This window comes from Pituophis catenifer, unplaced genomic scaffold (genome assembly GCF_029215685.1).
Source record: "Pituophis catenifer annectens isolate HBS135680 unplaced genomic scaffold, rPitCat1.0.hap2 SCAF_4, whole genome shotgun sequence".
Classification (NCBI taxonomy): domain Eukaryota; kingdom Metazoa; phylum Chordata; class Lepidosauria; order Squamata; family Colubridae; genus Pituophis; species Pituophis catenifer.
The window spans coordinates 94,959,952-95,104,130 of record NW_027256884.1 but is presented as its reverse complement, the minus strand read 5'-3'; the positions used below and the strand labels follow the sequence as shown (position 1 = coordinate 95,104,130).

At 37.5% G+C, this 144,179-nt stretch overlaps 2 protein-coding genes across 2 annotated transcripts; both read left to right on the top strand.

The window, feature by feature from the left end:
• Positions 1-45,872: 45,872 nt before the first annotated feature.
• CD96 (CD96 molecule) lies at positions 45,873-85,862 on the top strand. Its single transcript, XM_070943897.1, has 14 exons — positions 45,873-45,921; positions 48,231-48,653; positions 53,944-54,056; positions 55,649-55,874; positions 61,905-61,951; positions 69,723-69,813; positions 70,268-70,450; positions 71,835-71,909; positions 73,732-73,806; positions 74,346-74,420; positions 76,143-76,238; positions 81,736-81,822; positions 84,204-84,327; positions 85,745-85,862. The coding sequence occupies exons 1-14, from the start codon at positions 45,873-45,875 to the stop codon at positions 85,860-85,862; spliced, it is 1,782 nt and encodes a 593-aa protein (XP_070799998.1).
• A 21,961-nt stretch (positions 85,863-107,823) lies between these two features.
• Positions 107,824-126,850, top strand: PLCXD2 (phosphatidylinositol specific phospholipase C X domain containing 2). Its single transcript, XM_070943758.1, has 4 exons — positions 107,824-107,961; positions 116,872-117,332; positions 119,122-119,363; positions 126,691-126,850. The coding sequence occupies exons 1-4, from the start codon at positions 107,874-107,876 to the stop codon at positions 126,848-126,850; spliced, it is 951 nt and encodes a 316-aa protein (XP_070799859.1). The 5' UTR covers positions 107,824-107,873.
• Positions 126,851-144,179: the final 17,329 nt, after the last annotated feature.

Here is a 144,179-nt window from a genome sequence, read left to right as displayed (position 1 = left end):
TCTCTACTATCTCAAGAGTGTAGCCTGCAGGATCAATAATCTTAAATTACAGTAAGAAAGAATCTAGTGAAATAGCACTTAGACCACAGAAACAACTATCTAGAAAGATGGTAGCTCTCACTTGCTGGAATGCCTTCAAGCAAAGGTTGGACAAACATTTGTGAGGAATACTTTAACTTAGCACCCTATATGGAACAGGAAGTTGGATTCAGAGGTTTAAAATATTTTTTCCAACTCTACAAGAATTATCTTAGCAACCTTTTATCAGATACCTAACTTATTTTGCAAATATTTCCTGAATCTTTAAATAAACCAATTGTGTGTCCTTTCTAACCTGGTGCCACCACTGATGGCTCATGGAAATTGTATATTCATGCATGGCATCTGTGAATACTTACATGTTATTATTGGTGAAAGGTTTGTCACATAGACATTTCAGTTGAGTGAAACTATCTGCCAGCTGTTCCTTGGTTTTAAAAAAGTTGATTTCAACTGATGAGCTATATTCCTAAAAGAATAAAAGAGCTAGTGGGAAGAACTCATAAGTATCTTCATAAACAGCTGATGATATTTTTAACATCCCGATTATGCTGGGATGAAGGAACATGTGCAGCACATTCTCTGGATGTAACATGACCTTTTATAAATCCACAGTGAAACTCCATAGACATTCCATCCTCATCTCATTGTTTGGAACATGAGATAAAAATCTACCTTTGAACATGCTAATGAAACTCCAGAAAAATTGAATGAAGGCAGATTTCTTAAAACAAGGCTTTGGGGATTTTTTTGCATTTTGAAACTTGCCATTTTAATTTGAATATGTTCAATTTTTGAGCAACTTTAATTACTTTTGAAGTTAGCAGGTTTCACATACGAAATTTCATAAGATACAACTTACATTACACATCACCTATCAGAACTGATATTAATTACTACACAGTAATAACCAAATATACTTACTGTATAAGTGTTTAATTAGTACTTTAATGCAATGCCTCAAATTGATGCAATAAACGTTTGAAATATAATTTGAGTTTTCCAACCAGCTGCCTCTTAACTTACTTTCTTTCTTGCTTTTTTTAGTTTTGTGAAATTGTATTAAAGTATACTGAATATAAAAGTTAATTAAAGGGCAAAAATGGCAAAAATGTCTAAAATTCCACAGTCAGATAAAAATAAAGAGGCATCCTAAGAAATATCACTTACAACTCTTATAACCTTCATTTTCAGAAAGTGGCCAGAAATTCTATTTGGCTTCAGTCTGGCCCAGTGACTCTCATCCACCTGTCCTTGTAGAGAGGACAGCTACTGCTAATTGGGTAATTAAATCTGGACTAGAAAATTCCATATGTTTTATGTATTACTTTATTATCATGTAACTATCCAGATTTTTGCAATCCACATCTTGAAGCTATATTGCTAGTAGCAATGTAGTAATCTCTCTCAAGGCCAGTTTGCCTATCAGTGTCCTTCAGACAAATAATTGCACATGGATGGTGCTTGCAATTCAGTTGTTGATACCACAATAATGATTTTTGCCATTCTTATATCACAGATCTTTGAGGTTACCTTAGCAATATGCCTCAGTTCAGAACTTCTCAAATATTGTAGTACCATTACCCTCTAAAATACATATTGATGGTAATGATAACAAAGAATAAAAATAAGACAATAGTGATAATAATGTAATATTGACATGAATATTAGTCTATGCTGAAAGAATTGAAATTTATTCATTTGTGTAACTTTTCTGGCATTGTACTCTTGAAACTCAAAACAAGCCTCTAGATAGCTGGCTGGAGATTCTGACATTTAAACTTGTCCTTGCATCTGAAAGCAAGCTAAGTGGAAGGCAATTGGTGAGGCTGCCCTTCAAAAGCAGTGAACTTCATCAGTGCATATATTGATGGTAACAAATCCTCCCAAAGGGTGGGTAGTCAAAGGGTGAAGACCCAGATTGCTGGAGGCAATATGCTGACTCTGTAAACTACTTATAAAGGGCTGCAAAGCACTGTGAAATGGTATATAAATGCTATTGCTATGGCTAGTCCAGTTTTCCTTCCTCTTAAGGATAGTAGTCTCCTGCCAAGTTCCTCATCTGCATCTTTGGGCTCTCCTTAACAAGCATCTTCAAAGTAGGAAGGGAAAAGATGATCAGAGATAAAGGAGGAATTGCACTGCAGGAGGAGAAATAAAGAATAAGAAAGTGGGTCAAACTTCATGAGGGAGCTCTGGAGTCTGGGAATTTGTCATTTGCTTTCTTTGACTATTTTAACTATCTAAATACCCCAAGGATTCCAGACATGTTAATCCAATAATCGTAGCCATCATAGAATAAATCTGAGAGCTCTTCTAATCTTAGGATATTTGTTTTATTTAATAGGCTACCTGGTATATCACAATATGCAATATAAAATTGAAAAAAAAAAATGGAAAGCAAACAATCCAAAAAATAAAATGCAAACTGAAGAGTCAGGTTTTAAGGGCTCATTTAACTTGTTTAATTCATGTTACTTTGAGCAGAAAACTTTCAAAATGAAGACCTAGTTCATATTGTCCCATGTTATTTTTTTTCCCAACAATATGAACCAGATGCATATGGCAAGTTCATAGGCAGAATCTGAACCCAGAAGCCTTGCCATTAATATTTTGTAGAAACTAATTGTTAGATGCTGTCTGATTCTAAAGTTAATATGTAGGCTACTGCCTTTATTTCATGGGGTTTCTAACCTTTTTCAAAAAGCTGCTTATCAGAATAGCCTTTGAATTTCAGTTCCCCTGTTGAGCTAAATGTTATATTGCCTGAAGAAGTGCTTTCTTTTGTCCGTCTTGAATTTTTCACTATTCAATTTTACTGGGTAAGCCTAGTTTTTAGCATTATGGGATAGAGTGGGGGAGGGGGAAACAGAGAGAGAGACACAAACATAATCATTTCTTACTTTCTCCCCACAGTGCATAAATTTTGTATGCACTGTGCTTCCTTCTAAGCTTCCTATGCTCTGGAGAAGCTCCATATTCAAGGGTTTAGCTAATGCAGTGACAGTGCTCTACAGCTGGGACAGGAAAGAAACATTCAACAGCAGACAACCAACTAATCTCAGTTAAAAGGCATTCCCTAATGATGTTTCTTGAGGGAAGTTAGTAGGGGTTATGTTCTTCACTGTCCCAATCTAAATCAGAGTTGACATAAATTGACATATGCTAGTTATTTTACTTTACGAAGTTAAAAATCTTTGTAATTCTTATCTTCATTCTGATGGTGGCGTGAATGAATACTGAAAGATTGTATTCATTGTACTAACTTGAATTCAAACAATTAGATGGACTTGCTTACAAAAAAAGCTGTCTATGCATTTTTGTAGCAGCTATTAATTAGATATTTGAAAAAAATTCCCTTTTTGCAACACAATTATGTGCATTGTGAATAATTTGTTTTCTCTATGAATGTCTGTCAAGGCAGTGATCATTAGTTAATGACCTGTAACTATTCACTCTGAATGTGAAAGTATGTATGTCAAGAAACTATTGGGAATGTTTCATATTATGTGTACTTTTTTTGGGGGGGGGGAGGTTTTTTATGGTTAGCATAAAGTGTCAAACCCCGTCCGGGCTCGCCATACATGGGTTCGGGGCGGGTGGTGGTGGCGGATGGCTGAGAGAAGCGAGCAGCAAGCAAGGCTACAGCAGCAAGCAAGGCTATGGAGGTGGTGGCTACTTCTGGTTGCGCCGCCCAGCTGTTCGTATTACAAGCTAAAGCTTTCTCGCCCCTTTTCACTTAACAGCAGGGGACTATTGTTTTTTCCTTTGTATAAGAAACTTTATTCATCCATTAGTTACTGCCCCAGTTTAGGCATGAAAAACCAACTGGGTGACTTTGGGCCAATCACTCTCTGTCAGGCCAGTTCAGTTCACAGGGTTGTTGTTGTGTAGAAAATAAAAGATTGAAGGAATATTAGGTATAGTCGTTGTTTTGAGTTACTTATAAAAATAATAAAAGCAGGATAAAAAGAATTTTTTTAAAAAAAATCAGTCTTAATGAAGTAAGAAGATTTTATGCATCTAGGTGTTTGTATCTAGGTTTTTCAGTGTTGGGATGTATAACTTAAACCTGTGACATATTTTAAAGTATTTTGCCAAGATTATAAAATTGCAATCCACGGTACTCAGAAGTATGGCTTCAAGCAAATGCTATTGTCTTCTGTGAACAAGTGGGAGGTTATGGTTACAAAGCCCAATGGTGTTTTCCCAGCAAGTAATTAGTTCTGGATGGAAGATGGAGAAGGGAGAAGGGAGAAGGTAGCTGCACACAGAAATAGAAGGATATTAACATATTGTTCAAGATAGTAGTCAAATTACTGATGAAATGTGTAAAAAAGTGATGCCTATGGAGATTCTCAGTCATCCAGGTCATAGTTGTGGATGTCTGTTCCTTATCTGTGCTTTTGGGATAACATTATTATCACTTGAACTTTCCTTCTTGGTTAAATTAATAGATGTATATGTATTATAAGAACTGGCTTATTGAATAACTAGATTAACAAATTTGTAACTAAGATACAATGACAAAAATATCAGAGGTAGATATTCAAAATCACTACCATTCATGAAAACAAATGCTTCCATTACCTAAAGGCTTCCTGATGAATGGTTCTCAGTACAACCAACCAAAAGTCATTCCATAGCTATTCCACCTTTTGTTCTTAACAAATTTTATATAGAAAGCAAAAAGATGGGGGAATTAATATGGAAGTAACAGTGAACTCCAAATCTAAGAAGACAATATTTGAATCATTGCCTACATAAAATTCCAGGAGAAACACAATTTTCATCTGGAAGCACATATAAAGTCCATACACCAAGTTTTAAGATATCTGTTTAAACATTCTTGTAAACTAAAGCCTTTTGACAATGAAATTTTGAAGATGCTGACAAGAGTTTATAGATCACATTATCAGGAACAGATGAGTATTACTGGAGCCTTGCAGAGAAGAAATAAAAGAACGATAGGGTTTCCTGGCAGTAGCTAATAATGAGGCTTGCAAAACAAATGAACTGAATAGAAACATGAGTTCTTCTACCCAGTGTGTCTGATTAATGTGTTAGTTATAATGGTGAGCAATATATGATTATCTTTATTTTGTTTTCTAATCCCACTTGTATTTATTTCAAACAGAAGAAAACACTATGATTGGTAAGAGCTGGTAAGGAAAAGCCAATTCTAACCACTGCAGTTCCATTTTTAATTTTGCTTTTCCAGAGCCTGCTTTATCTATGTATTGTGTCCATAGACAATTGGTTAGTTTCGTCATACTGTGAATCAAGTGTGCTTTCCTCAAAGTAGTATATTCTCATTGGCAAAGTGTGAAGATTTAAGGACACAGCAGATAAAAACATTAAATAAATAGATGGGATCCTAAGTGCTCTTGTAGGTTTCATTTGTTGTTATGTTAGATGCATTTCCCATGTTTTTCTTTCAGGAATTCAGGTTGCTACATGTTGCTTCCTGTTTCTATTTTTCCTCAGAACTTGTTAGTAAGTTCTGGAAAATGAGTGACTAGACCAAAATGAACATCTGTGGCTCAAAATGGAATAACAGTTGCGTATCTGTGGCACCACTTCAACCTTAATTATTGTATCACACACTAATTATTTGAAAACCCAATAGTATTCAGTGGGCTGTAGATATCCTCCCCATTTCCCTTCGTCTTACAATATGTAGAAGTTGTACTATATATATATGTAACATACACATTATACTATCATGTCAGCTATTTGATACAAAAAATGCAGAATATCTCATGGTCTCATTTCTTCAGTGAAGCTGTGAGGGAAACACCGAGGAAATTTTTGAAAAGCTGCCTGGAGTCATCATGTGTGAGTTTGGGGGGCATTTAATAAATAAATGAAAATATTGGCAAGGTACAAGTCTTCTCTCTTGTTGCCTGACACAGATAAGTTGTTCTTCTGACCCATAATGAAAGCCATCCAATTTGTAGACATGACAAACAGAACTATTTTATTATTTTCTGGGTTATAAATATATTCCCTTTCTTCATACACAAATGCATAGAATTTTACAAATATTTTTAAATACAATAAGTATTTTAAATCTGCAAATATTAATCTTATAATATTTGCCTTATATAACTAAAAGCGCAATGCACAGAGCTTTTTTTCAATATTCTAATATAACCCAGGCAGTTGAGAAGAAAGAAAATCTTAAGACATATATTTTCATTAATATCTTCAAAATATTTCCTGACTGTTTTCTTGAACTGCTGAAGAAATACCTGAACAATGGCTTAATTATTACCAAGTTAATTAGATCTTTTCTAAAATTGGGTAAGAGAATAATATATTACTATATCTTCAATATATGGTTTCCTCAGTGCTATACAGACATATCAATCCATTGTCAAAATAAATATTTACAGCTATACTAAGAATTATGATTACATCCATTAAAAGTGAAGATTTGATATTAAATATGATGGTTGCAGCCAATCATATACATTTTTCATTAGGAAAAATGTTAGATTAGTATTTATTACTATAGAATTAGTGCTTGCCAATGGTGTTATTTAAAACCCTTGGAAAGAACTTTCAGCTATTAAATATATAAGTTTTGGATAGGCTTCTTTGTTTAACTGTGGCATTTTAGTTTTTTAACATCCATCTTTTTAAATTCCTATTTCAAGTGTGTAGATGAAAAAAGGTATTATATCAGGGAAGGGATGCTTTCTATCTTTGGGTTCCAAATCCATCTCTAAGTGAAAGAAAACAAAATTGAATTCTTCTTCTCCTCAGGGACCTCTTTATAAATAGATAAAGAACTCATCTGAAAGAGGGACGAGCAGGATTACAATATCTTCTATCTTTCTCTCTTCGTTCTTATTTCTCTTTGCCTCATTTTTACATCAATATCTCATAGATTTTGACAGTATTTTTTATTGTTGCCCTAGTTTTACACCTGAGGAAGAAAGGTTTTCTTATTAAATTTACATATCATGTGGTTTAGAGACAAAAATTTGAAAACTTTGGTGCTTAACATAGTCAATTTCTTTTTGACTTTAATGCACATTAGAGAAAGTTTTGGGGATAGAGGAAAAAAGTACCTAGTTTATTCTCTAGAGAGTATATACTGTGTATTATAAAGTTTAATCTGGTACAGAAGATTCTGTTTGATGAATACTAATGGAATAGTACTAATGAATAACAAATTAGGCTGTATTTAAGTTTGTAATTCTTCTCCAAACCCCTACTGTGCTTCCTTTACATTCCCCAGCACTTAACTGATTGCCTAAAGTAAATCATTTCAGAAATGCCTAGAAGGGCAAAAGTATTGATCCAAGAATTTCTTAACATAGGAAATTGAAAAGAGCCATTTGCAAACAAATTTGGAAAGAATATGTAGATAAACTCTATAAAGGATCTGATTACTTAGCTGACATTATGTATTTATTTTGAAAAATTCAATAGTATTCATTTTCTATATTGGACGCATCACTATCTATAGTCATTTAAAAATACCCAGTAATAAGATTAGTTGAGATTATGTGAGGTTTTTAAAATAATCTATTTTGTCCATTAAGAGTTCAGAATTATTTCTTTAAATTCAGTATGTTAAAAGAAGGTTTTAATTTAGCATTCACCCCTACCTAAATATTAAATATTTTAAAGAGGCCTTAATCCGTTTTCCAATGTGGCACCCAGGTACAATGTGTATTTCTGGCTCAAGGTTCAATGAAAGTAGCCCTTGACCATAAGATAAATATCAGCCTTCAATATGATGCAATAGTTAAGGAAACAAATTCAACTCTAGAGTGTATAAATTGACAATAGTGTCCAGATCATAGAAATAACCCTGCTCCACAATTCCATTTTGGACAAACATCATTTGGAATATTGTATCCAGTTTTAGGCATTATAATTTAAGTAAAATATTGGTAATGTTGGTAAACACATGAATATTACCTATTTTGAAGAATGTTTGAAGGAGAAGGAAAAGTGCATCTTTGTGAAATAACTGTATTGTTAAAATAGGCTTCAATATTAAGGATAAAGCATTTTATTTTTTCCAAATCCTGGAAATACAACACTATTCTAAATACTTGTCATCTAAGGCAGCATTTAAGAAGCATTCAAAATAATATTGTAACATCATAGAGTAAAAAATGAGATGTGATTTTAAGAAGACCATACCAAGATCCTAAAAGTATAAACATCAGAGCTGTTTTGTAAGTTTTCCACAGCAGTAAGTAATGCTCAGTAAGGCGGGGGTTCGACCCCTCCTTAAGAAGCCTAGCCTGGATCCTGACGTTCTTAACAACTATCGTCCAGTCTCCAACCTTCGCTTTTTAGTGAAGGTTGTTGAGTCCGTGGTTGCGCAGCAATTCCCTCAATTCCTGGAGGAAACAGACTACCTCGATCCTTACCAATCCGGTTTCAGGCGTGGTCACAGCACGGAAACGGCATTGGTCGCCCTAGTAAATGATCTCTGGCGGGCCAGGGATTGGGGTTGTTCCTCCATCCTGGTCCTTCTTGACCTCTCAGCGGCTTTTGATACCATCGACCATGGTATCCTGCTGCAGCGGCTCAGGGGGATGGGGTTAGGAGGCACTTTTTACAGTGGTTCTCCTCCTATCACTCTGGTCGTCTGCAGTCTGTTTGGGCGGGGGGTCAGGGATCCTCCCAGAGGTCTCTCACTTGTGGGGTGCCTCAGGGATCGGTTCTCTCCCCTCTTCTCTTTAACATCTACATGAAACCGCTGGGTGAGATCATTCATGGTTTTGGGATGAGGTATCATCAATATGCTGCTGATACCAAGCTTTACATCTCCACCCCTGACCATCCTAGGGATGCCCTTTCCGTGATGTCCCACTGCCTGAAAGCGATGCAGGTTTGGATGGGGAGGAACAGACTAAGACTCAACCCTTCCAAGACTGAGTGGCTGTGGATGCCGGCATCCCAGGATCTGGAAGTTCCATCTTTAGTGATTGGGGGAGAGACTGTTGCTCCCTCCGATAGGGTCCGCAACTTGGGTGTCCTCCTGGATTCTCGGGTGTCCTTGGATGACCATCTGACAGCCGTAACCAGGGGGGCCTTTGCACAGGTGCGTCTTGAGCGCCAGTTGCGCCCTTTTCTAGACCGGGATGCCCTCGCCACGGTCACTCATGCCCTCGTTACCTCTAGGTTGGACTACTGTAACACCCTCTACATGGGGCTGCCCTTGGGATGCGTCCGGAGGCTCCAGCGAGTCCAGAATGCAGCCGCGCAGGTGGTTATGGGGGCATCTAGATACTCCCGTGTAACACCTCTCCTGCGTGAGCTGCACTGGCTGCCGGTGGCGTTCCAGATTCATTTCAAGGTGATGGTGCTTATTTATAAAGCCCTTCATGGCTTAGGCCCGGGGTACTTGCAGGACCATCTCCAGCTGCTCTCCCATCTGTGCGCTCTCACAGAGTGGGCCTCCTCAGGGTACCGTCGGCCAAACAATGTCGGCTGATGGCCCCCAGGAGGAGAGCGTTCTCTGTGGAAGCCCCGACCCTCTGGAATGGATTGCCCACCGAACTCAGGACAGCCCCCGACCTTCTTTCCTTCCATCGCGAGCTGAAGATGTGGCTCTTCTGTCAACTTAACTGATCCGTTTGGGGGTACACTGTTATAATTTTAAATTGTTTTAATAGAGTTGCTGATTTTAATCTTTATTTTATTGTGATTTCATTGTGATTTGTATTGGAAATTGTCATTTTGTAAGCCACCTTGAATCCCTAGGGAGAATATAAATTTGTATATAAATCACAATAATAAAATAAAATAATAAATATAAATCTTCAGCACTTAAGTATCTCAGGTATTGAACACTTATAAAGTTTCCCACAAAATAAGCAAAAATGAAGCCTATATCCTAAGCTTAATCATTCTACCTTTTTATGGAAAATTGTTTATAAAACAGGAACCATATAGAATTAATTCTGTAAGAGTGAATAATATTTTATTTAATGCTGTACCTAAATCTGCCTTTCAATTTCTCAAATGTTTTCTTCCCTTGTGACAGAGGGTTCCTTCACATTGCTCCTTGTCATGTTTTTGAGCTTATAACATCTTCTAGAGAGGTCTAACAATAGAACTTTCAGTCCATATTTTTCTGCAGCCTTTTTTATTGCCCTCACATTTCCCAGCCTGAAATTGGAGGACCCCCTACAAAAAGACTTTCTGTAGGATGTAGAGGATGTATGAGAAGTTAGGGAGGCTACCAATGTTACATTCCTTGCTAATCTGCAACTAATAATGGCATGGGATCAGTAATGGGTTGCTCCTGGTTCGCACCGGTTCACAAGAACTGGTAGTAAAAATTTGTAGTAGTTCGGAGAACCGATAATAACATTTGCTGGCCACGCCCCCGAACCGGTCCCTGGCCCGGTCGCTGCTCGCTTACCCCACCCACCTCATCAAAGGCTTTTTTTTTTACTTTTAAAAGCATTTTTTCTACAACTTCTTCGGCCGAAAAAAAAGCTTTTAAAAGTAAAAAAAAAAAAGCCACTCATGATCGCGCGGCTCAGCTGGGATCGTCAGAAGCTTCTGAAAGCATTTGGCTGAAGAGGTTGTAGGGAAAAAAATGCCTTTAAAAGCCTCTGGCGATCCCAGCTGAGTTGCCTGATCATCAGAGGCTTCTGAAAGCATTTTTTTCTGCAACCTCTTAAGGTTGTAGAAAAAATGCTTTTAAAAGTAAAAAAAAAAAAGTTGGCCACACCCACCCAGTCACATTACCCCACCACCAAGCCACACCCACAAAATAAGACAGTTCCACAGAACCAGTAGTAAAAAATTTTAGAACCCACCCATGCATAGGATGTATGAAATATCTATGCAATAAATCTATATTTTCCTTAAAAAGAATTCTGGATACAATTATATCTTCCATCAAATTTAATGAGAACTGGTAGATAAAATATTGGCAATTATATCTGCACTGTACTACTTTTAAAGTAAGCACAAAAACAAAAGGAAAAGAATCCAATTATAAAAACTGTAGAAGAAGTGATATGGTACAGCTACACAGAGTGAGATATCTGTGAGATAGACACAGATATTGAACAAATAAATAAATGATCTGAATGATAAGCATCAACAAACAACAGCAATGATATCATATAAAGAGATTTGGGAAAACAAGTAAAATGAGCAGGAAAATTTCATCAACAGCAATAGGCAGACTTAGTGCTGTTAAAAGGTCATTCTTCCATGAAAGTGATATTAAATTTGGAATATCTATTGGACCAGTTGTTCAGGTTGTTCTTCTTATTTGTGGGGTCCTACAAATAGCATATATAATACGTCGACACAAACCCATCTTCCATTTTGTTCATGGCTAAAATACACAAATACTCTCCTAAAGCCATCTCTCAAACAGAATCACATGCATAGTATAGTCTGTTTTTCCCCCCAACTCAGGATACACAAAGTCAAGCCCGCATATAAAAAGAGTCATTTGTAGAAACATGTTTTCCTAACTTATCATGTAACATCAAAGTCCACTGACAAAATCCTAAAACATTCCTCAGTATGCCTCTTTGATTCAAGGAAACTCATTTCCTTTAAAATAATAAAATTTGGCAGTTCCATTTTGATTTGGTTCCCAAATACTCACCTTTTAATTCATTGTATATTATTTTATATGCACAAACATTTTAAGATGACTTCTAAATATGATTTTATTGGTCCTTCTTGGATAAAATTACATTTTTCATTAGTCACTTTTTCTTTGCAGCTTGATCAATTTTAAGTTTGTTTATTTCTTTATTATTCTAATTTTTACAGTTTAGTTGATAGGCTTAAATCCTAAATTAAGAAGCTTGTGCTCAAGACTATGGTACTGATGAAAAGGAAATCCATCTTAAATTATTTAATTTTTGGCATTTATCTGATTATTAAATGAAATGGATTAGACTGGTGCCTTTAACATCAGTCATGGCTTTTGGAAGCCAACTTGCCATGCTAATCTGTTACAAAGTCCCAAACATGACTTTGGTCATTAATTGATTGTTTCCAATTTTCAGTCCAAGCGATCCCATTGTTTACTTGTGCTTTTATTACTTAAATTTTTAATAGCATGCAATAAAAAGCTTGGAACTGTAATCTCATTAAAATTAGCACAATTAATTGAAATAAGCTCTTTTAAAAGACAGAAGAACATTATTAAAAAGTAGAACATAATAACTCAGCAATGATGTATAGATTCTCCCCAAAATGGAGTCAATAAATTAATGAATAATGCTTTTTTAAGAGAAAATGGATAATTGGAAGTCATCAAAATTGAAAGGAATTATTCATTTTAATGTAAATGTTTATAATTTATGCTTTGGGAACTAAAACATAAATGAATAGTCACACTATTCCAAATTCTGCAGGGCTACTAGTCAAAACCCCAAATGTATAAAAAATATCTTTAAAAGAAAAATTAATCAAAAAGTGCAGCTATTAATTTTATATACAACTATATCCATGGATTTTTAAAATATATTTTTAACCCATAAAACATTCAAATCTGAAATTTGGAAGAAGTAATATATTAGCTATACATGCAAATTTTCATGTGACTTTAAAATATAATGAGCTGGGCAAATGAAATCTCAAACTGAGAAAATAAGACCCACACTGTTAACAGTCTTCTACACATAAATGTGTCAGAAAGTGCATGTATGAAAAGATATATCTAATTGAATCTAGTTTTAGTCAGGATCTTATTTCACAATGTCACTATTCCTATTGGACCATAAAAAAGAAAATGTTTGCTGCCAGGCAAAATTCAATTTTCTACAGCAGCCCAAACAGAAATGATCACACAGACCATATCTGGATAGGTAGGAGAGCTGCTGTTATAAGATAGTTGGAACCCTGTAGATCAGAGGTGTCAAACTGGCGGCCACAGGCCGGATGCATCTGGTGGCCCGCAGGCCGGATGCGTCAGCACAGGCCATACCCACCCCAACTCTGCAAGGAAAAAACATTGCAAAATGTCACAGGATGACAAGGTGACGCCATGAGTTTGACACCTGTGCCATAGATCATCTACCATTGTCAGGTTCATCCTTGCTTTGGGAGCAGGGAAAGAATGAGCAAACTATTAAAGAAGGATTTTCAGAAAAGATTATTCAGTCTGGGCAAATAATTCAAAAATAACTCTGTTTAGATTTTATTTGCTCTAAGATAGAGCAGAGAAACTCCAAAAACCTTTTAACAGACCTACAATAAAGAGAATTTCTGAAATCCCTGACATGTCTGTTTCTGACCTAACTTGAAGAGATGACAACAACTTAGTTTCTGTCTCACACGTTTTCCTTTCTTAAGATTGTTTAATCTTTTCTGAATGCCCTCCTTAGTGATTTTGCTCAATCCTTCTCCTTCCCACTATCAGTCTACCTTCCTTAATATCTAGTTAAGAAATATTGCTTAGAAATTTCAGAGTAAGATTAAGACTGCCAAACTAAATCCAGACAAATAGATTCTCTTCAAGAACAGGGATTAAATAGAATAGGGAGCAAAGAGCTCATAAAACCATGATAAGGTATTGGAGAAGAACTGAGTAGCAGGAAACAATATATCTTATAAGTTAGAATAAGCATCAGGCACAATTAGGTGTAGGCTTTCATGGAAGAGACAAAAAGGGCATATCGTGAAACATGCATCATGATATCTCAGTGCTAACTCTGCTAGTCTGAGCTTGAATCATGACATTAAAAGAAAGGGAAGTAGAGCTTGTGTTGCAATAAACACAAAATGCAGTATAAAACCTATTAGTTGCTGCAGTTTGGCCACTTTAGTCTAATAGTTAAGTCACCAGAATAGAAACTAGGAGACAGGTTCTAGTCCACCTTAGCCATGAAAGACAACTGGGTGACCTTGAGTCAGTCACTCTCTCTCGCCCAACCCAGCGGTGAAATGCATTTACTTTTGCAACTGGTTCAAAAATGTGAGCGTGCGCGCTGTGCTCGCGCATGCACAGAGGGTAAAAAATGGGACATAATGACGTCTCGGCAGGTTGGTGGAGCCTCCTGCCACCGGCCCTATCAGCTCTCATGAACCGGATAGATCCAGCCGGATTTCACCACTGACCCAACCCACCTCACAAGGATATTGTTGTGGGACAATAGGAAGAGGAAAATGTTTTGGATATGAGTTATTTGTAAAAATAATAAAGGTGTGATACAAATAAATGAATAAATAAACAATATAAATAAACACACGATCAGCTACTACACAAGGGTTGCTCAGCAATTAAGTGATCCACTTCTTTTGCAGCTCCTATTGGTATTTCTTGTTGTTTTTACAGTAGAAATACATGTTGACTACAGCCATGCCACCACAGTAGTGACATTCTCATGCCTATCACATGTCTTACATCAAAATGACAATCCTTATCTACTTTTCCAGTTCTAATGTGATGTGTGACTCTCTATAAAACATAAGATCATCAAACTGTGAGTTTGTGTAAACAACTGCTTAGTATTTAAGGTGTCTGCTTCAGCTGTTTTGCATTCAATGCACTGTGCAAATAAATTATAGTTGTCATAGTATTAAAGCTGATTCTTGGCTGGATGACAACAACAAATTTTTTTCAATGACTCACAGCATAGTTTAAAATATGCCAAGCCTCTAGGTATAGTAACATCTTAAATACTCAGTGATTATTTTCAGTGCTGAATCTAACCAAATAACCATTATTGAAACTAACTAAATTGTATCAGCCATATTTATCAGCTAATACTTTTCACTTGAAAAAAGGTCTATGTTAAAAAGATTTGACGTTTATCAAAATTCCTCATTTTTAAATTTATTATTTTTCTACTGTTTTAATCTATTTTATATCTTGTATTTTAACGGTTGATTACAAGCAACTTCAGTTTTTGCAATAATGGGAAGTGATTTATAAATATATGAAATAAATACAAAAAAGAAAATATGGTGTCACCTCCAATCTATAAGTAAAGACTCCTTCAAGTTCTGGCACTGACATGCATAGGTGCATATAATTATTGTGACAATACAGAAGTAGTTTGCAGTTGCTCTTTTCTGTTTTTTCCCCTCAACTTCTAATTGTAGTTACTAGTCCTGAGACCTCATTGTGATCCAAGTACTAACCAAATCTGACCCCAATTCAGTTTCTTGGATCTAGCCAAATTTAGCTAGGTGCAGACACCTGCTGGCACATCATATTTAACAGCTGATAGATTTAATAGGTGGATTAGCAGTCTCCATTGTATCTGATGAGAGGAGGCTAAAGGCAGTTCCACATTTCAATTACTTCCTGAGGCCTTTAAAGTAATTTGAAACTGATCAGTGACCATCTTCACTTGTGACAATCTTGAAATAATATCAACTAATCCACATTCCTTCCACTCAGTATATAATGTAGCATTCAATCAGAAGTACAAAAAGAGACCCCAATCTATTCAGCTGTCAAAACCAGCAAGTCTTCTGAAAATGCACACATGCACAGTTTATTCTGTAGTAGCACGAAACTCTTGTGCATAGGTTTTTTAAGCTATGGTGCATAGAGCTGGGTATGTTCTCCACCTAGCAACTGTCACTAGATACAGTTGCTTCACTATACTATTAGTAGGACTGATTCTTTGTTTTCGCTACCTGAGCCGGAAGCTTCACATTGTTTGGATAGTGTCACGGTGGGGACAGTAAAGATGTTGATATAATGTTCCATTGACTCCATTATTTAATTGAACACTGGAAATTGCCCATTAGCCTTTTTGACACAATTACATGTAGTGAATTGGATTATTACTGTCAAGTCCGGAAATGATAGGCTCATAGGGAAATAGCATAACTGGTAAACAGCGGAGTACTTTTAAGCAGCATCAGGAATTATTGCTCATAAAACTTTCTTGCAGAAGATCAAAGAGAGCCAAAAGAGAAGTTCAAAGCAGAAAAGGTGTAAAAAAGTCAATAGGATAAGATGTAGAAAGGAAGAAATGTAAAATGACCAAAAAAATAAAACTTGAGAAAATATGAAAATAATGAGGCACATATAGAGCAATTAAGTTTCTTCTGTTTTTACAGGAGAGTTGAGAAACTGAGGCCAGTGACAATTAACGAAGTCCCAAGCTATCTTTATTAATAACATAAGGTTTTCTTAAAAAACTAATGCATTTTGCAATTTATAGCCACAACAAGTGTTAAACTGTTATACATATACTGTTAAATTAAAAACAAAAATTTGGGTACAGATAATTTTAACAAAAGATCAGAATGAAAAGGTTTATCTTAAAGTGAGTAAATACTTAAAGCTTTGATACCCATATAAGTACTGTGAACACATCAGTTCACATATAAGTACTGAGTACCACATCAGAGAGAAGGCACTCTATACAGAATCCTGCAGTGATGCCTCCTCATCCTTCATTTTGCCACAGAATGTTTAATATCATGATCTGGGACAGTGAATTCTGTCATAATTTAGGGAAAGCCAGATTGACCTAATTATCTTGATGCTTCCAAACCTAGCTTTTCTGAAGACAACATAATAAAAAAAACTTCAGTTAACACAAGGTATAAAGTCAGATACAAGATTTATTATTCCTTCTATTGGAACCAGAAGCAATTCAAGTCTTTTTAATCAAAAGTTAGTCTGAAGTAAGAATATGATATTCTATGGTAATTTTATTTGTCAATTTTGCTTCAGGTTGGTTTGCAGATATTAGTTTTTGGATTGTGAACCTGGAAAAAGACATGACTGTTTTAAGGAGTTGTAGACCGATATCCCATTACCTCTGAAGCTTTTTTTTAATGCAAAATGCTGCAAAGTGCAAATAGAATTTGTTTTGGTTTGTGTGTTTTTCCTGATTTAAGAAAAAAAGGTGTATTCTAGTTTCAGCTTCAAGTGTGATACAGTCTGTAAGTATTATAGTATTATTTTAGCAATTTTCTCCATCATTAAAGAGATTTTTTTAAAAAAAAGTTTCATAGAACTGTATTGTCTATGAAACTAAAGTGACCAATAACCTAATCAGAGGTGATTTCTCTGCTTAGCAAATTATTTGAATGGTCTTCGATAACTTACTCATTCAGGGAATAATAATTTCAATGTTTTTCAGTCCTAAGAGTTCGATTTGTCTTGCTTCTACATATCTTTTGTACCAGGGCTTCTCTATTGTTCGCTAGTTGTAAGTAATTATTAATATAATGATGTCCCTTGATATGTAGATACATTACAGCCATAAAATTCAAAAGAACAGTTTTGACAGTTATGCCCAATGCTCTGCTTACTGCTGGAAATCATATTAAAAAATCAGTGATAGGCGGCCATCCAGTCTGTGCTTCAACTCATCCAGCCAAACAAAGCCAACTGCCTCCTTCTTTATTATTCCACAATTAGGATAAAAGTCTGTAGAGAGTCTCAGTCATCCAGGTCATGCTTGTCCCAAAGGTTCTTTTTCAGGACTTTGTTTTTTCTTTTGAAGACATTTCACTTCTCGACCAAGAAGCTTCTTCAGCTCTGACAGGAAAGGGAGGAATGGAAGGATTTATATTCCTTACAGACAGCTGGTAATCTGCATCGTTTTAGAGCCATGACGGCAAACCTATGGCACATGAGCCAGGTGGCACGCAGTGCCCTCTCTGTGGGCATTTGAGCCGTTGCCCCAATTCAGCTCCACTGCATATGCATGCACGCCTCCCACCAGCCAGCTGGTTGTTGGGTCTCTGCTGCACATGTGCGGGGATGGGGCACATGCAGAGGGCCATGCATGCATGTGTGGGGGTGAGGCAAGCGTGGGGGCCCACGTGTGCATGTTTGCAGGCAGGATGCACAAGGGGACCATGTGCGCATATGCAGGGGGGAGGGGTGTGTGCAAAGGTGCCGCACGCACATATGCGGGGGGCTACGTGCCTGTGCGGGGGCAGCATTTTGGGGGTTTGGGCATGAACGCGTGAGCGCTTTGGCCACTCAGTCTGGAAAAGGTTAGCCATCACTGTTTTAGCGGGTCGTTGAAGCACTTAGAGGTTTATCTGTGATAAAGATAAACCTGAGTAGTGCTCCTGGTTCCTGTAGTCTGCAATTTTTCTCTGGAAATCCATTCCTACTCCCACACCATTCAAAGGGTATTCATCCCTCCTAAAAAAAAAACCTGTGGGAAAACCATGACCTGGATGACTGAGAATCTCTACAGACTTTTAGCTATATAATTTGGGATGAACACCCTTTGCATTGTGTCTTCAAAAGAAACAAGAAAGTCCAGTTGCCTCCTGGAAAAGCACCTTTGGAACACAATTAGGATACAGAGTAATGATCTTATAATTTAAAAAGATTCATGCTGCATATTATGAAAATGTATCTTAATAGAGCAGCCCAATAGTAATCCCTTTACAGAAGGAGGCATGTGACAAAATTTTGCATATATTGCATTTGCACTCAGTAGGATTGGGAATGCACGTTAGCAATGATTAGTCAATTTTATATTTTCTATTTACTGGGGATTAATATTACTAATCTAGGAGCTTCCTCTTTCAATTGCTATTTGAAGTACAACAATCATTTATTCACAAATATAATTGATATTTTAAAGGTGCCTTGTGGAATTAAATTGGAAAAACTGGATGACTTTCAATTATGCAGACCAATTATATTAAAGCAGCCATAAGGTAAATTAAGAGTAAGAGTAAAACTGTGGACTTCAGCTGCTTCACTGGTTTTTATAGCAATTGTAAATGATAATATGAAAACTTATAGAGCAAGGCAAATTAAGAAGTTACTAGGGAAAACTGCAATTGACAAAGGTCTTTCCCCTTGAAGGTGCATTTAGAAGCCTAATGTTTTCTCAGAGGAAGATTAAGAGAGGAGGGATATAACTGCACATAAAAGAGATTTCAAAATGTTATTTCTTTCAAATTACACAAAAATGGTATGATTTTGGAGGCATAAATAATAAGCCTTCTCTGATAATAATGTATATGGCTACTTTTAAAGAACTTTCCATGATAATAATACACACATCCACCCATCCACCCACCCACCTACCCCCCCAGCATGCTGTGCCAGCAAGAAGAGGCATGATGCAGGTCCCGTCAGCCTGAGCATCCCAGCTGGCAAGGCCCGGGAGGACGGCCTTCTCTGCTTTTGGTCCTGCTCCTGGAACATCATGCCTCCCAATATAAGTTTGGCCCCAACCTTCCTATCTTTTTGTAAGGGCTTAAAGACCTGGATGTGCCTGTTGCCTTGGGGCCCCAGTAGGGGATCAACGCGATGCAGGTTGTTGATTGAGTAATTACAGATAATTACAGGCTTTGTCTAGAACTAAATTGCAATAAAAGCAGAAATACAAGTAGAAATAAAAGATATAGTCTCAGTCTACAAAGCTCCAAATATAAGAAAAGGTATTTAACAATTTATGAACATGAACTGAACAACTTGGGCATTCAAACACATCTAAAAGTTTTCAGAAAGAGAATTATCATGGTTGCTGTTGTTTTGGTAATTCGCAAAAATTGATTTGATGAATTTATACTCTACAAAATTAATCTACTGCTGATGTTGTTTGGTATATCCTAGAACAGGGGTATCAAACTCAAGACCCGCAGGCCGGATCTGGCCCACAGAGTGCTTAGTTCTGGCCCGTGGGGCCGCCTTGGAAACAGTGAAGGACCAGTCCATGATGCCTCTGCTAGTGAAAACAGAGCTCGGGAGGGCTATGTGCGGCCCAGCCGAGCTCCATTTTTAGCTGCGACAACCTCCTGCAGCCCTATGCCAGTGAAAACGGAGCTCAGGAGAGCTGCACACAGCCCTCCCAAGCTCCATTTTCACTGGCAGAATGCTCGGGCCACCATAGGCACCCCCAAGTGATGTTGAGTGATGTTGAGCTGCCCATGCCCACCCTGGCCATGCCCCCCTGGCCCCACAAGGTCAAACACAACCTTGATGCGGTCCTCAATGCAATTGAGTTTGACACTCCTGTCCTAGAATCTCCATGCAGACCAATAGATCTCAAAATAAATTACCTAAAAAACATAATATTTAAACTAAAATGCCTGCCTTGGGCACAAAGCCAACTGTGTGACCTCATCCCTCATGAACATAAGCCAGTCACTCACTAGGAAACAGGTAATGGTAAATATTACCTAGGAAATAGGTAATGGTAAATTACTTGCCAAGAAAACTACAGGGACTAATTCCATAGCCAACACTGACTTGAAGGCATACATACACATATAGAAAGTAAGAATATGTGAATAATGATGACTTACTAGCATGAACTAAGTTTTCATCCTATTTAGAGCTATTGTCTGCTTTATATATTATGCCTTGTGCCAGTGTACATGAACCAGGAAGACTGAAGGCAATTTTCAGCTTTGATTGTGGGTGGGAGATCTTTTTAATTTGATTTCTCTCAGATAATTTCATGGTGAGACAAATCAGTTTATAAAAATGAATAAACTGTCTCTTCAGTAACTGTCAGGTTCTTTTTTTTTTAATAACTCATTAAAACTTCATTTTAATGGACATTTTTAGTTTAATACTGTAGTTTATTTTTTATACTTATTTAATTCAGTTATTGTTAAGAATCCTGGCCTCCTATTGTCCATGAATATGGACTATGAAATACAGAAATAGCTAACAAATTTAAGGTGTTCCACCTGCGAGTTCTTTAATAAAATCTCTAAAGTACATAAAGTTTTTAGACACAGAATAAGTGAAGGAAAGAATCATAGAACGGTTGTATTGTCATTCTTTATTGCAAATGAGATTACAAATATTTTAAGGGCCTTACACAAAGGAATACATTAAAATTGAGAAGTGGAGGGGAATACAGAGGCAGATAAATTTGCAGTTCCACTTAATAAATCAGTTATGAAATCACTTGAATTATTTAGCTCCGAATAGATATATCTTCTTCATACTTTTTTTTTAACTGAAGAAGAAGATCAGTGTTGCTTCTTACTGTGGTCTATTTCATGTACATGTCTGTGCCTGCTTTCACTGAAAAACCTTTAAAAAATAAGAATATAATAAAATGTGCAGTGAAAGTGCAGGATATCTATTGCTCAAGGAGAAGAAAGTAATTGCTACAATCAAATCACTTTGAATTTAATTTCTACAGCCCAAGGACAGAAAACTGAGACAAATGTTTGAAAACAATTTAATTCGTAACAATAGAATGCAAAGAGATTGTATTCCTCAGAACAAAGTGCTGCAGAGAAAGTTCCAGGACAGATTCCCTTCATTCACATTTAGTGGAAATATCCTCTCCACCCCCCACATTTAACCCCGTTATTGGGAATTTATATATTTAACTTCTAAGATGTAATGCTTTGTTTCATACTGCTTGGGGACTCACCTGCATTAGCAGAAGGTTAAAAACAAGATGAAAGTTTGCTTCTTGAGGACACTGTCAGGACTGAAGGTTAAGTATGTGCTTTAGCAAACTTTTTATTATCTTTCAGTTTAAACCTAGAAGCATGGTTGCTAGGAGCACTTTCTGTAAGATACTGTGGTGACATAATACCAGCTAGTACAGGGGTCTCCAACCTTGGCACCTTTAAGCCTGGCGGACTTCAACTCCCAGAGCCTGGGGAATTCTGGGAGTTGAAGTCCTCCTGGCTTAAAGTTGCCAAGGTTGGAGACCCTTGAGCTAGTATATTATATAAGTACAGACAATTGTTAAAAACAATATTTTTCATCAGTATAATACATTCTACTGGTGTGAAGCTCTGAATTCCACAATTCTCTTTGTTCCTGAAGCTCATGCCATTATTTTGGAAAGCAGTACATTTCAATAATTATGTATAATCCTGGATCCTGGATTAAATACAACTGTATTTAAAGTGTAGGCACACTGAAATGTGTTGAATGTGAATCATAACATAATTCTACAATAATATCCAATAATAGTGATTTTTCAAAAAGCAATTTAACAAGCAACCACTTCAAAGATAATTAAAACTCTAAAATGTCATGGACATCCAGCAAATACAAGTCATTACACAATATATTTTAAAAACAAAGGAATAAACACCATCTAATATACACAATTTACAATTACTTAAAACCAAAACCAATTAAATACACTAGTACATACCCTACTAATATTACTAACAAAATAATTAAATTAAATAGTCTGTAAACAGTTACATATCCAGGTCAATATATTACCAACAAGCTAAAAAAAATATTTTACATTATTTCCGTGGCCCTGGTAATTTCTTTAATTACATTATACAGTATGTCCAATGCAAATGTGCTTTTAAATGCTTGGTAAATATGCTAAAATTGGCCTTTATTCAAAGAGTACTAGGAGTCTGATTTCATAGCTTAGGGATCAGATGTTAAAAACTTATTTTAAGTTACTGTTACCTATTTTCTGAGGAAAGCACAATCAAAAATGTTTGTGAAGCTGAAGGAAACAGCCAAAGAAAAATATATCAAGAAATTAGAGAAGGAAGCTGAGATGGAGAAGGCTGTGAAGTCCAAAGCTAAAAGTTTATACTGGGCTATGGTTCTTACATAGAACAAATGTAAAGTTCTATAGTATATGAAAGTATTAAAAAAACCTGGGAAAGAATCCAGGATAGTGCAAACACCAGTATTCTAGACCTGGACTAAGAGGGAAAGTTAAAAGAGGAATGACCTACCAAAAGATTGTTATAATAGACCAGATATAAAACAAGTTATGTTCCATGTATTTCACAGATTTAAGTTTTGCCCAGCATTATCTACAGCGCTCAGTAACTCAGTAATTGTGTGACAAAACACAATTTCATTGCAGCCAAAAACATTAAACATGTAAATGAATGAATGAATGAATAAATAAATAAATAAATAAGAATTCAACCCAAATTATGTAATCATATCTGAAAAATCTCATGAAATCCCATTAAAGAACAAAGAACTTGAATGACTTGGAAATCTTATATGAGATTCCAGTCACTTTTAATTTTTTTAAAAAAATCAATTTCAAGAACTCAGTGTTTGCTATTTATTACGGTGGCAATATCCTAGATATTGATATTGAGAAGGGCAGCATATAAATTATTAAATCTATATAATTAGATAATCTATATCTAATTTATTAAAATAAAATATAGATTATCTAATTATATGGATATAATATTTAATATATAGAACATATCATGTTACAATATAAGCATACTAATAATTTTCATTTCAAGCTATCCATAAGATGCTAAACAAAAATGCTATTTGTTCTGGTAAATCAGCTCAGATATCAAATTGTTCCCTGTCACAAAAAAGAAATAAAAATTGTCCTTTGGGCCATTTTTAAGCTTACTGAAATTTGACTAAGATGTGTTAAACAATTGCAAAATACTACAAGGTACATCTGAGGAAAAGTCTGTCATAAGACTAGGTAATATTTTGAATCACATGGAAGGGAGATAAACTATTATTTTTTAAGTTGTTTCATTTTAACTGTTACCATGGCATTGTACTCTGAGAGAAAGGTGCTTGTGGAAATCTCTTCAGGTGCTGTGAATTTTGTGGAAACTGTCAGACTGAAAAAACGTCTTGAGCCAACTGTCAAAAGGCAAAAGGAAAACTGACACAGCACCTTAGGCTAAGAAATCCTTCAAAGATTTTAAAAAGAGTGTTAGAGATTTGAATTCAGCAGGACCCTTATTAAAGAATATGCCCTTGAACGGAAGCAAAGTTCTGAAAGAATCTCAAATAATTAAGAATATTAACAGTCATTGTACTTGAAAAATTATGATTATTAAGAAATTTATGAGAAAAGCCTTCTATGTTGCATCTTGAAGAAACTCGTCAATCTCAAGTCACTTCGTTCTTTCCAAGCACACATGCAGAGAGCACATGGTTTCCATCATTTAAATATGCTACATTTTGTTTGTCCCCAAGAACTGCTAAGTTTAAAAAGGGGAATGAATTACTAATGAATGCAATCCTACATAAATGGGTCAAGGAAAAAATCAAGGGCTTATTTCTAAGTAGGATTGCCTAAAATGTATTGTAAAGTTTACTGGAGAAGAAAACTATGTGTAAATAGAAGAATGGTGAGATGACGTCACCTGCTGATTCTAAGTATGCTTTTTCAAAATTGCAAATTACTATTTAGAGACTGTTCTGTTGAAATTGAAATTTTCTGCAACTGTTAGTTCATTTATTTCAAGACAACACTTTATCACAATTTAGCATGTCAGAAATGTGTTACTTTGTCTGAATTGGAATAAATACGATTTCTTATCCTGTTTTTTTTTTCAGATATACTATAATTAAACCAACCACTGCTTGTGGTTATGTTTGAAGACAATATGAAAACTGAAGTTAATTGAAAAATAAACTAGGCATTTTCAATATCTTGCAGTTCTAGAAGAGAAAACATATTGTGCACATAATCATACCAAATTACATCAGTTTATGTGTGCATTATTTTTTAATGCAAAAGAAAAAAAGCAGCCATGATGTTACAACATTGTTTTTTCAAAACAAGACAGACACAGACTTCAGAGGATAATTAGAACTGCAGAAAAAACAATTGCTACCAACCTGCCTTCCATTGAGGACCTGTATACTGCACGAGTCAAAAAGAGGGCTGTGAAAATATTTACAGACCCCTCACATCCTGGACATAAACTGTTTCAACTCCTACCCTCAAAACGATGCTATAGAGCATTGCGCACAAAACAACTAGACACAAGAACAGTTTTTTCCCAAACGTCATCACTCTGCTAAACAAATAATTCCTTCAACACTGTCAAACTATTTACTAAGTCTGCACTACTATTAATCTTCTCATCGTTCCCATCACCCATCTCCTTCCACTTATGACTGTATGACTGTAACTTTGTTGCTTATAGCCTTACGATTTATATTGATATTGATGTTTCCTGATTGCTTATTTGTACCCTATGACTATTATTAAGTGTTGTACCTTATGATTCTTGATGAATGTATCTTTTCTTTTATGTACACTGAGAGCATATGCACCAAGACAAATTCCTTGTGTGTCCAATCACACTTGGCCAATAAAAAATTCTATTCTATTCTATTCTATTCTATTCTATTCTATTCTATTCTATTCTATTCTATTCTATTCTATTCTATTCTATTCATTGTTTTTTCCACTGATTTAGCTCCTTCATTTCTGGAGATGGGGGATAGGTCTCGGTAATATCAGTGATCCAGTTGCTATGAACCTAGGAAAAACTTGTATCAGGAGTTATCACAAACTGCTTATTGTGATGAACAACAAAAATTCAGATAGCAAACTTCTCAGTGAAGAACTATATGCTTCTGCCAATCTTTCTGTATAAAAGATTTTCTGTTAAAGCCAGATCTTGCTTCAGCAATGAGATTTTCTCAAGCTCTGATGTGGCTCTTGTTATATTTTTTTTCACTTTGTATTAACGTCAGAGAATTGTTAGTAGTAGTTTTTAGGTATCAGCGGATCTGCAGGTAACAGAAAGGCATTGCAACTCTGAAAAGACCCTTTTGCTTTCCAGTATTTTAGAAGATTGTATCCCATTCCATAAGTTAAAGAAAGATTCAGAATGAGTGACTTCTGCAGCTAGAATGCAGAGAATCCTTCTTTGGAGTTGAATCTCCTATTTTGCTATCAGATTTTAAGTTCTTGTTTAGCCCTGAAAGAAAGAATCTGTCTTACTCTTTCACGTTGTCTCCTACTTCAGCCTTTGACTTATTCAGAGGTCCTGATTATAGGTTTCTGTCATAAGCTTTTTATCAGTAATTGTAGCTTACATGTTACCCTCAGCTGTCTCATTTAATTGATGAAGGTCTGTCTTTTTCTCTTTTCTGATTGCCTGCTATTTTTATTTTGCTCACTATATATTTCTTACATTCAGGAGATTTTGTTCATTTATTTTCTAACGACACCAGACAGGCACCAAGTCCATCTATTAACTTATATCAAGAAGCTAACTTAGAATAGCTTCTTCCAAAAATCTAGTGTCAGCATACAGTATTATATATGTGACATGATGAATTATTTATTCATGTGTGACCCTTCCAAATATTTTCATTGTTTCTCAATGGAATCTAGGCAGAGACTTTATTTGACAGGCTATCAGTTTTAATGCAAGTTTTTTTTAGTCCTTTGACAAAGCTTTCCTTACCTTCAATTACCAAAAGAGAAGTTTCTCCATAACTCACTGGGAAATGCAAAGAGGAAGATATAAAGCATTCTGCTTATAAAATTGACCTCATTGTTTTAGGTCTCTAGTGAAAAAATGTACTTTTCCAATTTGGATTAACATAGAATTGATCCCTCTGTTGGATAAACTGCATGTGTAAAAGATTCTCACAATCTAAGATTTCTAAGATGAAGTGAGAGGTCTATTTTGTTAAACATTATTTTTAACTTGAGAATTTGCAAATTACATAGTCAAAGAAGATGATAAATATGGACATACTGCCCCTTTACTAAGTATCTTTAAAGCATGGGTTTTAAATAATAAATGCTATCAAAGGAACATAGCCTAGGACAGACTTTTTGAAATGGGTGTACTTTTTTCAATATATCTATCACAATATTTATGCCTGCATGCAGATGTTTTTGTCAGAGAATAAATACTAACAAACTGTTCGATGTTGTTATCCATGCCATCTTTGGCAGGTCTTTCAAATCCAGATTTCAAATCCAAACCTTTTATTCCCTCACAATTAATTTTCAGGATGCTGCATAAATGCCAGAGCATTTTGTAAGATTTTAATTTTACAGATTACTGTACTTGTTGAAAGATGTATTAAGCTTTCCACATTTTCAGATGCTCATAGACATTTGTCCTATCTTAGATTACTCACTGTAATACTGAGCTTCAGATTTCATCCTCTCTCAAAGGATTATTATTGAATACCATTAAAATCCTGGGAAGTAATGGGAATATACTAAGTATTAGGAATTATCAATTCTTAAAATAGAGTTTGACTAAAAGCTTGATCATATAATGTATGCTTAAAGCGATTGGTTTTTTATCAATGTGTGAATAGGATAACTACCTTGGTAACAGTAGTAAAGATCATTCACATTTTATACGTATTGACCAACTGTGCTAATAATTGACTTAATGAGAATCTTACAAGCACTAGCTAATCCTGAAGATGTTATTTGAGAAGTATTTATTTATATGTTGCCTTGACAGTACTAATCTTCTATACCAGCACTATCAAGGAAGGAGTAACTGATTTTAGTTTCTGGAAATGAAACATTAATCCCTGGAGCCTGATCTTGGCTGCTTCTCAAGGAACATCACACTCAGGGTGTTGGCTGTCTTGTGCCTAAAGATGCAATGCCAGTTTGAGTTTCCTAGTAAAAGTCATTTTTAAATTATTTTTAATTCTAGCTCAAATGATTTTGAAGGTGTTCTAAACATTTGGACTTAAAGTGGTTTGTAGCATTCTTAAATGTCTTATGAAGTCTGTATTTACAAGTACCAGCATGTTAATATCATATCATATATGATATATAAAATCTAATATGTTATAAATGTATGTTTAGACTACAGATATAATTTTTACTTCATTTGTCACAGCTAGGGAATCAGCAAAGTGCCTATTTTAGGTTCTATTTTGGCACTTTGGCACTATATGTTCGATAGTTTGTTTTTTGGCCCAACAATCACAATTTTGCCCCACTTATAGACGGCGTCAGCCTGTGGTGGGTTTCAAAAAATTTTACTACCAGTTCTGTGGGTGTGGCTTGGTGGGCGTGGCAGAAGGATACTGTAAATCTCCATTCCCTCCTCACACCAAGGGAAGGTTACTGCAAAATCCCCATTTCCTCCCGATCAGCTGGGTCTCGGGAGGCAGAGAATAATGGGGGCAGGGCCAGTCAGAATTTTTACTACTCTGAACTACTCAAATTTAGTTTGAATTTAGTAGTTCGAATTTTTACGAACTACTCAAAATTTCCGCTACCGGTTCTCCAGAACTGGTCAGAACCTGCTGAAACCCACCTCTGGCGTCAGCACATCTACCATGGCCAGTGCAAATTTGTTTCTGTGTTGTCCATATCGCACTAGGCTGCTCAAATCCCGGTGGTTTTTTTCAGGTTGCAAGGCAAACTTAAATATTAGGGTGGGAGGAGCAATTTTCTATCTACATATTATGTATATCAAAATCATCTTCTCTAAGTACTTTAGCAACATAAATAGCTGGATGTCTGGATTTCAATCTGTTTTGCTCCAGGCAGGCTACATCGCTCAGTATTGGCAGCTGGCAATTATCAATACTCTTCAGGTATTCTTGGACGAGGGCAGTTTTTAGTCTTACTTCTGGGGGTGGTATATAGCAAAAAACAGACAGCCAATGTGTGGGAGGAGATCAGATCATCCCAACTAACAGTGCACATTGACTCATGCAATTGTGCATCAATCCTATTTGTGTACAGGCTATTAAGCCATACTGGAGGATAAAACTCTGCTGCTGAATAAACCAATCTGAGTACAGATATCCATAGTGTGTCCATTGCCAAACTCCAATTAGTACCGCATAATTTGTGAACGTGAAACAAAGCTATGTTTAGAGGAATTTTTTTGAATGAAACAGCCTATTGATCTATTTCATGCAAACAAGTTTGGTGGTTCTGTGCTGGTCCCTTGAAAGAAAAAAAGAGACAAAGGTAAAATAAGATATAGAAATCATGGGGATGGGCCAGAATAAATGGGAAACAATCTTAACAATTTCCCTATGATTTACTATGATCTTTGTGGCAGCCAAATGACATCTTAAAAATTGCAGCAGGCCTTGCTGACTAAGAGATTGTATATTCCTTCTCTAATATTCTAATTTGCGTTTAAATGCCAACTATAACTGTGGCTTTTCTTACTGGCTATAGATACCCAGTATCTGTAAAAATAAGAATTTTTTTTTAAAAAACTGAACTCTGGGAAATTTAATGCTGAAGAGAGACAATAAATGCCATGAATAGAATCTGATTTACACTATGAAAACAGGCAACATGGCAACCCTATTCAGGGATGAAATACCATGCAAGTACCATCTTCTTTTAAATAGTTTCATTCGAAATCTTAAAAAGCTCATTGTTGCTAAATAAATACATGGCAGAAACAGCAGTATACAGTTTAATTGTTTTCATTTGTTTGCATCCCTATTGAATCCATTCTTTCTTAAGAAAGGAAGGAAGAATGTGCTATTTTTATACAATTCCAATCTATTATTCATGAGTTATGTATCCAATGTGCTCACAAAATCATTTATGTATGTCAGGGACCAAAGAAGCACATTATTGCTAATCATTCACCCCACAGGAAGTAATATATGAAAGCAGAACAGAAACAGTCCAAGATATTCAAATATCAGAACAGGATATATTTTACTCAGACTGAATAAGAACCCATTTAAAAATAATTTCTAGTCTTGTCATAAACCATAGTGGGAGAAAAAAACATTAAACTTATAATTCTACTATTTGTGCACTGACTGGCTGATGAACTAAACGGGTTTTGCCATCACCTTTAAAAAAAATGTTGGCCTGAGTACTCAGATCAATTTGTGTTCTGATACCAGTAAATTTGGAATTGAATCTAATTAGGTAACCTTTTTATAAAATCTTTATTGATATTACCTTCCATATAACAAGCTCCTTGTAATGGGTTTTATTTGTTATAAAAACTGCAAGTATACCTTGATCTGAAGTTTCATGAAATAGTAACTGTTTTCAGTGAATGCTGTTTCCTTTTTAAAAAGGTATGCATTTCCATAAATGCATTATATTGTAAAGAAATTCTAAATTCTCAGCAATCTTGAATTAGACCAAGTAATTATAGGTATCTAAAGTTCTACCTGTTACTTCTTTGTTTCCTGTAGTTCTCAATGAGAAGCTATGCTAGAGTAATATCTGGAGCACATTATGTCACTTATGTGCAGCTGATTACACAAAGGTACCGTAACAATACTTCTAGGTACCGGTAGCTAGGTAGATAGTGAAAAAAATGCCAGGTTTACATCAGTGGTGGGTTTCAATTTTGTTTACTACCGGTTCTGTGGGCGTGGCAGGGGAAGGATACTGTAAAATCTCCATTCCTACCCCACTCCAGGGGAAGGTTACTGCAAAATCCCCATTTCCTCCCGATCAGCTGGGACTTGGGAGGCAGAGAATAGATGGGGGCGGGGCCAGTCAGAATTTTTACTACCGATTCTCCAGAACTGGTCAGAACCTGCTGAAACCCACCTCTGGTTTACATATTATTTATACCAAAATTTATTTTATCAGCCACAAATGATTAGCTAATCCCAGTCCCAGACCAAACAATCTATGTTACTTGATAAAAAAACCCCATACAACCCTCTCTCTTTTTTGATATTACAGTACAATCTGACCTCAAACTCTTCAGTCCAAATGAGAAAATATTATAAGCATATTTTAGAAATCAGGTAAGGGACAGCAGAATAGAATTTTCAAAACATATAACTGAACCCAGCACTTGGTAATAATGTATTTAATACTAGGGTTCACCTGTAAGTAAAAGAACGTATTTTATTTTTATTGGTATGACAAAGTGAGATGCTATGAAAAATAATAGCTCAGATTTTTTTCCCCTTCTCCTTCTCCTTCATTCTGACAAAAGGCAATTTACTTTGAAGAACTGTCAATGAAGAAGCAAAGTTTGTGATCATCTCCTGAGCAGAATGTAATAATCTTTATTTAGAGATACAAGATGTATGGTGTGCGGGTGAATGTTTTGCTTTTCTTTGTACAATTATCCTTCCAGGAATCATCTACTCTTTTGGCCTCTCTTGCTTTAATTAACACTCTAGGGAAGAAATCACGGGGGAATAACTCCTGTTGAGCTTTGTTCAGATTGGGAAGTATAAGCATCCAGGGAAGTGTCAGAGTATAGAAAAATTGAATCACTAAATAGTGATTCCAATGATATTGTCTTCCAGCACTTCTCACAGCAAAGTCAAAAACATCAAGAAGTATTCAAGTATTCAAGAAAAATTCCCAAGCATCTTGTGAATAAAGCTGAAAATGGCAAGAGAGATACTGACACAGCTGTACTAAAGAACATTTTGGAAGAAAAACCTGAATTTGCCTCATAGGACAACAATGGTAGCTGCTATTAATTTGCCTTCTTCCTTATGCTTTGGAACAAGAAATATGATCAATAAAATAGTTAATTTCATATTTAAAGGTAGAAAACATTTCATGGGGAACTATTTCAGTGTTTCTGCATTTGTGGTGAAAAATACGTAAAATATTTTTAATATAGTTTTACAAATTTAATATTGCATTTTTCTGTTCCTACATCTGTTTGAAAATAAAGATCCTGCATGCTTCTCTGCTTAAAATCCAATTTTAAGATTACAATACAGAAGCATATTGAGATTAATTTACCATATCATTGATTTTTCAAGGGCCAGGCACTAGCTTCCACAATTCCTGACAATTAAATAATTATACATTTCCATGTTGTCTAAACAATATATTAAATGAAGAGCAAATTAAAATATGAAAATCAATTACTAATCTCTTAACTGACATTGAACAAGTCTTTACTGGAATGGGAAATAGCAAATATTGATATGAATTCTAAATTGCTGCCATTGGGCTTGCAAATCAGTACAATAGAAATATGACTAATGTTTTCCTCCATAGGAAGAATGTGCATTCTCACAGTCTTCCTGATTTGGCAAATTCAGAAATATTATAATAAATGTTTAAAAGTTTATTGGAAAACATCTTGTGCAACATTAGAGACTGATCAGTATCTATATCATTGTCCTGTGTAAATTACTGTCCAAATTCCAGCAAATATGTATAAAATTGTGGCTTTAGAGAATTAGCACTAATTAAGGGATCAGACACTAAACCCTAGTTTTAGTGACAGGAGTGAGATGGCATCAGAATTTACTCTGATTAGGCGTCAGTGTCTAAGACTCATAATAAATCTTAGACCATCTACTTCACAAGATTAAATTTAGTTTTCACCAGAAGTGTCGCAGTTTTGCAATATAAAGTAATTAGAAAGAAGCCAAACAAAATTGTTTACTGTCAACAATACCATCTGTATGAGAATGCAAATGCCTCTTAGTATGAGAGTTGGAGTTGACAAAGCAGGAAATAACCCTGGAATCAAACAGGATTATTCTTTAAACACAAACCACATGTCAAATATGAGCAATGTGGGGGAAAAAAGAACCAAAAGTTGCAATTAGTTAATTATAAAGCTTGGGAGAACATGGCAGAAAGAAGTTTAGAATTTAAATCTTGGAATAAAACATGCATATAGAACAGACTTGTTGAGAAGGTTGCTCATCATTTTTAAGGCTGATATTATCTCCAGTAAAGAAAGGGGCCAGTGTCTTGACACTTATACATACAAGGATTCTTTCCAAGTCTTTTTCTTCTAATCATTCCCAAAAATTAATTAATTCTTCACCCAGAGATTGAACTGACTGAATGTTGACATCACTACCAACTTCAGTTTGACAACTATTGACTTTTGGCTTAATTCTCACAGCTCCTTCCCCTGATTCAGACTTTCAAGTCAGTGAAAGTAGATATATTTGTGATTATGAAAACGTGTTTAGGGTTCTAAGAAACGGTGCCATAGGAATTGGCTTATTCATAATGCATTGAATTACAATTCACTTTTATTAACTTTTATTTTAATTTTAATGTTTTATTATTAAGAAATTATAATAATACAATTTTTGTCCATCTGGTTACATAGTATGGAAAAAGAAATAAATAAAAATATACATGTTGTACATATTTAGATAATTTAGATAATCTTTGTAGACCAGTTACATGGTATAAAAATTGTATTCTCATATCATTCTTAGTGTATATATATATATAATAAATCTTTAAAGATAAATTAGTAAATACATAAGTCATATCTTTTGCTTACCCATGTAACCTTTCCTAGCCTTATTATATTTCCTACCATCTACAGTACATCTTCTCTTTCTATTTCATTTAACTATTTCTTATACTTGCTCTGGTCTCTTTCCTTTTTTTTAATTTCATCTTCCTCTTCTCTAACCACCCATACCACTTGTCCCATACGCTATAATAATCAGAATCTTCTCTGTCATTGATTTCTAATGTTAATTTGTTCATCTCGGCACATTCCATTATTTTGCCAATTACTTGTTCCTTAGTTGGTATTTTTTTCTCTTTCCATTGTTGGGCAAAGGCGATTCTTGCTGCTGTTATATGCACTGCCAAGTATTTCTTCTTTTTTGCCATTTCCGTCTTAAGAATTCCCAGGAGAAGTATTTTAGGATCTAATTCAAAGGTTTCACCTATTATTTCTGAAAGCCAATTGCCAATCATCTTCCAATATTTTTTTGCTTGAGAGCAGGTCCACCAGCAATGGTAAAAAGTACCTTGCTGGTGTCCACACTTCCAGCACTTTGGGTTTGAGTTAGGATAAATCTTGGCAATCCTAGCTGGTGCTAGGTGCCACCTATAAATCATCTTGTACTGGTTCTCCTTGTAAGTGGTTGCCTTGGTAAATCTTATATTGTTGTTCCATATTTGATCCCATTCTTCCAAATTTATATTTTTCCCAATATTTTTGGCCCATGCTAGCATTGGGTCTTTAACCACTTCTTCCATCAGGTCATATTCTACTAAATAGTTGTACAATTTAGCTAATAATTTGTTGTCTGTACTCATCCAGATCTTATCAAAATCTTTGCTACCCATTTCTATACCATATTGTTCTTTATCTTTTTTGTATCTTGATTTTATCTGTGCGTATGTCCACCATTCAACAAAAGTGCCTTGTTCTTTTAATTGTTCTATTGTTTTGAGGTTCCCTGCCTCATCTAGAATTTCTTTATATTTTACAGTTTTACCATGATCCAAAACGTTTGGGTAAATTATCGCCTCCATGGTTGAAAGCCAGCTGGGAATTTTAGTGTAGTGTTTTCGTCTTATTTCTTCCCACGTTGACTTCAATATATCCCTCAATTTATGTTTATTAAAATGTGTTTTGGTTTTTTTCCCCGTTTCCCATAGATAGGCATGCCAACCCTTCTGGAGATCATGCCCTTCTAACGTTAGAATTCTTTTGTTCGCTAAAGTCGCCCATTCTTTTAGCCAAACAAGAATTGCTACTTTATAATATGTTTCCCATATAGATAATCCGAGCCCTCCTCTATTTTTTTTATCTTGTAAACTCCTAATTGCTATTCTTGGTTTTTTTCCTCCCCAAATAAATTTCCTAATAGTGTCATTAAATTCGCTAAAAATTTTTTTATCTAATTTAATTGGCGCTGTTTGGAACAGATACAACAATTTGGGTAGGATGCTCATTTTAATTGTCGCTATCCTCCCCAGGAAGGAGATTTGCAACTTCCCCCACTTCTCTAAATCTTGTTTTATGCTTTTTACCAAGGGGACATAGTTGTCCTCTTTGAGGGCAAGATACTTTGTTGAGATCCATACTCCCAGATATTTAACTTTTTTCACAATTTGGATTCCCATAGATTCCTCCAGGGCTTCTTTCTGGTTTTTCGTCATATTTTTGGTAAGCATTTTGGTTTTAGATTTATTTAATTTGAGTCCCGCTACTTCTCCATATTTATCAAGTGTTATTCCAATATTTGTATACCTGTTTCCACCGGTTCTTCCATTATTAAAACGACATCGTCCGTGAATGCTTGAACTTTATATGTTTCCTTCCTGATTTTAAGCCCTTTAATTTGATCACTCTCTCTAATCTTCTTCAATAGCACTTCTAGTGCCAATATGTATAAAAGTGGTGACATTGGGCATCCCTGTCTTACTCCTTTACTGATCTGAAATGTTTTGGTAAGTTCTCCGTTAACTAAAATGTTGGCCCTTTGCTTCTCATAAATCGTATTTATTGTATTTGTAAAATTTTGTCCGAATCCCATTATATTCAGTTGTTGCTTTATAAACTCCCAATTCAAATTGTCGAAAGCCTTCTGTGCGTCTAGAAAAACTAATGCCACCTCTTTTTCTGGGTGTTCCTCATAATATTCTATCACATCCAGAATCGTCCTTGTGTTATTCATAATTTGCCTCCCTGGGAATCCATTCTGGTCGCTATGTATTATCTTATTGAGGATTCTTTTTAGTCTTTCCGCTAATATGTTCATGTATATTTTATAATCAATATTGAGAAGGGAAATTGGCCTATAATTCTGTATCAATTTGGTATCCGATCCTTCTTTTGGTAAGAGTGTAATATAGGCCTCTCTCCAAGATTCTGGTATTTTATTTTTCATTAAGGCCTCATTAAAAATTTCAAGCATTCTTGGGAGTAAAATGTCTTCTAATTCTAAATTTTTGTATAATTCCCCTGGGAATCCGTCCGGGCCCAGAGATTTGTTCTTTTTCAATTTAGCAATTGCTGTCTTTAACTCTGTTAATGTGATCTCTTTGTTCAACATCTCTTTTTCCTCCTCTCCGATCTGTGGCATTCCCTCCTCCAATAGATATTGTTTTACTTTCTCTTTGGGTATATCTTCTTCTTTATATAAAGATGCATAGAATTCGCGTGCTATTTCCAGTTTTTCTTCTTCCTTAGTTGTAATATGGCCTTCGGTGTCCTCTAATTGGAGAATAATTCCTTTCTCTCTCTCTTTTTTAATTCTGTAGGATAGCCATCTTCCTGGTTTATTGGCGTTCTCGAAGTAATATTGTTTTGTTCTCTTAATATCATATGCTAATTTTTCTTGATCTATTATATTTAATTTATGACGAATGTTCATCCAATTTTCTTTTATTATTTCATTGTCAGGGTTTTGTTGCGCCTCTTTCTCTGCCTTTGCCAGTTCTTCTAGCAATGTTCTTTGAGCTTCTCTCCTCTCTTTATTTCTATATGCTCCATATGATATCATTAGGCCTCTTAAATAGGCCTTCATCGTATCCCAGATTATTCCCCGGTCCATTGGTTCTTTTTCATTTTCTTCAAAAAAAATTGCTAACTCCCCCCTGACTTTATCAATATTTTTTTTGTCTCGCAAAAATTGTGTATTCATTCTCCATCTCGTGTTCTTTCTCTTATATCTACTTTTCCATCTGATTTCCAGTGGATTATGGTCTGCCCAGGTATTGGGTAAGATTTCTGCTGATATAATGTCCATACCCAAATTCCTGCTTACCCACATCATGTCTATTCTAGACCATGATTTATTGGGGTTAGAATAAAAGGTGTATTGTCTTTTATTGGGGTGTAGTGTTCGCCAGATATCTACAAGATTTAGTTCATCCACTAAGTCGAAGAAGGTTTTTGGTAAATTTTTCCTTTTTTTCTTTTGACCTCTGGGTCTTTTTTGATCTTTGTTCGCATCGACCACTCCGTTGAAATCCCCAATGATGCAAATATTATTGTTATCCAATCCTCTTATTATTTCTCGTGTTTTGTTATAAAACTCTTTCAGATTTTTATTTGGGGCATAGATCGCTGCTATTAATATTGCCGAATTGCCCCTCTTGATTTCAACAATTAATAATCTACCTTTTGGGTCTACATATTTCAATTCTGTCTTCATCTCTTTTTTAATATATAGTGCCACCCCTCTCTTTTTCTTCATGGCTAAGGAGGTATATAGATTCCCCAATTTTTTATATTCCAAATATTTTTTGTCTTCTTGTTTAATGTGTACCTCCTGAAGACAGACTATGTCTGCATTTTGTGTGACTAATTTGTTAAAGAAGGTTTTTCTTTTTTTGTAATCATTAAGTCCATTTACATTAATCGATAGGATTTTCCAATCATCCATCCTTTTTGCCTTGTGTTGATTTACTTAAATTTGAGATTGGTGTTTGCTCAAACTGCTCTTTGAGGTCTTTGTTTCTTCCCTGCTTCTCTACTTTCTTTCTCTTCCTTTTCTTTCTCCTCTGAGCTCTCTTTCCCCGCCGGGTCTCTTCTTGGGATCTTCTTTGGGTGAGTTCTTCTTCTGTGATAACAGCTTCCAATTCCTCTTTGCTATTCTGTTCGTCTTCTGACCCTCTCAGTTGGTCAAGGAATTCTTGAGCCTCCACCAAACTATTTATTTTAATTCTCCTCTCTTGCCAGGTGATCAGCATGCCCTCTGGCAAGGTCCATCTGAAAAGTATATTCCTTTTGTTCAACTGTGTGGCAAGGAATCTGTAGTCTCTTCATTGTTCTCTCACCCTTCTCGGCACTTGCTTCAGGACAATCACCTCCTTTTCCTTATAGTTGATTGGTTCTTCTTTTACCATTTTATAAAAGATGTCCTTAACTTTCTTTCGTGCGAACCTTATATGTACCTCTCTGAGTAGTTTATTCCATCTAGCGTAGTTTGTCTGTACTCTGTACACCTCATCCAATTCTTTTATTAGATCGTCTGTATCCTGTTGGAGCACCTCCGCTATTAATTCAGCCATTACTTGGCCTAAATTTTCATCCTTGTCTTCTGTAACATTTTGGAAACGCAGATAGAAAGAAGCTCTGTCCATTTCCAACTGCGTAATCGAATCCTCCAAATCCCTGTTCTGAGCCATTAATTTTTGATCTACTGTCTCTAGATCTTTCTCTTGTTGTTCCACCTTAGATTCTATTTTTTGTATTCTCTGTTCGTTCTTTTGTATGGCTTGTTGTATGTCACTCATTTTCTGGTCAATACCTTGTATGTCTGTTTTCATTTCCTGATGATTATTAGACATTTTCTCTTGCATTAAGAGCATTGTCTCTTGAATCATTGCTAATGACGACTGCATCGCTTGCATTGTTGGAATCACTGATGATTTCTCGATTTTTGGTAGCCCTTCCATCGATTTTTGGGTTGCAGGGGACGACATTATAATTGTGGGACTTGATAAGCTGGGGGTTACTTTCTTTCCCGTTTTTGCCACAGTGGATGCAAAACTTGTCATCTCCCTCAGCACTTTCGCCTGTTCTCTGACTATCCTTTCTATGTTCCTCCAAACAGTCATCCACTAATTGACTTCCCTTGCTTAATTTAACAGGACTAAAAAAATTTTTGGAATATTCCCAATTTACAAGACAGGTAGTAATAGTACAGTCGACCTTTTCTCCGCTATGCTGCCCACTACTTAGCTTTGTTGACTAATCAATATTTGGAAACTGTGTTTCTTATTTAACTCCTGATTATTAATTAATTAGATTCTCAATTCTTAAAAAGAAAAAAAACCTTTTCAATACAAATATATATAATCAATAAATTAATACTCAATGGCCAATCAATAAGCACTTAATTAATTAATGTTATAGAATAAATCACTATTTTATAAAAAATTAATCCTTAGTAATATTAAACACAATAATCAATCAATAGCCACTCTATGCACATAGCAAGGGAAAATAGAAAACAAGACAAAAGAGTAGATAATGAATAAATGATAGATAGATAGATAAGTAGATAGTTAAATAGATAAATAAATAAATGGATATATAGATAGATAAGTAAATAGAAGAGAGTAGGTCCTAATATGTCTATACAGGTATTTAAATATATTAATTAGCTATGTTGTATTACTACCTTTAATACTTTGAATATATAGGTACTTTAAATATTTTAAATGCTTATATAAATATTTTGAATACTTTAAATATATATAGAGAAAAAAAATAGATATGTATATAATGTAAATTTAGACTATTTTTAGACTAATAGCAATAAGTATTAATACAAATTTAAATTTAAATTCAGTTCTTCTTAGTCCCTTCAGGTACCACACTTGTTAAGGTCTATGCAGGAAGGTACATTAATTTAATATCACCCTTCTACTTCTCGCTTCTTCGGAATCTCCAACGCCTTGTAAAAATGAGTTTAGTTGTTCCGTTTATCTCTTCCTGGTGCTCCTTCTTTCCTCTCTAGCCCTTCGTTGTTCTTCTCATTGGTATCAAGTATGGTTGCACTTCCGGTCCTAAATTTCCGGTCGTTCTCCTTTCCAGTCAGCAGAATCTCTTCCCTACGTCCTCAGAGCTCCATCCATACAGCAAATTAAATCCAAATAAGGTAGTGCCGCTGTTCCGCTTGCCAATCTTTCCTCCTTCTTTCTTGCCGGCCTGTCTGCGATCCTTTTAGCTGTCAATCCTCCTCCTCCCTTTCAATCGCCGCTTTTTCCTCCTATGAGCCCTTCCACTCTGACCCAGCCAGCGAAGCTTTTGCCGATCTCAAGCGTGCTCTGAAGAAAGTGGTTACGAGTGCACTCGCCTCTCTTTCCCGGAATCCTTGCTTCCCCTCTTGTTGGCTATCGTGGCTTTGAGTCTGCCATGAGGCAGACACGCCCTGTTAGTTTGACAGTGGAAATCGGTCCCGCCGGGTGGGTTTGTGCTCCACCACTCGACTCACCGAAGCCCCACCATTGTCCGCGAAGCCCTCCAGGCTTCCACGCCTCGAACGGTCCCCAAAACGTTGCGTTGAGTGGCAGTGGGAGAGAGCGATCACTCTCACCACGCCATGACACCACGAGTCACCAACCGGAAGTCTTATTAACTTAAAAATTATTTGAATGGCTTAAAACCTGTTTCTTACTGCTGAAGAAGGAGACACGGTGGTGCAATGGCTTAATGGTGCTAGAACTGGTGGCCAGAAATGGTCTGCACTCTGGCAATTCAAACCTGGGTCTGCAAGATGGAATGAGCTGCTGTGGCTCATTCCATGGCTTCTCCCCACCCAGCAGTTTGAAAGCCTGCAATATGGTAAGTAGATAAATGGGTATCACTTCGGTGGTGAAAATCTAAGTGCATTTGTGTATGCAAGAGAGAGGAAACCAACACTGGATCTGGCTGGATACAAGGCAACACAAGGCAAGGTGAGGTGAGGCAAGATCGGTAGTGAACCCTGGAAGAGCCAGCAATCTGAGTGCCACTAATTAGTTGGTGTAAAGCTAGTTCACTCCCTGCAGGGCACCAAGGATAGGTGCACAAGTGCCAAACAGAATGAACTATTAATCTAGGCCAGAGGTCAGCAACCTGCGGCTCTGGAGCCGCATGTGGCTCTTTCACCCCTCTGCTGTGGCTCCCTGTCACTCAAAATATGCCTCACAACCACCGATGTGTGACATCCTCCGGCACATGATTTATTAAGCTTTTCAACCCCCGGTAGGCCAACCATGGGTAAATCCAAGAAAAGAAAAGTTTCAGAAGAAAACAGACCATTTAATTCAATTACATATGCTAGTTTTGTGGCCACTCAAGAAATAGTCAGGCATGGGGAAGAGTTTTGTGGTTCCTGGTGTTTTCTTTTCTGTGGGAAACAGGTCCAAATGGCTCTTTGAGTGTTTAAGTTGCAGACCCCTGATCTAGGCTGTCAGGACTGCATTGTGTAGATTTCCCTGATATTGTATGACATACGCTAAATAAATAACTGCTGAAGACAACATCTTCAATGACCCACAATATTCTTTCCAGATTATAAAGTAGTTTTTTCCATACAGGTTGGACATTAGTTTCAAAAAATCCCAGTCATGGAAATTAGGCATGTTTGAATTAAATAATAGGTCGGAGGGAGATCCTAGATGTAATCTATATTTGGGGCACTGAAAAGAATAGATATTTTCCCTACTAAATAGTGAAAAAAAATGTATAGAAATAAACTGATAAAAAACAAAAAATAGATATTATTCCCTGCTTTCTACTGAATCAAAGAGTTGTCTAGATTTGACAACTTCTGATGATTAATGATGCTCAGAGAACAGTCCCCAAAAGTACAGAGGGGAGGGCTGAAATGCAAGATGTCAATAGAGAAGCAGAATTAACATGCTTTTAGTTCAAGGAAGAGAAGGCTGACAATTTGTTGTCAGTTTGTTCAAAGCTGACTTAAAATGACAATGGCAATCACTGAATTAACTTGATCACATAGAGATCAAATAAAGGATTAATTTAAGAAATAAAATGCAGAGTTCAAGTGTAGAAGAAAATTGACAATTTTGGCAGAAAATCTTTTTTCCCTATCTAATCAACTATCAAGCGAGTTACCATTCAGAATCTTCTAGCCTTCTCTTTCACAGCCTGCTAGAGATTGTTAAACCACCATTCTAATCAGCATTCCTTACTACAGTCTGAGAAATAGAGTTAAGCCACAATTTCCCAAACTTTCTCAGTTCATGGTACCTTTAGTGTCTTTGTAATTTTTTTCATGGCACCCCACAATTCCTAAACTGCACTATAGTGCTGGGGCCTGCAAGCAAACTTACAGGGTGTTTTAATTTTAAAGGGAAACACATTGACCCTCGATATCTGTCAGAAATTTTGATGATCCTTTAATGCTGTCTTTTATCGTTGGTTTGTCTAGCACCATAAAATAAAAATAAGACAGGTTAAGTGGCTGTGTTAAGACTCACAGTTATAGTCAAGGTGACTGACTTCCAAATAGATTGTGTTATTTTATAAATGTGATTTATATATGTTCTTTTTTTATCATTAGTTGTAGATTAAAATTAGATGACTGTATGTATAAATTATACTAGGCCTGAAGGTATCATAATATATAGTGATTAGAATCTAAAGATGAATGTTAAAGGAAATTAACTCAGTCATAATTTACTTTCTAAAGGGTAGAGAAAATTGTCAAATGTGCAGAAAATCCTCCAAAGTATAATATACTCTTATAAAGTGGACTACAATACCTCTCCAGCTGGGATGCCTGTAAACTCAGCTACAATCTAAGGTATTTTTAAGAATCTTTTAGCTGACCACATGCAGAATAATGGATAAAAAAAACCTGTGGGACCCAGTGATGAATTACCTAGAATTGCTGGTGATTTATTGCATAACACTCCATATTTATATTTAGGGATCTCTCTTTCTCTCTCTCTCTGAAATAATTCGTTTTCATGGGTATGAATTGATACTCCCCCTACCACTGCTTCAACTGTCTTTTAACCCAGTTTGTCCTCCCTATTCCCATTCCCATTTTTATTGCCTTGTTTCATATATTCAGTTTCTAGTTAACTGCAGATATGTGGTTATGTGTTTTGGATGTATGATAGTGATTAAATAAATAGATGTAGAGAAAAAGAAGATTGCTGTATGAGTAGATGTTTAATACAATAGAAGCTGTGAAATTAAACTTAGGGTATCCTTTAAAAAAAAACCTATCATTTAATAGTATTTCCATTTCAAAGTATACTCTTTTCTCCCCAATTTCAGTGAGAAGCTGAGTTCCTGTCAAGCATGTTTAGAGCAGATCTGTCTGTAAGGGAATAATTTCTTGCCTCAAGCAGGAACAGCTCTTGCCAAATACTCAGAAAAAGCTTTCTTTGAAAACAGTTGAAACTGTCCCTAGAATCCAAGATGTGCTGCTGCCTGACCTCCTGGGATCTTTTTAGATTCAGCTTAACCAAACTGTTCAAATAGAATTGTATGGCAATCAATGTAAGTATCCTTGCCTCCCAACTCTAACCCATCCTCCCACTGCCCCTCATCTGGTTCCTAAATGGAAGATAAAATAGAGGAATTGGTAAGCATTTTCCCCCCAAAAGCATTCGTGGTTATTACTCTGGAAGTAAAAGTATCAACAGAATATAACTAAAGAAGTCCTGTTGCTATTCTCTAAACGTGGGCAAAGTTAATATATACCAGCCCTGGCTTTTTAAGGATTTTTTTCCCTCCAGAAATGTAAAGTGGATGATATTATATCGCCACCTATTGGCAATTCTTCAGTACTGTTTTCTGGGAAGCAGTAGTACATGTTGGGAATTTCAAAGGGTAATAAATAAATATCGTGATATTGAATTATTTGCAGGATATTTTTGCTGCAGTATTTTTAAATGGCTTTAAACGCTGTGAAAAAGTCCAATTACACACTGTTACCAATATAGAGAGAAAAATAATGTTTTATGGTTAGAAACTACAGAATTGATTCTCAAATCCTCAAGCTGTGGTTATAGTAGGACCACATGGTTGTATGAAATAAAATTATAGTCATAATCTACAAATGGTCCTCAATTTACAACAGTTTGCTTAGTGACCATTTGAAGTTACAACGGCACCGAAAAAAGTGACTTATGACCATTTTTCACACTTATGACTGTTGCAGCATCCCCATGGTCAGGTGATTTACATTCGGATGTTTGACAACTGGTTCATACTTATGATAGTTGCAGTATCTTGGGATCATGTTGCAACTTTCTGACCAGCAAAGTCAATGGGGAAGCCAGATTCACTTAACAACCATGTTACTAATTTAACAACTGCAGTGATTCACTTAACAAATGTGGCAAGAAGTCATAAAATGGGTCAAAACTCACTTTAAAAATTTCTCACTTAGCAACATAAATTTTGGGCTCAATTGTGGTCATAAGTCGTGGACTACCTATACAGCTTAGTAAGATTTTTAAACAAAAGGAAAGAAAGTTTTATTTATTTATTTATTGTCCCTTCTGATACCTGTACAGTAGGTATTAGAAAATGTTGTAATAAAAACATGTAGACTTGAATGTTAGCAATAAACTCTGTTTACCAAAACACTAAATGCTGAATTAGAACCCACTGTAGGAGCCTACTGACTGTCCAGATAATTTACTGTTAGTGGGGATCATCTAAATATAAACTGAAAAATTATTGGATCCTTCTTTCGCAAAACGCTTCCATATCAATTCAATTTTCACTCCCTAAATTTGCAGAACTAATGTGGAGGTGAACTCTGATTGTGAAGTCTTTCTAATTAGACAGATTAGGAAAGCTAATCCATGCCAGAAAATGTTAACATTGTTAAGGTTAGTTGCAGAATGCAAGAAATAAGAGTAAGCTTGTCTTTTCCCTTAGCCATCCTTAAATCCGAAGTACATGTGGAGGAGGGATAAAATAGATGGAAATGAAAATAAAACTATTTTGTGGAGGAGACATAAACTAACCAAAACCACAAAAACCTCCATCTTTAACAAGGCAAAAAAAAAGAGAGAGAAGGGGATAGAGGAATGTGATGTTCCTCTGAGTTCTGTACATCAGAAATCCCCAGGTGTTTTGGGAACTAGATCTATTCCTTATTACATCCTTTATTCCAGTGGCCCCCAACTTTTTGTGGCACCAGGGACTGGTTCCATGGAAAGAGGTTTTTCCGTCGACCGGAAGGGGTGTGGTTTCACGTGCTGCCTGCATCCCACGGATGGGTTTTCGCTTGTTTGCACAGACCAGTTTCTGCCATGACCCAGTGCCGGACCAGGGGTTGGGGACCCCTGCTTTATTCCATTACATGGAAACAAATAAACAAATAAACTCTTGTTTTGCTGATAATCAATTCAGCGTTTATAAGAAAGTGACAATAAAAAGATCTTTCGGAACTTTAGATTTGCCTAGATTTTGCAAGATCGTAAGGAAATGCAATGCCAAGAAAGAGAGGGAATACACACAAAATCTGCATTCTCTCTTACATGACAGATACTGCTACACTTTCAGGATTGTTGCAAAGAAGCATTGGACAAAAAGATAATCACTAGCACTGAGGTTATTACCTAGTTTGAGTGATGAAACATTTGCAAAAAAAAAAAAAAAACCCACCAAAAAACCCACAGCCAAGCTCAGAGAGCACCAAGAACTACTCAAAAAGATAATACTGGCAATCCAAAATGTATTTTGCAAAATTCCCCTTTGCTGATTTCTTTTATCTCACATCTAAGTAATTACTTATCCTCTGCGTGGTAGCTTAAGCAAGATAAATTATTCTTCTCTTATCTTCACTGACTTGTAAATTCCCAGTGGTATGACAAGTGTCAGCATATATGGTCCACTCAAAGCCAATGCAGAAGAATAATGGTTTTCAGCATGCCTCTCTGAGGATAGGAACTTATGACCTCCGAACTACTGAGACTGATAGATCAAACCACTTGTGCTCATGGCATATATCATGTTGTGTGTGTGCTGTCATGTCCAATTGTGATGAATAGTTATAGGATCAATAGAACTGTGATGGAGCTATTTTTCTATGAGTCGTGTAAATAGGGTATATGCTGACTTCTTGCTCTCCTCCAGATAAGAGAGAAGGGTTAAGGAGAGGAGATCTGAAGAAAGCAATACAGAAAACAGACAATTGTGTCACAAAATTAATACCCTATAATATAAGAGCTAATGGTTTAAAATAGGCCAGCAGGTCAGAGGTTCCCTATTCCTTTGTAACAAGGCTTTAAATTGTTTAAAGTACTATCTCAATTTTCTTTCAACAACTCATAAAAACAAGAGTTCTTCCAGATTTGGTCCCAAATCTATGCAATCCAGGTTCACCAGTGACCAGATACTTGTTGGTTTTGTTAAGATATTATATTACCTCCACAAAAGTAGATCAGTGTAAAGAGTAAAGAATAAAGAGTAAAGAATCCCTAATAATCATGTTTGTACACTATTGATAACACATCCTAAAACTTGTAAGAAAGTGGACTTCATTATAGTTTCCTGGTAAAGTTTTTCTTGATTTAAGTACTGCTATGAATAGTCAAATTCATCTACCCAAAGTTGCCTAGTCTAGATCTCACTGTAGAGTCAAGTATCTAAGGCTGAATGTCTAGCACAAAAATGAAGGGGGAAGGGAGGAGCACCAATAATGATCAAACCCGTACTGTTATCACGCTTATTATATCACTAATCAGTCTACATATTTTTCAATGAGCTTTAAGTTCTACTGTCAATTGTCCCTGGTTGCTATAGAATGTTTTAATGAGAACTGAATTCTTAAACTCTGCGTGTCAATAATATTTGGGCAGTAAGGCAAGTTAATATAGCATGAGGTTTTATTTATTCTTTTTTAAAAGGCAAAAAAAATTTACATTTTTAAAACACCCTCAGTGGGTGGTTTCATTTCCTGTAAGTATGTTTCTTCTCAAACCTGCAAAAAAGAAAGTATAAAAAGCATACTCACTGTTGAAAGAATGAAACTATCCGTTGTTGAATACTGAGACAGACTGTTATTAACAGTATTTATTTTTTTATACGATCGGAAGATGGGATTTCAGATGTCTTATTTACTGATCCTAGCATGTATCCTCAATGGTAAGTTTTTTCTGTAAAATGATGATATCTGGGTGTAGAATTTGTTTTTTCAGTTCCTTGTTCGAGCACAAGGTAGTGTGCATTGTTTTTGTTGAAATACAAAATTATATTTTCTGGCTCAAAGTTGCTGGATCTTTGTTCTTATAAGTTGTTTGTTCTTCTAAGAACCAAAGTAGTTTAGTTCCATTATGAGCTTTCTAAAAAGTGAAGCATTAAAAGTTTGTTGATACTGTGGGATTAAACTATAAATGTTCTTAATTAAAGAATGAAATAATTATCAGCTCATTAGTGGATAACCGAATAAGCTAAGCAAACTTAGACTCAGGGAGAACCTTAAAGAGACAATCAGGAAATCCTGTCTGAAGGTTTGTCAATGCAGCTTCTGCCCTAAATGTTAGAGAACATGTCTTTCAAATAAGAATATGAACTGTCCATCTGTGTTAACTGCATTATTGAAGTGAAGCTTACATGATGTCTCCTTCCCACAATGCAGTTTAATTGAACATGAACAGGAGATCATTATGGGATGTGACCTAAATCAATGCAAGAAAAATGTTTTTGATGCTAACAGTCTGATTTTATCTCCTGCTCATGTATGAGAAGACAAGCAGGTAGTGTGACCAGGTGATTCTGTATATAGCATATTAGTCGGAATACAGACCAAACAGTCAGAGTCTGCCAGCTATCCTTAACAACTTTGGCCTGATAATAGAATATTCCTATAAAGAGAAAGTACAAAGAATGGCAACACATTTTAAAATAAAAAAGCTATTAATAAAAGTTACCTATTAAAATATTTATTCTTAATGCCCTGCGTGTTGCACTTTGATCCTCCCTATGAACCAAAGATACTTACAAGGAAGAATTGCCTGTGCCAAGCTTTGCCAAAAGTAGAGCAGCTTCCTAAAACTAAGATGCTGAACAAAATACATCAATCTTTGAATTTCCAGGCCTCTTTCCAGGCTCTTTTTTTATCTTTTTCTTTAGAAATATACACCTGCTTGTTTAAATTTTTAGTCAAAGATTCAGTCCCATCATGTTAGAGCTCAGAATAAAGCAGAATTTTATATTAAGACTCCAAAGCTAATTTGGTTTAATTAAAAGAGACCAGACTAGAAGGCAGGAGGTTGTGAGTTCCAGTCAGTGGTGGGATTCAAATAATTTAACAACTGGTTCTGTGCCCTAATGACCGGCTGGGTGGGCATGGTAATGGTGGGCTTAGCCAGGGGGTGTGACAGGCACTCGGCCTTCTGCACCCCCCTGGGAGCCAAAATGGGCCACCCCCACCCCATTTTGGGCCAGGTAGGCCTCCCTGCAGCCTCCTGGGAGCAAAAACGGGCCATGGAGGCACACCACACAACCCCGCACCCTATTTTGGGCCTAGTAGGCATCCCTGCAGCCCCCTGGAAGAAAAAACGAGCTGTGGGGGGGCGCTGTACCCACCCATGCCCCATTTGGGGCCTAGTAGGCCTCCGTGCACTTACCTGGGAGCCAAAACGGGGCATAAGGGGACTTCTGGAATGGGTGGGGAGGGGAGGGGCAAGGCAGCAATTTAACAACCGGTTCGGCTGAAGTGGTGCAAACCAGTTGAATCCCACCACTGGTTCTAGTCCTGATTTAGGCTGTAGGCAGGCTGGATGACTTTCAGCCACTGATTCTTTCTCAGTCTAAAAAACCCACCTCCCAGGATTGTTGTTGTGTGGAAAATAAGAGGAAGAAGGAGTATTAGGTAACTGCATTGAGCTATTATACAAATAATAAAGGTGGAATTTTTAAAAATCTGTGGGGGAAATCTTATTATTCCAGGGCTGAATACAATCTTTTTCAAAATCTTGGTTGTGACTCCAGAGGACCTGCACAGTTTGCCATCAAAGTTAAAGTCTAATGTGATAGATCAGGGAGGAGGATTTTAATGAATTGTACTGAATTTTTAATTTTCATTTAGTTTTTGTCAGGTTTCCATCCATTGTTGGCAGTGCAATCTTTCATAACATGGGTTGGTTAAGGCTCTGAATTAGCAGTAGGGTAGCCCATGTTTTGGTCACTCTTTTACATGGTAATTGGGTGATTTTGGTCCATTGTCCTTTACAGTTATTTCCTCTGTACAGAGCCAAAATCTTTAATATACTTACTTATAAATAATATAAATATTATATGATATTTATTTATAACTGTTTTAAATTATAAATAATAAATATAACGATATGGAGCATTTTTTTTCAATGAGAGAATCAAACAGGGGAAGACTAAGTTAATGCAATGACTATTATCCGTGACTGCAATAATATTCCCGCTATATTGATTTGTAGGATGTTCTGCGGTTATAATTACAAATGAAGAAACTGTCTCTGCTTTGGCTGGTAGCAGTGTGACTCTAAAATGCAGCATCTTGCAAGGAAAAGGAACCCATGTAACACAGATTCAGTGGTCTAAGTCTGCTGGTGGTCTATCAAGAATAATAGCTGTATATAACCCTCTCTATGGTACAAACTATTTTGAAGCGGCCTACAACAATTCAGCAAGTTTTGAGAAAGGCTCCCATGATTGTTCGACCAACTTCAGCAGGACTTCCAAACAGTTTAATTATGTAGCAAACAACCTAGAATGCAGCAACTGGATTCTACAACTGAAGAATATCACGCTTGAGCTCTCTGGCTCCTATGAATGTATCTTTACCACATTTCCAATTGGAACAAGTAGCTCAAAAATACGCCTTTTTGTTAAGAAAAGAGGTAAGTATAGTAATATATTTTTTTTAAAAAAATGAGGAAAAAATATGCAAAACAGTAATGTAGTGTAACTCTAAATTGAGGGGGGAAACCTGCCTGTGGCCCTCAGAGTTGTCATTATACAAGTCAAATTATCAATTTATTATTAGCATTTTTATTTTTCTATATTGTCATTGCTGCTGATTTTCATTTTCCTTAAAATTCACTTGACATCATGTGACTGGTGTCAGTAAATGCAATACTTGGATACTAGAAAATTTCAAGCTCTACTCTTTTTATTTTTATGGTCCTATTGATTGCAGGTATGTTTGTGTTACAACTGTTTTGTTGTAAATGATATAAACTGATAAGGATTGGAAATGATTCTTATGCAGAAACTATAGATAAAATGCTACAAATGTGGAGGGGGGGGACATTAAGACAAAACTGGGGCCAGAGGTCTAGTATTAAATGGCACAGTGGTTAGAATGAAGTACTGCAGGCTACTTCCGCTGACTGCTGGCTGCCAGCAGTTCGGCAGTTCGATTCCCATTGGCTCAACGTTGGCTCAGCCTTCCATCCTTCTGAGGTCGTAAAATGAGGACCCAGATTGTTGGGAGCAATATGCTGAGTCTGTAAACTGCTTAGAGCGGGCTGTAAAGCACCATGGAGTGGTATATAAATCTAAGTGCTATTGCTATTAAGTAAAAGAGTTCCTACAGTCTGACAATATCAGATGGTAGTGGAAATGTTGTAAAACTTAAGATCAGAGTTTATAATAATTATAACAGGCATCCAGTTAGATAATTGGGTAAAATGGCTATTGTGAATATCCCCAGGAACATCAACTTTAGTACCCACCTTCATGTCATCAGCAAAAAGATGAACCTTACCTAACAATCCTTCTGTTATATATCACTTATAAACACCCAGTAGTTAAGCCCTAGTCTGTACATCTTTTTTTACGAACCGTAAAAATGACTGTTTTTATGTGGAACCGTATCAAAAGCTTTGCTAAAATCAAGATAGTTTAAGTCCACAGCACCACCTTTGTCCAATACATTTGGGACATAGTTAAAAAAAGTCAGATTAGTTTAACGAATTTAACTGGAGGACCATATATCATCACCAAGATAGATCTATACACCAAATGGAAACAACATCAGTCTATCTCAAAGCTAAGGTATTTTTTTAATCTAAATATTAGTAGAGCTGAGGTAATCTGAATTCTGTGACAGATTTTTTTTCAGAAGTTAGGTGCTACAACAGAGAAGGCATGCTCCCTAGTTAAAGTTGCTTATGAAACGAGACACAATTCTGCCAAGTTTATGTATTTACGGTAACCATAGAAGAATGCATGGACTAGTCCACAGTTGCTTTTCATACAACATTATTCTTTTGTGATAGGTCCTTTATTTGATATTGTTGAGGGTTTTCTAGACTTGGTTGTTCAGTTTTTCCACTGTGTTTGTGAGGTGGTAGTTTCTCTGTCATTTTTCTTTTGCGTTTTGGATGCACTATGTTCTGTCAATGTTAATTGTGTGCATAATTTATTACAAGTATTGAGATAATTTGGTTAGTTTTTAATGTTTTTAGGATCTCTCTTTCTTCTACCCTGATGGTTCTATGCCCGTTTGACCAGGGGTTTAATACATTTTATTACTTCTCATTGATTGACAGTTTTTTTGAGTGATGTTGTAAGTATTCAAAGAATTTTAGTGGTTGGCATTCTCTGTGTTGTAGTTTAGTCCTTGCTGGAGAATATTCTGTTCTGAAGTAGTTAAGGGATGGCTGGAGATATTTACCTCCCATTTAGTTCAGTTTCATATTTTCTTATTCTGGCTAGCTTCAACAATTTGGTTTACAGTTTTGTTTTTCTTTATTTCAATTTGTTTTTGTATGCCAGTTTTGATGGTAGTTGTTAATATCTTAATTAATTCTATAGTTGTTCATTTTAATTTCTACTTTAAGTTATTGATAGTGTGCTGTTATTTATGCAGTCTAAGATGACCATCTGCTCTCAACTGATGTTCCAGTATTTAGTCTGTTTATTCTATTTTCCTTTCATGCTGCCTACTTTATGAGAAGTCTGTTGCTTATGCTAGTAGGCAGGATTATGCTATCATAGGCATTCATTTATAAAAAAAAGAAAAATGCAATTTTGTTTGTAATATGTATACCCTGTTTCTGCCAAAATAATACATCCCCTGTTAATAAGCCCAATCAGGCTTTTGAGTGCATGGTAATAAGGCCAAGCGCTTATTTCAGGGTTCAAAAAAATATAAGACAGGGTCTTATTTTCAGAGAAACACAGCACTTTATGTTGTGATTGCCAGAAACAGCTTGACCAATTGATGTCTATGGAGATTTTCAGTCATCCAGGTCATGGTTGTCCCAAAGATGCTTTTTCAAGAGGCAACTGTACTTTCAGTCAGAGTTGAAGAAACTTCTTTGATGAGAAGCAAAACATCTTCAAAGAAAAACAAGAAAGTCCTCTTGAAAAAGCACCTTTGGGACGAGCTTAATAGATTATAAAAAAGAACATCAAGCTGGGCAAAGATTCTAGTGGAATTGGTAAGTGGTCCAAATATACATCTTTCTGCTTCTTGTTGTCCTGTTCAGCTATGAGATGGGATCAAAATCCTGCATCATTAATAAACGTATCAATTTTGCATCTACTGAAAAAGGCTTACATTGTAATATTGAACCAACATCTTGCTTGCCTCTTCATTTTCTGATATACTGTGACTATTAACAGTGCTATTATTACAAGTAAAGCAGTCCCAAAAATATTGTTAACAAATCATTTATTCCTGTCTACTGTATAACATCATTACATTTCACTTCTCTGTGGCACTTATTGGTAAAAAATTTTTTTTAAAAAAAATTCAGATTCATTTAGATTCAACTTTCCACCCAGAAAGGAACATGTTTAAAATTGAGTTGGAAGAAGTAGAATACTAAACAGTAAGAAAATATAGCATTGTACCAAAGGATAATATAGGAAGTCTATGATTTATGATCACATTTGAGCCCAAAATTTCTGTTGCTAAGCAAGACAGTTGTTAAGTGAGTTTTAGCCTGTTTTACAATTTTTCTTGCCACAGTTATTAAGTAAATCAGTGCATGAAAGTGAATCTGGCTTCCCCCTTGACTTTGCTTGTCAGAAGGTCACAAAAGGTGATCACATGACCCTGGGACACTGCAACCATCATAAATACAGGCCAATTGCCAAGCATCCAAATTTTGATCAAGTGACCACAGGGTTGCTACAATAGTCATAAGTTTGAAAAATGGTCATAACTCACTATTTTCAGTGCCGTTATAACTTTAAACAATCCCTAAAGCAGGGGTCAGAACCTGCGGCTGTGATATTAAAATTAGAAATGGTGACTATAAAGAAGATATTTTCTGGAAAATTTGGAAACCATTTGTGGACTATGCGCTGGGAAAATTGGATGCTTCGGTACCTGTACCTCGAGAACGTGGATTTTGGCGATCATGAGGATATATCCGAAGAACCAAATCTTCCTTTCTTATGTATAGCACAGGGTGAAATATTGTATATGTTGTTTGTAATAACAACATATATAACAATATTGTTATTACTTATAACAATAAGTAATAAAAAATTATAAATAATTTATAAATAAATTAAAAAAAAAAAAAGAACCTGCGGCTCCGGAGCCGCATGTGGCTCTTTCACCCCTCTGCTATGGCTCCCTGTCACTCAAAATATGCGTCACAACCGCCAATGTGTAATACCTGCCGGCACGCAATTTATTGAGATTTTCAACCCCGATAGGCTAACCCTGGATTAATCCAAGAAAAGAAAAGTTTCAGAAGAAAATAGAACATTTAATTCAATTACATATGCTAGTTTTGTGGCCGCTCAAGAAATAGTCAGGCACGGGAAGGATTTTGTGGCTCCCAGTGTTTTCTTTTCTGAGGGAAACGGGTCCAAATGGCTCTTTGAGTGTTTAAGATTGCAGACCCCTGCCCTAAAGGAATGGTTGTAAATCAAGGACTACCGGTGTGCCCATCTGGATTAATATCCATCCCCAGATCTTTAGGGACTGATAACTAGCCAAAAGTAAAGGGAAAAAGCATTACAAATAAAGCATCAACAACAAATAAAGACAACAACAAGATTTATATGCCATTATGAAAATGCAAGGTTTTCTTAAATATTGAGTCATTTAACCAAGCACTTCCTATCTTTAATGTAAGCCAGTGGTCTTCATTCTTTTTCATTTGTCTGTCTGGAAACTAGATGAAGTTTCTTTATAGGTTTCTAATCTTACTTTGCTTCCAAACCAGTTTAACACAAAAGTTGGAACAAGTTTAAGTAGCTTTTAGATAATACTGTTAGGCATAGAAATTATCTGATTTTTTTTTTTTTAAATCATCTGTTTCTTATACAATTTAATGAAAGAGAATTAGCTTTGAAATTCTTTTCAAAGAGAACATAAATTTCAGAGGATTCTCCTGCAGGAAATATTAGCTTTGCACTATTTTAGTACAGTATGTAATAAGAATGATTTCCCTTTTAGATGTACGCAGCCTTCTGGTCTTCCTATTCAGTCCCAGGGGAAGACATTATAAGCAACATTACTGTCACTAGAAAAGGGGAAATCCTACTCTTGATACATTGTTGAAGAAACTTTCTTTCCAATTAATTTCTTTAACTGCCAATTTGGTGGAAAAAATTGAAATATTGTGTGTACTAACACAAAGCATAAAATTGGAAGCAAATATTTCTGATAATTTTACAAATATATTAGAGGAAGGAAAAGGATTTTGGACATTGCCCAAGTTCAATTCCTATAACACTAACTAGGCTAAATTAGAGTTACTGTAAGCATAATGTCTGAATAGTGTTTTGGGTTCTAATGTTGTTTAATAAACTCTGTCTTCGTAAAAAAGACTTTCTGCTTTAATTTATCTGTTTCATTGTATGCACAAATCTATTTTAGAGCCTAAAATATGTTTACAATCCCAAAATAAATTCTGTTTACCTCCTTGTGGCAGTAGCAGATGAAAGAGCTACAAAATTAAAGTTGTTTGTTCAAAGCAAAACATTTTAAATCTTGAAATATCAAGAAATCACTGGCCTCCCTTTATAGTTATCTATGAATTGTTTTCCATCTCTCAAAAAAAGGTCTATTCTTATTTTGGAGAACTATTCTTTTATATTCACAATGCGGATGAATGTATTAAATAATAGGACTTGCAGACTTGTACATGCACTGTACATTGGTATTGTTTACATAATATTCTTCTTATTTTACTTTTTTTTCCTGCTTGATAAAAGATTACAAGAATTCTGTGTTACAAGCTTTACTCAACCAGACCTTAGAAATTCCATGCGTGAACAGTATGCCTCATTATATAAACCTGACAAATGCTTCTGTAACGTGGTTATTGGTAAGTAACGTTTTCTCAATAAAATAAGGGTAGAAAGAGACCTAAGACCAAAGCGGCTTCACCAACTCTGGCAGAATATATCTTATTTGCTATTTTGCTTTTTAAAATGGCTGAGAAATTATTATTAAAACTTAGTTTGCTCTGAAGGCTGTGACTTTGGAAATCTGTAATCTTGAGGATCTCATGTTCCTCATAGATCATCCATGTTTAGGAGATATCTGATATGAACCAAAGCATCTCATATTCAAGTAACAGTAATTTTAAACTGCAGTTATTTGTCTTGGCAGCACTAAATATGTTTACTGAAAATATTTTATATAAATTATCTAGCATGCATATTAGTGCTATGGTTATGGCTGTTCCTAATAGATTTTTATTTTGAGATACTCAAATTTATATAAACTTCTTCATTGAATCTGTTTAGAACTTAAGGTTTTTTTAACCCTCCCAATTATTTAAAGGGGCCAGAAAGTCCAGATCCATTCTTTATTAGCATATAATCATACCACTGCCATGAGCTGGTCGTCCAAAGAGGGTTGGGGGGGGGGTCAACAGCTTTAAAAAAAAAACAGGTGTGTTTAGGCAATAAAGTCCCATCCTTTGTTTTAATGTGCATCAAACATGCATCATACTTGCATAAAAATGGATGGAGCTTCCGTTACTCTGGTCATACCTGCTAATTTGATGTTGTTGACACATAATATTTGCCCACCTGCTTCAGATGCCCCTGTGCATGAGCTGGCAATTCTATAATTTCTGCCTTTCCTGGGTTAGTATTTTTGGGTATAGACACTAGAATATTTTATTCTTGCATGGCAGTTCTGCAAATTTCCACTTTATCCCAATACAGTTTTAATATTTATGTGAAATTGCTGAATCAAATCATTCTGTCATTAGGTTTAATTTGTCCTTTGAACTTTAAGAACTTTAGTAGTGCAAAATATGTCTGGGAATTTTCAATTTGGGGCCAAGTATTAATATTAGTCATCACTTCAGCCTCTACAGCTTCTGAAGCTTGAGATTTTGGAAACTGTTAGATCATCACTGACTATTGTGTGTTTGTGTGGTCTCTGGGTTTGTGGGCACGCACACAGAGAGACTCACACTGAGACACAGGTTCTCAAGAAAAAAAATCTTTCTACATTGTCAGAGGTGGCACTTGCAGACTATTCAGTACTATTGTTAGAGAAGCTTGCTATTTTATTTCTATTTCTAAGTAAATATTCTTTATAATTGCTGCTGAGAAGATATTAAAAAGGAAAAAAAATGCTTTCTTTTTTCATTCTGCAGTCCCAGATCTATTTTCTATCAGAATTAGGTAACAAAAGAGATATGTCCTAAAGTGAAATTTATAACAGAAAGGGACTGTTCTTGAGACAGATTGTGAAATATACTGTAGATGATGGGAAAGAGAGATAGACTACCTAATAGCTAGTAGCTGTTATGGGAAGGAAGGAAGAATCAGTGATTCACCTATCCCAGGTGTACAATTGCTATTGCATCAGCATCTTCTATTACATTAAAAAGAAAGAAATGATGATAATTCATGCTTTTTCTTGGCAATGCATCATTGACATATCTCCCATTTCTAGCAGAAAGAAAATGGAAATGAAGAGATCCTAATCAAGAAACCATCCTTTTACCTTCAAGGCTATACAGCCAATCTCACTGTCTACAAGGACAGAATCCAAATGAGTTCAAAAAATGCGTTATTGATTTCTCCAGTGACAGTTATTGATGATGGCAAGAAGTTTGTCTGTTCAATTGCCACTCTCTCTGGAAGAATTCAGGAAAGTGCCACTCAAGTGAAAATATTTGGTGAGGAGGGGCTACTGTAATGGACTAAAAACTTAATCAACACTTTTTCTTCAAATGTTACTTGATAAAATTGACTTGATTCCCTTAAATGCTTGTTTGTTTAACTAACAGTATTTAACATTTTTCTATTTTGTGCAAAGGAACTTCTGTGCCACAAATTGATAGCGAGCCCTTGTCTCTTACTCATGATGTCATCTAATCACCTAACCACCGCCCTATATATCCATTTTAGGATATATAATCTAAGAATCCATATTAGGCTACTTCTATGAGACCTAAAGACATCTTTTCTGAAAGCCTTCACAATTTTTTAAAAAAAATTTGATTTATATGCCGCCCTTCTCCGGCTTACAATGCGTTAAGCAATAGCCTTCATACTTTTGTATATGTATATACAATTGTATATACAATTGGGATTGTAGCCTACACATGCATGTTTTCTCATAGACTTATGATCTTCCCCCAGCATTTTTAAGACTCCTAGAATTTCCACCAAGCATCCAACATTTTCTATCCATTGGTGGGTTGGGATGTATTAGTGTTTTAAAGGTAAAATGAATGCCTCAAGAAAGGCCTTAAAGTACTAATTTTACTCCATAATGCCTTCTCTAGGTGGGCTAATCTTCTCCTTTTACTATCAAGTTCTTTTTTTTTATATGACACCTGATTATATGAAATGTGTAGATCTATGATGTAGTGTTTAATACAGGTGTTTATGTTCCTCATAAACACCTGTATTAAACATACAGAGATCCAGGTCTATAGAGCCTGCATCCTGAGCACACTCTTTTACTGCAGTGAGCCTTGGACTCTTTACGCATGGCAGGAGAGAAAGTTGAACACCTTTCATATGCGCTGTCTCTGATGCATTCTTGGCATCACCTGGCAGGACAAAGTTCCAAATAGCGCAGTCTTGGAACGTGCTAGAATTTCTAGCATGTATACACTATTGAAACAGCGACGTCTACGCTGGTTTGGGCATGTCGTGACAATGGCTGATGGTCGGATTCCGAAAGATCTCCTGTATGGAGAATTAGTGCAGAGAAAGCGCCTCAGAGGGAGACCACAGCTGCGATATATGGATATCTGCAAGAGGGACCTAAAGGCCCTGGGAATGGACATTAACAACTGGGAAACCTTGACCTCCAATCGTTCAGCTTGGAGGCTAAAGACGCAGCATGGCCTTCTCCAATTCGAAGAGACACTTGTTCGGCAGGCTGAGGCAAAGAGGCAGTCCCAGAACCAGCGAAATCTGGAGGCTGGGCAGGGGACAGAATGTATCTGCCCTCAGTGTGGAAGGGATTGACACTCTCGAATTGGCCTTTTTAGTCACACTAGATGCTGTTTTAGGACCTCTTTCCAGAGCATGATACCACAGTCTCTTGAGACTGAAGGTTGCCAATGCCACATGTTCCACATAATTTTGTAGACAGACCAGGGAACAACTGTTTAGTGAAGGGCCAGAAAGCATAGGTCCACTTCAGCTTTTATGCATATATGAAAGAAGGAGTTTGAGCTGTGTTGTCTGCTTCTAGAGATTTTCAGTTCTCATGAATGATTTTATTCCCAGTGACAAAATAAACAATTAATTCCTATTCATAAAAGCAAAACAAAAAAAAATATCTTGGGTTTAAAATTAAAGGTTTAATTTATCACTTTAATTTAATTTGTTTTTCAGGGTTTTCCATCTTAAACCCAATGGTGTTCAATGTCTTTAAAAATCATCTGGGAGATGGGATGAAAAAAATGTTTACCAAATCTGCAGATAACACCAAACTAGGGATACTGGCTAATAACATAAGAACTAAATGACAATTCAAATGATTCTCAAAAGCTTGAATATTGGATCAAATGCAGCAGGATTATGTTAGATTTGGCCCAATAATAGATTTAGGCTTTTGAATCACAAGTATAAAAAAATGTACATAGTTCAAGAACATGAAAACCCATTTGGTGACAGTGCATATGATGAATATCTCATATGGACCACTAGCTTAATATGAATTAGCTAAATAGGCCTTGGGCTGTATTAATGGAAGCATTGCATCCAGATTTTGTACAGCTCAATTCTATTTTGCATGTCCCCAAGTTAAGCAAGATGCCAGCTTTTAAGTGGAAAAAAAGTCAATTCTGGCATTGAGGTTTGGCATATTGCATGTTTTCCTAGGGTACTAATTGATGATAACTAATCTAGGACTTCAGTAGGTTAGATTACAATTGGATTATTGTGTCCAGCTCTGGGCAAAAGCTGAAATGAGTTCAGAGGAAAACTACCAATATATTAAGAGATTTGGAAATGAAGCCCTATGAGGAACAGTTGAAAAAGGATTAGGGCACTATTAACTTGTAATAAAACAAAATGAATAAGGAACATTATAGTGCTCTAACTTTATCTAAAAAGCTGCCATTAGCAAAAGGAGGCATATTATTTGTGTGCTATAAATATCTTTTAATATTACTATTCATTTCTGATTTCATTCTCACAGTGATTAAGAACTTTATGTTGATCTTTATTGATATTACTTGTTTTTGTTTTCTGTTAGCCATCATTTGAATACTACAATGTTGCCCCATCTGATACACATCTTGAAGAATTTGATCTTGACAACAGCGTATCTTGATTAATTTACCCAGTAAATACAGATGCAATAGGGTTTTTTTAAAAAGAGAGAAGTAATTTATTCATAGACAGAGAAAGATAAGACATACAGTGTTTTGATTATATCTTAACAATTCTTCCAATCAACTTCCAGAATGAATTCAATTAGCTCATACAAATTGAAAATAGAGGTTAATAATATAGATCACTACTAACAAATGGAGCTAAGCCAATAGACAAATCGAGCTTAGCTGTGTTTTTATGAACAATGATGGCACAAGCTTAGCTTAAAAAAAAAAGATAAAGCAAGAATAATTAAAAGCCATTAATTACTCCATTAGCCATTAGCCACTCTGAATGGAGTGTTATGGTGTACTTGGGAATTTAGAGAAAGAGGGAAGAAATAGAAACAAAATGAAATTTGAGGAAAAAAGTAAAGATGCTGTCAACACTTGCCCTTGTTGGTATTCTTCATTTTGAAAGAAAAATCATAGCTATATAGAAAAGGAAGGACAACTTAACTATGCAAATATCTGATCCTTCCATAAAGGCTCCATATTAGGAATTTCAGCTTTGGTTAGTTCTTTCTTGGGACTGTTGATAGTGCAATCATTCAAATATATAATTTGGAACATGTTTAATAACCAAATATATTGAGTGTTCTCCTTCCAAGGGAAGCAATAATTGGGCTTTCATCTTACAAAAAAAATGGGAAGCAACACACCAAGAAATGTCCATTAGTGGGCAGCCACTAATTCAGCAATAACTTTCTAGTCCATTGCAGATGTCACCATATAGTCAACTCTAATAGATACTACCAATTCATTATAACTTCCATACGTATAGAAACCAATGGTCTTGATGGGCCATCAGGGTAGTTTAATGTGGTTGGAAGTTAATAATATATAAACCATCTGCAGCTAAGAAGAATATGAGGCAATCAGATTTATTGTGTGAAGTCATTTAGTTTCAGTTTGAACAGAGGCAGCATGGTTTATAAATCATGGTTTATGGCTTAGAGATAGTATCTAAAGTTCTACAAGAGACATTTTCTCCCATAACTCCAGAAAAACCTGTAATGCAAACTTTAAACAGCTAGACCTTTTTTCCTCTCCTTGCAGACTAGAGAGATTGGAGAGGAAGGGATTATAAGAAAGCAAGCATGCACATAATGGGAAAAACACTAGCTGATTGCCTAGTGTGTTTACAGCTGCCTGTGCTAGCAAATTCCTTTCAATGTGTATTCTCCATTGTATGCTGCTTACTCTCTTCCTTCCTGCCCAATGAAGGTAAATTTAAACATTACTTCCATTCTTGCTGATTATCTCAGAACTTGGGTGAGCATTCCAAAGGGTAAAAAGAAAAACTGAAATAAAATCATAAGCACAATCATTGTCATGAATTAACAATCATGAATTATCAATGCGTCAATTATTAAATGTGTTGCTGGTTCCACTTGTGGTACTAAATGAGGATTATCTCTATTGCTGTGCCTATATCACTCTTTTCACTTTTTTATTTTGTTCTTTTCTTTCTGTCCTAATCTTTACAACACAGAGTGTCCTACAGGATACTGCTACCAATAGTAGAAACACAGAATATATCATCCAAGAGAGTCTTGAAAAAGTCAACAATCAATTAAACAACCAAAAAATCCTACAAGAGGTCTGCCACCCATTCTAAGCCAGGCCTTAGAATAGAGCCAGATTTTAAGGGCTTATTTAAAAAGGACCAGAGTGGTTATAATTTTTACATCATCATAGACAGCTGCAAATACTTATCTTGATTTAATATTCTCAGTACTGATTAATGCAAGCATTGTAGTTTTATGATCTCTCTCTCTCTCTCTCTTTCTTTCATTCTTCAAATTGGAAAAAGCCTGTTGATTAAGCTGTTTTTTAAAAAATCCATATTAGGTTCTGAATGCCAGTTTTAATATCACTGAATTCCCTTTAAGTTTGTGATATAAATAGGGAATAAATTGCAGACTAAAAATGGCTGTATGAAAAGCAGAACCAATGATCTCAATGGAATGAAGAGCTGAGAAATAGACCAATAATTTTTAATAATTATCTTCAATAATTTCATTTTGGGTAAAGAGAGGAATTGAGATCATCCAGAAGAGCCCCAGACAGTTGCTCTTTGTGAGCAGATTGCAAGATAGCTGTCTCCAATCGGTTTAGAGACGAGGGAATAAACACCTTGCTTAAACGGTGGTTGAAAGGATTCTAAGCAGTGGTGGATTTCAAATTTTTTTACTACTGGTTCTGTGGGTGTGGCTTGATGGGCATGGCATGACTTGGTAGGCATGGCTTGGTGGGTCTGGCAGGGGAATGATATTGTAAAATCTCCATTCCCACCCCACTCCAGAGGAAGGATTCTGTAAAATCTCCATTCCCTCCCCACTCCAGGGGAAGGTTACTGCAAAATCCTGATTTCCTCCCAATCAGTTGGGACTCAGGAGGCAGAGACTAGATGGGGGTGGGGCCAGTCATAGGTGGTATTTACTGGTTCCCCAAACTACTCAAAATTTCCGCTACCGGTTCTCCAGAACTGGTCAGAACCTGCTGAAACCCACTTCTGATTCGAAGTGTGCATATTTTTTTCTAATCACTTTCAGAAATTGCTTGTTAACTGCTTTTCAGCTATTGGGAACTTTAGAATCAACAAGTTTGACAGTACCAGATTACTTTCTTTTAATCTTTAATGAATGAAGTTAACTACAAACTTAAGAACTTTTTTAAAAATTGTTTTGAAATAAACTATAGTGTTTAGAACTTTGATTTTTGACAGGCCAGGCCCAAGAACAACATAGAATAACCCAGTCCTATTTTAACAGAAAGTGATAACTTACTAAAAAAAAATTATACTTGTTATAATGAAAGGAGAAGTCAGGGTTTTTTTAAAATAAATTTCTTTCTTTTTCTTTACTATATTCTTATTTTTCTTTCATTTGTATTTTTTTCTGCAGCATCATTTTTTTCTTTTTATTCTATTTTTTTAGTTTTTATTGTAATGTTTAGTTTTTAATATTGTAATTATAATGCTTAACAAAATCATTATAAAATTCTGATATAAATAGGCAAATGCACCACATACACATAGTATATATGTATATATATTTACATTAAAAAGTACAAATAGATACTAGGCATCCAAGGCAATAATACAATAAGAAGTAGAAACCACAAAGTAGACTGATCAGAGATATTTTTGAAATTTGCTAAAATAATATATATTAATCAAACAGGCAATGGAAGAAATTCTGATATCACATATTCTTTAGTTATAGATTTCATCTATGTTCTATTATTTGGAACACAACTTGATATTTTCAACTATAAAATAAATTAAATTTTTTTGTGCAGAAAGTTATTGTGCTGAATTAAGTCCTGTATAATTTGTCTTTTTTTTTTCCTTTGGTGCTGCAGCAAAACCAGAAATCTCTATTGTGTTCCATACATATTCCAAAGGAAAGGTGGGTTAATTTATGCAAAATGTTTGTGCAATTTTATATTATGCCTTGAAAGGAGCAAAAATTAGTTTTAAATGTTTTAAACCACTTTACAAGTAAATTGAGAATTTGTACATTTTGCATAATAATTTTTATGTTTTTCTGAAACTTGCCCTCTAATTTCTCAACAGTTTCTTCCACTGGGAAAAAAAACCTTTTCTTTCTCAATCTTAGGATGCTCTAGAAAAATCAAGAGTTGTACTTGGCTGAGAAAAGAAAATAGGAAGAAATAGAAAAGTGAAAGAGAGGAATCTTATAAGATGGTTGCAAAGCTTCCTTGAATTCATGTTTCTCTTCCTATCTGAAAACAACTTTAAATGGCCACCTATATATTTAAGAAATATCTTCTCAGTTTGAATAATAGCCAGAAAATATAAAGTTTCGATAGTTTCCCACCATATTGGAAAATTATTTGTTTGTTTGCTTGCTTGTTTACTTCCTAAAACAGACTTATAATGCTATCGGTAATTGGAATAATGGTATAATATTCTTGGGAGTTGTGTCCTATTTCTGATAGAACTGGGCTGATAAGAACCTTTTCTAATTTACCTCTAAATTCTTCTTTGCAGAATTCTGAGCTAAGCATCTATAAAATAATTCTCCAGAGTTAGCTATGTTCCAACACAGAGACTGATATTTTAAATGCTGCTTTAGTGTCCAAGAAGGAACGCGGTGACTCAGTGGCTAAGACACTGAGCTTGTTGATCGAAAGGTCGGCAGTTCAAATCCCTAGTGCCGTGTAATGGGGTGAGCTCCTGTTACTTGTCTCAGCTTCTGCCAACCTAGCAGTTCGAAAGCATGTAAAAAATGCAAGTAGAAAAATAGGGACCACCTTTGGTGGGAAGGTAACAGTGTTCCGTGTGCCTTTGGCATTTAGTCATGCCGACCAAATGACCATGGAGACATCTTCGGACAGTGCTGGCTCTTCAGCTTTGAAACGGAGATGAGCACCACCCTCTAGAGTCGGGAACGACTAGCACATATGTGCGAGGGGAACCTTTAGTATCCAATGAAAGTTTGTTATTCTTTTCTCACTCTCTTCTTAACCATTGTCTTTGTTGCAATATTTTCAGGATCAGACTCAATAATAATAATAAGAATTAGAGGTTTAAATATATTTCTCTTTAATTATAACAGGCATTCTATATTCACTGAATATTCACAGATAGAAGCAAGGAAAATGGTGAAGGTGGCTCCTTATATATACAAGGGGTGGAGCCAAGAATGGGAGTGGTGAATTATGAATACATTAGGAACCAAAGAATAAGTTAACCCCCGATGTCCCATATATACATTATTTACACATTAGGAAATAAGGCATTTACATCTCACAAATCCCCCTCTAAATGCCGGTTCGCTATACAACACCAATTACATTCAGATTCAGGACAATATAAGACATATAATTTTGATGTTAAATATTTGTGCTGTTTAGAAGGTAAAGGCTTCGTCAATATGTCAGCTAATTGTTCAGAGGTATCACAATGCACTGCTTTGATAAATCCATCTTGAGACAATTGTCTCACATGCTTAAATTTTATATCTATATGCCTGGACCTTTGTCCAATGGCATCGGATCTGGATATTTCAATGGCTGCTTTATTATCTTCATGCATAACAAAAGGCAAAGCAGGTTTTTTCCAAACATCTGAAATCAAATCATTAAACCATACAAGGTTATTTGCAGCTTTGGACAAACAAACATATTCCGCTTCTGTGGTCGAAGTGGCTACCAGTTCTTGTTTACCAGTGTACCAGTAAACTGGACAGTCATTTAATAGAAAAATATAACCAGAAGTGCTCTTTCTGCATGATATATCTCCAGCCCAATCCGTATCTGCGTAACATGTAAGTTTTGGTTCTTTATCATTACTAGGTTCTAATACTAAGCAAAAGTCTAATGTACTTTTCAGGTATCTTAGAATTCTTTTGACTGCTTCCCAATGATACATTGTTGGTTTGCTAACATATCTTGACAATAAGTTGAGTGGTAATGCAATATCTGGCCTGGTCCAATTAGATATATAAAGAAGTGAACCTATGACTGATCTATAAAATGTATTATCCTTGAATTCAGGGGAAGATTCATCAGTGTTTCTAAGGAAATCAGTTTGCATAGGAGTGTCACAGGGTTTGGCATTGTTTAAGTTGCATTTGTTCAGAAGTTCAATGATTTTATCTTTCTGAGTAAGTTTGAATCCCCTTCTAGTTTTGTTAATTTGTACACCAAGGTATTTGTTTACTTTACCTAGAGATTTCAACGAGAAATGTTCGTTTAGCTTATTTACAAAGGTTTCTCTTCTCTCCTTGTGTTTTCCTATATATAAAATATCGTCTACATAAATTAATACAAATTCAATATGATCATCACTCTTTTTTACAAAAAAACAGTTATCAGCAGTGGTAGCGTTGAAATCCATGGTCTTAAGTACTTTTACCAAGCAATCGTACCATCTTTTGCCAGATTGCTTTAATCCGTATAGACTCTTGTTCAATAGCCAAATTTCATTCTTGTTAGTGTATTGACTGTGTGGTGCTCTTACATATATTTCCTTATCTAGTTTTGCGTGTAAATACGCAGTCTGTATGTCATATTGAAATACATCAAGATTGAGTGCAGATGCCACTACTAGAGCTGTTTTAACACTCTCTGTTCTCACTGTGGGGGAGTATGTGTCAGTGTAGTCCTCCGGATATTTTTGTGCATAACCTTGTGCAACCAATCTAGCTTTGTATAGAGTATTGCCTCCTTCTAGATTCTTAATTTTATAAATCCACCTGGTACCTATAATCGTTTTATCTTTAGGTGCAATCGCAGGTGTAAACACATTTAATCCTTGCAAACTTTCCATCTCTTTTTTCATAGCTAGTTCCCATTTTTCCTTTTCTTCACGAGGGAGTTTTAATACTTCCTCATATGTATTAGGTGTCATTTGTTCACCATCCATATGCATTATGTAATCTCTGTATTTATTTGGTACTTGATTTCTATTGTTTCTAATAGCTCTTTCGGGTTTGCTATGGTTATCATGCAAATATCTTGCTTCCTTTTTTGTTAATGTGTCTGTCTTTATTTTGTGCTGACTATTTGTCCAAGTTTTGGTTTTGTTTTTATTTTTGTTGATATTTTGATTTTCTATTGTCCCTTCCTCACAAGATTTTGTATCTTTGCATTTATTTGGAAATATTTCATTAAGATGTAATTTAGACCAATTGGCCTGTTCATGGAACACAGCTGTTCTGGAGACTATAAATTTGTTATTATTATCAATGAATCTGTACCCTTTGGTGCCAGTTTCATATCCCATAAATCTTAATCTTCTGGATACGTTTTCTCCCTTTCTTCTCAACTGCTTAGGTATGTGTACGTCTGCAGTGACTCCAAATATGTGCATGTGCGCTAATTTGGGTTTCCTATTATACATCACCTCATATGGTGTTTTATTCACAATACTGGACCAGGTTCTATTTTGAGTGTAATTTGAATAATGTAAGGCCTCTGACCAAAATTGTTTGCCTAAACCAGCATCCTCTAATGTGCACCTAATCATGGTTTGTAGTGTGGAATTCTTTCTCTCTGCAATCCCGTTTTGGAACGCAGAAAATGGACTAGACGTGAAATGTAGCATTCCTCTATCCTTTAACCATTGGGAGAATTCTTTAGACATGAATTCACATCCCCTATCTGTCATAATTTGTTTTATTCTGATATTATGTTGTGTTTCTATGCGTTTGTAGAATTCCTTAAATTTCTGAAAGGTTTCATCCTTGTGTTTTAATGTGTAAACAAAACCATAGCGACTGTAATCGTCTACTATTGTTAGGAAGTAACGTTTTCTATAAGTGATTGATGGAGTTAATGGACCAACTAGGTCCATATGTACTAAGTCAAAAATTTTGTTAGTTGATCTGTTGGATTTTTTTGGTCTGGGACTAGTTTTTAGTTTAGTGGATTTACATACTGAGCATTCCAAATAATTTTCACAATTTTTTATTTTGACACCTTCTGCGTGCTCAGTCATTTTTTGTACTACAGGAAAACTTGCATGTCCTAACTTCCTATGCAAGATGTGAGCACACTCATCATGAATTGGTTTACCTATTCTTGGTTTCTTCTCATTGTGTGTATTTGCGTGATCATGAGATATTTTACATTCATCATTGTCACTGTTACTAACATTTTCATCATCTGCCTCAATACAATCTTCCATATTTGAATCAATGTTATGTAAACATCTTTCTTTTGTTATTAGATAGGGTAGGCCTCCTTTAATCATCACAGTGCCTACATTTGTTTTGTCCTTCTCTAAAGTTGCTTTCCCCTTTGAGAAAACTATATTGATGTCAGAATCTCTGCTTAGTTTTATGGCACTTAGTATGTTATGAGGTATTTCTGGAATTAACAATACCCCCTCTATTTTTCCTAGGCCAGGCAAGGTCACATTTCCTCTGCCTAATACTTGAACCTTTTCTTGATTAGCTACCTTTATTACAAATTTATCTTCTGTAAATGAAGACAATATATTTTCGTTATTAGTGGTGTGGTTGGTTGCCCCAGAATCAATAAGCCAATTATTGTTCTCATTTTGTTGTGTTTTAGTGCTGTCTTGTTTATTTAGTCCATTCAGTGAACCAGATTTTCTCTCTTTTGAATTTTCTCTACCCCCTCTACTATCTCTGTAATTTGGTGGGCTTCTATATTTATGTCTATCTGTGGAAGACTGTCTATAATTGTATTTGCTCCTATATTCTGACCTATGTCTCTCCTTTGAGATTTTGGGACAGTCTCTTCTATTGTGTTCCCTGGATCCACAATTATGGCATTTAAAAGCTTCATTATATTTTTCTTGGAAAGCTACCTTCCTAAAAGATTTGTGTTCTGTGTGATTGCTGGAACGATTTTTTCTTGAATTGTCTTCTGCTATCAATTTGTTAGATAGATTTTCTATGGATAAATATCCTAGATTGATGGTGTCTAAGTGTGACATAAAATTATCCCATGATGAATCAAGTGAATTGATAATAACACTTTTCATTGTTTGATCTGAAATTACTTCCCCCCTCAAATGCAGTTCAGCTCTTATTTTGTTTAGAGATATCAAATGCTCACTTATGGAAACCCCTGGTTTTACTCTGGAAGAAAAGAAATCCTTAGACATTCTTGTAGTGGTAGCTACACTATCGCTGTGAAACAGATTAAACATGCATTGAATTATTTCTGAAACAGTTAGGTTTGGTTTGATGCTATGATACATTGCAGGAGACACACTAGATATTGTTAGGTAAAATGCTCTATGGTGTAAACAATCTATTTTTAAAGTCCAAGGTCTTCTTGGGGGACTGGTGATAAAAAACAGCAGGTTTTCTTTCATAAAGGCAACCTGGAGTTGCTGATACCACTCTTGCAAATTAATGCCATCAATTCTAAGTTTTGGAAAATCGCTAGGTAAGTCCCCAGTATTATTATCCCCACTACTTACAACGGAGGGTAGTCCATGGTCTCGTAAGTGTTGAAAGTCACAGGATGGAGTGGGTATTCTGTGCATTAGTCTGAGTGGTTTTTCTTCATCATAATGTCTTCTGTAGTTCTCTGAATGCATCTGCGCATGTGCATAGCTTGTATTTCTGTTGAAGCCGCCATAGGGAGCCTCTGTCGCTGCAGTTTCTTCGTAAGGTTCCTCCTCCGACGATTCGGTCTCCATCTCTACCTTGATCTTCTTGCCGATGGCTGATGCTTGCCTCTTTTCGCCAAAGCCGCTCCGCTTGAAGCTCTCCACCTCTGGAACCGTCTGCGGTGTGGGAAAAAACCTGCAGGGTCCTCTGGGCTCAGGTGTCGTCATCCTTTCTGCACGAATTGAACTGGATATGTTCTGGTTTGTCCTTTTGCTTGCTTGTCTTTTTACTTTTAGGTCATTGACTTCCGTTGATTTTTTCGTCATTTTTAAATTTGGATCAGAAGTTTTAAATAGTTGTTTCTTGATCGCTTCTACTTTCAGTTTAATAGATGTTTCTTCTGTGTCCGTGTTTGATCTTTCTGAAGAATAAAGATTTTCTTTACTATTTTTTGTACTGTTTGATTCTTTTCGCGCCAGAGATTTTGAATGGTGTATCGTGATTGGCTCTGCTTTGCTTATCTCAGTGGCCGGTTGAAGACAAGATGGCTGCCATTCGAAATTTTGAGCGGGATCTCTGTTCTTTCTTCTCGTTATTTTCTCTTTTATAGATGGGTTGCTCACCGTTTTTGTTTCTTTGAATTCGGCTGTCTCGATGCTATTTTCTCTCGCTGCTTCGTTTTCTTTCAAGAAGTTTTGAAGGTTCGCGATGAGATCGTAGTCATCCTTTTGTATTTTTATTATTCTCAGTATCTCTGATCTGAGATCGTTGCTTTCTATTTCTTTCTTATACATGTTTATTTTATTGAGTCAATTAACCATCCTCTGCTACCAGATTGTTGCAATATTTTCAGGATCAGACTCAATAATAATAATAAGAATTAGAGGTTTAAATATATTTCTCTTTAATTATAACAGGCATTCTATATTCACTGAATATTCACAGATAGAAGCAAGGAAAATGGTGAAGGTGGCTCCTTATATATACAAGGGGTGGAGCCAAGAATGGGAGTGGTGAATTATGAATACATTAGGAACCAAAGAATAAGTTAACCCCCGATGTCCCATATATACATTATTTACACATTAGGAAATAAGGCATTTACATCTCACAGTCTTCATGAAGAACCTCAGTATCTAAGAAGATAAATGCAATTGTTTATATAGTCAACAGGGTGTGAAATGTGGTTTTAAATTATGTAAAACTAATGGAAGTATTTTGTGCTCCAATAACTATATTTTGTACCTCAGATATCTCAACAAAATATTGTGCAGATTTAGTAAGCGTGTCTATTACAGTGACAGTTTCCTTGATATTTCACCTTTAAACAGTAACATCTTACTTGACAAAGAATGAGACTTTTGTGATTTTAAACTCTGTCAACAGGAGCAAAACCACATGGTAGACAGAACCACAGTGATGTTTTTAATTTCCTTCCTGTTAGGTTCTATTTAAATATGGTATTTATGTGGCTTGGTTATACATCCAATGCTGCATGGTATATAGTCAAGAGGATTATGGAACAGGTGTTCAGATTTAATATCTGCAAATTTTTGTGTCATTCTAACTAGTTGTACTCTTCTTTTCATTATTATATATTTATGTACATCTGAAAACCTTGTACACAATCATTAATCATTACAGCAGAATAGATTGTGGTGAATAAACTTCAGAAGGGAAATAGAGGTGGAAGTAACCAGATGGATGCGAATGAACAGGATAATAATATTCTAGCTTTCCAAATTTGCTGGGATCACAAACTACTTTTCATTGATATAAGCAAGTCCAAGTCTTGGATATAAACAATTTAACCATTATAATAAAAGCTATTATGCGATGGTTAAAAAATATTCTTTAAAAATCCTTAAAATAATAAAACAGCTCAAAATCCAATAAAGTGGGAAGCCCCTCCCCCCAAAAAAATCAAACAGTAGTTATAAGTACCCCAAATTAACCGAAGTAGTGTGACCATGAAGCCGGTTCAAAGATTTCTTTATCAGGCGAATTAACCCAAATAATTAAGCTTAAGACAAAGGTGAAAGCAGAGAAGGAATACAGAGTATTCCTTCTATTATACTATTTGTTTGAACTGCTGATTCGATTTCTGTTTATTTTTACTCAGGCACACTTCAAATGTGTGATAAAGAAGGCATATCCAAAGCCAAAACTTATATGGTACATGGGTGGAAAGATTCTGAATGAAAAATCTGAAGGTAATGCAAAATAAATGTTCTAACTGGCGCGGCTAGTATAAAACAAATGCCCAACTATTAAATGTAGATGTCGATTTCTTCAGGAATAGTGTGGGAAATTGTAATCCTTCTATCGGTTATCTCTTCCAATCAGTGTGGTTATTGGAGAGGGCAGGGAATATTGTAATATAAAAGCTTTTGAAAAGCTGCAGTTTCCATACTTCTTTTTTTAGAACATAGCAATTTTTTATTTGGGGGGGGGATTATAAATTTCCAAATATTTCTTATCTTTGGGTGCCATTGCTGCATACTCCCTGCTTGTTAAGGCATTTTACAAATAAAAATATTATATTATCTTGATTATGTAATTAAACATTTTACAGCTTGTTTTCAGGAACTTATTTACTTAATTATTGCTAGAGGAAGGAACATAAGGGAAAACCTGTTCTTTCTATCATTTTTTTTCCTTCCAAAGGCTTATTAATTGAAAATAAAAATATAAACCGGGTAGGAAGTTTTTATGAGAAGACATCATTCTTGTCAATATGGAATGTAACTCATTCATCCATTAATGAGGCCTTCAAATGCATGTCTGCATACCACCTCACTAGAAATGACAGATGGAAATTTTCGTCTAAAGAAATACTTATTCCTCATGGTAAGTCACTTTGAGAATTTAGGGGCCATTTATAATCTGAGTAGTGTCTCATGTATATATGTTCAGTCAAACACACTTATGGCAGTGTGAACTCTGCAGAACAAATAAAAATGCATGCTTTCATAGAAAGTATACTACATGTGTTTCATCCCATTAAGGGAATTGTTGCATATTCAGCAGCTACATTGTTCTTTAATTGAATTGGCAACTATGTGAAGCTGAATTTGAAGGACGTTTTAATTCTAGAGACCAAGAGTTTTCTGGAATTTATTTTGCGGTTACTAGCAATCTCAGTCATGCACTTTAAGCCATTGCTCATAGATATTATTTCATCCCAACATATTGTGCAAAAACTAAAGGTTGAATAGTCTCAATATGTGCTATGTTCGATGATTGCAAACGCAGTTGAGGAATTCACTTGAACATAAGAAAACTTCAAGTTCGATAATCACAAAATTTTTCCCCAGGTTCCCTAACCTCCATATTTATAGCTGGAAATCTAACGGGGGAATGATTAAGTAATTGGCTTGACTCTAAATACACCTCTTTATGTAATCCAGGGGTTTATAAATCAGGTTCTCTTAATTGCATGGATAGCTGTAGCTACTGTACATTATAGCTTTTCTTCAGGTCTCCATCTGAATGCAAACAGATTGGGAAGAAAGAGCAGATGTGCTATTGTGCATTTTCTTTTTTTCCAACCCTTTTGAACTTTCCATGAGTTCAACTGAAGATCTGAATAGGTCATTTTTATGAATCTAGTGCATTATAAATTTCCTTGCTCACCTGGTGGATTTCAAAGAAGGCAAAGGGAGCAGTTGTCCCATTAGACAATTTTTAAAGACTGCCCAAATGGCTTTTACTTATAAATCAGTCTGACTTCAAATTAGGTTCTGATGTACAATTTCTTTAATTGCCCTTCTCTTGTTTGTATACAGCTAAAGATAAATTTAACCAAATGCAGTTGTTTTATCTGTATCTCAGGTGTTGGGCACTGGTCAAATGGTACTTGGTATCGATTTAAAAATATATGTAATATTTTTAATATTTTGTCCTAGTACGTTACACTACTCTGTATAATATAGTGTTTCCCTAAAAGCCATCATGCTTTTCTGATTTTTATTGCCATAGTTTAAAAATTCATAATATATCTGAGTTTCCTTGAACATTAAGTAATAATGCATTTCTTCAATTCTACTTTTATTTCATTATCTATCAGTAGGAACACTATATTTAAAATGAAAACTTATGATTTGTGATACTTTATTGGTTTCTATTATTTTATTTACTTAAAACATTTATATAGCTACCCATTTTATAACCAACAATATCATGATGCTGTTGTTAAGGATTATCCACTCTCTGAACTGGTTATTTTAAACAGGATTTCAGAATACATCATTGGCATATTCAGAATTCATTAGTCACATTACTGCCACTTCAGATTCACCCACAGAAAGTAAGTAGCTGTTTATTGATTTCTATGAAATATTATCTGTTCTTTAAACATTTGACAAAATAATGGTATAAATGTCAACGTTAAAATAAAATACAGTTATGAAAAGTGTTTCAACAATTACAAGTATTATGTTACTTTATTTTATTTAAAAAATAGAAAGCAAAAGTTGTGATATCTTTATTGGAAAAACATGTAGAATATATCTATATATTTGCCTCCTGTCTATATGGCAAATATACATATGTTTACAAATATACAAAACATAGGCACATATGTTACTACTTGCATCATTAAAATATTGATGTAAAGTCATGTGTATGTCATTGTTTTGGCAGTTTAAAGAATTTCCAAAGTTCATTTATTGCAGTTTTTTAAAGCTCTTTTATTTTATCCACTGTATTTCAAGCCATGGTTATTTTAATCAGGGTTACAGACTACACTTTCTGAAGCCTCAGGAGTAACGCTCGTACCAGATTCCTCTACAGAAAGTAAGTCCATTATACGAATAAGAATAAGAAGAATAAGAATAATTTTATTTCTATACCGCCCTTCTCCCAAAGGACTCAGGGCGGTGTACAGCCTATTAAAAGCACAAGACAAACATCAATTAAAATAATTTAAAATTATTGAATAATTCGGCTCAATTTAAAACCCCAGAAATTTAAAACACCCAATTTAAAATTATTATGTTGATAGCCTGGCCTGGCGGAACAACAGGGTCTTGAGTGCACAGCGAAATACCCGGAGGTCGGAGATCTTAATTATAAATATTATTTTTCTTTTTCTCCAACATACATCCACAATAAAAATTCAGTCACACATGAAACTTTTTGTCTCAACACTTCTACGGTTCATTTATTCATTTTTTGTTAGCTTTATTGCTTCAGGGAAAAGTATCTAACTCTTTACTATTTATGGTGAAAGCTCCCAAAAATGCATAAAGAATGGGGCAATCTTTATATTGGTGGAGTCTGTTAGACAAACCCTTATCTCACATAGGTCCTGTTCTCCAGGACTTGCATATAAGAGAAGGCAGGTACAACAATCATCTGCCATCATTAGGGCCAGGGGTGAAATCCAGCAGGTTCTGACAGGTTCTAGAGAACCGGTAGCGGAAATTTTGAGCAGTTCGGAGAACCGGCAGCGGAAATTTTGAGTAATTCAGAGAACCAGTAAATACCACCTCTGGCTGGCCCCAGAGTGGGGTGGAAATGGAAATTTTGCAATATCCTTCCCCCAGGAGTGGGGAGGGAATGGGGATTTTGCAGTATCCTTCCCTTGCCATGCCCACCAAGCCATGCTCACCAAGCCACATCACGCCCACAAAGTCACGCCCACAAAACCGGTAGTAAAAAAAATTGGATTTCACCACTGCCTATGGCTCAAACTTTCTTGTAGGGCAATCACTACTTATCATAATTTAATTCAGTGGATTACGAAGACAAAGCTACAGAACAACCTCCTCCATCTTGTATTTTTAAAGGATCTTAATTAACCTTTATTAGAAACTGATAATGGGCATCAGTAAGATTCAAAACATACTTTTAACTGTGGCTATTAAAATAAAATGTATAGAATATTATTATTTTTATTTAGTTTAGATTTATTAACATCTTTTTCTCATCCTGCATGTGCAAAATGTTACGTACATGGATTGGATTTGATAAGAACCATATACTGTAGATTTCAAATCCAATTAAGCATAGTGGATAATCAAGAAGTTGAAAAAATAGTTTTATATAATTTCATACTATATTCTCCTGGTAGAATCAAGCTAACAAAACATTGAACAAGGAATTTAAAGACAATTTGTCTTCTACAGAACACTTGCATTCTACTAAAATGCTACGAAGTGATACTACTACAAAGTTATTCAGTGAATCCACAGTACCCCAAAGTAAGTGATGAACACTTCCTAAATTATTTATATTTGGTGTAGAAAATAGAAACATAATAGATTTCAATAATTGTAGCTGACTTATCAAGGATTTTATTTTTAAAAAATCAGCTTTATATACTTTCACCACACCAAGAGCTGCCATGGTGCATTGGTTAGAATGCAGTATTGCAGGCTAATTCTGCTAACTGCCAACAGTTCGATTTTCACCAGCTCAAGGTTGACTCAGCTTCTATCCTTCCAAGGTCGGTAAAATGAGGATCCAGATTCTTGGGGGCAATATGCTGACTCTGTAAACTGCATAGAGAAGGCCATAAAGCACTGTGAAAGGTTACCGTATATAAGTCGAAGTGGTATTACTATTGCTATATGTGAAAGTTATTAGGAGAGACTTTCTGAATAATGTGAAGTTCTTGTGTTTTCTTTAAAGTACTGAATATAAAGTCTGCAATTTAGTTTTACTTCTCCTAGTGGCAATAGTCAATAAAACTGAATATTCATATTGAACAGGGAATTTAAGGGCAATTTGTCTTCTACAGAAATCTTGCATTCTACCAAATCTCTGCAAAGTAGTACTACTACTATGTTTCTCCGTGACTCCACAGTACCACAAAGTAAGTTATAACACTTTCTAAATTATTTGTATTTAGTGTGGGGAAGATAGTGCCATATTTATTTCAAATCAAAGGAATAATTATGGGTTAGAACATGCAGAAGTAGAAATATCATTTTATATAATTTCATATTATTCAATAGTTATTATGAACCACAGTGGCATAGTGGTTAGAGTGCAGTACTACAGGCTACTTCTGCTGTCTGCCAGCTGCCTGCAATTTGGCAGTTTAAATCTCACCATGCGAAAGGTTGACTTAGCCTTCCATTCTTCCGAGGTAGGTAAAATGAGGACCCAGATTATTGGGGGCAATATGCTGACTCTGTGAACCGCTTAGAGAGGGCTGCAAAGCAATGTGAAGAGGTATATAAGTTTAAGTGTTATTGCTATTACTATTAGGGAAATCTTTCCAGAAAATAGGAAATGTTTATTTATTATTTATTTATTTATTTTATTAAATTTTTATACCGCCCTTCTCCTACTGGACTCAGGGCAGTGAACAGCCAAAAATAAAAACATCATATACAAAATTTAAATTTTTAAAAAAAGAATTAGACAAATTTTGGCCCAATTAAATTTAAAACACCCCAACTAAAATCAATTTACAATTAAAAATATCTAAAAATATCTAAGGGGGGGGGTTACGCCAGCCCAGCTTGATGAAATAAAAAAGTTTTAAGGGCACGGCGAAAAGCACGGAGATCTGGTATCTTACGTATCTCCGGGGGCAGGTCGTTCCAGAGGGCAGGTGCTGCCACAGAGAAGGCCCTCCCCCTGGGGGTCGCCAGCCAACATTGTCTGGCCAACAGCACCCTGTACGCTCCCTCTCTGTGGGAGCATACAGGCCGGTGGGAGGCTATCGGTGGCAGAAGGCGGTCCCGTAAGTACTCAGGCCCTAAGCCATGGAGCGTTTTAAAGGTGGTGACCAACACCTTGAAGCGCATCCGGAAGACCACCGGGAGCCAATGCAGCTCACGCAGGAGGGGTGTCACATGGGAGCGCCCCATCGCTCCCATAATCCCCCTGCGGCCGCATTCTGCACCAGTTGGAGCCTCCGGGCGCTCCTCAAGGGGAGCCCCATGTAGAGAGCATTACAGTAGTCCAGGCAGGAAGTGACGAGTGCCTGAGTGACTGTGCGTAAGGAGTCCCGATCCAGAAAGGGACGCAACTGGCGAATCAGGCGAACCTGATAAAAAGCCCTCCTGGCCTCGGCCGTCATATGCTCTTCTAAAGACAGCCATGTGTCCAGGAAGACGCCCAAGTTGCGAGCCCTCTCCGTGGGGGCCAGTAATTCACCCCCAATAGCCAGCGATGGCACCAGCTGGCTATATCGGGACGCCGGAAGCCACAGCCACTCGGTCTTGGAAGGGTTGAGTCGGAGCCTGTTTCTCCCCATCCAGACCTGCACGGTCTCTAGGCACCGGGATAGCACTTCAAGGGCATCATTGGGATGGCCTGGGGTGGAGATGTATAGCTGAGTATCATCAGCGTACTGATGGAACTCCACTCCAAAACCACAGATGATCTCGCCCAGCGGCTTCACATAAATGTTGAACAGGAGGGGTGTTAGATTTGTTCCTTTAGTATTCCATTTATAACGTGAAATTTCTATTATCCAAATGGAGTCTACATTTTAGTTTTACCTCTGCTGGTAGCGTCTAACTAACAAAGCACTGAATCATCACATTGTACAAGGAATTTAAAGACAATATGTCTTCTACAGAATCCTTGCATTCTATGCAACCCCGGCAAAATGATACTATTATTACGTTGTTCGGTGAGACCACGGTACCTCAAAGTGACTCCACAATACCACAAAGTAAGTTATAAACATTTTTAAAATTATTTGTATTCAATGTGGGAAAAGCAGAACCATATTTATTTCAAATCCTAGGCATAATCATAGTTTAGCTACATAAAAAGTAGAAATATCCACTTTATATAGGAAAGTTATTCTCATTAGAAAACCTTTCCAAATAATATGGAGTGTTAGATTTATTTCTTTAGAGGTTCCCTTTATAGTATTTCCTGCAAATGAAGGGTCCACTTTTTTTTATATCAACCAAGTATTGATCTATTGATTGCAACAGGAATTGGCCAACTGGCAGTTACCCAAGGCTAACATTATGGGCTAAGAGAGTGTGACTGACCCAAAGTTATCCAGCTGGTTTTCATGACAATGGCAGGATTAGAACTCATGGTCTCCTAATTTATAGCCAGGTGCCTTAATCACTAGGTCAGGGGTGGGCAAATGTGACAGCTTGGCTGTCTCAGGAATTCTGGGAGTTGAAGTCCACAGGTTGCACTAAGTCCACCCCTGCACTAGGCCAACTGGCTATGATATTGTATTTACAGTTCCCACTCAATGTATTCTTTAGCATCCATAATAAAAGGTATGTAGCAATATGGTTAAATATCAGGATATTGGATTAACAAGATAATGTTCTCAAATTATCAAAGCAATTTGTTTTTTCTTAAATTAATATAGTTTTTGAACCTGGATTACATATTGGGCTGCCTGATAGGCTACATAACATGGAAGAATCTAATGCTAATGCTAAATTATATATTGGAGTCTAGAAATTCCATAAATACATTTGACTGGATAGCAACAAAAGTATCCAATCTATAATTTATTTTTATTTTGTTTAGTTTGTCAAACATGTACAAGATAACAGGTATAAGTATAAACATGGATATGAACACAGGAAATGGATACAAATAAATGGGGACATTAGGACAGGGACAGTAGGCACACTAGTGCACTTATGCACACCCCTTACAGACCTCTTAGGAATGGTATGAGGTTAACAGTAGACAGTTTAAGGTTAAAGTTATGGGGGTTTGAGGATGTAACAACAGAGTCAGGTAGTGCATTCCAGGCATTGACCACTCTGTTGCTGAAGTCGTATTTTCTGCAATCAAGTTTGGAGTGGTTTACCTTGAGTTTGTATCTATTGTGTGCTCGTGTATTATTGTGGTTGAAGCTGAAGTAGTCATTGACAGGTAGGATGTTATAGCAGATAATTTTGTGTAGTACGCCTAGATCAGACCATAAGCGGCATAGTTCTAGATTGCCCAAGCCCAAAATTTCAAGCCTGGTGGCATAAGGTATTTTGTTGTGAGTGGAGGAGTGAAGTACTCTTCTCGTGAAATACCTCTGGACTCGCTCAATTGTATTAATGTCCGATATACAGTGAGAATTCTAGACAGACAAGCTGTATTCAAGAATTATCAAGCAACAAAGTCAGTTTAAAGATAGTTGGTTCTTGATATCCATCATCATCAGCATCAGCATCAGCATCATCAACAACAACAACAACAATAATATGGGTTGCGCTACTTGGAACATGATATATTTTAAGAAGATACTTGGTTGATACCTAGGACGTTGGCAGCAACCCATATCAACCATTAGCACCAGTCACTCGTATTTATGACACATTTTTAAATGATCAGTTGACTGAGTTTCATGTTTAACAAATAAAAGAGATCATCATCATCATCATCATCATTCCTTGTTTCGTCACAGCATCAGGGAAGTCGAGAGACAAAACTGCCTTTTCTTCCCAGTGCTAAATCTTTATCGACCATGGCATACAGATATATTTCCTTTGATAATCTGATTTTTATTGCTGCTAAGAAACGTTCTTCTTGAGAAAAGTATACGCAGTGACCTGAGGTTTCATGCCTGCTGCCCACAATTACAATCCTCTTAATGTGATCATTTCCCATGTCTAACATCTTTAAAGGGCTGCTGCTTGTTTATGCTGGAGAGGTTTACTTGATTTATAAGCTGTGAAAAGGTATTCCCTGTGGCAAGTCATTCTCTTTTCACATGCATAACACACACACAAATAGAATCAAGCAAAGTAATATTGATTACTCATTTTCAAACTGCTTTCGACATATATTTCTGAATCTTAAACTTGTAGGAGGTAGCTCAAGGTTCTTGTGTGAATTTCTGGTAGGGATCCTACTCTTACCACAGGACTGTCCATCTTGAATTAGTGTAAAGAAATTACATTAGTGCCACTGCCTCCTGGAGCAAAAGGCAGAAGTTCCATGTTTAGAAGATAAATAATTATTTCACTTTGGAAGGGTGGTATAGAAGGCTCAATGTGGGTAATGTAAATTGTGTGTGCTTCTTATCCTCTGTAAACCCTGGAATTAAGGGTTAGGAATAAAAATAAAATATATTTCAGTACAGAAAAAAGATTTTGGTTTTAACAAAAACTATTTAATTTATTCTAGCAAAATATATATACTTCCCAATTATTATACTACTATGTATCTGCTGAAAGACGACTATCATAGTTGAAGGTTTTAATGAAAATACCATGGGTTAACCTGAAGAATATCTCAGGTTCAACGTCTGGCATCTCCTGATAACAAAAGAAAAAATCCTGCTGAAAAGCTAATGTCCATTGAAGGCTCACAGTTCTTGAATTTTATGGCAATTAAATTGGATAAGGTTAGTTAGGTGATATAAAAGACTTTTCAATAGTGATATATCTGTGATGATGTTTTCTATATGCAACTGATGATGTGAAGTTGTTGCAGTTGTTAACTAGCTCTTGCAGTTGTTAACTAGCTCTTAAATACAGCTACTAGACCTGGGTGAAATCCAGACAACCTTTAGATCATATCAAAAAGGTAGACTGATCTTTGTCTCTTTGCTGCCATCTAATGATCACAGGATTTTTACAGCCCAGATCTAATAACGTACTACAACCCAAATATATTTTTTTTTCTCTGATTCCCACATTTGTGCTTGAGCAGAGGTTATCTTAATTTATTTCCAGTCTTGTTTAAGTAAAGTCTAAGGGGGTAAATATCCTTTCTAATAAATATCACTCTATTTAAACTCTTATGAGCTAACACCATTATCCTGACTAAGGGCTGAAGAATAACAGGATAACAACCCATCAAAATGCTGCCACTATGACTCGCTTCCAGGTTAACTCCATGTCATCACAACATAGTGGACGCTGTGAAAGTATTAACAACTTTATAAACTAGAATATATTGTCTACATTTTAATTATATGTAAAATTAGGTTCCTTAAGTCAGGATAGATAATTTGGAATAGCTAATGAAAGAGAGAGAGAAAGAGAAATGGAGGGAGGGAGGGGGGAGAATCAGATTGGGTCTGTGGAACGTCATGAAGCTATTTTGTGAACGATCAATAACATATTGAGACACAAAAATGCACCTAATCCGTCTTGCTTGACTTGGGAAGGCTAAGTAGGATTGGTTCTGGAAAAGAAACCATACAACTAATTTCTTCCAGAAATTTTGAAAGAAAGCAATTTTGCAAACCCCTTAGGGTTTATTATCAAGCAAACAACACAGACCTATCCATTAAATCAGCTAAGGTATGGTTGACTTGAAGAAGAGTTTGTCTTCCACTTTTATCTGTATAGCTGCCTTTTCAGATTTCCAATAAAAACACCAGAGGAAACTGATGATACATTCTTCATAGAAAGAACAAAGACCTCCTAACTAAAACTTAAGAATTGAAATAAACTATAACTGAGAATCTAGAACAGGGGTCCTCAAACTTTTTAAACAGGGGGCTGATTCACAGTCCCTCAGACTGTTGGGGGGGACTGGGTGAGTGGGCGTAGCTAGGTGGTCATATTACTGGGTGGGTATGGCTAGGTGGTCATGTGATTGGATGGGCATGGCCAATTTAACAGTCCATTTTTTTGCCTTTCTCCTTCCTAAGATCCTGTTTAAATTGTTTTCAAAGACTTTTAATTTAAAGAAGTACTTTAAAAGCCCAGAGCTGCTTTTCAAGGCTGCAACCCCCCTCCCCTATTCAAACACCAGCCCTGGTTCACATGGCTGTGAAAAAGACTTCTAATTTAAAGCAGTACTTTACAAGCCCAGAGCTGCTTTTCAAGGCTGCACTGGCGAGATCACCCCTCAGCTGGCCTTCCAGCTGGCTCGCTGGAACATAAGGCCCATGGCAAGGGGCGGGGCTTAATCACACCAGTCCGCGGGCTGGATACTTTCCATTGGCGGGCCATATCCAGCCTCCTGGGCCATAGTTTGACGATGCCTGATCTAAAACAATACAAAGACAACTAAATAACATTGCCTGAATTGAAGCTTATTCCAAAGAAACTGCTAGTACAGGTATTAAAAGATGCCAATGCTGTAATATTAGATACAAGTTCCAGCAAGAAAGAAACCAAGTAATTTGTCATTGCACTGATTCCTCCGTCAACAATAGTGAACAATTCATGCTATAGCTATCATATCTCCTTTACATGGACAATCTGAAGCTGTGTGGGAAATCACCACCTGAAATAGTATTGCTATTCCACACTGTGTGTGTGTTTGTGTTTGTTTGTTTGTTTGTTTGTTTGTTTGTTTGTTTGTGTGTGTGTGTGTGTGTGTATTGGAATGGAATTTGAACTGGACAAATATGCTACCCTATCAAAATGAGGGGGGGGTAAATAATGAAAATTTGAAGGAATCAAGATCCTTATGGAAATATCATTAAGAGTCTGAATGAAGATGGTTGCTCCAAATACGTGGGCATCTTTCAAGGAGACAACGTCAAGCACACTGAAGTCAAAAGGAAGGATCAGAGGTAAATATGTCATGAAAATAAAAAAGATCTTAAGCCCAAATTCAGTGGAGGAAATACCTGAATAAGAAGACCAGAGAGTAATGACAATAAATTGAATCATGCCAGTCATCCATGCAGTGATGTTGACAGACTCTACTTATCAAGGAAAATAGTTGGAAGTGGAATATTGCAATAAAATGGAAAACTAACATGCTCTGGGACTTTAGAGTTCCAACAGACAAGCACCTGCTATGTGATAAACCTCAGACTAAACAATTATCAGTAAGAAAGACAAAATAGTTTGGATAGTGGAATTGACAGTACCTGGAGGCAGCAAAATAGAAGAGAACAAATTGGCGAAAAATCGCAAAATACAAAGATTGCATATCGAAGTAAAACGATTGTAGAATAAGAAAACAAAACAAAATCAGCATTGACAAAATCATCATCAATCAATTGCAAAAGGCAGCTTTACTTGCAACAGCTTACCTCCTGCAATAGTGTATGTAACAACAAAAAACAAAACTGCCTATCTTAGGTCTTTAGGAAGGATTCGGTAGATGAATAAAAATGACAGATTCTGTCTAAACATCTGACTGATTGTGCAATCAACTGTAATATCCCATCTTTTATTATGGTTGATTGCAGCCAGATGTATAGTAATCATTTTTACTATAATGATACTGGTAAACTGGCTAAAATCCTAAAGAATATGTGCTTATCTGTTTTTAAGGAAACCTGTCCATCAGAAGAGTGACTGAAGTAGCCACCATGAATAGCTCTGTTAATTCATATACTGTAAAAAATGACCTTAATACTGGTAAGTTATTGCTTCAATTGTAAAGGAGTCTCCATGAAAAGAGGAGCAGGGCAAAAAGGTTGCTGCAACTGGTTTTGGCAAGCTTGTTCTACAGCCGAGGTCTTCCAACTTGGCAGCTTTAAGACTGGACTTCAACTCCCAGAATTCTCCAGCCAGAGAATTCTGGGAGTTGAAGTCCACAAGTCTTAACGCTGCCAAGTTTGAAGACCTCTGCTCTCTACAGGGAGGGAGCTGAGGGAAGGGAGGTGATGAATATTAATCAATTTCCTCACAATTTCTATGTCATAATCAAGATTGGAAAGATTTATTTCATAGGAGCTCTGACATGTATCACCCTACCTGTATCTGCCACTAAAGAATGAAAAGCTGAAGATGTGGTTGTCCATATTCTGAACAGAATTATTGAGAGAATTTATGGTTGCTGGGGAAGCCGATGTGTTAATCCTTGTTAAGATCATTGCAAGATGTCTGGCTTTGCTTATATAGCAGTATAGATTTTAGACACTTCCATGCTTGGAAATCATTTTCACATCTAAGCCAATGACTCAGTCTTTTAAGAAGGGAGGAAGATAGATGGGCTGTACTTCCAGAAATTAGTTTAGTTTAGTTTAGTTTATTTGATTTATATACCGCCCTACTCCCGAAGGACTCAGGGCGGTGAACAACCACAAGATAAAAACACATAAATACAAAATTTAAAAACAGAATAAAACCGAATTAAACAATTTGGCCGAAGACAGATTTAAAACACCCCAATACATTAAGAACAAATTAAAATTTGCGTATTAAAAAGGGAAAAAGGGAAAAATTAGGCCAGGCCAGTCTGATGGAATAAAAAGGTCTTGAAAGCGCCGTGGAAGGTGCGTAGATCCGGGATCCGTTGTATCTCCAGGGGGAGCTCATTCCAGATAGTAGGTGCCCCCACAGAGAAGGCTCTCCCCCTGGGGGCCGCCAGTCGACATTGTTTGGCTGACGGCACCCGGAGGAGCCCCTCTCTATGAGAGCGTACGGGCTGGTGGGAGGCTACTGGTGGCAGCAGGCGGTCCCGTAGATAACCAGGTCCTAAGCCATGGAGCGCTCTAAAGGTGGTAACCAAGACCTTGAAGCGCACACAGAAGACCACCGGGAGCCAGTGCAGTTTGCACAAGAGAGGTGTTACATGGGAACGCCATGTCGCTCCCATAACCACCCGCGCAGCCGCACTCTGTGCCAGTTGGAGCCTCCAGGTGCTCCTCAAGGGGAGCCCCATGTAGAGAGTGTTGCAGTAGTCCAGGCAGGAAGTGATGAGGGCATGAGTGACCGTGTGTAAGGAGTCCCTTATTTCAAAAGCTGCACGAATCACATACAAATTGTCCTCATTTGGTGACTGCCTCATTTAGCGACCATTCAGTTGTAATGGTTATGAAAAGGTAACTTTACGACTAATCCTCACATTAATGTGAGGTCAGTAGGAGATCAGTTGCAGGTCAGTAGGAAAGAAAAAGAAAGCTGAAGCAAGGTCATAAGCACTGTCATGGTTTCACTTGTGACTGCTTCTCTTACCAACAAAGTTGTCTAATTGTGGTTGCTAAACAAGGACTACCTGTATAAATTTATGCTCTGATTAGGATGAGGGCAAATTCTAAGTGCCTTTTGGTTTCTAATTTATCTTATATCAGTATCTAACTCCTATTGTTGCTTAAGTTGCAAATGCCAACGTGTTATGGTATAATTCTTGCCCCTATAAATGCCATCCAATGCCACACAGCGTTGCAAAACTACAAATAAAAGGGTTTTTTTTAAAATATCATGTCTCCTACCACTGACGTAGCATAAGCCACAATATATTATTGTAAGAGATATGAAGTGCAATAGGATAACAAGTTGGAAACTAGATCATGTGTTATGTTAGTAAGCTGGACATTAACAGTACCTGGATAAGGCACTAGTTTAAAACTCTTACCCAATTGTTCCAACGAGTCAACCCAACAGATATATAGTTGTATCCCGTTTTTACATTTGTAGGTATTTTATAGGTATTTCATTTTTAAAGCTGTTGTGAACAAGGCTGGTGGTGAAATGTCCTTTTACTGCTGACAATGTGTGTGGTCTTCTTGGTCGTGAAAGACTGCAACCAACACAGAGAGCACAAGGCGGGTTGCATGGCATCCTGCCAACTCTCGCAACATCCAGGGCCTGTCTCACAATATCTGCCACTAAGATGGCTCCTGGATCCTGTCTCATGTTGACACCACATAGTCAACTGCTTTGAATAATTTGTTTCCATGTGATAGTCAAAAAAACCCAAAACCCACTCATAATTTAGAAATGTAGAAAGAATAACCATTCAAAGCTTGCTTGTGGTTTTCGTCATAATAATTTTGGTACTGTGCCCTTTCCAGGTTCTGCAATGCTTCCAAAAGACAGCGCATTTCCCTGGCCAGGAATTGTGACTTTTCTGCTTCTCTTCTGCACATGCTTAATCATTTGTGGGATCAGAAAATGGTGTCAGCATCAAAAAGAAATGTAAGTACACTGTATGCCCTCTCCAAATCGTGACTTCATTTTGTGTATCATTGTGAAATTACTCCCATACAAAACAGCGAAATTAATTGCAAAAAGATTTCTTTATATTTAGAATGAAAGAAATTCAACAGCCTTTTTTGCATTTTTAGAAAAATTATTAATAAGATATAACAAAGAGTTACTATGACAACAAAATATGGCAGTGATTGCCCACTAAAAATCCTACATTCAGTACCTTATAGTCATTTAAATAAATAAAAAACACAGAATAAGGTCCATATAATATTAATTATCAGCATGAGAGTAAACATTATTGAAATCTGGTTCATATTAAACTATATTCTCATCTTTAAAGAACGGCATATCTATAATATTTAAAAATTATGTATGTCAGGGCAACTGAACATACCACTGTGATTTCATTATCACAAATCAACCTGGTGGCTTTGTTTATGCATTGATTTGGTATTTGTGAGAGAAAAATTCCCTCACAGTTGCTGTGATTATTAATGGCCTTTGGCTTAGACAATTAAATAAGCCAATCAGAGAGTAGCTCCTGGCTTTGAATTTCCCGGGCTTTTCTATGCCCTCCCCTAACTGCCACTGCAATAGTATAAAAGGAGATGTTTGCCAGCAGACATTCTCTTCGGGATCAGAGGCAGAGCTGAAGTCACTAAAGCCTCTTCCTTCTGAGGAAGAAAAGCCCGAACTCCAATCGTGTAGAGCGATTGCACCAGAGAGCTGACAGGACACTTTTTAAAAAAAAAAAATGATTTATATGCCGCCCTTCTCTGAAGACTCAGGGCGGCTTACAATGCGTTAAGCAATAGCCTTCATACTTTTGTATATTTTATACAAAGTCAGTTTATTGCCCCCACAATCTGGGTCCTCATTTTACCTACCTTAGAAAGGATGGAAGGCTGAGTCAACCTTGAGCCTGGTGAGACTTGAACTTGTAGTAATTGTAGGCAGCTGATGTTAATAACAGTGCTTTAGTCTGCTGTGCTACCAGGGCTCTTAAGAAAGAGAATGACATCTAATATTCTTTTTGAATAGACCTTGTTTTATTTTATGTAAATAAAAACAGTTTAGTGTAAACTGCTTGTGAGGCTCATTTGTTTTAGTAGATTGTAAAAGAGATAAGGTTACGGTCCATCGAGGCCCCCTCCATCACAGTATTACTCAAAAGAGCAAAAAGAAATGCAAGTATTTTAGCAATACTACTGATTTTAATAGTTCACCTTTCATCGAAAAGGTATATTAGGTCCCTGCTTCAATGTAAATTAGTGGACCTATTTTTATGCCTAATTATGTTTTCATGGTGTTGATTTGCTTCTTAATTGTATCTAACTATTCTGATTGCTTATTGTGTATGTTCATTTGCTGCACATTTTAAACAGGATTATTTTCATTGTAGTATGAATAAACCTCCGTCTTTCAAGCCACCTCCTCCACCAGTTAAGTATTCCTCCATCCAAGTCTATAATGAAATTTACTCATCTGGTGATGAATTGGAAAATCTGAAATCGGCCTGAAAATCTATAATGATCCAGCATCAAATGGCATGCTTATACTGTATGGCTTTTATAATAAATGGCAAGCATTCACCGGTAGTGACGCACATTCCCATTTGGACTGCTTAATGTTGTATTTGTGCTAAAGTGTATGACATTTAGCACAGTCACAAACCCAGATTGCTTTTGTAATTGGCACATAATGAAATCAAACATATGGCAAATGAGAGCTAGTGAGCTTTTCCCGGGGAACGTTGAGTCTGTATTCAATATACAAATGTAATTCATTTGTTTGTTTGAAAGACTATGAATGCATGAACTATATGTATGATATTGATAATCTCAACTATGTTTCTTTACATCTTATAGCTTACACATTTGCTAGAGTGGAGATGCTCATAAGAGTTATCTGTTTTTTCCAGACAGTAGCCTAAAATGAGAAAGCCACATTACTGTATATCAGGGGTTTTCAAACTTTTTAAACAGGGGGCCGATTCACAGTCCCTCAGACTGTTGCGGGGGGGGGGAGGCAGACTGGCTGGGTGGGCATGGCTAGGTGGTCATGTGATTGGGTGGGCGTGGCCAAATTAGCAATCCATTTTTTTGCCTTTCTCCTTCCTAAGATCCTGTTTAAATTGTTTTCAAAGACTTTTAATTTAAAGAAGTACTTTACAAGCCCAGAGCTGCTTTTCATGGCTGCACCTCCCCTCCCCTATTCAAACACCGGCCCTGGTTCACATGGCTATGAAAAAAACTTTTAATTTAAAGCAGTACTTTACAACCCCAGAGCTGCTTTTCAAGGCTGCACTGGCGAGATCACCCCTCAGCTGACCCTCAGCTGGCCTTCCAGGTGGCTCGCTAGAAGATAAGGCCCATGGCAAGGGGCGGGGCTTAATCACACCATTCCGTGGGCTGGATACTTTGTATTGGCAGGCTGCATCCAGCCCGCGGGCCGTAGTTCGAGGATGCCTGCTGTATATGAATAGAAAGCATAAATAATAAATTAGGCACAAATGCAAAGATTCCATTAGGGAATTCATTTCCACTAGCTGTAAGGTCAAATAAATGGATTTACATAAAACTGAGAATGAAAGACACAAACTGCAATAAAAGAGAATATGGGTATCTCAGAATTGAACTGTGGTGTCCTTGGTGCTCTTTGAGGCTGATTATTTGCTTGCAGATGTTTCATTTGGTAACTTCATCACTTCAAGTAATCCTCAATTTACAACAATTCATTTAGTGGCCATTCAAAGTTACAACAGCATTGAAAAAAGTAACTTATGACTATTTTTCACATGATCGTTGCAGCTTCCCCTTAGTCATGTGATCAAAATTCAGATGCTTAGCAACTGACTCATATTTATGACAGTGGCAGTGTCCCAGGGTCATTCAATTCTGCAACTTTCTGACAAGCGAAGTCAATGAAGAAGCCAGTTTCACTTAACAACCATGTTGCTATCTTAGCAGCTGCAGTGATTCATTTAAGAACTATGGCAAGAAATGTCATAAAATGGGGCAAAACTCACTTAATAACCACTTTGCTTAGCAAGAGAAATTTTGGGCTCAATTGTGGTCGTAAGTCGAGGACTACTTGTATTGTGAGCTTTGCTTCCTGTTTATATGCAGTAGCTTGCCCTGCCAGTTTTGGTGGGGATTGTTTTTTCTTTGCTAGTTCCTTGATCAGGGTTGTTTTCTGCTTGGTTGTTTCCCAGGTGTTAATCCCTGCTTATCTGGGTATTGGCTGCTGGAGGATGTATTCTAATCTTTTTGTTTACTCTATTGATGGCTGACTTGTCTGAATGTCAAGGTTCTAGGAGTTCTCCAGCATTTTTGGATTTAGCTTGATCTAGAATGCTTGAAGATTTACAGTTGAAAACTTGGTTGAGTCTGTCCATATGTTGTGAGATTAAGGAGTTTTCATCATGTCTTCTGACTGCTAGTTGGTGTTCGTGGATGTGCCTTGCCAGTTTTCTGCCTGTTTGTCCTACATAGTGGCTGTTACAGTCCTTACATAGTAAGTTGTAGGTGATGCTTCTTGTTGTTGTTTTCTTGAGGTACTGAGTTTTTTGGTTTACTTATTTTGTTATGGTCTGTTGCGCAATCAGCCAGATGTTTAGACCAGGGGTGGGTTCTACTTATCTTTACTACCAGTTCGCAACGGGCCCGCATGCACAGAAGCATTTTGATGACGTCGGGGTCAGTAGGCGGAGCCTCCTGCCAGTTTTACTACTGGTTCTATAGAACCGGTGAGAACCGGGGGCAACCCACCACTGGTTTAGACTGAATTTGGCATTTTTATCCACCTACCGCAGGGTTGTCAAACTCAAGGCCCGGGGGCCAGATCTGGCTTGCAGGGTGCTTAGATCTGACCCGTGGGGCCGCCCTGGAAACTGCGAAGGACTGGCCTGTGGTGTTTCTGCCAGCAAAAACGGAGCTCAGGAGGGCCACATGTGGCTCTGCCGAGCTCCGTTTTCACTGACAGAGGGTTGCAGGAGATCGTTGCAGCCAAAAATGGAGCTCGGGAGCCCATTTTCTCTGGCAGAGCGCTCGGCCAACAACAGGTGCCCCTGACATGAGTGACATTAGGCTGGCCACGCCCACCCTAGCCATGCCCACTCCCCCCTGAGGTCAAACACAATCCTGATGCGGCCCTCAATGATATCGAGTTTGACGCCCCTGACCTATCGAGTCCTCCCAAGAGCTTGGAATAAACAGATGTTGTTCATTATATGAAAAATAACACTGCAGTATGTAAGCTCTCCCAAGGAAAGCTGCCTTTTGCAACTGTTGATAATTTTGTCAATACTAAAGTGTTCAAGAGGTGGTCCAATTATTTTGTGATTGCATCTAAGGCATCTATTACTATTGGTACTACCTTTGTTTCTTTTGCCACATTCGTTCTATTTCTATATGCAGGTTTTTGTATGTTGTTATCTTCTCCAGTTCTTTCTCTTCTATTCTGCTGTCTCTGGGTTTTGCCATGTCCATTATCCAGGCTCTTTTTTGTCTTTCTTACCAACTTTCTTACCTTCTATGTGGTAGAAGGCGGTATCTTCGAGACCACCTTCTACCACATAGCTCCCAGTGACCAGTAAGATCCCACAGAGTTGGTCTCCTCCGGGTCCCATCAGCTAAACAATGCTGGCTGGCGGGCCCGCGGGGAAGGGCCTTCTCTGTGGCTGCCCTAGCTCTCTTGAACCAGTTACCTCCTGAGGTCCGGACCACCCCCACCCTATTGGCGTTCCGAAAAGCAGTGAAGACCTGGCTATTCCGGCAGGCCTGGGGCCGTTGATCTCACTGTTGCATTCGTGTGAGATCCGGCCATGAATGGTGTGAATGGGTTTTGCTGTTTTAATTTTTAAATGTTTTTATAATGGTTTTTTAAAAAATGCATTGTAAGCCGCCCTGAGTCTTCAGAGAAAGGCAGCATATAAATTGAATTAATTAAATTAAATTAAAACAATTGTTAAGTCAGGGGGCGCAGGTGCTTGTTCGTTTGAATTCTAAATCCCCATTAGCTTCTTCATTTTCTATTACTTTGCCTATTTTATGATCCTACCAGTTCTTGTTTGTAGCAAATGGTACTTGATCTTCCATGTTGCTACTTTGTCATACTGTTGCTTGTAGTTAGTCTGGGCAATGTTTTTGCAGCAACTCACTAGGTAGTCCGCTCTTCAGATTCTTTGCAAAGGTGACATTTGCTGTCTTTTCTGTCTTCTCAATTCTCACTTTGGATGCATTTCTTCTTAAAGTTTGGTCTTGTGCATTATCTTTTTCATAGCTTGGGGGTGACTGTGCTATAGAAGGTTCAGTGGTTAGCCACTTAAGTTGGGCATCTAGTTCGTTGAGAGATGTTTTTATAGACAGTGTGTTTCCTTTTTCTGAGGTTCTGGGTTGCTGCAATGTGTTTGTATTCATCCGAATAATGTTCTTACATAGCTCTCTTATGGGAGGTTGAGTTGTTACTTTGGTAATGGAGCACTTGGCTACTGTGGTTTGTTTTTCAATAGGCTTGCATTTCTAATTTGCCATTGTATGTTAGCAGGAAGCAAACTGCATACTAAGGTTGTTACTTAGTTGAGTACTGAAACATCTGCAAACAAACTCAAACTCAACACCAAACTCAAAGAGCACTAAGACCTCCACAATTAAAACTGTACATAATTTCTTAAGTCAAAGAATTTTTTTTAAAGAAAGTCCATACTTCCCATAAACATTGTTCAGGAGAGCAGATTTCAGTTTTGGAGAAAAAAAATTGCAAGAACTGATTACCCTGCGGACTAGATAAATATTTATTTTTTAATGCTTAACTGATGAAACTCTGTTAAACAGATTCATTTTTATTAAACCTGAAGCCTAATGTATGTTCAAAATGTTGCTATTGTATTGCTCTGTTTATGGCTGCTGCATGCTGTATTATACCCCTCTCCAACTCATTACTGAGACAATCTTAAATTCACATATCGCCCTAAAAAAAGATGCTAATGCTGGAAAGGTAGAAGAAAAGAGAAGAAGAAAGCAACCAGCAGCAAAGCAAATGAACTCATTTACTGTGGCAGTGTTGGAAGACCTCAAAGTTAGAGATATATCATTATGGGGAAAATCTATCTAAATGGTTGCTAGAAGTCCAAAAGCCCAGTTTTTAAATGGTATTTTCCCTCTTATTCCATCACCATCCAAGGGCAGACTCAAGATGTATAAAATCTATTTGGCCTTGCGATCTATTATCTTGGGATGAAGTCAAGGCATTAGAAATGACTAGGAACACTTGCACTGAAGGCAGGAGAAACAGCAGCAGTAGCAGCAAGAAATTTTAGGCCAATATAATGTTCTGCCAACTCAAAGATGGGTGGATTAAAAAGCTATGCAACCATCCAGAGTTGAAAGGGAAAGAGGATTGTGAGTGGACATGACATATATGTTGCATTTGTTTTAAATCTAAGGCATCTTTTTGTGAGAACATGTGTCTTCTGCTCCATTTTCCTTGCCTAGCCTTAGAAGACAATATTGACCCTTCAGTAGGAAAACCCTCAAAATTAGGTTTAAGTATTTGATCATGAATTAAGCTTTTTTCAACATTCTTAGACCAAGAATGTTAAGATCATAAATGTGGCTTAAATGCCCCTGATTTTAGTGGGCCTGGCCTAAGTATGAATTCACAGTGAAACCAATTCTTATTCCCTTCTTAGATGACTAAAAGGGAAAATTAGCAGACTTTCCCAAATGTCAAGAACCCCACTTTTAGGAAAGAGGTCTATATAAGCTCAGAGATTGCCCAGATGTGTCCTGAATGGGATGAAGGTTACCACCCAATAGTGACTCAACATATTGTGGAATCACAATTATCATGCTACAAAAAGAACATGGGAATCAAGGTTAAGAATATCATTCCCTTCTATTCAACTTTATTCTAAATTTAGGTCTCTGGTGCACATGGATGTTCTCTCCAAAATGGAGAACTACAGTGACAAATAACTAAATGTTCTAATAGCTGGACATGAAGAATATTACTATTTCATTGTTACCAAATCTTATTTTAATCCTTGATTTCATGTTCTAGTTATGATTTTTATGATAAAAATTGGGCAATTATTATTTTTTTCAGTGTTCACATATACTTCAAATTAGTATCGCATATCCTAAAAGGCATTTAGGAATTAATTTGACAGTTTATTATTTTGCTGTAACGTGTAACTGTTATGTCATAGTCACTTAATTTATATATACATACATACACATATACATATAAACTGAAGTATATATATTTAGAACATGAATGTAAAAACTGTAATAAATTATGATGTTGATGTGTATGTAATAGTGCCTAATTGCCACAAGGTGGCTCTATAGTTCAAAATTTTATCTTGTTTCATGCATAACAAAAATAATAGTCTTTCAAAGATTTTTGGTGATTTTTATCTACAATCTATATAGTTTTCTTGGCAGCAATTTGGAAGTGATTTGCCATTGTGATCTGCAATTTTTCCCCAACTTCATGCACAGCATGAAACTCTAGTCTACAGCTGAGTCTATTGTAGTATGTCTTAAAGATATCCGATCTAATTATTAACCAGCCCTAGTCTCAGAAATAGTCAACCACATGAGTTATGATAAGAACTCGGACTAATAGTTAGCCACTAAGTTTGCTAATGCAGTAAAGTGAAAAACGAATAGGTGAGTCTAAAAAGAGATAACAATACAGACAAAGTAAACTGAAAATATTTATCAGAGGTTTTTTTTCAAGAGGTTTGTGGGTATTTTCAAATAGATGGTTTGAACAAAGTATGCAATAGCTATTCTGTCTTTCTTAGCAGCCTTTAGTAGAAGGAACAAAGATGGGAAAAGCCGTAGGAAAACACGGGGAATTTACAAGAAATAATATTTTCTGGTCACTCTTAAATTTTGTGAATTAACAAGACGGAACAATGGTGTAATAAAAACTTCCTTGGAAAGCACTCTGTATGATATAGAGTCGTGATGGCGAACCTATGGCACGCGTTCCGGAAGTGGCACACAGAGCCATCTCTCTGGGCACGCCAGCCGTCCAGCTGGTCTTTGCACACATGGGAGTGCCGGAAACTGGAAGAGTAGCTCCCTGGCACGGCAGAAAGCTGAGCTTCTGGTTTCCGGTGTGCGTATGCGCGTTGGCCAGCTGGTCTTCATGCGCACATGCGCACCAGTAACCAGGTGACCGGCACGTACGTGCATGCCGGAAACCAGAAGCTCAGCTTCCCAGCACACACATGCGCGACGGGAAACTGTTTTTCTGGTTTCTGGCGCTCCCACGTGTGCGCGTTGGGGAACTGCTCTTCTGGTTTCTGGCGCTCCCACACGCACTCTCCCGTTTCGGCACAACTCGCAACATTGATATAGAGCAACTTTTCTCAATGTGGTGTCTCCTAGTAATTTTAATAGCTGGGATTTGGGGAGATAGGCCAAGAGATCAGAAGACACAAGCTTGAGGAAAAGTAATTCGACTAAAGAATCTGCCTGTTACCATTCAGTATATTCTTCAAGAGCCCTCAGTCTCCTGAAAAGTTCATGTTTCATCCATTCAGGTCTCTCAGCCTAAGTTCAACCCACAAGATGATTTAGGAATCATGGGTGTGCCATTTCAACAAGTAAAATGATCTCCCAATCTTTACCAAACTGAATTGGAGAAAGTATTTGGATGCTTGTGCAATATTGTTGAAGAGGATATCCAAGAATTATTGCTGTCATCCTAACTTTCATTTTCCCAGAAGCAAAAAATTGACTGCTTTGAGAAACAGGATACTGATAAGCTGTTGACTTGATCCAACTGGCAACATTCTGTTTATATATTTGAGCCATGAAGTTGTATCAGGTATGACTAATCAGGCATAATTTCATGGCACAAATATATAATCTGGACATTGCTGGTTGGTTCAGATCAACAGCTTTTTTATCAGTATGCTGTTTCATTTGAATTTAAGGTAAAAATAATTCAAAAATAAAATATAAATGCCAAACAATTGAAATAGACGAATCCATAAAATTATCGGTGAAATGAACCAAACAGCAGCTATTGAAACACCTCTACTTTTGATTGAATGTCCCACATAAAGGCCCCTTTTCCTATTATTTTACATGTTGTTATCTAGATTTTTCTGTATTTTAGTTTTTATTATGGATTTTCAAAGAAAAAAATGCTTGAAGAAGTGAAATGGCAAAACACTCAGCTGAACTGCCTTAGAAGCCTCCTTAAAAATAGATTCTCCAGCGCGCTGCTTGGAGAATCCAAATTATGGGTTGGTTCCTCAGCTTGATTGCCAGACTGGGTGACTGTTTCTTTAAGAAACATCCTTGGCCACTCCTCCTTTGCTTGGCTAAGCCCCAGTTCATTCACTCAGTCAATGCAAGAGGCTGGGTTTTTCCTTGGCTCTGACAATTTGGCTGAAGAATCTCCACAATTTGGTTATTTTATATTAAATTCTTCTCAATTCTGGACTGCCTAGATCTAATAGTGCTGCGGTGGGTGAGTATTCCCTGGGGATTTGCCAGGGGACTCCCCTCCATTGGCCTTCCTTATTCCTCGGAGCACTACCTGTCAGGCAACTCCGAGTGACTACAATTGCCGCTGGTGTGTGTGTTGGGACCGGATCGCCGGAAATACCACCTCCGCCTTCTGCGCGCTCCTAATTAATTTGAAATTGGCGGCCAGGAGTCCCTGCAAGGTTCGGCAAACTCCTAATTGTTTGCTTTGCCTCGGTCTATTTTCTGCGGTTTTTTGACACTCCAGGGGAGCGGCGCAGCCTTAATTAGCCATCTGACGGCTCATTCACCTTAAAACGGCGCTCGGCGGCTAGATTCGAGCCGCGCGCCATTTTGCCTTCTCGCCTTCGTCTTGTCAGGGACAGCAGCGATCGACTGCGCAGGCGCTCAGCGGCAGTTTCGAGCCCCGCGCGCGCGCCAATTTGACTTTCCTGCCATAATTGAAAGCGCAAAGGGGACAGAGGCGTTGGCGGCCATTTCGTGCCCTCCCGTGCCATTTCGCAACAGTTGCTGACCGAAGGAGGCCTTTCTATCAATACAGCCTCCTCCTTCTGTGGACGCTGCCCCTGTTTTCCAGCCGGCTGCTATTCATTGCTGCTCTTGGCAGACAATTATCTGGACTCTCTGCCCTTTTCTGTCACTGTTGTGAATACTCTCCTCAATTATTGGCGAGGCGGCTGTAAGGTGGTTATAACATCTCTTGGCCATATCATTGCTGCTAATTGTGAACATTCCTTAAGCAGCGTTCAGTTTGTTTGTTTCCTGTTTAAAAAAAAAAAAAAGGAAAATTAGTTGTTCATTGATTCAACTCATCAATTTTATTATATTAATTGCTTACCTGTTTTTTCCTCCATTGTGATGGCTGAATCAGACATGTCATCTGAAGTGGAACAGGCTTATAGCCCTCCTGAGGCTAGGAAGAGATCAAAGGCCTCTGGCAAGTCTTCAAAACAACGGAATGTCAGGGCTAGGTCTGCAAGTCCACATCCTGCTTCGCGCTCGACTGCTACAGATAGGGCTGAGGAACGTAAACGTAAAGCCTTTGAACGGCAATATCTCCTCGCCCAGCAGAGGGCTCAATTGTCTCACCGCCAGATGTCTCCAGACAGACCACCTCAAGATTCCTCTCTGGCTGTTCAAGGCTCGTCGGAGGTCCAACACCTTAGAGAGGCTGCCTTTCCACCAGTGATTCCTGGTTCCAGTATTTCTGTCAACAAACCTCCAGGTCGGCCTACTCCTTTTACTCCTACGGCCGCTGGCCTTCGTTCATCGGAAGGACTTCAGCCTTCTCTCTCCCGGGACATCCAAGACCTCGTATCCCAAACGATGTCTCAAATTCTGTCTTCTGTTCCTCTCCAAGGACCGCAAGGCCCTGTCATTGCGCATCCACCTCTGGCTCCATCGTATGGTGATTCACACCGTTCCTATTTTCATCAACCAGAACCCCTCCTTGATGAGGATTCTCCATGGAAAGAGGAGGAACTTGAAGAAGGAGAATTGTCTGAGGACGAGGGCCTAGCTCCTGAAAGACCTTCATTCACTGGCTTGTTCCATCCTTCAATGTTTAAGTCGTTGCTCCACAAGGCAAAGACTACCACCAACATGGGCCTATCTTCTTCCCAACCATCTAAACAGTCAGATCCGAAACCTCATGATGATCTCTTCCAATTGCAAAAGCCGGATGAGGATTTTATCCCATGTCCGGAATTATTCACCGATGTCGTCCAAAGATCGTGGTCTCAACCTGCATACATTTCTGCTCCTACTAGTCTTGACAAGCGACTATACTGCTCGGATCCTTCCTTCCAGGATTTGATCCAGTTGCCTTCGGTGGATCCGCCTGTTGCTCAACTGACATCCTCTGCGGTGATTTCCAATGATGTCCTCGATGGTCTCAAAGCCGAGGACAGGAAGGCTGAGTTATCGCTCCGCAAAACACACCAAGCTGCAGCATGGGCCATTCGGTCCTCTACGGCTACTTCGTTCTTTGCACGCGCATCGATCATCTGGTTGCGCCAACTGCAGGAGCGGCTTCCACCTGATGACAGCAGGCTTCACCATGACATAAATAAAATCGTGGCTGCCACCGAGTATTGTGCTGACGCATCCTTGAATGCTGCTAAATTCTCCTCTCGGGCCCTTGTCTCCAATGTGACCTCTCGGCGTCTCCTTTGGCTCCGCCACTGGAGGGCTGACCTCAAGTCAAAGTGGAAGCTGGCATCTGCTCCCTACAAGGGTTCTCTTCTCTTTGGAGAAGCCCTAGACCCGATACTCATAGAGGGTAAGGATAAACGTAAAGTTATGCCTTCCTCTTATAGGCGTCATGATAGGAGGTTCACTCCCTATACGCACAGGCAGCCCTTTCGGACTGACTCTGGGCCCAGTGGGTCCTATTTTTCCAGACAATACATCCATGGCGGAGACAGAGCCTCTGAACGTCCTGCCTACCGTGACAAGGGCAGGGGTCAACCCAACACTAGACGCCAGTATCGTGGGGCCTCCAACCGCCCCTATAGAAGAGGCAAGTGACTATACCACAGATTTTCCCATTGGAGGTCATCTTATCCACTTCCTGACCCAATGGGTGTCGACGACATCAGATGCTTGGGTTCTTCAGACCGTACGGTTCGGTCTTACTTTGGACTTCCTCTCCAGCCCTCCGGAACGCTTCCTTCAGTGCCCTCTTCCCAGCAATCCGGAGAAGAGAGCCTTAATGGACGCAGAGATACAACATCTACTAGACCTCTGCGCTATCGAACCGGTGCCGACAGAACAACAGGGATCCGGGTTCTACTCGCGCCTTTTTCTCGTCCCCAAATCTTCCGGGGACTGGAGAGGGATTCTAGACTTGAAGACATTGAACAAGTTCATCAGATGCCAACACTTCAAAATGCAGTCACTCAAATCAATCCTGCAGGGCATCCGACGGGGCGACTTTATGACATCAATCGATCTCAAGGAGGCCTACCTGCATGTCCCTATCCGTCCTTCCCATCGACGGTTTCTCCGATTTGCCTATTCCAACAGGCACTTCCAGTATCGGGCCATGCCATTTGGCCTGTCGTCCGCCCCTCGGACCTTCACGAAGCTGCTGGCGGCCTTGGCAGCATCTCTGCGGCAAGTTCCCATCAGGGTCATGTGTTATCTGGACGACATCATAATCCTCTCTGCCTCCCGACATCAGGCTTTCGCCGATCTGAGAGCTGTTTCGCTTGCCCTACAGCAGCATGGGTTCTCCCTGAACCTCAACAAAAGTCAGCTCTCACCTACTACTTGCATCCTCCACCTTGGAGCTCTCATAGACTCTATCGATTGTCGAGTTTTCCTATCCCCCGACAGGATTCACAGTATTCAATCCTTGGTGACCAGAGTTCGTTCTCTCAGATCTGTTCCTCTTCTCACCTTATCCCAACTACTCGGCAAACTAATTTCATGCATCTCCATTGTCCCGTGGGCTCGTCTTCACAGTCGTCCTCTGCAATGGTTCCTCCTGCCCTATCAGAGGTCCCACCGGGCCTGTTCGAACAGCACAGTTGTCCTACCAGCTATGGTACGACTGTCTCTGAGGTGGTGGACCTCCCCGTCCATCCGGAAGGGCTCCTTCTTTCTGGAACCCAGTCGCTTAATCCTGACGACAGATGCGAGTCAATTCGGCTGGGGCGCCCATCTACAGTCATTGGTTGCCCAGGGCCGCTGGTCCAGGCGGGACTTACGACACGACATAAATTGGCTAGAACTGCGAGCGGTCCATCTTGCTCTCTGGCATTTCAGAACATCAGTGAAGGGACATCATGTTCTAGTCCTAACGGACAATACAACAACGAAGGCCCACATCAACCGAGAAGGGGGCACTCACTCCAGACAACTGATGGAGGAGGCAACGAGAATGCTTCTTTGGGCAGAGAAAACGGTTCTCTCTCTAACAGCCGAACACATATCCGGGGTCAAAAACATCACGGCAGATTGGCTCAGCCGCACTCAAATAGATCAGGCGGAGTGGCGCCTGGATCCAATCTTGTTCGCTGAGATATCGAAACGATTCGGCCCTCCAACGGTCGACCTGTTTGCAACTCACCTGAACACCCAACTTCCCCGATTCTTCTCCCGGTTCCCATGTCCCGGAGCAGAAGGGTGCGACGCACTTCGAAGCCGTTGGCCTCAGGGCCTGCTGTACGCCTTTCCCCCTCTGCCGCTCATTCCTCGGGTGATTGGCAAGCTGTGGGAGGAGAAGGCGGATCTCATCCTGGTCGCCCCCAATTGGCCGCGTCGCTCATGGTACGCGGACCTTCGGAGTCTCTCGGTGGAGCGTCCTTGGCACATTCCCAACGACCGGATATCTCTCAGCCAGGGGGTCATTCTGCACCCAGACCCCCAGTGGTTGCAGTTGACCGTCTGGCGTTTGAGAGGATCCGCTTAAGGAAGGACAACATCCCGGCCAGCGTGATCCACACTATGCAGTCTGCCAGGCGTGCATCAACAAACCGTATATACGATGCCACCTGGCGTGCCTTTTGCACATGGTGTTCCAGGTCTCATCAGGACCCTACAACTGCGTCTCCTTCTGTTGTGCTCGTGTTCCTACAAGACGGTTTGGAACGTGGCCTGGCCCCTAATACCCTGAGGCGTCAAGTGGCTGCCCTCAGCACAGTTCTGTCTCCTGTGGACGATCGACCTTTGACTCAAAATCCCCGTATCCGGACATTCTTACGAGGGGCGTCCAATCTCCGTCCCCCTACTATTCATCGATACCCAACCTGGGACTTGCCATTAGTTCTATCAGCCCTTATGTCGCCTCCCTTTGAGCCTCTGGCTTCGATCTCCCTTCGATTTCTGACTCTGAAGGTCGCTTTCTTAGTGGCAATTACTTCTGCGAGACGAGTGTCCGAGCTGGCTGCACTCTCTGTACGACCTGACCTTTGTGTTTTCCATCCCAACAAGGTGGTGCTTCGTACAGACCCTTCCTTCCTGCCAAAGGTAAATTCTCTGTACCACCGTGCCCAAGAGCTGATTCTACCGGATTTTTGTCCGGCTCCTAGCCATCACCTTGAACAACAATGGCATACCTTGGACGTTAAACGAGCTCTCCGCCGATACATCAAGCGGACCGCGTCCTTCCGTAAATCCGAAGCATTGTTCCTGTCCTTCAATCCATCTACCTTGGGCATGAAAGTTTCCTCATCCACGGTAGGACGTTGGATCAGGTCCTGCATCGTCACGGCTTATCGCACCAGACGGACACCTCTGCCAGGGAGGATCCTTCCATACTCCACCCGTAGCGCAGCCACCTCAGCGGCATGGGCTACCCAGGCATCCGTCCCTGATATCTGTCGGGCTGCGACATGGACTACCTTGACTCCCTTTGTTAGACATTACAAAATTGACTCCTTTGCATCGGCTGAAGCTTCATTTGGTCGTCGAGTGCTACAGTCTGTCCTGGCTGTTCCTTCCCGGGATGACGCAGCCTCCCACCCTAATTCTAACTAGCTTGGGTATATCCCATAATTTGGATTCTCCAAGCAGCGCGCTGGAGAACGAACGTTGTCTTACCTGAACGTTCCTTCTCGGCGCGCTGATGGAGAATCCAACCCATCCCTTCGGCTGCTTCTGGCCGGGACTGCTCTCTTTTGTTTCACACTGTTGTTTCAGGACTGCACCATCTCCTGTTGACCTCGCGAATGAACTGGGGCTTAGCCAAGCAAAGGAGGAGTGGCCAAGGATGTTTCTTAAAGAAACAGTTACCCAGTCTGGCAATCAAGCTGAGGAACCAACCCATAATTTGGATTCTCCATCAGCGCGCCGAGAAGGAACGTTCAGGTAAGACAACGTTCGTTTTCAGTAAGTTAGCTTCTTAGACTTCGGAACGTGTCTGAATTATGTGTGGCACAAGTCTGCATTTTTATATAAAGGTAAAATAATAGTTTAGCCATCACTGCCAGTTGATTTTTATATACATGTTATTTGTGAATATATCTTAATGCTACAAATCAGACTTGTATTTGAACATCAGGCTCATGATGACAGTTTACTATAGTAGTAAACTTTAATGTCAATATTTTATTTATTTAATTATTTTAACTAGAATGGAAATTATTTGATGCTGAGTATTTACAAGCCATACATAATAGAAACTCTCAAGAGTGGAACACTGAATTAAAATGCCATCTTGGTTTTCAACAGCAGTATTATTTCTCCAATGAATAAGAACTGATTACTATTCCCATGTAAAGGTCCCAAGTGGTTTATTTGCCATGAGACAAGAGGCTTGCTAATAAGCAATACAGGCAAACATTTTCTACCTGTATCATGTAAACTGGCACTGAATAATACATCTTAATGGGTTGCACAGGTACCTGTTTCAGCAATGTGGTGAATCTAGTATGTTCTGAAGTAAAACTTGCTTCCGTACTCATCGTTTTGTTTATAAGTGTGTAACTGCAGTCCAAATCAGTCATTTGCTAAAATTTAGCTAAGCTAAAATTAGGTATTCAAGAACAGTCCTAATCATAAAAGTCTTAGCATCACTGAAGAGATAAATTTCTCATGGAAAGAAGAGGAAAGACAATTTGATGTCAACTATGTATGAGGCTTTCTCATAGAGTATAAAAGTATGCTTTGAATGATGTTTGCAAACCACTACTTGTCATGCCTCTACTCTTGAAGATTCACTCTTAAGCTTCAGCTAAATGAAGATCTGAATATTTAATCATGCTACTTGGAACCAATGCACTTGGCATAAAAATGGAAGGCATATTGTCATAAAAAATTAAAATTCATCAGTGATTTTGATAAGTTCTGGGAAATTTAGACTTATCATAAAGAAAGGGACATACTGTAGTTCAATATGAAATTTCACATTCAAGTCCTGCCACCTCCAAGAAAGATTAGAAAGAAGAGAAACTCTGTATAAAATGGAAAGTTGCTGTTACAATAAATTTTCCTTAAGCTTGTGTTCTCCATAATTCCCAAGATTGTGGAATAAAGTCCAAATAGCTAAAGGATATCAGGTTGGAGGAAGGTGGTAAAAGTACTGTACCAGACGAACCAATGGTCTGATACAGTATAATATAGCTTCCTGTGTACAGGTAGTCCTTGATTTACAGCCACAATTGACCCCAAAATTTCTGTTGCTGAGTGAAAGATTTGTTAAGTGAGTTTTGCCCCATTTTGCAACTTTTTTGCCACAGTTGTTTAGTGAATCACTAAAATTGTTAAGTTAGTAACATGGTTGTTAAGTGAAACTGGCTTCCCCATTGACTTGGTTTGTCAGAAGGCCACAGAAGGCGATCACGTGACCCCAGGTCACTGCAACCATCATAAACATGAACCAATTGCCAAGCATTTGAATTCTGATCATGTGACCATGGGGATGTAACAACGGTCAGAAGTTTGAAAATGGTCATAAATCACTTTTTTCAATCCTGTTGTAATTACAAACGGCCACTAAATGAACTGTTGTAAGTCAAGGACTACCTGTGCTATGTTATAGTGCTTCTGGTCAATATATATGTATGTAGATTTGTATGTATGAATGTTCATACACACACACACATATACAGATTATATGTCTCCACGCCAACAAAAAGAAAAGACATATAATATATATCAACTGCAAGTTTAAATTAAAAAGTGTAGTTGTGTATGACAAGTTTTTTAAGGCCTGTTCTATAATCAGTCTAACACATTTCAAATCCTGTAGAGTTAATAATATTGAAGAATACTTTTCATACTCATTGAGTTAGGAATTAATGGATTCTGGCAACTAGTAAGAGAATTTAGGTTGTTCTCTGATTTATTTCAAATACCACAGCGAGGCAATTTAACCTGCAAATTAACACTAAGCTGATTTCACAGATTCTTGTGATGGAAGTAATAGGTGAGCAGTTAAATGTGTGCATTTAATGTTCTTAAAAGTATAAGAAACAAGAACTTTCATAGAGCTATTTTCAGACATGGAAATATAACCCTGAGAAAACTTGTAGTTATGTCACATTGAGGGCTAATGTGTTATTCTATTTATTTAAAGACACTGATATGTAGAAAGAAATGCACGTTTACAACTTTTACTGTTTACTTCCTGATCCAAAAGTTATACTCATACAACTCACACCCATACCATGAATATCAGTCCGTCTTAATGACCAGCCTATCCTGCTAAGTTTGAGTTCCAGAAGAACTGGTTAAACAGGTCAATACAGAACACTTTTCTCTATGTCCCAAGGATTACAGTTCCCATACATGTTTATAACTTCCAGAAGATTTGACCAGTCCATCAAAGTTTCGCCAGCCCCACCCTGCGAATTACTATTTCACACTGGCAAATCATATGTTGAATCTGTTTATGAAATAAATGGAAGTAGCACAATATTTTGTTCTTATTTGTTCACTCAACTTCTTTATAAATTGTAGGACCAACATTAAGCGACAACATTAAGTGACAAAGATAATGCAAACGTTCAGAAAATCTGAAAGATTGTGTATGTGTACATTTGTTTACAGAACTATTCACCTGTTTGACAGCTGAGGTAATTTGGAGTTGTAGAATTCAATATTGTTATATGCTGATATATTAATACACATTTGCACAACACATTCGTGATTATTGAAATAAAGTTTATTCCACCAAATTTTCAAAGGTTGCCATTTCACAATAGATGGGATCACACAGACTGGATACATGCAGTACCATCTCAAATATGGATGGCATGGTTTATTTTGTATGAGCACGTAGTCCTGATTCTTTCGATAGAAAGAGGGAAAGTGATGGGATATGTAATAGCTGCCTGCCCAAAGTAATGCTATACATGGGAATGTATTCGACTGAATCACTTTTCAAATAAGGCAAAGACACACTTGTGGGCTCTTATGTTAGATAAATGTTATTCAACTAATTCTGAATTCTCTGGATGGTTTAGACTCCATTCTGTCTGGTGGATAATATCAATAGGACTTTGTCCTCATGAACTTAAATTATTTGCATGCTTATAATTATTATTCTATTGGCCTCCTTTCAGAGTATGTTTAGCTAAACAACATGAGACTCTAATACAGCTAGTCCTCGATTTACAACCACAATTGAGCCCAAAATTTATGTTGTTAAGTGAGACATTTGTTAAGTGAGTTTTGCCCCATGTAACAACCTTTCTTGGTGCAATTGTTAAGTGAATCACTGCAGTTGTTAAATTAGGAACACGGTTGTTAAGTGAATCTGGTTTCCCCATTGATTTTGCTTGTGAGAAGGTCGCAAAAGGGGATCACATGACCCTGGGATGCCACAACTGTCACAAATATGAACCAGTTGCCAAGCATCTGAATTTTGATCACGTGACCATGGGGATGCTGCAATGTTGTAAGTGTGAAAAAAGGTCATAAGTCACTTTTTTCAGCACCATTGTAACTTCAGTCACTGTCGTAAGTCGAAGACTACCTGTAGTAAATTTTGTTCAGCTTTTGAAATAGCAATATAATACCATCCATTTTACGTCTGACATGCGCTAGCTACATGTATTACAACCTTATGATACATTTTAGTTGAGGCATAGTCCCTTATATAAATACGAGTGCACATACAAATCAGAATGCAATAATTTATTCCACTGATGCACTGACACTTGGAAGAGCGGGAGGAAGTTGCATGGAACTGGGTGAGATCAAATCAGAATGACTCAGGGGAACTTAAATAGCTTGGCAGTAGGAACAAGAGACTCTTTTTGATGCCTGGGGGGATGAGATTTCATCTGAACAACAGCTGATAATTTATTGCATACCTGACTTTGTGGATCCACATCTTGCTCACTCACTTGTTCTCATTCTCCCACAAACAGAGAGACTGTTCCTCAATATGCTTTTTTTTGAAAGGTTTAACTGAAAACACTGTTATTCAGAATCAGTCACACACTTGGCTTGCTCAATCTAATAGTGTAGCTATCATCAGCCACAGTCCACATAGTACAGTGTTTCATACAAGTAGTGACTGCAGAACTCTAACATAAATATCCTTGCCCATTTTAAGCTGATTTCAATAGTTGGAATAAAAATCGGTCATATGAATTAAACTTAATCAGAATCACTGCTAGTCACTTCAAAACTATCCAGCTTCATACAGTAGACATAGTGGTCATTCAAGAATGAATGAAACCTAAATCTGTCAGATGCTTGATAAAGTACATGTACCCTTTAGTTCTACAGACAGTGGGCTCTTTTCCAAAGCATTGTGTCTGTCTATTACTAAACTATTATCAGGTTGCAAGTGCAAGAAGATTTTTTTGCAAGTGGCTATGAAACTATGCGGTACATCCTATGATGAAAAAGGTTATGAGTGTCAAATAAAGCCACCAAAGAATTCTCTAGATATTTCAGAATGTGGAATTTTCTGAATGCTTTCCATAAATATAATGTAGCTTCATCACAATGGCAAGACAATGAGTGGAATTATACATAACACTGTCGTGGTTCGTGGTTTGCTGAATGAAAAATAATTGGTAGGTTCACACAACGTGCTAAACCATTAAGAAATGGTTAAAGCCACAATGGTTGAGTTGAGTTCATATATCGTAATATATTTTAGGGCTCACATCAGAATGCATTTAAGCAAGAGGTTCGTTCCTGGTCACATCTTCATCATCACATCTTGACAGTTTTTAAATCTTCAAAGAAATTCTACTTACCACCCACAAATCTATATCTTTCCCTCCCTCCTTTTTTAAATTTTCCTTCTTTAATCAAAAGAAAGCTAGACTATAGTCTCCAGTTTGGCTAACCTTAGCTGTGACTAAATTCCAATTAAAACTTGTGTCCCTTTCTGGATCGGGACTCCTTACGCACAGTCACTCAGGCACTCGTCACTCTGGACTGCACTACTGCAATGTTCTCTACATGGGGCTCTCCTTGAGGAGCACCCGGAGGCTCCAACTGGTGCAGAATGCGGCCGTGCGGGGGATTATGGGAGCGAGGGGGCGCTCCCATGTGACACCTCTCCTGCGTGAGCTGCATTGGCTTCCAGTGGTCTTCTGGGTGCGCTTCAAGGTGTTGGTTACCACCTTTAAAGCGCTCCATGGCATAGGACCTGGGTATTTGCGGGACCGCCTTCTGCTGCCGATAGCCTCCCACCGACCAGTACACTCCCACAGAGAGGGACTCCTCAGGGTGCCATCAGCCAGGCAATGTCGGCTGGCGACCCCCAAGGGGAGGGCCTTCTCTGTGGCAGCTCCTGCCCTCTGGAACGATTTGCCCCTGGAGATACTGTAGGAAGTTAGCACCCACCCCTTTCCTGGAAGAGTGAAATATTTTAGGAAATATGAAAAAGGCAGAATATTATATTTCCTTGGATGAGAAATGGATAAGCATGGTTTGAAGCAGCTCCCATCTTCCCGCCCCCACCCTTTGTCAATGGGCCATTAAGGCCTGGGCCAGTCTATTCTACATAACAAAGATCTACCTCCTTCAGGCAGAGCCATAGTAGGAATTGCCAAAGATCCAACAAAGATAGGATTAGCCCTCTACACAATAGCAGCAGAAACTCACCACATGTGACCTGGGAAGCACATGTGACCATCAGCCAGCAAGGCTAGCTAAGACCCCCACCCCCTGGGAGTCTGACAACCAATCAGGATACTCTTTTGGGGCCCCAAGAAATGCAGAGCCAGAGAGAGCATAAAAACCCGAGGATTTACTGTATCTGCCCCTTTTTCTGTTCAGGAACTCAAGCCATGTGATCCTGTCCACCATTAAACCATCTTTCCAAGCAGTCTCCATGTTTCCAGTGTCTTTTTCCCCACTTGGAGCAGAACCTAGAAGAAGATTTCTTCCAACAATACGAAGGATATCGGATCTCCGGGTCTTGTATTTTTTTTAACAGAAATTATTCTATATCACCAGTCCAAGATGTTGCCGGAATAAGAACACTTAAAACAACCCTCTAGGATTCCAAGAGAACTTTTTAATAATGTAGGAATGAACATGTGTAGAAATAATTCTATGACACTTTTATTGTGGCATAAGCTTTTGTAGATTAAAGCCAGTTTCATTAAATATTATATATATGAATATTTGGAGTGCAATTTCTAGATTTTTGTCTTTGTAAAGAATGTATACATTGTTATTTAAAGAAAATATAATTAACAGCATCTCCACATAAAAAGTTTTGCTTTGCTCTGGAACTAGCTCTAGATTTGGTTACTTGTATAATGTTAACTTATTTGAAATGCTTAAATGTTGTTTTTTTCCTGATTCCACTATAGTTTATATTAAGAGGAAAAATTATTTCTTTTTGTTTAACATTAGAGCTCTGGTGGATATTTTTTTTTCTACAACTAGCAGGAAATCCTAGCTCATCCCCTTGCTTTTCAGAGAATAGATTGAAGACAATCTCCCCCAACATCCACCATCTTGTTTAAAATTTAACAGTCGTGTTTTTCAAACTTGGCAACTTTGACGGGTGGACTTCAACTATCAGAATGGCTGGGGAATTCTGGGTATCAAAGTCCATCCATCTTAAAGTTGCCAGCTTTGAAAATCACTGATGTATGTCCTCCACTTCAGCCACCACCAGAACACAGATCTATAATTTGAACTATACTGAGGAAAGGACCTGATTGCTGGGTTGCTCTCCATTCTAGGTTATAGTTCTCCTGGGCGGTGGAATGCTGCAGAAGATAGATCACCTGACAACAGCAAAGCTCAGCAGTTTAGCAATCACTCAGATATTTGGCTGGTGGTCAAAAGCGTGCAGTATGAACGCCAACCACAGGGTGGAAATAAAATCCATATTATTTCTGCTTTGTGCCACTTGTTGGCCAGACAATGTTTCCTAGTTCCAGGAGTTTGACTAAATGCTTTTCCCTCCCTAGCCAGACAGAATGTTGGAGGAAGCTGTGGACTCTTATCTGTGCATTATCAGGAAAACTGAATAGAATGGGACTACCTTTAGTAGGACGAGAGAAACTACTGGTAGCAAAAGAAAGTTTGAGTTTGAAAAAAAAGATCCGATCTGGTTGGGGCTGTGGGAAAAGAAAAACATTACAGAAAAACATCTCTCCAGAGCATCCCTTCCTTCTATTCCAGTTTCCTTCTGTCTTCCTTCCCCAAGAATGACCTAGATTTGAGAAGGTTGGGTAGAAATCCCCAGAAGTCAATGCTGCAGCTTATTTGAACTCCTCTCGGGTCAGCTGGGGTGAGCACAGACTGCTTTCTCTCATTCTCTGCAGCTCCAGGATTTTAAGGCTAAAACAAGAGTTACGATCGCGGGCCAACCTGCTTTGAAGGGATTGGGGGGGGGGATATCAAACAATGCCAGTGTAGACTTGGCTCCCATATACGGATTTGGCGATTTTGATTTTGATGGGTGGTTGTTTTTAGAAAATTATAGTCCGATGAACCAATCAACAATCGTGTTTAGGTCAGGCACCTATAATTAATGGACCACGACGGCTGTGTTATTATTTTTTGGGACGATTCGCCGCCTTCAAAACCAAAAGTCAGAGTTTCCGGAAGAAACAAGCCGACGCGTAAGAGCTCAGCCGGCTCAGCAAGTCCCGTCAGGCCAAATCGCCGTCCGCCACGGCTGTCACGAAAGCAGTGACGCCACGGCTGGACGGCCGGATGGTGGCGCTGTCGATCAATCCCGGCGCCCAGGTTTGGAGAGGCGCGCCAGGACTAGGGACCGTTTCATGAAAGCCAGAGGGCGGCGGGAGCGGGGGGGGGGGGCGAGTCCCCCCCGACTTGGCAGCTCTTTCCGCCGCCCGCCGCCCGCGGAGCGAGGTCGGTGTCCTCATCAGCCTCCTTTGCCTTCGCCACAGGGATGCAGGGGACTTTAAGCGCCGGCCAGGCGCGGCGTCCCAGGCAGAGCGAGGGCGCGGCAGTCGCTCTCCCAGTTTGGCAAGTTTCCCAGAGGATGACAGAAGAGGAGCCTCTGCCGGCGCTTACTCCAACGCGCTGCAGCTAGGAGCGCGAACCGCCGTGGACGGGAGAAGCAGCCGCTCGGCGCATCAGCGTTCCCGAAGCCGGAGCTGAAGGCGAGGAATGGCAACCCAACGCAGCAACGCAGACTGGATGGGCTCCTTGCCGCCCGTCCTCAGCGTCCTGCCGCTTTCTACGCTGGCCATCCCAGGTAACCGACGACCGAACCGACTTTGCCTGCCTTTGCGTCTATCCTTCTTTTGAGGGAGGTTGCACACCTGGCGGGGTTCAGCCTGCGTCCCAGAAATATGAAACGTGCTTGGCAAAAAAAAAAAAAAAAAGGCACTTTCCTCTGAAGCAGAGGTGGGCAATTGTGGCTCTTTTACAACCTGTGGACTTCAACTCCCAGAATTCCTGAGACAGCTTGGCTGTCTCAGGAATTCTGGGAGTTGAAGTCCACAGGTTGTAAAAGCCACAATTGCCCACCCCTGCTCTGGAGAATCCCCTCCAGATGTGCTGGCCTGCGAGACCTGCGATGGGCAAGGCCTGTAGGAATTGGAGTTTGATACATCTGGAGGACAGATTTAACAGATTAACAGAGTTGGAAGGGACCTTATAGGTCATCTAGTCCAACCCCCATTCCCCACTCAAGCAGGAGACCCTGCACCATTTCTGATAAATGGCAGTCCAATCTTTTCTTGAAAGTCTCAAGTGATGAAGCTCCCACAGCTTCCGAAGGCAACTTCTGTTCCATTGGTTGATTGTTCTCACTGTCAGAAAGTTCCTCCTCATTTCTAGGTTGAATCTCTCCTTGGTCTGTTCCCATCCCTTATTCCTTGTCTGGCGTTCAGGTGCTTTGGAAAACAGCTTGACCCCCTCCTCTCTGTGGCAGCCCCTCAAATATTGAAACACTGCTATCATGTTTCCCCTAGTCCTTCTCTTCACTAAATGAGCCATGCCCAGTTCCTGTAACTTCATATGTTTTAGCCTCCAGTCCCCTAATCAACCTGATTGCTCTCCTCTGCACTTTTTCTAGAGTCTCAACATATTTTTTATAGTGTGGTGATCAAAACTGGATGCAGTACTCTAGGTGTGGTCTTATTAGGGCTTTATAGAGTGGTATTAGTACCTCACTTGATCTTGATTATATTCCTCTGTTAATGCAGTTTAGGATTGCATTGGCTTTTTTAGCTGCCGCTGCACACTGCTGATTCATATTTAGCTGGTTGTCCACTAAGACTCCAAGATCCCACTCACAGTCACTGCTATTAAGCCAGGTTTCCCCCAGGTTATTCCCCCAGGACAACAGATTGAGGAAAAAGGCCAATTGAGTTTTAAAGAACCAGGAAACCAAGGAGTTTTGAAAGTTGTAATTTAAACGTATCTGGGGTGTGTGTGTGTGTGTGTGTGTGATTATGATAATTATGTGAAGGCAGGTACCATTGATCTAAATGAGATCTAGAATGTGGGGTTGGGCAGATTAAAGACCTAGTTATTATCTTGCACTTAAGAAAAAAAAATTAACTGGAAAATGAAATGTCATTATTGATTTGTATCTACTAAATGAGTATCTTCTTTAAAATGGAGTATAAAACATTTTGTAAATGTTTCCTTCCTTCACAAAATCAGAATACGTGTTTTATATAATAGTCTAAGATTTACAGAATACAGTGTGTGTTTGGGTGGGGGCTGAGAAGCTTTATCCCAGAATAAGAATTTGATACATTTCATTGAATGAATGAATGAAAAGTTTATTACAGTCAAAGGACCCAAGAGAACCATAATAGCTAAGAAAGAAAATGAGACACATGTTGACATGTCATAGAAAGCAAAATCATTCAGGAAATAGTTTCTTCCTGCATATAAATGCAGCAGCTTAGAAATTCGGCTACAGCCAGACTAACCTTAAGTCTAAATTTGGACAAAAGGAAATTTGCACATATATGGTTTAAATTAGAGCCACTTTTGTCTATTTGTTAAAGCACCAGGCTAGAAAACTGGAGACCATGACTTCCACCTTAGCCATGAAAGTCATTTGGGTGACCTTGGGCTGGTCACACACTCTCAGTCCAACTCAGTTCACAGGGTTGTTGTTGTCTTGAAAATAGGAGGAGGAAAATGTGTTGGATATGTTTGCTGTTCTGAGTTATTGATAAAAATAATAAAGGCGAAATATAAACAAAGAGGTCTTCTTGAAAAATCAATGAAGGATACATTTAATTTATTTTTCTCAAAGTTATAAAGTAGTTAAAGGATCATCCTCCCCCCCCCCCCCCGCCCCCCCAATTGCAGGCCTGGAACAAATATCTACTTGGGACAATGAACCTTCATTTCCCAAGTGGCATACAAATAATAGATTTATTTATTGGTTTGCTTCTTTTATATATCCCAAAAAACAACAAGAAAGGCTTATCTGTTATTTCAGAGGCCCGTTTGGACAAAACTTTTGTCCATTGCTTCCAAAGTCTGTTAATTGGGAATCTGTTAAATCAAGTATTACTATATCTAAATATTCAGTTATATATAGAAGATATTAAATAGGGAGAATGCCTTTTCTACTTATTAAAATAAATAGATGTGGCTTAATAGTGCTATGAAGGAATATGTTTACTCATGATAAAGTATTCTTTATCATGAGTATTCATATTTACTCATGATAAAGTATACTTGTATCTTTTTCATAAAAGCTGATCATTAGCTGAGCTCAAGCAACATTCCCATATTATATTAGATTGAAAGCATGTAATTACAAATGTAAGCTCATTAGGAGAATTGACCTTTACTTAGCAATAACCATAGTTGACTTCAACTAATCTCAGAATACCAGATTAGATGAATCATTTGTTCTCCTTTAAGTCTAGTCACCTTAAACAACTGGAAAATCCATAGCTGGCACATGGTGATCTTTGATTTGTGTTTTATTTGCAATTAATAAAGGGAATGTTAGCACAACCTGCTGTTTCATCTTGGTGCTAAAGATATAAATGAAGAAATAGGCTAATGAGTCATAACAGTAGCTAATACAACTGCTTTGTTAAATGTTTGCTCAAAAATCTCATTTCAAATATTGAAAAACGAATGGGGATAGAGAGTGTATCATGTTAAAAGTAATTTGCATTGTTACTATATAAAATCTACATTATAGATAATAAAGAGAGAGACAAAAGAATTTTTAAAAATCTTTATTTAAAATTCACATATCAATTTTTCCAGATTTAAATCGTTACTTTTTTCTCCCAAAGCCGCCTCATTTGAAATAAAATGTAAAACTACTTTTTCTGCAGAATTTTCTTTTACTTTTCTTGCAGAATTGTAAGAAAGAATATTTATCTTTATCACAGATTACAAGGATTTTATCGGTCTACTTCAGTGTTTCCCAAACTTGACCCTTTGAAGATGTATGGACTTCAACTCCCAGAATTCCTCAACCAGGCATACTGGTTGGGGAATTCTGGGAATTGAAGTCCATGCATCTTAAAATAGCCAAGTTTGGGAAACACTGGTCTACTTCATGTAGCTGTAAAGTCATTCAGATTGTTGTTAGGGAAAGCTGCACATGGATGTAGCAGATGAAATGAGCATTAAGAGACTGAATATAGAATAAGCCAATTAGAATGCACCCTTCTGTTTCATTCCTATAAGCATCTACTTAAATTTAATAATTAACACAAGAGCAAGAAGAGTATTTAAGTACTTGACACCAACCCTAATGCGTTTTAATAGGACAAGATATCATAGCACTTACATTCTCAATGTTCAAGCCATCAAAGGGATGAAATTGATAGTGTAGGAAGAAATATCCTTCTGGGTTCAGCTCCAAGTGGGGAAAAAGACACTGGAAACATGGAGACTGCTTGGAAAGATGGTTTGATGGTGGACAGGATCACATGATTTGAGTTCCTGAACAGAAAAGGAGCGAGACGCAGTGAGTCCCCGGGTTTTATGTTCTCTCTGGCTTTGAACTTCCTGGGGCCGAGAAAGAGTAACCTGATTGGTTGTCAGACTCCCAGGGGGAAGGGGTCTTAGCTAGCCTTGCTGGCTGATGTAATCTTCCCAGGTGCCATGTGTCTGTTGCTAGATGGGTCCTATTGTGTTAGTTTCTGTTGCTAGATGGGTGCTATTGTGTTGCAGATGATGGTCCATTGACAAAGATTGAGTTTCTGCCTCTGGCCCATTGACAAAGGGTGGGGGCAATAAGATGGGAGCTGCTTCGTCTTTAAAACATGCTTCTCCATTTCTCATCCAGGGAAACATAATATTCTGCCTTTTTAATATTTCCCAAAATATTTCATTCCTCTAGGAAAAGGGTGGGTGACCACCCCAACGATGCCCTTGAAGTGATGTCCTGGTGCCTGGAGGCCGTACGGATCTGGATGGGGAGAAACAGGCTCAGGCTCAACCCATCCAAGACCGAGTGGCTGTGGTTTCTGACATCCCGATATAGTCAGCTGGTGCCATCGCTGACTATTGGGGGCGAATCATTGGCCCCCACGGAAAGGGCTCGCAACTTGGGTGTCCTCCTGGATTCACGGCTGTCTTTAGAAGAGCACTTGACGGCCGTGACTGGGAGGATTTTTCATCAGGTTCGCCTGATCCACCAGTTGCGTCCCTTTCTAGATCAGGACTCCTTACGCACGGTCACTCATGCCCTCGTCACCTCCCGTCTGGACTATTGTAATGCTCTCTACATGGGGCTCCCCTTGAGGAGCACTCGGAGGCTCCAACTGGCGCAGAGTGCGGCCGCGCGGGTGGTGATGGGAGCGACGTGGCGCTCCCATGTAACACCTCTCCTGTGCGAGCTGCACTGGCTCCCGGTGGTCTTCCGAGTGCGCTTCAAGGTTTTGGTTATCACCTTTAGAGCACTCCATGGCTTAGGACCTGGTTATCTACGGGACCGCCTGCTACCACCAATAGCCTCCCACGACCAGTACGCTCCCCATAGAGAGGGGCTCCTCCGGGTGCCGTCGGCCAAACAATGTCGACTGGCGGCCCCCAGGGGGAGAGCCTTCTCTGTGGGGGCACCTACTATCTGGAACGAGCTCCCCCTGGAGATACGGAGGATCCTGGATCTGCGTACCTTCCGTCGCTCGCTCAAGACTTTCTTATTTCATCAAGCTGGCCTGACCTAAGTTTTTCCCCTTTTTAAATGGAAATTTTAAATTTGTTTTTAAATTATTGGGGTTTTAAATTTGTTCAGCCAAATTATTTAATTTGTTTTATTTTATTTTAAATTTTGTATTTATATGTTTTATTCTATGGCTGTTCACCGCCCTGAGTCCTTCGGGAGTAGGCCGGTATATAAATTCAATAAAAATGAAAAAAAATGAAAATGAAAACTTCCTACAATAGGACACTAGAATCTGTTTTAAAAGTTATTGGTAAATAACTTAGTTTTTAAAACAATGATTTGTCTGTCTACAATATCCCAAATATCAAACAACATTTTTAAATTTTTATAATTTAAAAGATTCAAAATAAGCCAACGGTATGAATATGTCCACTGCTGGTAAATAATATTTCTAATAAGCAGTACCTCTTTTTAAAAAATCTAATTTATTAATAAATCCAACAGTAAAAAGCATACATAGACTATAAGTACAAGTACAATACATTTCTTCCTACCCCAAATTCTCTATGTACCTTTTATTCCTTTATTTAGGAACAAAACTTCTTATTGGTTGTTTTTCCTGTTCTAAAGGAAGGCTGATGGTATCTACTATTTTTATCTCTTTTTACTTTTCTTCTAATAAAGGTACTATACTAATCTCACACACACACACACACACGTGTGTGTGTGTGTAATTCTATATGTGTTTAAGAAATACTGCACACTATGAACTCTTAAGATTACATCAGCAAGATTTATTTCTGTTTTGAGTACATTATAATTTACTTCATGTGCTATAATTTACCTCACCTATGATGTAATATGAAAATATGTTAGCACATAATGTTCTTATATAATTGAATGTGACTAAGCTGCATGTTAATTTCTATGAATGTTAAGAATGAATCACGGTACACATGGAAGATATCTATCAACCATTAATGGCTTGCTATTTGACAGTTACGTATTATTTGCTTGCTCATAGATATATTTTTGAGCAATGTTTTTAGAATGAAAAAGTTGAAATATTGTGACAATTGGCTTCTCCAGTACCCCAAATTACAGAATATCAATAACAAACTGAAGGTAAGGAAAAGAGAAAGGTAATGCTATATTTATTTTAGTATTACCATTTTGTGAATATTTTTGGTTTGATTGACGGATTAATTGTGAAATATTGTGCTTTGATACTTGTAAAATATGTTAGAGATCCCATGAATTTCAGTTTCCAAGGAAATGTGTACTTTTCTTAAGCATTTTTAAAATGTTGCTTTTGTCATAACTAGGATAGAGTTGAGAGTTATACACCCATGGAAGGGCCACCTGGTGTGCAAATTGTGCACTGCATAAGATTGCCACATGAAGCAGGGCATCACTTGCAAATTAAAAAAAATACTCACAAACTGCATGGCACAGTCATATGGAAAGAGACTGTGTGAGAAAGAGATACAATATTTTAAATATTAAAAAATAGCTGAGCAGTTAGTGGATTTCTACACAAGGGGACCTAGTATGCCATCAATGGCCCTACCTAGTTGCATGCAAGGGACACTGTGGCTCAGTAGCTAAAACACTGAGCTTCTCAATCGAAAGGTCGGCAGTTAAGCGGTGCGAATCCCTAGTGCCGCATAACGGGGTGAGTTCCCGTTACTTGTCCCTGCTTCTGCCAACCTAGCAGTTTGAAAGCATGTAAAAGATGCAAGTAGAAAAAATAGGGACCACCTTTGGTGGGAAGGTAACAGCGTTCCGTGCACCTTTGGCATTTAGTTATGCCAGCCACATGACCACGGAGACGTCTTCGGACAGCGCTGGCTTTGGCTTTGAAATGGAGATGAGCACCGCCCCCTAGAGTCTGGAGCGATTAGCACATAATATGCGAGGGGAACCTTTACCTTTACTTTAGTTGCATGCAGAATATTTCATATTAGAATTATTTTGTGTGTGCAGTGCCATTTCATCTTCAAAACGTATTTTTTTAAAGTATGAAACATTCCTGTCACATTCCAAATAGGCAGTTTCAGTCATCCTGATAGTGTTCTGGGGTCAGAGAGTTGTTTGAAGTTTTAAATACTCAACCTTGTGCTCAAAATACCCTCCACACAAAATATTTGAAACAGCCCGTTTTTTAATATGGATCATGCTATAAAAAAAACTTCTTCCACTACACACTTTACTGAAATAAATATTGTAAGGCTTCTTAAATCTGTTAATTTTTTTTCAAAAGATACCAGTAAGTTGCTTCCATAGCTTAGAAATTGGGTCGTTTGTTTAATTTTATGTACATGTTTAGAGAACATCCGACATCAACACAATTCCTTGACAGACTTCAGTTCTTGCTTCTTTCCGTTGAGAAAATTGCCCATTTATTCATTTTCTCATTTTGCTTTCTCATTTTAGCTGTTAGCAGCCCATTAAAGAACCATCCTCTTATAACTGATCCTTTTATCTCAAGAACTTTTGAGGAGCAATGTTGTCAAATGCTTTTTGAAAATCCTGGTAAATGGTATTGATATAAAATTGCTCCCATTCACATGCCTGTAGAAATATTTAAAAACTCCCAAAGGTTAGTGAGGCAGAATCTATGCGAATTGTCCTTCAGCCAGGTGGCTGCACAGTCCACAGATATTTAGATTGGATTTGGCATATTTAGCCATCTATTAAATCCTTCCCAAGCATTATTATTATTTAAATGTATATGCTACCCAATAATCTTCCAGTACAGGTCTGTCTTCATCCAGTTTTGTTTTGTTTTATTGTTTTGCACAGACGTGATCAATTATTGAAGTAGAAAATTTCAAATTAATTATCTCCCTTTGATACACTTGGTATCTTCGATATTTAATTATATTTTTTGCATTATTTTAAATGAATTAAACCATAATTATGTAATTGCTAGGATTTAAAGGTTTGCCCTACTAGCCAAATGAACTCAAGTCTATAAAATTGCATTTCTGTTAGTTTCTTTTGTATACCCCTCTCTGTGGGCACACGAGCCGTCACCCCAGTTCAGGTCCAGCGCACATTGATCTCTTAGGAGATCATTTTTAAGTACATCTGAAATTTGATTTACACTAAGATTGGATGGAATCATTATATCTAGTAATGGAATTCTATTTTATTTTTAACATGTATGCATTAGTATATATACATTTGCACATATTTTTAACACATATGCATTATGCATATGTAGTATTTATGAACTATCCATGCATTGTCCATTTGTATAATGAAAATATCAGTATATTCCATTGTTTGGCCTCTTTGCTCTGATATTTGTTCCATCTTATTGTCACCTCACACTGGAATAATATAAAATTAGGGATCCCATTTGGAAAGGCAAGGATTTTTAAAATAATGTGTGTGTGTGTGTGTGTGTGTGTGTGTGTGTGTGAACGTAGATATGTAATGATTCTAATTACTGCTGGTATTCTTCAAATATCCGACTTGTTCAGAGGTGAGCATCCAGGCAGATTCAAGATATATAATAAGCCAGTTCAGTGATTTAAATTCAGTCTCCAAATGCACAGGAGTGCAACATGATTCTGTTCAGTATATTTTGAGCCAGATTTATGTTAAGTTTTCTTTATTTGATCCTGGCAGAGTAAGGTGATCTCCAATATTTTGCCAGAAATTAAGCATGCACTGGACAGGAACAGATTATGTATGTATGTATGTATGTATGTATGTATGTATGTATGTATTTAATTTAGTTGAACAGAGCCTCGGTGGTGCAGTATTAGAGCCTCAGTGGCAGAGTGCAGTACTACAGGCTACTTGTGCTGACTGCTGGCTGCTGCAATTTGGCAGTTCAAATCCCACCAGGCTCAAGGTTGACTCAACCTTCCATCCTTCCAAGGTGGGTAAAATGAGGACCTAAATTGTTGGGGGCAATAGGCTGACTCTGTAAACCACTTAGAGAGGGCTATAAAGCGGTATGTAAGTCTAAGTGCTATTGCTATAACAGAGTCCTTTTTTATTTGCAAGAATAACATATTGCCTTTTTTCCCCATATAGGTTCACATGACTCCTTCAGCTACTGGGTGGATGAGAAATCTCCTGTGGGGCCAGATCAAGCCATAGCAATTCGGCGAATAGCTAAAATTCCTTTGGTAAAAAAGCTAATGAAGAAATGGTCAGTAACACAAAATCTGACATTCAAGGAGCAGCTTGACAGTGGAATACGCTATTTTGACCTCCGTGTATCTTCCAAACCAGGTGAAGCAGGACAGGAAATCTACTTTATACATGGCTTGTTTGGAACCACAGTATGTGATGGATTTATGGAGATAGATAACTTCTTAACCCATCATCCTAAAGAAGTAATTTTTCTGGATTTCAATCATTTCTATGCCATGGATATGAATCATCACATGTACCTTATCAGCAAGATTGAAGAAATATTTGGATCAAAACTCTGCACAAAAGAATGTGTAGAAAATGTAACACTGCAAAGTCTTTGGGAAAAGCAACAGCAGGTACAGGATTTTTTTAATCATAAGTGACCATTTTTGTGCCATTGTAACTTTGAACAATCACTAAATGAACTGTTGTAAGTTGAGAACTACCTGTGCTGAAAGAGGTTCACGTTATTGAAATAGGCTATAATTACAAAATCGTACAAGCTTGATTATGCTCTGCCCCCTCCCATCCCTAAAATCCCAGTGAAAACCAAGGAAGAGCTTGCTTGAGTCTCTTCTGCACACTGTCATGTTTCCCAGGCCTTAAAGAATGCCCTCTATTTATATAATAATTTGTGCCTATTTCCCTCAAGGCCAGCCTCCTGATTCTGTACATTCTAGCTAAACACAGACCTCCTTTTAATAATTGCCTATCTTCCCCTACAATCAGTTCTGTCCCATTTAATTTGATCTATTTTCAATTCTGTTTTTTCCATGTTTCATAAAAGCTACATTACCACAATATTATTGTCTTTCCTGTGAACTATCTGCCTTTCCCAATTTTGTCACACTTTCTGTTCCTCCTGGATTATCAAAGTTTGAACTTTTCCAATTATTTCAGTTCTGCAAGGCAGCTATCCTTATTCTTCCTCCAAAATTAACGTATTCTGAAGAAATAGGGATCTCCTCGGCAGGGTGGGTTCTACTTACCTTTACTACTGGTTCCCAACGGGGCCGCGCGTGCTTGCTTTACTCACTCGCATGCGTGTTCTTCTGCACATGCGCAGAAGCATTCTGATGATGTCAGGGTCGGTGGGCGGAGCCTCCTGCCAGTTTTATTACTGGTTCTATAGAACCGGTGTGAACCGGGGCAACCCACCACCGAGACTCAGTCATCTATGCCATTTCTTTTTCAACTTTAGCCATGTGAATAGCTTTGTTCAGCTCACTCAAAAATAAATCAAACAGCAGCAGGTGCCAAAGCTGTCCACCAGGTGGCAGTATTTGAATATAGATGCTAGCAGTAGAAGTTTATTTATTCAGTTTTATGTTGTTTAACTACAAATGACTTTGAGTAACCCACAACACAAATAAAACCAATATTATAAAAACATTCATCAGAACCAGATTTAGACAAAAATAAAAAGAGCAAGATGGTGAATCTGGCAAACCTCAAAAGTTAGAATGTTGAGGGACTTGCTTCCAAATGAATGTGATACATTAATTCATAATCATAACCAAACATTTATAGGTGATAATTCAACAGTAACCCAGCCATTTGTTGTGGGACTGCCTTTATGTTCCAGAGAAAAAAAGAAAAAGATACCCAAATGAGGGAAACCTATAAATAAAGCTCTCACAATGCATTATGGCATAGGAGATGTTATTGTTTTTCCCCTTGTGGACTCAAAAGGAGGGTTAGTAAAATATAATGGCAACAATTCTCTTAATCTGTGATGACACTAATTTAAGTATTTGAAGGCAGATAGTGCTGACTGATTATTCCAGGACTAAAATGAAATGGAGTGGCAACTCATGCAATCCAATTCAGTATCACCTTCGTTGTTGCAAATATAATAGGATTATATAGCAAGTTTTATTAAATGTTGAAAGCCCTTCAAATTGTTTCCACAATTTTGGAACGTTTGTTAGATGATAGTGGTAGTAACCAGTTATGAGTTTATCTAGTAACACTTGACCTGATATTGGCCAGATTTTACTTTTCATATCTCCGTGCTGCCTCGCAGACAATAATGTTTTCCATACTGTTGTATTCTTTGCCCATTGTTAGAGAGTAATATGAATATAAATGAATTTAATCCAGGCAGAGATTTCGGTTGCCTTATGTTTACCTCCATTTTTCCAGGTTCTTGTTTTCTACCATCATTCTATATGTGAAACATACCCCGTCCTATGGGCAGGGAATAAAATACCAGCTCCCTGGGCAAACACAACTAATGTACATAAACTACTGCAGTTCTTGGAGACCACTCTGAATGAGCGAGCAAAACATGGAACTTTCCATGTTTCCCAAGCTATTCTCACACCAAGAGTCAAAACTGTTGCACGGCACCTCAGCCGTGGCCTGAAAAACACTCTTGTTCACAGGTAAGTATCTGCTAATGTTTTCTGTCCAACTATTGATAATTAACTAAATAAACCGGCCCACCTTGTAAAGTCATTAAGGGTACAATCCTTTGATTCCTGGGAGATTATTGTAAAAGTCATTGGGAATAGATAAATGAAAATTAGTCACCATGGAAATGAGATGTTTGAGGAAAGCTGCTGAAGTAACCAGAAAAGATAAAATCAGAAATGAGATCATAAGAGAAAGAATTGGCATAGAATCAATCTTAAACTACATAGAAAAACAGCAAATAAAAAGCTGGAGAACATGTCTTGGGATTAATAATAATAATAATAATAATAATAATAATAATAATAATAACAACAACAACAACAACAACAACAACAACAACAGCTTTATTGTCATTATACGTGTATACACAGTATACCCATACAACGAAATTCACTTAACACCCAAAGACTAGGTCCAACACACATAACAATCCCCAAACACACTCCCACCCACCACAAATTCCCCACCCCTAAACCACCGAAACATCTACACAACAGACCAAGTAATGCTGTCCAACAGCTCACTGATGGTGGCCCTTTAGTTCATTGTTGAGTGGAATTGTAGCTTGGGATAAAAACTATTCAGAAAATATGTGATCCGAGTTTTAATTGTTCTGTATCTTCTGCCGGAAGGCAACAGTCCAAAAAGATTGTAAGCAGGATGGGAAGAGTCTCTGACAATGTTATGCAACTTCCTCAAACAGCGAGATTCGAAGATGTCATCCAGGGCTGGTAGCTGGAGCCCAATGAAATTCTGGGCAGTTTTAATGATTCTCTGTAGAGCTTTTTTGTCCGCTACAGAGCTGCTCCCATACCATGCAAGAATGCCGTATGTCAGGACACTCTCAATGGTGCTGCGATGGTTGGACAAACGTAGATGCTGAGAGCATTCTCAGGAAGTACAGCCTCTTCTGTGCCTTCTTCACAAGCATGTTCTCATGAACATTCATAGTCCATGAGAGGTCCTTCGAGATATAAATGCCCAGAAATGTAAAACTAACAACCCTCTCCACCTCCTCACCATAGATGTAAATGTACATCTCTCTTCCTCCTAAAGTCAAGTATAAGTTCTTTAGTTTTTTTGGTGTTAAGTGTAAGATTATTTTCTTTACACCACAATGTCAGCCCTTGTACTTCCTTTCTATAAGCAGACTCATTGTTCTTATTAATGAGTCCCACCACTATTGTGTCATCTGCAAATGTAATAATTGCGTTGGTGTTATACAATGGGGTGCAGTCATACAAGGCATATACAAAAAGAGAAGGCCAAAGAACATGAGATAGACTCAGAAGAAGATGGACAAACAACATCAGAAACAGACTACCACAGCATCAAATAACAATGGTTGAGGTTTCCAGAAGAGCAAGAACCAGAACTTTGAATCTCCCTCAACACCTGAAGTGGTAAAAGAAGAAGTTAAGAAGACTAGGAACTGTCCTCTGGAGATACTTGCAAATTGGGCTTAGGCAGAGAGAATATGCCACCTATTTTCCTGTTCCATTAGAACCAATTAAAAGAAACTAAGAAAAATGAAAGAGAAAAAGTGTCATTCTTAAGTTTCAGAAGAATACATTAAGCAGATTTTGTGTTAGGATCCTTCAGAGATAAATTTGTGATGTGACGAAAATTCTGTTTAGATTTTATGGAAATGTGCATACATAACATCATAAAGGCTCATTAAATGAATGGCATATACAATAATAGCTTTTCAGATTAGGAAATATTTTTTGTGACTGAAACATTTTTTATTTCTGTGTTTCACTATGAAAGCAATAGAGGTGGCAAAACCAGTTCTTTCCATTCAGAGAGAATGTCCTCTGATTACCTGGAACTCATACGTGACCTTCTATTATAAAATATAAACAAGCATTATCTTCTGGGATAAAATAAGGCTCTGTCTTTCCTGCTTCTTTCTGGCTGAAACTGAAGTGACTTGATGTACTAGAGACATTTCAAAAAGGTAGTTTTAAACCTATCATCAGTCTTCTTTTGAAGGAGAAATGTACACTTGGGTGAGAAGATTTCAGAGGGAGAAGCAGAGAGCAAATTCTTTCCTTTACTATTCACCAAAGGCTGGAAAGGAGCAAGAAGTTGCCACAGCTGTGAAGTTCCCAGCTCTTTCTAAGTTTTGCTTCATGTGGATATACATGTAAGACAAGACACATATAACCCTTAGGCATGAGAGTTTTTTTGCTCAATAGTCTTGGCACCCCTTGACCCATTGTGTTATTTAGTGATAAAATCCATTTCCTTGTTGGCCATTTCTCTGTAGATGAAGCAGCATAGAAAATAGTTCAGAGAAAGATACACTTCCTATTCTTCCATTTCCCCTATGCTCCCTGCCTGAAGAAATATTGGGCCCACTAGTAAAGGCGGGGTTAGATGAATCAAAAGTTGGAATTAAGATTTAAGATTGCTGGGAGAAATATCAACAACCTCAGATATGCAGATGATACCACTTTAATGGCAGAAAGTGAAGAGGAACTAAAGAGCCTTTTGATACGGGTGAAGGAGAGTGCAAAAGTTGGCTTGAAACTCAATAACATTAAGAAAACTAAGATCATGACATCTGGCCCTCTCAATTCCTGGCAAATAGATGGAGAAGAAATGGAGGTAGTGACCGATTTTATTTTCTTGGAGTCCAAAATCACCACAGATAGGGACTGCAGCCAAGAAATTAAAAGACATTTGCTCCTGGGGAGGAAAGCTATGGCAAATCTAGACAGCATACTAAAAAGCAGAGACATCACCCTTCCAACAAAAGTGCGTATAGCCAAGGCTATGGTTTTCCCAGTTGCAATGTATGGCAGTGAAAGTTGGACCATAAGAAAGGTTGAGCACCAAAGAATTGAGGCCTTTGAACTATGGTGCTGGAGAAGACTCCTGCGAGTCCCTTGAACTGCAAGGCGATCAAACAATGCTTAACACATTGTAAGCCGCCCTGAGTCTCCGGAGAAGGGTGGCATATAAATCAAATTAAAACAAAACAAAACAAAACAAAACCTGTCAGTCCTAGAGAGATCAACCCTGACTGCTCTTTAGAAGGCTAGATCCTGAAGATGAAACTCAAATACTTTGGCCACCTAATGAGAAGGAAGGACTCACTGGAGAAGAGCCTAATGCTGGGAAAGATTGAGGGCAAAAGAAGAAGGGGACGACAGAGAACGAGGTGGCTGGATGGAGTCACTGAAGCAATAGGGGTGAGCTTAAATGGACTCCGGGGGATGGTAAAGGACAGGAAAGCCTGAAGGAATGTTGTCCATGGGGTCGCGATGGATCAGACACGACTTTTCAACTAACAACAACAACAAAAATAAACAAGAAAAGGTGACTCTTGTTTACACCTTCTGGATACTTGAGCAAGAAAGAACCAATGAGCAAAAGGAGAGTCACTCTGGGAAAAGTCCCCTTGTCTGCTTGTTCATTTACCATTTTTGTCTACTCATTCAATCCATCTAACTTAGTGGGATGGAAGATCAGACCAGGAAAAATAAGAAATTTAAATGTAATAATTGCTCCCATCAATGGCCTTTTCCCATTCACAGTAAAGTGAATTTAAAACTGCACTTTTTCAGTGATGATTTAACCTTACATATAATTTACCTCTTAGTGACATATTTTAAGATAATTGGGGAAATAGTTGAGCAGGATTTCCACTCCCCCACCCCCAAAAAGAAAGCTTTGAATGCAAGTATTCTTGGAAGCTGTACATTGAACTGCAGCTTTTGCACAAATATACAACCACAAAATACAGTGAGAACAAAAAAGAAAACAAACAGAATCATCTCCCTCTGTACCCCTCAAGGAAAATAGTGGGTGGATATAAAAATGAAAATGTATTCCTTGTTAAGAGCTTTCCCCTTTCATAAGTATTAATTATCCTTAAATGGAAGCTTGATGAAAAATATATCATTTTTAAAACTAGTAGGTGTTCCTTGAAATCAAAATTCAAATGGCCACAGACATTTTTTGGAGCAATGCAAAACCCTCTTGGTTTGTTCTGAATGGTTTCCAAATACCTCTCACTGCCCACTTCATATCTCTGCTTTTTGCACATCCTACTTTATCTCTGTTTGAATAATTATGTCTCTTATTGTTTCTATAAAATAAGTAATTTCAAATAGTTTCATGTCAACTTTGTTAGTATTCAAATATTATCACTTCACTGTTCAAGCTAACAACAGTTATTAGTAACTTAAACAAACATGGTTTGTTTGGTTTTGATGTAGCAAGATATATAGACTTAGTCAGTACTGGTTCATAAGCAATTGGTGCCTTCCAATATTCAATTTGTATCAGGATCATCAGCATGACTGATAATGTAATGGAGTTGTATTTCAGAACATCTATGCCCGTGATGGCTAACCTATGGCACGCGTGCCACAGGTGGCATGCAGAGCCATATTAGTGGGCACGCCAGCTCAGCTCTGGGGCGCATGCGCGCGCCGGCCAGCTGATTTTTGGGCCTTCTGGGCCCACCAGAAGTAGGGAAACAGGCTGTTTCCTGCCTCTGGAGGGCCTGGGGGGGGTAGGGAAGGCCCGTTTTTCTTTCTTACCTGGCTCCAGATCCTCTCTATTTATCTGGGAAGGGTGAAAACAGCCTTTCCCACCCCCTTGGAGGCCCTACGGAGGCTGAAAGCGCCCACTTCCTGACTCCCGGTGGGACAGGAAGTGATGTTTTTTCCTGTCCCCAGCCTCCAGAGACTCCTAGAGAGGCTCCTACAGACTCCTAGAGAGGCTCCTACAGACTCCTAGAAGGCTCCTACAGACTCCTAGAGAGGTTCTGGAGGCTGGGGACAGCAAAAAATGTCACTTCCTGTCCCACCGAGAGTTGGGAAATGGGCCCTTTCAGCCTCCGTAGGGCCTCCAAGGGAGTGGGAAAGGCTGTTTTCGCCCTTCCTAGATACACAGAGAGGATCTGGAACCAGGTAAGAAAGAAAAATGGGCCTACCAGGCTATCATGTGCCAGGAGCGGGGGGAGGGGGTTGCGCACGCATGTGCGTGGGCACGTGCGCGCGTGACCCTCCCCCGCCCCCCCCCTTCCTGGCACGCGATGGCAAAAAGGTTAGCCATCACTGATCTATGCTAATGGATGTATGAATCAACTAAAATTACTATTGAAATGACATTATTATATATAAAGCCAAAATAAGTAATAATCCTTAGCTTTATTCTGAAGATATATTGACAAATTAATAGTAACAAGGTTCTGTTTTCTTCAATTACAGTGCTTAATCTAGTCTATTAACACTTTAATTTCTCATTGATTTTAACTTATTGCAGTACTAGATGTGTCAGTTAGAGTAATATAGCAAGTAACCTACTATAACTTCGATAGACAGAAAAATAGTCTAAGCAGTGGCAATACACAGAATGCTCAAACAAACCTATCTTCATCTCTATCAGAGTTAAAGATCCATTGTTATAACTACAAATTTCCACTTTTGAAAAATTATTGCTATACAGTTATAAGGCACTAGATGGTGCTAAATTATTTCCCCTTCTAATTACCAAATGTAATTGGTAATTATTATCTTTATTTGTATCTTTATTTTAATAGCAAAAAGAATACAATTACGGATAAGATTCCAAATCGTGTGATACAGAAATATTAAGTCAGCAAAAAGTAGGCAAACCAATAAAATATTATTTATTTTGCTTGTATTCTCTCATTCCTACTCTAGGGTGAATAGCTGACATAAAATATGACTATAAATGCAAGCTACATAGATACATAATGAACTAGGCAATGTTTAGATTGCTTGAAAGGGGTTTCTGGATAAGAGTGAATTTTAAAAGGCTTGTCGTTCTTCACATATCAATTGTATCTCTAGTGGCTTGCTTCTCAAATCCAAACACTTGAAAGCAAAAATTCACTTATAGTCTTCATGATGTTGTAGCACTACCATCTCTCACTTTATTGTCGGGCAGGATTAAAATAATAACTAAAAAAACAGGCAGGAAAAACACTTACTTAAATTACACCACCTGCTTAAATGTTTGCCTAGCACCTTTATCTCTTCCTAAACCAGGGGTCAGCAACCTGCAGCTCTGGAGCCGCATGTGGCTCTTTCACCCCTCTGCTGTGGCTCCCTATCACTCAAAATATGTGTCACAACCGGTAAAGTGCGACACCCTCCTGCACACGATTTATTGAGCTTTTCAAGCCCCCAGTAGGCCAACCCTGGAAAAATCCAAGAAAAGAAGTTTCAGAAGAAAACAGAACGTTTAATTCAATTACATATGCCAGTTTTGTGGCTGCTCAAGAAATAGTCAGCCACGGGAAGGGTTTTGTGGCTCCCAGTGTTTTCTTTTTTGTGGGAAATGGGTCCAAATGGCTCTTTGAGTGTTTAAGGTTGCAGACCCCTGCCCTAAACCATAATGTAGTCTAACCTATTAGTAAATAATTTAACCAACTTTTAAACTAATACTTGGCATAGTGTGCGAAAAAATCACAGGTTCACAGTATTTATTTTGAATGCTTAAATGTTGTTGGGAAGATGTAGATATTAGGTGACATATCAACATTAAAAAGTCAATTTTAGAATTTTAGGTACAATATAAAAATAATGCACAAAAAATGTTGATAAACAATATAGCCTTCCTATAATGTTCAGCTATTTTCTGAACATATACATAACATTAGAAATATAAGTATTGTTTATCTACTATGTACCACTAAAATCCTACTTATGGAAAATTTAGATGGTGTTGCAATGTAATTGTTAATTTCTTTTCCCCTTCTTGACCTATAATATGTGATGGCTTCAAACGTGGCATGCTTTTGCTGATATTTTTTTAAAATGCTAAAGTATAATATGTAATACAAATAATGTTCTTATTTCCAAGAAGTATTGTAGATGATCATATAGACGTAGTTCACAGTGGAATCTTTGGTGCTCTCTGACCTTGATTATTTTCTTGAAGACGTTTCATTACCCAGCTAGGTAACATTTTCAGTTAACCTAGCTCAGAGAACACCAAGAACTCCCCAGTTCAACCTTGAGATACAAATATTCTCTTCTATTATGACATAATACACCAGGGGTGGGTTCTACTTACCTTCGCTACCAATTCGCAATGGGAGTGAGCGTGCGAGCCCTTCTGCACATGCACAGATCATTCATGATGACGTCCGGGCGGGTAGGCAGAGCATCCCGCCACCGCTACTACCGGTTTGCAAAAACGGGACCGAACCGGGAGCAACCCACCACTGTAATACACAATATATGTAGACAATATATTATTAACTATAGCGTAAGGCATGTCTCATATATTTTCCTTTATTTCTCATAGAAATCTTCCTTTTATTCTGAACTGGGTGAAGTTACAGAAACCAGGAATCATGGGAGTTAACATCATTACTTCAGACTTCGTGGAACAGGTAGACTTTGCAGCTACCATCATTGGATTAAATAATCTCCTTTTAGAAGGTAAACAAATCCTGATTGTTTAAAGGGGAGATTCATTTAGGGGTATTCCATTCATATTGATTACTCTATTTCAACACTCCCAACCATTTTTCTGTTTGACACAGTATGAAGACAAAATACTTACATTGACCTCAATACATACAGCTAAACTTGCAGCATAGCACGTCCTTCTCTGATACACATAGGAACATTCTGCCTGCCTCTGTGGAAATACAGGATGTGATGCTGGCTGACCAACTGGAGCTCAGCGCTACAACACATGGAAATTATTAGCAGAGGCCTCTTCATGGACTTGCTGAGTATGTACATCCTGCATATCATGAAACCCGGAACTCTGGCTCGAAGGATAATAATAAATTATAAGCTTGGCTTCATCAGGTTAGCCAACAGTTTACCTCTGTGGATACCTCAGGCAGAAATATGTGCTGCGCTTGTTTCATTACTACTGTACAGTATATATTCTGCTACCTCGGTCATTCTTTAGGGAAATATCATTTCTATTGTTTGCTGTGGTAAATCTTTGGTAAATACAGTAATGTGTGTAAATTGAATTAATTATGTGTTTAGACCTCCATTTTTTACTTGAACTTGCATTTTAATTCATTATTTTGGAGTATCCTAACTGGGTACAAAGAGGAATTATTTTAAATGCAACACTATTTATTTTGTGGATTTCTTTTTTAAGTCCTAGATTTAGAATCACTTCTGAGAAGTAAGAGGCTAATACCACCTAACCTTTAACTCATTCTGGCATAATTCACTTCTAGCATATTGGAATTTGCACAGAAGAATGTAAATAGGATATGGTACTCCAGGGTACAATGTATCAGCCATTTTGTAGAATTTATTAATACAATACTTTTCAAATTGTAAACAATATTTATTTATTTATTGTAAAAAAAAAAGTATGCTATCCTATTGAAAGGTTGTAGCTGGAGAATTTATAGTTATTTTCCTAAATATCTGTTTGGAAATTTCACATAATACATTTATAGTACTTTGCATTCTTAACATGCACTGAATGTTTTAATGAGGAGGGAAGAAAAGATTTGAAACAAGTTTGCTTCAAGTTTGGAGCAAACAAGAATTCTTCAGAAATACCAGTTGCATATTGGATGTTCTGAGTATCCAACCTATTTCAGGGATCATTTCAGCCACTGCAACGATGAACAGACAATGAAGGCAGTATTGACATGTCATCCGAAAAGACTGACATACCTCAGTTTTCTGCAGGGCTTGGATTTCTTTTATTCATTCATTTATTTATTCATTATTTATTTATTAAATGCATAGGTGGCATAGACACTGGGCTATTTGCAACTGAAAAACAATCAAAACCATACAATATAGAATTGAAAGGAAGTCTGGAGAAGAATAGCAATCAATTAAACAAGCAAAAGAGTCTGCAAGGGGTTAGACTCCATGCTAATCCAGGTCCTGGGAATAAAGCCACGTTTTAAGGATTTGCCTAAGCAGGATCAGGATGTTTATCATTGTTACAACCTGAGGAGGAAATCATTGGGTATCCACAGGAAATATCCTAAATGAGTGTTTTTCAACCTTAGCCACTTGAAGATGTATGGACTTCAACTTCCAGAATTCCTCAGCTAGCTGTGCTATGCTATGCTGACTTGGGAATTCTGGGAGTTGAAGTCCACACATCTTCAAGTGGCCAAGGTTGAAAAACACTGTCCTAAGTGATTTAAGTTCTTCTGGTGGTTGATGACTAAGGGATTCCCCTCAGTTTTTGCTGTATATTTATTTGAATAAAATAATTATTTCCTGTTACATCATGGTAACAACATTTTACAGTTTCGTTTGTGTGTGTGTGTGTGTGTAGTTTAAGACTTTGCTTTCAAGTTGAAGTTTTAGCATAAAAGAACAATGAAAATATATGGTGTTTTTGTCATTGGGATTAAGAAAAGAATTCTAGTGGTCTCAGATAAGGAGATTGAAGCCTGCCCTTAAGGAATTTTTATTATCATATGGGGGAGAGATTTTTCACTATAAAGCTCTGAGTTGTTTGTATCATCCTCATCCTCATTGAAATCTGTACCACTTTAAACTCTTAACTCAGAGGTGAACCATGCTGGTTCAGGAACTCTGGGAGTTGAAGTCCATAGTTCATAATGTTGCTATAATTGTCCATCCTTTTCTAACTTGTACTATTTATGTCCTAATTCACAATTTGACAAGTCTCCCTTCTTTGAACTTGAGGTATATATTTATAATAATCCACTGGGCTGAAATCATTTTTGTAGTCTATGAAAATCACTTGATGTTTGATTATTGATGATTAAATATTGATTAAAATTTAATCCAAAGTAAACCAGTATTAATATTTAATTAAGCTGTTATATTAAGCAGGTTCTTTTGGCAATTGTTGATTCCGTACCTAGAAAAGGATACAGATGAACAAGGCCAGTATTGTCAGGACTTTGTATGCATTTTCCACTGTTAATTTATTTTTTTGTTAATTATTTATAGAGTATTCCAAATCATTACATTCGCATTCTAGTAGAGTATAGGACTTTCTTAGGAAAGGCACTGGAAAGCTGTTGGATTGCACCTGCTTTTGTGAAGTATTTTGCAGCTCGGTGCTTGCCTTTATGAACTTTATCCAAGATTTGCAGAATTTGGCCTGTTTGATTAATTCCATTATAATCTGAAAGTCTCACAAAATTCTATGGTTATCTTCACATAGCAAGACCGCTTTAACAAAACAATTGCTGGGGGGGGGGGGGGTGTCACATAACATCTATACCCAGACAATAATGGTTCAGTGTGGTGACTTGTTCACAACCTTGCTGCAAGTATACCAGTGTTTCACAACAACAAAAAGTGGTTTGAACCGCCTTTTTCAGATTTCTCTTAATTTTTTAAGATTATGTTTTTTGTTGTATTGATAATATGATTTTTTTTTGGGTTAGGTATAAATGGGATTTCTTCTTTGTATGGGGATTTCTTTTATTTATTGTAAACTGCCTAGCTTGTCTGAAGCAGGCTATATGTAGATTTTTATATAAATAAACATTGGGCTATAAATTATTCTACACAATTTCATCTAATGTAACACATGGTCCAAACTCAATCTTTAAGTATTCTCTGTATACTTTAACACAGGAAACCATTTCAGGGGAACCCAAGTGTTGGATTTTGTCCATTGAGGAAATTGTAAATACTGTACTATGTTATACAATTCCAATCTCACTCATTCATACATTCATGAGGCTCGGCATTATCAGCCTTCTTCAGATGGCCTTCCTGTCTAGATGACCAACCATTAATCCTCTTTATTTCTCTGAAATCTGTAGAATATTAGCACTGTATCTTTCTTATATTTAGGTGCTTCATAATTCCTGTTTTTCAGTTATACAATTTCTGTTATTTTACCTGAAGTGACTGTTGATAGCAGTGTATTGTTCTTCCCTTCAGGTCTCTCAGATAATTATGCCATGAAAAATAACCAATTTTATGAACCAATTTTGGGGTAATTTTTTTCTTATCTTTATTATTATATGTATTTTTAACTACTGTATGATTCTCCTAATCATCAAGAAACTGAATTAATCTTCAGAAATATTTGTTTTTATTCAGGGGATAAATAGGAAGTAAAGCTTTTCTTTTATATTTCCAATTTTGTACCCTAAATCACAGTTAATACTGATATTTTGATTTATATTAATAAAAGTGAAGTATGAGTATATATGGTTGCAAATTAATAAAATATTAGAATATTATGTATATTTTCTTTAAATACTGTATTTGTTATCTCATTTTATGTGAAATCTGAAGGAACTCAGATTTCTTACTTTTTTTTTAGACTTTGATTTTTATCCCTAACATTATACATTTCAACTTTTTGTTTAGAATGCCAGTTTTACTATTATATGTTTATTGCAATTGTTTTGAGTATTGTAAAATGAGAATACTTCATTTTATTTGTGCACATAACATCTACAGTATTTTTTGTCTTTCCCATTTATTTAGTGCTTTGTTTTTAATCCTGAAAAGCCTGGATGTAACTGTGCTATCTGGATGAATACCATACAGTTATTGTATGCACAATAAAAGTTTTTTGATATCTAGTACAGTATAGCTTGTTTTATATTCTTTGCTTTTATTTTGAACAAAGCAATTACAAAAATATACAAACTTACTTTGGTGATTACTAATATTGGTTTAAAAGAAGTTGTTTTTAAAGAAATGGGGGGGGGAGTACACATGCAATAAAAAGCTGTGGGTTTTTTTCAGTTCCACAAAGTTGTCACATTTAGAAGATGGCTCTCTCATCTTTTAAATCATTCAAAATTTGAAAGTTTCTTTGTTCCAAGATCTTTATTCTTGAACTATTTGGAACATTTGTATAGTTCTTGAGTGATAGCAAGTAGATCTAGTACACAGAGCTTGCAATAATATTTGTTCCTCTGTCCTCTTCATAACCACTGTATTAAAACTCAAATCAGGTCTAGAACTTTTGCTGTTGTTTGTGGGAGACAAATGAACAATACATAACAGGGACAGATCTCTTATTGAGATGACATTCCCAACATTTTACCTTTGAAAGAGGATAAGGTGGACAATCTAGAATAATTCAAACTAGTTGAAAGAAAATTGATACTACTTCTGATTTTATTAGTAGTCTTGTGTGAAATGAAAATGTTGTCTTCAACTCTTTTTGATAGTCACTCCTGTCTTGGTCTTCTCATGACTGGATTGTAGTACTACACTCTAGATAGACTGCCCTTGAAGATTGCTTAGAAACCATAGCTAATCTTAGAATGCCATGGGGCTGACAGTGATAGGGGTGTTGTTCTGACCTAGGCTTCCCAAGAGCATGCAGCAGACTCCTTGTCCTGACAAAAACCCCTTTTTATTAAGTTACTGTGAATTCTTCTCATTCACATCCAGCAAAGTCTTTCAAGGGAGAATTTACAGTCACAGGCCTTATCTGGCTTGGAGAGCTGCCAGGCTGATATCTTCAAAACTTGGCAAGCAGTCTCGGAGACTCACGAACCAATTAAGCGAACTAATTGCCTCCTGCAAACTCCACTCCCCTTTCGTTCCTCTTTTATTCCCTCTGGGAGGGGCCATTCATCGTCCACCTGTGGCCTTACTCCCAAGTCGATCCTTCTTTTTTAGCTGTTCCCTTCGTCTGGCAACTCTGTGCATGCACACACTGGGAACAGGCTCAGTTGTTCGCCTGCCTCACTGATGTCTGACTCCGAAGGCACGTGATAACTGTCATACGGCCCTGGCCCCCTCTCTGCCTCCGATGCAGAGCCCTCATCAGAGCCTTCCCCAGACTCCAGGACTGGCCCATGTTCCACACCAACCTCCTCACTGTCCAAATCTGCTGCCAGCTCTGCTGGCCTCTGGCGGACCACAACAGGTGTTAACATTCTGCTCATGTGAGTCACACTGGTTACCAGTTGGCTTCAGGTACAATAAAGGTGCTGGTTATCACCTATAAATCCTTATTATCACTTATAATTCTTAGTTCCCTTGCCTCCTATTGTTTCTGTCTGTCTCATGCGTCAGACTGGACCCAGTCAATTAAAATATTATTTTCTGGGATCCTGGAAGCATGTCTTATCTGCCTATCCTCTGAATGGCATCACCAATGAGATTCATATAGCTCCTCTCCACATTCTGAAAAATCATTAAAAATTTGGTGGTTTTTTTTTCCAGCCCTGAGCTAGGAGAGTTGTGGAATCCCTATATAGCTTTTAAATGTCTGGGATTTTTTTAATGGCTTTCTAGATGATGATGATGATCTTTTTATATGTATTGTTTTTGGGATTTTTTTACATGTAAGCTGCCAGAGCACTGAATTAGCGGCCTTAATTGAATTAAACGAATATCCTTTTAGCCCAATGAACCTCTTAGCTCCAAGCTAATCCTGATCCTATGATCAAAACAGGATTGTCCTGGATTTTGCCCCACACTAGATTTGAATAAAGCATCTAGGAGCTATCTATTTCTGTATACAAAGGCTGTCTTTTGTATACATTTTATTTATTATAGGCACATTACCTTATAGTCCAGGACAGGCAATGTTATGTTATTGATTCATAATCTAGGCTTGCTTTCCTACCATTTAACATTGTTTTAAGATTGCAAAGCAATATACTCTTTAGATTTTTCTATTACTTTCTAAGGAAGATAGCATTTAAGGGGGGGGGGGAATCTTCAGAACAGTTCAAGTCATACTGATTTGTGCAACCATTCCTTTATCTTATAAAAGATCTTTTGACAAAAGTGATAAGCTTTATTGCTTCAGCACAGCCACATTCCTGAATAACCATGACAGAATATTTGCTTTTTATGGAACATATGCATCACAAAATCCTTAGTTGATAACTGAAAACCCAGTTAACTTCTTGAAAGAAAGCCAACTGTGACTTTGGAATGTTTTCCAGTTGCTTAACATATTTTACCCTAAAGCTAAGAGAAACTTTTAAACCTGAGGAGTTAAGTAAATGTTTAACATTTATTTAGTTCAACATTCTATCTAATTTAAATTCAAACAAGGCTAATGATTCACATGAAAGAAGTCTATCTTTGGAAAGTAAAAGAGACAAGTGCATGACATGCATTTATATTGGTAGTCTTACCAATTCAAACTTGCACACAAGCATTTCATAGGATAATTCACTAGTTAAGGTATAAAGTGAGGTTTATTTGTAAAACAAAATAGGTATATATTAAATTAAACTAAGCTAAGTATTATTTGTTATAAATAAGACAAAAGTATTAACAGTAAAGAATACTGCTGTATTATTTAAGAATTATGCAAATGTTCAAGAAATCCTGAAAATCGGTCTGGATCAGAGGTGGGTTTCAGCAGGTTCTGACCAGTTCTAGAGAACTGGTAGCAGAAATTTTGAGTAGTTCAGAGAACTGGTAGTAAACATTCTGACTGTCCCTGCCCCCATGTATTCTCTGCCTCCCAAGTCCCAGCTGGTCGGGAAGAAATGGGGATTTTGCAGTAACTTTCCCCTGCCACGCCTACCAAGCCACACCCACAGAACCATAGTAAAAAAATTTGAAACCCACCACTGGTCTGGATTGTAAAATCTCTTTTCATGATCAAGAGGGGAATAATTTAAAACATTTATATTTGTACTACCTTTTATTTATTAGAATTAGAGTTTGAATCCATGACTAACAAATAACAATAAACAGCAGTGAATAAAAGTTTGTAGTGCAGTGCTTTGAACTTGTTTCTTATTGTGGATATTTTTATTTATCAACACTGGCAATTTTAGTGAAATATTTCTGAAATCCTTGCAATGCTTTATGACTATGTCTATGGAGATTCTCAATTATCCAGGACATGGTCGTCCCAAAAGTGCTTTTTCAACAGGCAACTGGACTGTCTGGTTTTTCTTTGAAGATGTTTCGCTTCTCATCCTCAGAGCTGAAGAAGCTTTTTGGATGAGAAGTGAAATGTCTTTTTAAAAAAACGTGGAAAATCCAGTTGCCTCTTAAAAAGCACATTTGAGACTTTATGACCATGATAAGCAGTCACAAAATGAACCTCATGTACTTCTCAGATAGGGAATCTGAAATTCTCCTCATGTTGGTCAATTGCTCCAAGCATCACTTATTGGCTAGATTGACATGTAGCTAGATTTTCTGAAACAGTAGTTAAATAAGGATGTTTATATTTGTGTAATTTGATTTCCTGGCTGTTCATTGCCCACTAGCTACCTTTCCCATATCATCTTGGCCCTTGTCAAATTTATAAAGTAGATGGAAATCGGATCAATATCGCTCAACATGGAGTCTTGACTTTGGTGAACAGGCCAAACATTACTTTCAACACCATTTCTCATCAATTTATAAAGAACTAGCTCTGGTTCAAATGCTGTTCATTACTTCCAGAAAAAAAAAAAAGGAAATTGTAAATTGTGCTTTACCTATTATATGAAAGGACTGTAAATGGAAAGATTAAAATATGACAGTAAATCTGTAATATGTCCATTCCTGTAAAACCTTCCTCACTCAAAATCTATCTATCTATCTATGCAAAAAATTAAAATCTCGGGTGTTTCCCGCATCATTATAAATAAGTTGGTTAAAATATTTAAAATCTTGGTTAAAATCACAGTTTAAAATCTTCTAAAAATCCTTACAGAGCACTCTGCAAAGTCCTTTAAAACCTCAGCTAAAATCCTACCAGTGACTTTAAAAGTTTTTCTTTTTTTTTTTTTTTTTATTGCAAAAGTTTTACAATTACATTTTCACCCCTTTTTTCACCCCCCCACCTCCCTCCCCAAACTTCCCATCCACCCTAACCCTCCCTAACCCTCCCCCCCCAGACTTCCCTATTACATACTCATAACTAATAACACTAATATATAAACCTGAACCCATCCCTCCCCCTATATAATTTTTCCTCTTTGTCTCTTTACATAAAAATATTTCTAATACATTATTTTCAAATAAAAGCTATTTGATACTTTCTGGTTTGGTATTTGTTCTGAACATATTCTATCCACCTTTTCCATTCCCATTCGTAAGTCTCTTGTGAACAATCTTTTAGATACGCTGAAATCTTCGCCATCTCTGCAAAGCTGGCCATCTTCAAAGTCCATTCCTCGATAGTAGGCAAAGCTTCATTCTTCCAATATTTACCTATCAACAATCTAGCTGCTGTTATCATATACAATATTAGTTTTATTTCACCCCGTGTAAAACCCTTAACTATACCCAATAAAAACAATTGTGGAGAAAATTGAATTTTTTTCTTCAAAACATTCTGCATGACCCACCAAATTTTTATCCAAAAAGCCTTAACTTTCCTACAGGTCCACCAAACATGATAATATGTAGCATCTACACAATCACATCTCCAACATTTTGGCTGAACATTAGGGTACATACATGACAACTTTTTAGGATCTAAATGCCATCTATAAAACATTTTATAAAAATTTTCTCTCAGGTTTTGCGACTGTGTAAATTTAACATTCTGAACCCAAATTTTTTCCCAAGTTTCCAGCATCACTGGTTCTTCAAAATTCTGTGCCCACTTAATCATACAATCTTTAACTAATTCCGTTTCTGAATCTCTTTCTAACAAAACATTATACAGCCTTTTAATATGCATTGGACCTTTCTCTCTTATATGTCTAACCAATTCTTCCTCATGCAACATAATACCAGTTTTTTGGTCCTCTTTCCATCTCATTTGTAATTGATTATATTGTAACCAGGTTAAATTAATCCCTTCGTCCAACAGTGTCTGCAATGTCTTCAGCTGCCATCTGCCCGCATCTGTAAAAAGAACCTCTTTGTATAAAAACCCCCCGAGTGACATTATATTTGTATTCCACAAGGTATGACCAAGATCCAACCATAGCGGTATTTTATAATCCCATTTGAGTCGGTGCTTCTTCCAAACTCTCATCAAAGAATCTCTGAGTATATGACTTTTAAATACTTTATCAACTTTATCATCATAAAATAAATAAGCATGCCATCCAAATTCAAGATCAAAACTTTCTGCATTCAATATTCCAGCCTTTTTATTTCCAAACCAGTCACTTGTTAAAGTTAAAGCTGCTGCATCATAATATAACTGTAGGTTTGGGAGTTTAAGGCCTCCTCTTTCTGGAACATCTTGCATAATTTTCAATTTCACTCTCGGCTTTTTCTCGTTCCAGACAAACTTATTCACACCAGACTGCCAGACTTTCAGTTGTTTATCACTTTTAAGCACCGGAATCATTTGAAACAAAAACAGAAATCTTGGCAAAATATTCATCTTAACTGCTGCTATTCTTCCAAGTAAAGACAGTTGCAGCTTTTTCCAGGTCTCCATGTCTTTCTGAACCTCTCGCCACAACACCTCGTAATTATTTTGAAACAATTTCATATTTGATTCTGCAACCTGAATTCCAAGATATTTTACCTTAGGTACAATTTCAAAACCTGCCCTCCTTTCAAGCTCATGTTTACGATCTTGTGTCATATTCTTAACTATCATTTTAGTCTTTTTTGAGTTCAGTTTAAAACCTGAAACTCTACCATAGTCTTGTATAATGTCGTTCATCAGGATTATTGATTCCATTGGTTGTGATAGGGTAACAACCAGATCATCTGCAAATGCCTTTATTCTATAATCCTCTTGCCTTATCACTATACCTTTCAAGATTTTTGAGTCCCGTATTATATTTAGCAAGACTTCCAATGTTAATATAAATAAAAGTGGGGACAACGGACATCCCTGTCTTGTTCCTTTTTCAATTTTAAACTCTGTCGTCAAACTTCCATTAATAATAATCTGTGCTTTTTGCTCTTGATAAATTGCTGAAATCGCCTGTATAAATTGGTCCCCAAAGCCCATCTTTTTTAAAGTCTTTAGTAGAAAGTTCCAATCCACTCTATCAAAGGCTTTCTCCAAGTTTTTCTTAAAGCAATGTTTCGACAGGCTCACAACCCTGTCATCTTCAGGCTCTGTTTCATTTAGAAGCTATGGGTTCTCTGTTGCGAGATCGGAGCTGTCGCTTATCTATATTTGCTGCTGCTGACGTATGCTGGCTAGCCTGCAACTCTGTGTCCCGATTGGAGGACAACAGTTTTTTCTTCCTGCTTCCTCATCCTAGGATCTATCTATCTATCCTCATCCTATCTATCTATCTATCTATCTATCTATCTATCTATCTATCTATCTATCATCTATCTATCTATCTATCTATCTATCTATCTATCTATCATCTATCTATCTATCTATCTATCTATCTATCTATCTGGAAGCAGATTAAAATGCATTTGACAAATAATTATTCAAAAGTGAGAAATTACTAAAGAATTGAAATTTCCAATTTCCTAAGATTATCAATCAGTTTTTAAAACGGTTAATAAGTACTGGCACATGATAACTGCCATTTCTCTGTAAATTACATATTGATTGTTTATCATGTATAAGTCTGATTTTGCAAAAACTAACATATTCTGTGTTTCCTATTTCCAGTTAGTGAAACTGAACTCTATTGAAATCCTCAGAATTTTGCTTGGAAGAAAAAGTGACATATTTCCATAATTTTCCATAATTTAACAATTCATTATTTGGTAAAATGTTCTGCTTAATATTGCTTTGTAATGGGTTACATTAATTTTTTTAAAAAACAAAACAAAACCTTACTTTTAAAAAAAAATTGATTCTAAATAGGCTGGGCATAGTTCACAATAACTTTTTATGTGTAAGCCACTTAAAACAAATAAGAGGTTAGAGGTGTGTAGGTATTAACTCCTGGAAAGTCAAGTTATTCCATGAACCTTGTTCAGGAGAAATTCCACTGGATTAGGCCTTGGATCCACAGTAAGTATTTGTGTGTTTATTTTTTACTATTGCTTTGCCACAACAAAATGTGTGTGTTTTTTTTTTAAAAATAAAGTGATTAAATAAAAATTAGTCACTAAAAAGCAGGAAGTTGATGTAGAAGTCCTATCAATACAATCCTTAACCAAAAATTAAAACTCAAGGAAAAGAAAGTGGCTGACACAGAATCAGATAAGTGTGACTAATCCTGACTGCAGAATTATGCATCTCCAAAGGGTGTGCCTACACCTCACATAAGGTGTGCCTATGCTAAAATGAATCACAAAATCCACAGGAAAAGAATACAAGCAAATTTCCCTGGTCCAGGTCTCACATGAGTCATCCCAACTAAGCACTACGGTATTAACATTGGACAAATTTGTAGTTTTTCATGCTCCAAGACCAGAGGCCCTTTTATTCTCCTACCCCCAAATACCTCAAGGTAGGTGATTTAGTGCAAATAGCTGGTAAGGATAAATACAGCATTCTTAATGTTTTTCAAATACAGGCAGCTTGATTTGGTGCCCAGCTAATCATTATGAAGTTTGCAGTAAATTTAGGAGATTGAACTTCTTCCTCTGCTTCAGTTGTCAAGAAAATTCTTCTGTGAAAGAACATTTGCATACAAGGAAGTTTTCTATTGGTGCCAGAGTAGAGATGTATTCCGCCTCCACTTCTATGTGATCTCAGCCATTTCTGAATTTCCAGTTCATGCAATTTATATTTATAGGTTACATGCTAAATTTAAAAATACTTTTAACATGAACTGCAGTTTTGCCCTCACTGAATATTTACTGAAGTAAGATGCACTGAAACTCCCAGTTTGATTTGAAGTTATATCCATTGAAACTCTTCAGTTAAATTCTCAACTGAATGTTTAATACTGTAAATGTAGAAAGCTTTTGTCTAAACTACGACATTTGACCACATTAACATGTTAAGTCTAAATAGAATAAAATGCTAAGAGATTTCTAGAAAAAAGAGAGAGATCCCACTTTGTGGTATACAAGGATTAAAATGTACACTATGTTACTATCTTAAGAATTTCTATGAAATGATATATAAGTGGTATTTATCACCAAAAATATTGTCAAAAATGTATATGATTTTAACCATATATTTGAAATGAATACACAAAGAAGGGATTTCTTATCCCCTTTGGAGGACTTGTAAAAAAGCTAAAAATTATTGGAATGAAATATACAGTATATTAATTTTTTTAAAAAATCAAGGTTAATATACGATTCAGACCGGATATATTTTTTGTTAAAGTTGATGGACACAAAGTTTGAAAAAAATGCATGGCATTTTGTTCTTGTACAATTTAACAGTAGCAAGACTTCTATACCCATAGTTGGAAGGAGGTGACAATACCTACAGTGGAAAAATGATTGTTAAAGCTGATAGAACTGACTAGGATGGCAAAAATGACAGTTCTGATTTAGAGAAATTGGCTAAATTTAACACCAACTGAAAGCCCTTTTTTGACTTTTTGCACAAAACAAAAAATAGAAATAATGACTTATTAGTTTAAGTATTAATAATATTTATAGATTTTTTTTAAAAAATGGAGATTACACTGTAATTATAGAATGGCAATTGAACTTATGTTTTATCTATATTTGCTATAAAAGAAGTCAGAAGTAATTTTTGTGTCTATTTTTGTTTCTATAGTTTTTTAATTTTATTGTGCTTCTATAATTTCTTTCTCTATTCTGTCTTCTCTCTCCCCTCCCCCTCACACACACTAGGTTTTTTGTTAGTTTTGTTAGCTTTTTCTATTTTTCTTTTTAAAAATTAATAAAGTTATATGGAGAAAAGTATGTCATATGTCACATATGCTTGGAATCCAGGTCAGCTATGGTCTAAGTCTCATTTACAACACTTACTTATTCATTGGTGCTATGCAAGTGAAAATATGCTATTGGAAATTGCTCTAAATTATAGAGCATATAATACAGAGCTATAAAAAAAAATACAGGGACAGAAATTGACATTAGACAAAAATAGTATGTTACGTCAGAGATATTTATATGTAGCAGGACTATTTGCTTGAATATATAAAAAGTACTGGCATTGGCACGTAAGTTAGACAAAGACAAAACAAAGACAGTCCAAAGCAGTGATGAAATCCTCCATGGTTTGCTACCGGTTCGCTGACCGTGCATGTGTGGTACATGCCAAACACACACTGCATGTGTGCGCATGTGCGGTGCTTGCCAAACATGCGCTTTACGCAGAAAAAGTATGCTTTTAAGGTACTTAAAAGTACCTTAAGGGGGAACAGCTGTGCCGCGCTATTTAGATTCACCAGAAAACAAGATTTCCTGCTTTCGAATATAAATCGTGCAGCACAGCTGATCGTCGGAAATACCGGTTCGGACCAACCAGTAACCTTTTTTTACTACCAGTTCGCTGAACTGGTAGCTTTTATCACTACAGGTTCACCCAACCCGGTGCGAACCGGTAGAATTTCCCCACTGGTCCAAAGGTTCTAAATATTGTAAGAAGTTGTGAATATAGGTCTGGACTTTATAAATTGAAATCAGTGTCTTTCAAACTTGACAATTTTAATATGTGTGGACATCAGCTACCAAGATTATCTAGCCAACAATGGCTGGAGAATCCATACATCTTTAAATTGCCAAATTTGAAAAGATACTGGTTTAAATCATCCTAACATTTACAGAAAAGCAGACTGGATTTTGATCTATCTGCTCAGTCCTTAATTGATCACATCTGGCTACAAGGAGTCTATGGTAGCTTTCCTGACAACTTTCATTTATTATACTAGCTGGGAACTAAGGGAGTCCTGCAATATCAGGTTGGCTGGTCATTTGGAAGCAATTTTCCATAGTATGTTCACAAGTCTTTTGTAAATAGTTTCATATAGTTTCTTATATGCCTCTTTGCAGGTCCATGATATTCAGGACAAAGACTGAACCTGAGTTGTTTTAGGGAGTTTTTCCCATGCACAGCATACATTCAACCAATGGACAACATTTTTTCCCATTAAGTTTAAGAAATATAATAAAATGTGTCCTGCAAAAGGATTTCAAAAGAGCCAGAAATGATGCAGGCATATCCAGGACTCTCTATTCTCCGTGATATTAATATGTTATAGCTATATTATCTTGTTTCCCCCCAAAAGCCCTGATTTCTGAGATTATTAGTAGACCGTTGTACCTGGTTAAAAAAGATCTTCTATCATCATTTTCCCATTACATTATTCACTTGCTACATCCATTAACATATTTTTGTTTAATCCTGAAACGACTAAAGCAGTTGCAGCAGTACGAGTTCATGAGAAACTAGAAACATATGCATTTAAGTGCAAAAATATGTTCATGGATATAGCAAGTGAATCATGTAACAGGGGCAAATAATGGTAGAAGATCTTTTTTAACCAGGCACAATGGTCTACTGGTAACATCAAAAGCCAGGACCAGGGGTGAAATCCAGCAGGTTCTGACAGGTTCTGGAGAACCGATAGTGGAAATTTTGAGCAGTTCAGAGAACCGATAGTGGAAATTTTGAGTAGTTTGGAGAACCAGCAAATACCATCTCTGGCTGACCCCAGATTAGGATGGGAATGGAGATTTTGCAGTATCCTTCCCCTGCCATGCCCACAAAGCCATGCCCCCAGAACCGGTAGTAAAAAAAATTGGATTTCACCACTGGCCAGGACCTTTTGAGAGAATGTTATATAGCTATAACATATTAATATCATGGAGAATAGTCCTGGATGTGCCTACACCTGGGTTGTTTTAAAAATTCTTTTGCAGGACACGTTTTATTATGTTTACCAGGAATATCTTTTGTCTGAGTTAGGAAGTAGGTCTATTTCAGAAGGGTCATTCTACAAAATAATCATGTTCTTTTGACTATTCTTCATTCCATCTCTGAGTTAAATGATTTTTTGTTTTATTTATTAGATTTTTGTCCTGCCTTTATTACTTTATAAAGCTATGAACATACCTAATACTCCTTCCTTCCTCCTATTTTTCCCACAACAACCCTGTATGATGTGTTGGGCTGACAGAGTGTCATTGGCCCAAAACCACCCAGTTGGTTTCAAAACCACATGTAAGCAAATATCTATAGGCAACTTGCAGATAGACCTTCTTCTGATGGCAGATCTAGGAGTAAACCATTTGTTTTGTTTTTACCCTGATCAGGATGAATACTGTAATGAATGACTGGTCCTTTATTATTATCTGCTTTGTTCACACTCCTACCATCTCCCAGAAGGTACATCTGGACATAATTGAAGCCTATGATTTGAGCCACTATTTGGACATTTATCAGTTGAGGAGTAAAGATTGGAAGGAAGATACATCTGGACACACTTTAAATAAATAAAAATTGAGCCCTCAAAGCAACAGGCTCTCATATGGGATACAGATAATGGCTCTAAGCTATCTTTATCTTTGCATCTAAATGAAGGTTTATATAGTTACTGATGTGGTTCTCAGAATTCTGGATTTCATTAAAAAGGAAAGGAGTTGTTTATTATGCTGCACAGCCTGAAGGGCATCATTTACCCACTACTCACAGGCTCTTCTGGTTTAAATATAGCACCTAGAAAATTATCCCTGTAGAAAAAAGGGTACTTAAGCTTTGAATATAAGCCCTGTTTTCATGGCTTTCAAAGGTGGAAAAATGCTCTGCATTGTAGCTTGAATTATTCCTACCTAACACCAATTTCTGAACCTTTTGAAATACCTTCAAGAACTCTTGTTGTAAGTTATAACTCCCAATTTCTTTGTCAACATTATGTACAATTTGATTTTGTAAAGTATCTGACCAGACACACAGTTATTTGAAGTTTCTTTGTTTGAAATTGCACCATCTATGCAATGACAGATAGAGTAAAATTTAAAAGCGTAAAAGGAGGGGATGGGAAGGCTGCCAAATTCTGTGCACATTTATAGCTTTGCCAAACACTCTTCAAATCCTTCAATCCCTGATTACAGTCAGTTTTCTCCTAGCTAAATTTCTTTGGACTCCCAGCACATTACATAAATATTATACTCTATATGGTTGATAGATTCAACCCAGTGGTGAAATGCAGCCGGGCGAACCAGTAGCGCTGGCGGTGGGAGGCTCTGCCCACCTACCCCGGACGTCATCACGTCCCATGTTTGACCCTCTGCGCATGTGTGGAGGAGGCGCGCGGGCTCACATTTGCAAACTGGTAGCGAAGGTAAATAGATTTCACCCCTGATTCAACCCAAGGATATATTTACTGTATTCATAAAACAGACAGTTTTACACATACTTTTGAATTTATCCGACCAATCCAAATGCTTCAGAAGAATATTAAGGTCAGCATCATTCATTCATTCATTCATTCATTCATTTTATATAACCACCCATCTCACATTCATGACTGCACTACAAAACATTTTTAAAAAAATTAGAAACTATATACTACAGTCCCTAGGAAAGCAGTCATTCAAAAACAGTGCAACTATTTTACAGGCTCCAGCCAGTCTCTATCCCCAAGGCAGATGGCAAAGCCAGGTCTTCAGGCACTTTCAGAAGACCATCAACATTGGAGTCAGAGTAACCTCTGGAGAAGAGGTGGGAAGAAATGATGTTTACTAGGTTGGGTGCAGCAGCAGAAAAGGTAATCCTCTTGGGTCCAATCAGATGACACTCTCTAGTAGTCAGAATCCACAAGAGGTTTCTTTCTGCTGGACCTGATGGGGTGGATAGATCCTCTTACTGAGGACAGGCATTCTCTCAAATAACTGGCTCCATGCCATGTAAGTCTTTATAGTTACCACCAGCACCTTGCATTCATCCTGGAAGCAAATTGATTATTCACACACAGGAAAATTTCCTACTGCTGAAGCCGAACCACACTTCACTTTCCTGGAAGTTTGCACTAACCAAGAAACCTCATCAGGGTCCATTGTTTTCCAGGAATGGATTAATCAAATATGTCATGCTTCTATGTGATGGGAGCACTCCTTTTTATCCATTATGCTGTTCCATATCTGTCACCATGGGGA

Excerpts from the sequence above, each read along its gene's own strand:
- CD96 (XM_070943897.1), top strand. The coding sequence starts at position 45,873 with ATGGGATTTCAGATGTCTTATTTACTGATCCTAGCATGTATCCTCAAT. Across the intron at positions 55,875-61,904 it reads CACTCAAGTGAAAATATTTG|CAAAACCAGAAATCTCTATT; the intron begins GTGAGGAGGGGC and ends TTGGTGCTGCAG. Across the intron at positions 76,239-81,735 it reads TGACTCCACAATACCACAAA|GAAACCTGTCCATCAGAAGA; the intron begins GTAAGTTATAAA and ends TCTGTTTTTAAG.
- PLCXD2 (XM_070943758.1), top strand. The coding sequence starts at position 107,874 with ATGGCAACCCAACGCAGCAACGCAGACTGGATGGGCTCCTTGCCGCCC. Across the intron at positions 117,333-119,121 it reads TTTGGGAAAAGCAACAGCAG|GTTCTTGTTTTCTACCATCA; the intron begins GTACAGGATTTT and ends CCATTTTTCCAG. Across the intron at positions 119,364-126,690 it reads AAAAACACTCTTGTTCACAG|AAATCTTCCTTTTATTCTGA; the intron begins GTAAGTATCTGC and ends TATTTCTCATAG.